The following is a 140,028-nucleotide window of genomic DNA, read 5'->3' as shown; positions in this document are numbered from 1 at the left end:
GCCTAAGGAAACACTCTTAACCATAGTCACAGAATCAGTCAGGGTTGGAAGCCACCACAAGGGTCAGCCAGTTCCAACCCCCCTGCCATGCCCAGGGACACCCTACCCTAGAGCAGGCTGCACACAGCCTCAGCCAGCCTGGCCTCAAACACCTCCAGCCGTGGGGCCTCAACTACTTCCGTGGACAACCCATTCCAGCCTCTCACTACTCTCACGGTCAACAACTTCCTTCTCCCGGCCCAGCTGACCCTCTCCACCTCCACCTTGCTCCATTCCCCCCAGTCCTGTCACTACCTGAGAGGCTAAAATGTCCCTCCCCAGCTTTGTTGTAGGCCCACTTCAGATCCTGAAAGGCCACAATAAGGTCACCTGGCAGCCTCCTCTTTTCCAGACTGGGAGGTATTTGGTACTTTTTAAAAGCTCTCTAAAGCACACAGGAGTGGAATTAATTCTCTGCTTTCTATTCTTGAGTCTGCTTTGTTGTGATTTTGAGGGGGGGATTTTTTTGCTGTGGGATTTTTATTTCTCCCCACTCTTCCTCCTCCCTGCTTTTCTTCATGGAATCATAGATGGTTTAGGTTTTCTGGGCCAGTTGGAACAGCAGTGCTGGTGTGGAAATGGGCTCTGAGGCCTCCATTCTCCAGGTGAGAGGGTAGGGTGCTGGACTTTGCCCTTCTCAGGGCAGCACAGTTCTGCTTTCTGCTGCCTCTGCCAGTGTGCAGGGGATGGCCACTTCATGCTGCTTGCCTGGGCTCTTCTCCCTCCTGCCCTGCCCCTGGGCATCCCTGGGTTTCACAACTGTGAGCTGCTGACTCACTGCTCTGCCCTGCGGGAGGTTTGGGGCGGGGGCACTCTTTGCCTTGTCCTGTCTGACCAGTGCCCCGTTCAGGGAAGACAGCAGTCGGTGCCTTTTCTTCTTGTGCCAGAGGAGTATGTCATCGCAGCCCAATGCACAAGAGATGCTTCTCCGGGAGGCTCTCACTCCACCGCCTTGCTTTGAGGTACTTTGTGTTTCGTGGGCACAAGGTAAGACACTATAGCAGCTCTGGCAGCTAGGTGTGAACCCCATCCAGCAGAACTGAACTCTGCCAAGCTGTGTGCTCTGGTGCTGCTGCGCGATGCACTGCGAAGAGGAGGTGTTCCTCTGCCGTGGCCACCCTCACTGCCTGCCTTTTTGTGTGGCCTCCAGCTCTGGAGGTGTGTGCAGGGTGTGCCCTGAGAGTACCTGCTGGCAGCACCTCGGGGAAGGCTGCAGAGCAAAGCCTGCTCCTGGCACTGCTGCGAGCTGGATGAAATACAATTTCTCACTCTAAATACAGAACTTAGCAGCTGGAAGTGCACCTCTGAGTGGTTCCAGCCAAAGGCAGAGCCATAATTGTGAATTTACCTCACACTGCTTTAAGAGCTTAGCCATGGAAGCCAGGTGGAAACCGAATCAGCTGCTTGGAGGCTGAATCCAAGCCTAACCTGGAAAACAGAGTTGAAAGGGCATTATTAGACACATGCTCAGCTGCTGACTTTGTTGTCTGATCAGATCTGGTTGTGTGGTAGGAAACTAAATGTTTTGGCACAGATTTCTGTGACTGGTTAGAATTTCTTCACTTCTGTGTGTAAACCAAGGTCGAGGGAGGTGATTCTCCCCCTCTACTGCACTCTGGTGAGACCCCACCTGGAGTCCTGCATCCAGTTCTGGAGCCCCTATGACAAGAGGGATGTGGAGATGCTGGAGTGTGTCCAGAGCAGGGCCAGGAGGATGCTCAGAGGGCTGCAGCAGCTCTGCTGTGAGCACAGACTGAAAGAGTTGGGGCTGTGCAGGCTGGAGCAGAGGAGGCTCCCAGGTGACCTTCTTGTGGCCTTCCAGGATCTGAAGGGAGCTGCAAAAAAGCTGTGGAGGGACTTTTGAGGCTATCAGGAAGTGACAGGACTGGGGAGAATGGAGCAAAGCTGGAGGTGGGGAGAGTGAGGCTGGAGGTGAGGAGGAAGTTGTTGAGCATGAGAGTGGTGAGAGGCTGGAATGGGTTGCCCAGGGAGGTGGTTGAGGCCCCATGGCTGGAGATGTTGAGGCCAGGCTGGCTGAGGCTGTGTGCAGCCTGCTCTAGGGTAGGGTGTCCCTGGGCATGGCAGGGGGGTTGGAACTGGCTGCTCCTTGTGGTCCCTTCCAACCCTGACTAATTCTGTGATTCTAAAAGCACACCATGCATTTCATCCTCCTCCTTGGGTTTCATGATGAAACCAAACTGAAATTCAGCCCAACATGCCCTCAGCAAACCCCACAGTTAGTACTTGGGTGCCAGTGCTGGCAGATGCTGGTTCCAGTGGGGCTTGCCAGGGCAGTCGCTGCTGTCATTTGCTGTGCAGACAGCAGGATGCCAGTCTGAAGGGAGCCAAGAGACCCACCTATGCTCTTGGAAGCGGCTTTCGGAAGTGTCTGTAAACCCTTCCTCTCCTTGCTTAGCACTGACCTCTGAGGGGATGTGGGCACATAAAACCCAGCACTACAGCAGTCACCATCCATCACATGTGGTGCAGCAAGGAGACCTTCCCTGTCCTGCTGGGCAGGGAAGAGCAGCTGGGATCTCACAGCAGTTTACCCTGGAAAAGGAGGGAGTGAGTCACCGTGTTCAAAAGCCAAGTGATATAACCTTGCACTGGGTATGCCTACCTTGCTGAAGGGCAGAGGGTGCCTGCCTGCCCCGGAGTGCAGGCAGGTTGCTTCCACTGCAGGAGTAAGAGCAGAACACGTTGGGGTGTGTTTATCTCACCCTCTGCCTGCATCAGGATGGATCTGCAACAGGGTACTGCAGTGCCAGGGTACCATGCACGTTCCTTAAGCGTGCCTTTGGCAGTGCTCAGGGGTTTTAGTCACCCCAGAGAGCATGGAGGGAAGGCTGGGAACAGCAAGCATTTTCCCCTGTCTGGTCTGGTCTGGAGAAGGATGATTTCCACTGCTGCAAGAGTATTTGTGGGAGGCTTAGGTATTCTTTGAGTCAACTCATAGGTACAGGAAAAACAAAGAGGAAATGAAGGTTCTTGAGCTGGGGCAGCTTGTCTGGAGCCAGAGATGCAGCCTGGGCAAGAACCAGGGCAGCTTGGCTGTCTTTTTCCTCCTGAGCTTTTCCACCCAACAGTGCTATTTCAAAACACCCCTCACCGACTGGCCCTGTGATCCTGGCAGAGGGTCCCCACAGCCTCTGTGCCAGGGCAAGCGCCGCTCTGCAGAGTGCCACATGCCCAGGGAGCCAAGAGAACAGGCTTTATGGTCAGCCAGCCTTGCAGGCCACGTGCAGGGGCATCAGGTATTCCCTTGGCAGCTTCTGCTCTAAGTGGATGACTTGTCTGCTGTGGCAACAAACTCGGATCACCAAGGAAACACTTGACAAGCTGTCAGAAAAGTTGGAGCACAAAATCAGGTCAAGAGAGGCGATGAGTGAGTGAGTGAGTGAGTGAGTGAGTGCATCACAGGCCTGAGCTGCTGTCCTGCCTCACAGGTGTTCTGCAGGAGCCTTTGCTGGTCAGAGGGGCCACCCTCAGCTGGGCTTTGGAGCACATCTTTCCGTAGAGTTGAGCGTGGCACACGGTGCTGCCACGGCTGCTCTAGGAACACAGGGGTCTGCTCCGCTCCCCCGGTCACAGCGGGAACGTGGGATGCTTTGGCAGCAACAACAGGGGAGCAAAGCATCAGGGGACCTGCACATCGCCCCTGCAGCAGAGGGCAAGGGCTGCCCTCGTGAATGCACCTGGCTGTGCTGCGGTGTAACTCAGGCCATAAGCACAGAAAACACACTAGGTAGCTCCGGAGCCGGTGTCGGTGGTGCTTCATACTTGTGTACTCTGCTCTGAGAGCCAAGTAAGTGGTGAGAGAACTTTTGCTGCTCAGAAGATTTTGTGGGATGCTGAGGTACGGACAGGGCAGCAGTGTCTCGGTCTGGAAGTTGGGAAACAGACTCGGTTCTCTCTTTGAACATTCCAGTGAGTGAAATTAAGACACAAAAGAGCCACATATCACGAGTAAAGTGTTTATTAAAGAGGGAGACAATAGAGGAAACAAAACAGAGGAAGGAAGAAAAAGGAGGAGAAAGGGAGAGGGGAAATGGAGAAAGAGAAAGCAGGAGAGAGAGTTCTCACCCCATGGCGAAGAAAAGGGAGAAAGAAGAAAGAGAGCAGGATGAATAATCATCACCCCACGGTCCTTCGGTGGTGGTGGAGAGAGATGTCCTGGGCTGCTGCTTCCAGCATGAGACGTCCCCAGTGATGTTCTGCTCCGTCCCGTCCCTCACCGCCCTCCCAGAGCCAAGGCTTCTACACTGCTCCTGGCTGCTCCATCGCAGCCTGCTCACACTCCAGCGCCTGGTGCCAGGTGCGCTGTCTCGGTGGCCAGAGCTGACGCATCAGGCAGGTCGTTGGGGATGATCTCCTCTTTGCTGAGACACTTCTCGGTTCTTGATGTAATCACCACGCCGCCGGGCGATTTGAATGTTCAAGAGAGGATTCTCCCGAGCAGCCTCCCAGACGCCTGCAGCGGGCAAGGGAACGCCCTCAGCCCGCCCTGCCTCACCTAAGTACTCCCCAGGGCCCCACCAAAACTTGAATGGCTTTGAGTAGTTGAGGCGTTCAGTGTCTCCTCTCTGCCCAGTTCACCTCCTGACTACTTCCAACACCGGCGAGAGGAGCTGACCTCTGTCAGGTTCGTTTTCTTTCTAACCTCCCCAGACTTCTCAGTTCTGGGCTGAGCTCCACAGCAGCAGCACAGACCTGCAGCTGGAAGGTGGCAGTCACCCTGTCACCCCTTCACTGGCACTCCACTGCCCCTGGCTCTCCTCCAGCTCCCACAGCCCAGAGCAGAGCTCAGGAAATGCAACATCAGCAGCAGCCCCTCCTGTGGGAGCCTTTGCTGGAGACATAGCTTGACCCCCACGTTAGAGCCATGCTGTTGCCCAGCTGTGCCCCTCTGCTGACCCTTCCCCACCACCGCTGGCACTCACCGAGCCCCCAGCCCTGCTTGGCAGCAGTCTGAAATGTGGGTCTCTTCTCATGAATCCTGGCAGAAGTCAGTGTCTGGGACCTTCTGCAGCCAGGCGACCCCTGAGCTTGCCACGCTGCCAGCAGAGCTGGGGGCTGCGTGAGAGGCTGCTGTCCCCACCTCCATCTGCCTCTGCCAAGAAGCCATGCTGGCAGAGGAGTCTTGCCCGTTGCTGGCAGCAAAGGGAGACTGGCATCCCTGGGAAGGCCCAAGTGCAGCACACGGCGTGGAGACTCCCAGCGCCGAGCTAAGGAGGGAAAGGAAACTGATGCTGTCTGGAGGCACCCAGGGGGAAGGAGAAGAAGAGGGAAGGACAAGTCGAGGTTAGCTGGCCTGGATTGCCTCACTTGCGTCCTGCACCGATTCGTCTGAACGACAGCCCTCCCGTCCCGGGGGCAGCGCGAACGGGTTTGTGTCTTCCCATGGGCAAACAGCCGAAGCGTTTAGCTGTTCCTCCGCAGCTGGAGGGGGAATTGAGTTGTTTTGTTTTAGTTCAGATTGGTTTGGGTTTATTTGTTTTACTTGGTTTCACTTCAGTTTGGTTTACTTTACTTTTACTTCACTTTCTTTTACTTTATTTCACTTCATTTTACTTTTACTTCACTTTCTTTTCTTTTACTTTATTTCAGTTTACTTTTACTTCATTTCACTTCACTTTCTTTTCTTTTACTTTCTTTTACTTTATTTCACTTTATTTCATTTTGCTTTATTTCATTTTTCTTCACTTTCTTTTATTTTACTTTCTTTTGCTTAACTTTGGTTTATTTCACTTTACCTCACCTCACTTTCTTTTTCTTTTACTTTATTTCGGTTTACTTTACTTTTACTTCACTCTCTTTTACTTTATTTCACTTCATTTTACTTTGACCTCACTTTCTTTTCTTTTACTTTATTTCACTTTATTTAATTTTACTTTATTTCATTTTTCTTTACTTCACTTTCTTTTCTTTTACTTTCTTTTGCTTTATTTTGGTTTACTTTACTTTTACTTCACTTTACCTCACCTCACTTTCTTTTCTTTTACTTTCTTTTGGTTTATTTTACTTTTAACTTCATTTTGTTTCTTTTATTTCACTTCATTTTACTTTTACTTCACTTTCTTTTCTTTTGCTTTATTTTGGTTTACTTTACTTTTACTTCACTTTCTTTTCTTACTTTTATTTTACTTCACTTTCTTCTCTTCTACTTCCTTTTGCTTTCTTCCCTCCATCTACACAAGAGGCTTCCCAGGGCTCTGCTGCAGGGCGGCACCAGGCGTGCTAAGGCGCTGGTGAGTCAGCAGGCCAGGAAGAGCTGCAGGAAGAGAGGACTATTTTTAAACCGTGAAAGAAAGGAAGGAAATATATTCTGGATACAGGCAGTTCTGGAAGGTGACTCCAGCCTCTCTCCTGGGATCAGGTATTCCCAGGAGCAGGACGGCAAGCCTTGTAGGAGGGAGGAGGGAAGCACTGGCAGGGAGCTGCAGAGCCTCTGGCACAGGAGAGCCTTGCAGCTCTCCTCTGAGGGGCACAGCCGTGCAGCCAGGCTCCCCTCAGATGATTGCCTTGGCACTGACACTGCATGCCAGGAGGGAAGTTAAGCCAGACCAAGCTCTCTGCTGCCATGCCAGAAGGGAAGGTGAGACAGCCTGGGCTCTGCTGCCATGCCAGGAGGGAAGGTGATGCAGCCTGAGCTCTCTGCTGCTCTGGCACAAGTGCTGGCTGCATGCACCAACACCATTGCATGTAAGGTTGGGAACCACTGTGTGAGTCACTGGCTGGCAGTGCAGGTGTGGGGCTCTCTGCCAGCTCCTCTGCTGGGCCGTGAGCAGGAAACGCTCTGCAGTGCAGCCCCTCCGGCTCTGGGCTTGTCTCTCACTGCTGTACTGCGAGGTGCCACCGGGAGACAAACGAGCACAGCTCTTTGGCAGCAATTGTGAAGCCCTGGCATGGCTGGCAAGGGCTGAGTGTGCAAACTGGCCCAGGCCATCCACAGTCTGGACAGTTGTAGCTGCATTGGGATGCAGGTGGGCAGGGGCAGAGGGAAGGAGCCATAGCCAAAACGCCTGGGGTTAGCCTGCAGCAGAGCCTGACTGCTGCTGCTGCAGAGAGGGCTGCAGCCCAGGTCACCCCAGTGGCCAACACAGCTTTGCCCTCACAGCAACGTGCAGGCTGGCAAAGCCCCTCAGGAGCACCAAGTCCAACCTACTCTACAAGGCTCACCTTAAACCATATCCCCAAGCACCACATCCAAACCACCCTTAAACACACCCAGGCTGGGTGGCTCCATCCCTGGGCAGCTCATTCCAGTCCCTGACCACTTTGCCTGTGAAAAACTCCTTCCTAATGCCCAACCTAACCCTCCCCAGCCTCAGCCTGAGGCCATTCCCCCTTCTTCTGTCTCCATTACCTGTGAGCAGAGCCCAGCAGCAGCCTCTTCACAGTGTCCCTTCAGGTAGCTGTAGACACCAATGAGCTCTGCCCTCAGCCTCCTCTTCCTCACACCACCCATCCCCAGCTCCCTCAGTCTCTTCTCATCAGATTTATTCTCCAGGACCTCCCCCAGCTTCGTTGCCCTCCTCTGGACCTGCTCCAGCACCTCCACAGCTCTCTTGCATCTGGTACCCAAAACTGAGCAGAGCACTCGAGCTGTGGCCTCACCAGAGCCCAGCCCAAGGGGACAATCCCCTCCCTGCTCCTGCTGGCCACAGCGTTTCTAATCCAAGCCAGGATGCCAGAGCCCTGCCCTGTGCTCACCTTGTCCCTGTTCCCAACACCGGCTCAGAATCCGAGAGGCTGCCAGCAAAGGGTGTCAGGGCAAGGTTACCCAGGAGCAGGGGCTGGCCTTGCCGTAGCACCTCAGCCCCGGGACATGTGCCTGCTGCTGGCCTGATGCAGTGCTGGCAGCTCTCCCCCGACGCGTGGCTTGGTGCCGATGCGCACAGAGGCGTTGAGGACTTTGCTCATGCTCTGCGTTCATGAAGCGCTGGATATGGGCAAAGAAGGGGATGGATCTTTAGCAGTCAGGTGAGGACTTCTCTCTAACTGTACAAAAGGTGGAGGGAAAGGTCGGTGCTGTTTGCACACTGCGTGGTTTGAACGTGTGGCATCTCAGAGCTGGGAGAGCTGGGCGGCGCCTCCTCAACCAGGGCTCCATCAAAGGAACCGCCCAAAGCCTCAGCCCTTGGGAGGAAGTCAAAGGGGTGCCTCACTGGAGGCAGTTTGGGTTCTTAGCTAAAGTTAGTTGCCTGCTTTTGTTCCCCCAGCTTTGAAGCAGGAGAGGAGGGGAGAAGGGGCACTCAGTTTCACGGAATCACAGAATTAGTCAGCTTGGAAGAGACCTCCAGGATCATCCAGTCCAACCTATCACCTAACCCTTCTCATTAACTAACTCATGGCACTAAGTGCCTCATCCAGCCTCCTCTTGAACACCTCCAGGGATGGGGACTCCACCACCTCCCTGGGCAGCCCATTCCAATGCCAATCACTCTCTCTGCTGACAACTTCCTCCTAACATCCAGCCTAGACCTGCCCTGGCACAGCTTGAGACTGTGTCCCCTTCTTCTGTTGCTGGCTGCCTGGCAGAAGAGCCCAACCCCACCTGGCTACAGCCTCCCTGCAGGGAGTTTTAGACATCAATGAGCTCTGCCCTGAGCCTCCTCTGCTGCAGGCTGTGGTTAAAGTATTGTGGTGTCAGCAGGTAGCAACAAAGAGGAATGCATCCCCATGAGGGCATTTCTGTGGCTGTTACTGCCACCAGCAATGGAAACTTTGCAACCAAGTATTGACAGGTTTTGTTTTGCAAGGCTGCTGCTGGGAAGGAGGAGAATAAGGCAGTGCTGGCTGGCTTCACCACCTTGCATCTAGGAAATACAAGCCTTTGCCACCTGAAAACACTTAAACCTGTGCTGAAAGCCACTCTGACACTGAAGCAAAGTGTCAGTTGCCCTGGAAGGTGTTACTTTCCTGAAGCACTTCAGTAAAGCTCATCCCTGCAATCAGGAATCCACTTTATTTCTGTGCTGTTGATGTTCTTGGCTGGCTTGAGCAAGCTGCAGAATAAAGCATTTCTCTTGCTTGAGTAGTGCCATGGCAGCAGGCAGCCTGGGAAGGCTGGGAGCTCTTGGGAGGACACTGCTGGATTCCAGGGAGACTTAGCAGGGCTTGCCACGTCTGGCATCTGCAGACTGGGCTCCAGAAGTATGGCATCTGCTGCTTCACTTTGGTGCCAGGGAGGACAGCCTGTGCAGGTGAAATCTGCAGTCTGGAGACAACACTCAGTGTTGGTCTGGCAATGATCACAGGCTCACAGGATGTCAGGAGTTGGAAAGGATCCAAAGAGATCATCCAGTCCAACCCCTCTGCCACAGCAGGACCACACAGGAACACATCCAGACAGGCCTGGAAAGGCTCCACAGAAGGAGACTCCACAACCTCTCTGGGCAGCCTGTGCCAGGGCTCTGGGACCCTTCCAGTCAAGAAGTTCCCCCTTGTGTTGAGCTGGAACCTCCTGTGCTGCAGCTTCCATCCATTGCTCCTTGTCCTATCCCAGGGAGCAGTGAGCAGAGCCTGTCCCCCCCCCCTCCTGACCCCCAGCCCTGAGAGACTTATAAACATTGCTCAGATCCCCTCTCAAGTCTTCTCTTCTCCAGACTAAGCAGCCCCAGGTCCCTCAGCTTCTCCTCACCAGGCAGTGCTCCAGTCCCCTCATCACCCTCACAGCCCTCCACTGGACCCTCTCCAGCAGATCCCTGTCCCTCAAATTGTGGACCCCAAAACTGAAGGCAGTACTCAAGATGAGGTCTCCCCAGGGCAGAGTAGAGAGGGAGGAGAACCTCCCTTGATCTGCTGGACACACTCTGCTTAATGCCCCCCAGGACCCTACTGGCCTCTTGGCCCCCAGGGCACATTGCTGTGCCATGGATGTTCTCCCCCAGCACTGCCAGGTGCCTCTGCACAGGGCTGCTCTCCAGCAGTCACCTCCCAGCCTGGACTGCTGCAGTTTGTTATCCCTCCCCAGGTGCAGGACTCTGCCCTTGTCCTTGTTGAAGCTCATTCGGTTCCTCTGTGCCCAGCTCTGCCTGTCCAGGTCTCTCTGGACAGCAGCGCAGCCTGCAGCTCTATCAGCCAAGCCTCCCAGCCTGGTGTCAGCAGCAAACCTGCTGAGCAGACGCTCAGCTCACTGATGTCGGTTGTCTTTCTCCCGGGCTGTCAGCTCCCCGTCTCGAGTTCCGAGCCTCTGGGTGCAGCTGCTCTGCTTTGGCTCTTGCCTTACAACTGTGCTGGGCTTGTTCGTCAGAGCTGATCACCTCTGTGCTCTGCAGCAGAGCCAGGAGGCCCAAGCACGGCTTGGGTTCAGGGGCCTGAGGTGGATGGCACTTCCCCCTTGGGCTGGGGGATGGGCTGGGGGGGTGAGCCGGGCTTGGTCCTCTCGCCCCTGCACCGAGACACCTCGGCAGGGCAGCTTGGAGAGGAGGAGAAAAGCAGGCAGGGAGAGCAGAGGCAGAGGGGCTGCTGCTCGCCCAGCTGTGCTGGCAGCCATGCCCGGGGCTGATGAGCGCAGCTAACACCGCGGCAAGGGGAGCGGCGCAGCGCCGAGCTCTGACCGCGCCGCGCCCGGGCTGCTGCCCCCGCGGCCGCAGCACTCTCGGTGTCACGGAGCAAAGGCACACGCGGCTGTGCTGGCACCCTTTCGCCTCCGGGCCCCTCGTCCCCTGCTGCGTGTAGTTCCCGTCCTGCCGCTCTCCGTTCTGCTCTGCTCGCCGCTGCCTGCCGCTGTCTCTCGCCAGCGCTTGAGCACCTTCCCCGCCGGCCCCGCGGGCGCTGTGCCGCCGCTGTAGCACCGCGGGGGAGCAAGCGGGACGCTTCGGTAGGCTGGGCTGGGTTCGCGTTGTGACAAACACTGATATTTCCCATGGCAACAACCCCCATGTGACAGCGCCGAGCCCAGCAAACGCCGCCCTGCAGCCTCAGCTGCTCTCTGAAGCAGGTGTGGAGTGGCAGGTGAGGTATGAAATGGGGTCCCTGGGCCAGGGCAGGGTGGGGACAGCCCCGGGGCTGTGTTGGATGGGACAAAACGAATGGTTCACACTTCCTGACTGTGACCTGAAACTCTGCCAAAAGAAGCTTCTGTGGTTTTTTTGCTAGGACAGGCGGTTGGTGCAAAAATCTCCTTCTGCTCTGGCACTCCACTGGGTTGCAGCAGGCAGCGGGCACCCCTGCCTCCTAAACACATGCCCGTGGGTCCTCATCTGGGCACCTGCTGCCTGAGAAACTGCATTCGGCTGAGCAGCCACCCACAGAAGGGGACTTGGAGTCAGCCTAGGATGTGCCACTACAGGAGCCAACTGTGCTGGCCCAGCTGCAGCCCAGCTCTGCAGACTCGGTTTGCCTCCTGACTGTCCAGATCTGGACATTCAACAATGCCATTTGGGTTACAGCAAAGCTCTAAGGAGATCTTGGAAGAGCTTCTTCTGGGAAGAAAACTAAATCAGTTTGTTTCCTTTCCCTCACCACTTCCTTCAGACAAAAGGTGGTGTTCTCTCTGGTTCTCTTGTGGGTGAGTGCAGGAGGCTGGGGCCAGGCTCTGCTCAGTGCCAGGACAAGGGGCAATGGGTGGAAGCTGAGGCATAGGAAGTTCCATATAAACATAAGGAAGACTTTTTTTTAACTATGAGTGTGACAGAGCCCTGGAACAGGCTGCCCAGGGGGGTTGTGGAGTCTCCCTCGATGGAGATATTCAAAACTTGCCTGGTTGTGCTCCTGTGTGATGTGCTCTGGGTGATGCTGCTCTGGCAGGAGTGATGGACTGGATGAGCTTTTGAGATCACTTCCAGCCCCTGGCATTCTGTGATTCCATGATTCTGTGATGTGTCATTTGTCCCTTTGCCTTGCTGAGAGGCTCCTGAAAGGGACAACAGTTCTACACATCAAGTGTCTTCCAAGGCCTTGACAATCCTGCCTTTGCAAGCTCTTTGCTGCTTTTAATGCCAGGTTAGAGGAGAGCATGCTTGTGTTAACCACTGCTGTGATATGTGGAGATGGCAGCCTGAAATCTTCGCCCTGGGAGGTTCTGATGAGTTCATGTCTGCAGCTGTGGCTCCTTGCCAGCAGCAACAGAGAGCAGCAAGTCTTGGATCCCCTCTCTTCGTTGTGGGCTTTGCCCCCAGTGTAGCTGTCGTGCTTTAGGTCATGCAGTGTGCCAGGGGGACTGCCAAGGGTCGTGCAGCAAGGGAGAAGCCAGGGGAAAAGATGTTGCAGAGGGACCACTTCACCACTGCATCCTGTTGGGCAATGCCTCTGGTGCGTGTGGTAGGTGGTGGTGGCTTGGCACAGCCCTGGCTTGGCAGCTTCTCTGGCCACACACAGTGCAGCACAGGCAGTCACGCAAAGAGGAAGCCCACAGGCAGCTGCAGGGGACAGGGAGGATGTGTGGGTGGCAGGGGTCTCATCGTGGTACTGGAGGCTTGCTGCCCCAAAGAGGGGCCTGGAGGAAGGCAGGAGTGGGAGGCAGGACAGGCAGGGGTTGCTTTGGGTCCTTGAGGAGTACAGGGTGAGGGGAAGGAGGGCATGGCTCCAGACATGCTGAAATTGTGGAGCTGGTGGCTCCCAGAGTTTGGAAATGTAGCTCCCTAGGAGCACAGAAAGCAGAATACCTGCAGAAGTTCTTCATTTGGCTGTGACTCTGCTTCCCCCTCCACTGACAGCATTTAGGGTCAGCTTCCTGAAAAAATGTAAGGCCCAATAAACGTTTTCCTTGTGTTGTTTTCTTTCTCTGCTCTACTTCAGCACGTTGGCATCCCCCACACATTCCTCTGGTTGACTCAGCCTCCGGGGAGAGAGAGCCCAGAGGGACGGGAAGGGACGGGGTGAGATCTGCGCCGCCTCCAGCTGCAGTGCTGCCCCTGCTCAGGAGAGCTCTGGGAAGGAGCCTAAGGAAGAATAGTTCTTCAGAACTGTTCTCCCTTGTCGCTGCTCTTCCTTTCCCCCTGTCAGAGTTACGAAATCCAGGGCATGAACTCCTCCAGCAGGGCTCTAAGACCTTTTGGCAGGAGCTCCTGCGTGTCCTTGGCACAGGAAGCGATGGGGAAGAAGGGCTGAAAGTGCCTGTCGAGAAGGAAGGGTAGAACAGCAAAGGCAGGAGAGGCAGCTCCCCATCCGCTCTGGCTGAGCTGGGGAAGCTGCTGCCCCTGGCTTCTCTGGCATCACCTGCAGCCTCCTGCCTCCCAGCTTTGAGGCAGGCCCTGCAGAACCCACAGCTGGGAGTTGCATATTCACAGCATCACAGAATGTCAGGGGCTGGGAGGGACCTCGAGAGATCATCTAGTCCAGCCCCCCTGCCAGAGCAGGATCTTGGCAATGTCTTCCATTTCCTTCCCCTCCCCTCCCATTCAATCCCAATTTAATTCCTCCCCCGCCCCCCGCCCAGGTAATCCAAAAACTAAACACAAGGGAGCTGCCAGGGCTTTTGTAACACACAGCATCTGGACAAAGCAGGTAAGGAGCTCTGCTGCCAAAGCTTCTCTGCCCATCCCTGCTGCAGCTGCCTCTGCCTGTGTCTGTCTCCAGGAGCTGCTGTGGTGAGCCCAGCGTTTGCCAGGTCTTGCTGAGAAGAGGTCTCCCTGCAGCACTCAGCCCTCCTCCTGCAGCCTGTGTGATGCCTGGTGCACAGCAGGCTCCCTTTCACAGGCTCACAGGACACCAGGAGTTGGAAGGGACCCAAAGAGAACATCCAGTCCAACCCCCCTGCCACAGCAGGACCACACAGTCTAGCTCAGAGCACACAGGTACACATCCAGACAGGCCTGGAAAGGCTCCAGAGAAGGAGACTCCACAGCCTCTCTGGGCAGCCTGTGCCAGGGCTCTGGGAACCTTCCAGGCAAGAAGTTCCCCCTTGTGTTGAGCTGGAACCTCCTGTGCTGCAGCTTCCATCCATTGCTGCTTGTCCTATCCCAGGGAGCAGTGAGCAGAGCCTGTCCCCCCCTCCTGACCCCCATCCCTCAGAGAGTTATAAACATTGCTCAGATCCCCTCTCAGTCTTCTCTTCTCCAGACTAAGCAGCCCCAGAGCCCTCAGCTTCTCCTCACCAGGCAGTGCTCCAGTCCCCTCATCATCCTCACAGTCCTCCACTGGACCCTCTCCAGCAGATCCCTGTCCCTCAAATTGTGGGCCCCAAAACTGAAGGCAGTACTCAAGATGAGGTCTCCCCAGGGCAGAGTAGAGAGGGAGGAGAACCTCTCTTGATCTGCTGGACACACTCTGCTTAATGCCCCCCAGGACCCCACTGGCCTCTTGGCCAGCAGGGCACATTGCTGTGCCATGGATGCTCTCCCCCAGCACTGCCAGGTGCCTCTGCACAGGGCTGCTCTCCAGCAGTCACCTCCCAGCCTGGACTGTGCTTTGCCCCCTTGGTTTGCCATGGCATGGCCTACTTGGCCCATTTGGCAATTCAGAAGAACTTCAGGAAACAAAAAGCCCCAAACCTGCTTGCATTAATGTTTGTGTTGGCATCGGGAAGGCAGATTGCAGCTCTGAGCAGCCTGGATGGATCTGATCAAATCCCAAGGGTTGCTGTGCAGAGGGCAGCTCAGGGGCAAGCCCAAAGGCTTTGCAGAGGAAGCTGGGAGGTGTTTGCCAGGCCCTGCCGCTGCTCTGAGAATTCATTCTTTAGAAATAAGCCCCCAAACCTGGCACCCTCTTTTCTAGCCGTGGGTGTGCTGATTGGAAAACAAAGCCACGGACTAGGAACGGGCACAGCCTTGGACCTTGGTGCCTGGGACACTGGCCGAGGTATTTTGGAGAGAAGGTCACCCCACATCATGAAGAGGGCTTTTCATTACTGGAAGCTGGCAAAAAACCCTCCAGCCTGATTCTTATCAGCCTCCTGCAGTTCCCAAGGGCATTTAGGGGGTGATGAACAAAGCAGAAGCCTGCAGGAAAGCTTGTTAGAGACAGGTGGTGGGTGACCCCCAAGGGCAGGAAGAGCACTGGTAATGGCCCCGGGTGCTTGAGTTGGCAGAGTCAAGTCTGTGCTAACAGAAGGTGAAAAGCAGCCCTCACACCCCCCAGGGACACTGAGCTCCCTGCCCTTGCGCTGCTGGAACAAAGGTAAGGCAGCGGCCAAGCAGCAGGAGGGTTGCTCCCCCGGGAGGGTAGTCCGGAGCCTCAGAGGGGAGGGCTGCAGCTCTGCTGGCACACAGCTCAGGTCACCCCACTCGCTGCCTGCAGCTCCTGACAGCAGCAGACACAGCCTGCAGCTGAGACACTGGCACAGGCTGCCCAGAGAAGTTGTGGATATTGCTTCCCTGGAGCTGGTCAAGGCAGACCAAGGGAGGTTCTCTTCGCCCTCTGCTCTGCCCTGGTGAAACTCCCATCTTAAGTACTGCCTTCAGTTCTGGCCTCCCCACTTGCAGAGGGACAGGGATCTGCTGGAGAGGGTCCAGTGGAGGGCTGTGAGGATGATGAGGGGACTGGAGCACTGCCTGGTGAGGCGAGGCTGAGGGACCTGGGGCTGCTTAGCCTGGAGAAGAGAAGACTCTCTGCCAGCCATTGCTTTCCTGTGAAGTGTGGGCTGCCAGGCTGCTCTGTCTGGGGCAGCAGGTGGCCTAGGACCAAACCTGAAACCCCCTCTGAGTGTTATCTAAGGCTTTGCTGTGGCAGAAGCTTTCCCAGCACCTACAGCAGAGCTCTGGGGAGAAAATCACCTTAGGGTCTGCGGCCAGCGCTCAGCAGAGTCTGGCTCAGGCAGTCCCTGTCCCAGGAGGACATCCTGGGAGAGTGGAGCTGGGATGAGAGTGCCAAACCTCACAGTGCTTCTTAGCAAGCACTGCAGCTCATGATGCAGCTCCTGGTGAGCTTGGTGCTTCCTGACACACGGATGGGCACAGTGTGCTGAAGGAGCCCTTCCCTGCACCCCTGGCAGCCGTGCCCAGCCTGCTGCGACAGCTGCCTCTCTCCAGCGCAGAAACCAGGGCTGGCTGGAGCAGTGGCCCAGGCAGGGGACAGGTGTCTCTTCCTTTTAGGCCCAGACTAAGCAGAAAGTCATGGGCTGCTGCAGATGTTTGTGCCTGCTCCTCCTCTGCAAATGCACCTGCACCCAAGCTCCGAGCTGGAGCTTCCCTGTGCCAGGAGTGGTCTACAAAGAGCAGCTGCTGCCTTTCCACACCAGGAGGGAATGCCCTAAAGCCAGTGAGCCAAAAAGAGGGGAAGAGAGAAAAGAAGCAGCTTGATCAGGAGGAACATCAGCTGGTAAAGTGATCGACCCCTTTGCTCATGTAACTTGGACAGCCCTTGACAGCCTCAGCCCAAAATGAAGCAATCCCTTTGCTTGGCTCTGGTGCTGAGTGACTTTCAATCTGCACCATCTGCAGCAGCTCACATGATGCTCTCTGACTGCTGCCGTCATCGAGATGAGACTCTCGAGGCCCAACTAACTGTCTTGGTGGTTTAATTTTGAAAGGCTGTGGCATTTCCTGGTGGGGCTGGCAGAAGGCATGAGCCCCTGCAGCTTGCTTCTCTCCTTGGTCTGCTCCTCACCTGGAAATGGTAAGATGATTTGTGTGCCTCCTCAGTGGCACTGGTGGTGGTCACCTGTATGTGTGCAGCTGAAATCCTGTTGGACAGCCTGCTGGCAGGCTGAGCTGCTTCTCCTCTTGACCCCAGCTCTGTGCCACCTGCCACAACTTGGAGTCACTGCCCCAGCAGGAGGTGACAGGAGGTGAGGGGCCTCCAGTCAGGAGTACCCAGCCTCGTGTGGGCAGCACAGGTCTGTAGCGAAGTGCCCTCAGCTCCTGACAGAGCCAAATGTCTCACTGCAGCCGATGGGGAAGTGTAGGACCTGCTGCATCCTGCCAGAGCCTCTTCTGGGCAGCTTTGGCTCTTTCATGTGGTGCTAGGCACGCATCTTTGCAAGCATTTCTGTGCCTTTCATGAGCACTGTGTAGGAACAAAAGAACAGGTAGGGCATGTGCCAGAGGAACACCAGCAGCATTTCCCATAAAAATGCTAATGCTGCCTTAGGCCTCTGGAGAGTGCTCAGTGGTGTGCAATAAATTACTTTTATGTGTCTCTGTGAGCAGTTGTGAATTTAACACTGCTTGCAAGGAGCAAAGAGTGCCTCGATAATCACAGCCAAGGAGATGGAATGAAAACTGTTCCAACCAGCAAGCCTGAAAAAATAGCTGGCCTTTACCTTCTGAATCTTCCCTGATGATGTTTGCAACCCAGTTAAAACTCTGGCCCCAGGAGAGAACCAGCACAAACAGTGTCAGAGAGATGGATGCTAATGCCAGCCAGGGGAGAGAGCCTCTGTCTCCTCACACACGTTTTGTGACCCTTCCTTCTGTAATAAGCACAGGAACATTCCCCAAAACGTTAGGCTGTCAGAGGGAAGCTCATCTCCCTGCTTCTCATTTGTGATGCTCTGCTCCAGTGTAATGAACAGAAGTGATGAGCTGCTGTTTCTGCCAGATCTCTTGGGTCTGCCCATGTGAAGGGCTGGAAGCAAACTGCTCTTTGCTTTTGAATTAGAAGTGGAAGAGGTCAGTGCACAGAAAGCTGTCAACTAATCAGAAAGAAGAAGCTGAAGGACCTTGCCAGGCTGCCCTCCCTAGATCCTCTGCCAAGTGCCAGGGCCTATGCAGTGTGTCTGAAGTGGCTTATTCCAGTTCCACAGCAGGCTGCATGCAGCCTGGAGGGAGAGACTAGGTGGGCTCCTGATGTGGTACCTGACTTTGCAGTCACAAAGTGGGCACCCGGGAGCAGGCAACGTGCTGTGCTCTCCTCTGACCTCTCTGGGCAGGCCAGCACTGAAGGAACTTGGCAAGACAGAGCGTGCCAAGCCTGGAAAGCACTGGGCAAGCATCCTTGCACTGTCCCTGCCTGGAAGCCAAGAGAAGCAGTGCCAGTTTCTAGCGGCTGCTGCAAAAGCAGAGGTCAAGCTGCAGTACTTCTGTCTCCAAGGGCCCAGGGTATCCCGTAGGAAGCTTTGTTAGGAGCCAGTGGGGTACCCAGCCCCGGAGCCCCCAGGCTGGCCACTCTGTGCTGATGCATTTGCTGCCTCTGGCTTTGTGTGTGCAGCAGTCTCCTGCTGTGCTGTAGCTGTAGACAAATGGTCGAATAATACTGCAGCACAGGCGCGGGTCCTCCTCCAGCAGATGCTCTGGGGAGCGAGCAGCCAGTGTTTGCTCCGGTTCGCTTTGCTGCTTGAACCTGAAGCAAGGTGCTGCACTCCCCCCCTCCTAGAAGAAACCTCTCACTTGAGCATGAGGTCAGCTGCAGCTCGCTCTAAATGCCGTGCTGCTACCCGGGCACCCAGTCTAGACCAGAAGGCTGGAGGCTTTGTGGGTCAGTCCCTCGGGCTATTTTTAAGCATCGGGGTCAGCATCGCATTACCTCTGTGGGCAGCAGCCCTTGCTTTTGACCTACATGCCTGGCTGTCCAGGCACTGAGCAGCCAAGGAGGGAAGGTGAGTTTCTGACCCTTTCCCCACTTGCGACACCAATCGCTTCTACTGCCTCCTGCAGGCTGTGCTTATATTTAGACGTCGGTAGCAGGTACCAAAGGAGAGAGGGAGAAGCCAAGACACACATACACAGAGCAGTGGATGTCACTGCCGGGCGTGGATGTTGCTGCTGGCATAAGAAGGTGGCACCAGGCTCTGCAGCGCTTTGGGGGTGCTCTGACTGATGTGGTCTGTGCTCTGCCTCTGGTGTCTACAGTGCATCCTCGGGGGCTCCAGCCTCTCCTCTTTTCCATTCCTTTTCTGTTCCCCTGAAGGACCACGAAGCTTTCCCTTCCAGCTTGCAAGTGCTGCACCTCTTCTCTGGAGCCTTTCAAGGCCTGTCTGGATGTGTTCCTGTGTGCCCTGAGCTAGATTGTGTGGTCCTGCTCTGGCAAGGGGGTTGAACTCAATGATCTCTTTGGGTTCCTTCCAACCCCTGACATGTTGTGATGCTGTGATCAATTTGGGTCACTTCCAACCCCCGACATCCTGTGATCCCCCCAGTGCTGCGTTCTGGCTGCTGCAGACCCCTCTCAGCTTAGTCCGAAGCCAGCACCCACCTGAGCTTTGAGGCCCAGACCTCAGAGGGACAGGATTTTGGTTTCTCTGCTGCTCTGTTTGAAAGTGCCACATACACAGCTGCGGGCAGCAGGCAGAGCCCTGGCAGCAGGCAGAGCCCTGGCAGCTCTCCCTTCTGCAGGCTTTGCCACACAGGCAGGCAGGGATGCTGCGAGTGACATCAGGAACACAACCAACCCACCAAGAAACAAAAAAGGGCTGCGCTGTATTTCTCTGGCCGCAAGCTGCAATCAGGTGCGAGGGGTGCTGAGTTCCCCTGTCAGCTGGTTAACGTCGTGCAGGTTCTTCTAATTAGCGCACTCCTTTTCACTGAAAGACTACTTGCTAAGGACCAGCGTGAGATACCGAGGAGCTGGGAGAGCCTCTGCTGCTCCTGATTAAAGCTGGAATGAAAGGACGATCACACGAGTGTGATTCCACACCCTTCACCTATAATAGGGCAATCAAGAGGATAAGTCGAGGGCAGCCAAGCCTTTGTTACCTTGTCTGGGGTTTCAGCCCCAAGCGAAGAGCTCTGTCTGCAGAGAACAAGCAAATCTCCTGCACAACTTGCCCAAAGAAAGGTCTGACCTACAGCAATGCGAGGCGGGACAAAGGGGGTGGCAGGGAGGACAAAAGGGGTGGCAAGGGGGACAGAGGGGGTGGCAAAGGGGACAAAGGAGGTGGTAAGTGGGACAAAGGAGGTGGCGAGGGGAATTAGAAGGCAGAGATGGAAAAAAAAAACCCCAAGCGCCAACACTTTTTATCCAAAGGAGCAGGGAAGTGACCTGCAGGGTGAAAGAGCCAGAGCCCTGTGCTGCCGGAGGTGGCAGCTTGCTGACAGTGCCACTGAGTGTGCTGGAAGGGTCAGCTTGCCTCTAACATAAATCCAGGGCAGGATTATTAATGAGGTGACAAGTGCAGGGGCCAGAATGACAACAAATCCACTCAGGCTTTGGTACAGAGTCAGGCTTGGAGCCATGGGACCTGCTCTGTCTTTGAGTGCTTTCTCCAGGGGAGGTGGCAGAAAATACATTCATAAGCTTTGTTAAAGAGACTGAGGTGCCAAACTTCTTAGCAGGAACCATGGTTAAAGCTCACTTTGAGCAACAATAGAAGGGGCAGGGAAAGTTCCTTGCTTTGTGGGGAGGTGCATTCAGTTTTGGGCTCCCTAGTTGCAGAGGGACAGGGATCTGCTGGTGAAGGTCCAGTGGAGGGCTGTGAGGATGATGAGGGGACTGGAGCACTGCCTGGTGAGGAGAGGCTGAGGGCTCTGGGGCTGCTTAGTCTGGAGAAGAGAAGACTGAGAGGGGATTCAATCAATGTTTATAACTATCTGAGGGCTGGGGGTCAGGAGGGGGACAGGCTCTGCTCACTGCTCCCTGGGACAGGACAAGCAGCAATGGATGGAAGCTGCAGCACAGGAGGTTCCAGCTCAACACAAGGGCAACTTCTTGACTGTAAGGGTCCCAGAGCACTGGCACAGGCTGCCCAGAGAGGCTGTGGAGTCTCCTTCTGTGGAGCCTTTCCAGGCCTGTCTGGATGTGTTCCTGTGTGCCCTGAGCTAGATTGTATGGTCCTGCTGTGGCAGAGGGGTTGGACTGGATGAGCTCTCTGTATACCTTCCAACCCCTGGCATCCTGTGAGCCTCTTGTTGGGTATCCCTAGAGCTCAGGCCGTTAAGGCATTTGGGTCCAGAGCTGCACTCATGCTCATAGCTCCAGAGCCAAGTCGTGCTCTTGGGCACCTTCCTCGAGAAAGGCAGTTCAGAGCTCCAGCTCTTCCTCTTCATTTGCCATTGGAGCTGCAAAGAACTAGGCCAGCTGAGGGGTGTGTGTGTGTGTGCCAGCCGGGCTGCCTTGCCAGGCCACCCTCGCTGCTCTGCCCCGAACAGAGCAGCCAGGCAGGGGGAAGTCACAGAAGGCAAATACATGCAAATAATCCCTGTGCCATCTAGCGGCAAAGGAGCTGAGCTGGAGGGAGGCGCTGCTGCGAGCTGGTGCCCGAGCGCTGCGCTGCCAGGGGCGTCTGCTCCCAGCCAGCTCTCCGCCCCAGCAGCATCTGGAGGGCACAGAACCGCGGAGCCCGTTGGAGTCGTGTCCCAGGCTGTTTGCGGCATGTTGGTGCTCACAAAAACGAAGTGACTCTGAGTGATTTGCTTCTGTTCTGGAACACGCCCTTCAGATGCTCCTACCTGCCCAGGCTGACATTTGGCAGGCTGTAAAATGAATGAGGAGCTTTATTCTTCCCAGAGAGAGTGATTGGCATTGGAATGGGCTGCCCAGGGAGGTGGTGGAGTTGCTGTGCCTGGAGGTGTTGAAGCCAAGCCTGGCTGGGGCACTTAGTGCCATGGTCTGGTTGGTTGGGCAGGGCTGGGTGCTAGGTTGGGCTGGCTGAGCTTGGAGCTCTCTTCCAACCTGGCTGATTCTGTGATTCTTTAGAGTGCCCCCCGAGATGTGGCCCGCTGGCCCTTTGCCTGCAAGCACCAGGAGTCCTAATCAGCAGGGAAAAAATGGCTGTTTGGGGCTAATCTCTGTGAAAAATAGAACCCAGGCAGCTTTGCCCTGCATTTCTCTTTAATCACTGAAGCACACTTCCTGCCCAAGGGCCCTTCCTGCCCCTGGGCTGCCACCAGAGCCTTCTCTGCACCTCTGCTGTGAGGCCAGCACCCCAGCCTGCAGCCCACGAAGAGAAGACCCTTGGAGGAGCTGTAGGGATGAGGGGGGAGTGTCCATCCAGCAGGAGAACCTCGTGCTGCATCAGGCAGGTGAAAAGAACCAACACTGCTTCTGCCTCCATGGGCTGCACTGGTGGCTGAGCCATTCCTTGCCACGGGCACTGGGAGCTTGAAAAGTGGGGCAAGACTGAGCTGGAAATATTACAGAGTTGTACACCAGGTTTTACCAGGAGACAGTTCAAGGGTTTTGTTTGCTTGTTTTTTAGAGGGTTGAGAAGAGGAGGCTCAGGGCAGAGCTCATTGCTGTCTGCAACTACCTGAAGGGAGGCTGTAGCCAGCTGGGGTTGGGCTCTGCTGCCAGGCACCCAGCAACAGAACAAGGGGACACAGCCTCAAGCTGTGCCAGGGCAGGTCTAGGCTGGCTGTTAGGAGGAAGTTCCTGGCAGAGAGAGTGATTGGCATTGGAATGGGCTGCCCAGGGAGGTGGTGGAGTTGCCGTGCCTGGAGGTGTTGAAGCCAAGGCTGGCTGGGGCACTTAGTGCCATGGTCTGGTTGGTTGGGCAGGGCTGGGTGCTAGGTTGGGCTGGGTGAGCTTGGAGCTCTCTTCCAGCCTGGCTGATTCTATGACCTTTGGAGGTCCCTTCCAATCCAGACCATTCTGTGATTACATGAGTCAGAATTTCAGGATGGAGAAGTTCATGGCTGCTACAGAGTCAGCTTCTGAGTGCTTTTGTTATGTGAGAGAGAAGAAGGAACTGAGGATGGCAGACAACCTTGTTCCAGTAATGAGGCATGACATTTAATTACAAGGAAATTAGCCACCGAAGCAAAATCCAAAGAGAAGTGCTAGAGTCTGTCTCTTGCAGTCTTGAAAAGGATTAGCTCTCTGCCTGGAAGGTAGGCTTGGGGCAGTTTAGTTGGGATGTAACAGGAGCAGATTGGGCCAGACAGTGCCTTCTAGTCTCGAAATCCCAGAATGAAGTCCTCTCTGTCAATAAAGCTGCTGCTCAGGAGGGCAGTTTGGTGCCAGGAGCCCAGTTTAGGAGCAAAGTGTGAAGAATGTGCTAAAGGATGAGCAGTAAGGATGGGAGCAGTCACAGACAGCCCCGTGATGGCTGCAGGACTCGATACACTCTGCAAGTCTGAAGCCATGGCTGGATGGGAGGTGTGGAAACATTTCCCTCCTGCACACTTAGCTTCTGTAGCAATAGTTACAGGTACTGGAAGGCTGCTGTGAGGTCACCCTGGAGCCTGCTCTTCTCCAGGATGAACAACCACAACTCTCCCAGCCTGTTCCCACAGGGCAGGTTCTCCAGCCCTCTGATCACCAACCTGCTTGGCTCTATGATTCTATGAATGGTTCCTTACACGAGGCTGTGTGTAGCAGCAGCACCCACCACGAGCTGTGCCACCTCCAGGTGTGCCCTGGGAACGCAGCAGCAGCTGAGTCTGCCCAAGGCCACTGTGGCATTGCCCTGCTGGCTCTCTGCACGCCAAAATGAGGCTCACACACATGTGCTCAGAGTGCTGTCTTTAATTGTGGAGGAGGCCCGAGCAGCTGCTGGTGCACTGCCAGCAGGGCAGACCCAAGGCCAAGGGAGAGGGCAGGTGTGGCAGAGGAGCCCCGTGCCTGGGGCTGCCCCGTGCCTGGGGCTGCTCCCTGCCGCGGCTCAGCGGCTCGGGGAACAAGGGCAGCGCTTGCAGCCCATTTTGATCTTCAGGATGCCATTGGGCTCCAGAGAGTAGGTGACCTTGTCCTCGTCCACGCCCTGCGGCAGGCTGATTTCCTTGGTGAACTGCCTGTAGTTATATTCCTTCCCTCTGGCCGTGCTGTGCTCCTCCTGGTGCTCTGCCGACACCTTCACCTTCCCCCCCGTCACCGACACAGTCACCTTGTCGGGGTCGAAACCTTCCACATCCACCAAAGCCAAAAGCTTGTGGTCATGGCAGGAGTTCCACAGCCTGTTAAGTCTTCTCTGTATGCTGGAAAACAAACCAGAGGGCAGCTTTTCAGTGCAGCTCACAGGAGGATGAGCAGAGCACCACAGGGGCAATAGAAATAAATAGGAAAGTAATGGGTGCAGCTGCATGCAGATGCATAGCACTGAGGGTGGTGTCAGAATCATTGAATCAGCCAGGCTGGGAGAGAGCTCCAAGCTCAGCCAGCCCAACCTAGCACCCAGCCCTGCCCAGACCATGGCACTAAGTGCCCCAGCCAGCCTTGGCTTCAACACCTCCAGCCACAGCCACTCCACCACCTCCCTGGGCAGCCCATTCCAATGCCAATCACTCTCTCTGACAACAACTTCCTCCTAACAGCCAGCCTAGACCTGCCCTGGCACAGCTTGAGGCTGTGTCCCCTTCTTCTGTTGCTGGCTGCCTGGCAGCAGAGCCTAACCCCACCTGGCTACAGCCTCCCTTCAGGTAGTTGTAGATTACCTAGTTGTGTCCTTGGCTGGTTCCTGTGCTGCTTCCAGAGCAGGACAAGGGAGGCTCTTCTGCCCCTGGGCTCAGCACTGCTCAGGCCACACCTTGAGTGCTGTGTCCAGTCCTGGGCCCCTCAATTCAAGAGAGATGTTGAGGTGCTGGAACATGTCCAGAGAAGGGCAGCAAGGCTGGGGAGGGGCCTGGAGCACAGCCCTGTGAGGAGAGGCTGAGGGAGCTGGGGGTGTGCAGCCTGCAGCAGAGGAGGCTCAGGGCAGAGCTCATTGCTGTCTGCAGCTGCCTGCAGGGAGGCTGTAGCCAGCTGGGGTTGGGCTCTGCTGCCAGGCACCCAGCAACAGAACAAGGGGACACAGCCTCAAGCTGTGCCAGGGCAGGTCTAGGCTGGATGTTAGGAGGAAGTTGTTGGCAGAGAGTGATTGGCATTGGAATGGGCTGCCCAGGGAGGTGGTGGAGTGGCTGTGCCTGGAGATGTTGAAGCCAAGCCTGGCTGGGGCACTTAGTGCCATGGTCTGGTTGGTTGGGCAGGGCTGGGTGCTAGGTTGGGCTGGCTGAGCTTGGAGCTCTCTTCCAACCTGTTTGATTCTATGATCCTGTGCCACTTTCAGCTACCTGATCCAGACCTGACTGTTCCTCTTCCCTCCTGCTTATCTCTTTCCAGCTTTGCTCCTGATGCCAGTGCCAAACCTTCCTTTGGGCTGTCTTAGGGAGTGCCAGTGGCCACAGAAGGCAGATGGGGATCTGTTACCTGTCCAGTTTCCGCTCCAGCCTGGCAGCAAGGGCCCTTCCCTCGCAGGGGCTGGGGTCAGGCTGGCACAGGCAGCAGGGGTGCAGGGCCGGGCGGCGCTGCAGTGGCACAGGGAACTCTTGGCTGAGCTGCTGCAGGTGCAGGTCCATCAGCCTCATCTGCTGCTGCATCTCTCTCTCTGCCTCCCGCAGCTCCTGCCTGGCTTCTTCCAGAAGGGGGTGTAGGGACGACATGGTCAGAGTGCAGAGGCAGGGAGCGTGGCCGTGGCAGCCTGCGCTCCTCTGGGGGAAAAATTGCCTCGAGAGCCTCGTCTGGAGGGCACCTGAGTGTGTGAGCTGAGCCACAGTGTTCCTGCAGCCTTCTGCTGGCTTCCTTATGACATCACAGCTCTGCTGGCACCTTGCAGCTCCTCTGTGCACAACTACACCCCCCCGCTTCACCCATGGAGCAGGGCAGCCTGTGGCAAGGGGACTTGAGGGAGGGCTAGGGGCATGGCAGATGAATATGAGCCAGCAGAGTGCCCAGGTGGCCACGAAGGTCAATGGCATCCTGGCTTGGATTAGAAACGCTGCGGCCAGCAGGAGCAGGGAGGGGATTGTCCCCTTGGGCTGGGCTCTGGTGAGGCCACAGCTCGAGTGCTCTGCTCAGTTTTGGGTACCAGATGCAAGAGAGCTGTGGAGGTGCTGGAGCAGGTCCAGAGGAGGGCAATGAAGCTGGGGAAGGGCCTGGAGAATAAATCTGATGAGAAGAGACTGAGGGAGCTGGGGATGGGTGTTGTGAGGAAGAGGAGGCTGAGGGCAGAGCTCATTGGTGTCTACAGCTACCTGAAGGGACACTGTGGAGAGGCTGCTGCTGGGCTCTGCTCACAGGTAATGGAGACAGAAGAAGGGAGAATGGCCTCAGGCTGAGGCTGGGGAGGATTAGGGTTACATTGGACATTAGGGAAAGTGGTGAGGGGGACTGGAATGAGCTGCCCAAGGAGGTGGTGGAGTCACCCAGCCTGGATGTGTTTAAAGGTGGTTTGTATGTGGTGCTTAGGGAGATGGTTTAAGGTGAATCCTGTAGATCAGGGTTCTAGGTAGGACTTGGTGATTTGAAAGGCTTTGCCAGCCTGCATGGTGCTGTGATTCTGTGATTGGATAGGGATGGGTCATAGGTTGGGCTGGATGAGCTTGAAGGTCTCTTCCAACCTGGTTGATTCTATGATCAGCACAGTCCTCAACCCTGAGCACCAAGCAGAGGGACCAGCATGCAAACCAAACTTGGAGGGCATCACCACATGTCCCACGTGAGATAAGTAGGTGTCTGTGGACACAGAGCAGCCAAGCAGAGACCTGCCAAGCTGCTGCTCTCCTGCTCTGTCTCCTTCTCTTCCTAATGCCTCAGCCCCAAGCGCAGCACACGGCAGCCCTGCTCTGGGATGGCTGTGAGCTTTGCTTTGCCTGGCTGTGTCCTGAACCCTCCCTGGAGCCTCTGCCAGGGGATGCAGAGTGCCCCCTGGGAGAGCACTTCGCCCAGGAGTAGCAACGCTGCTTGGCAGAGACTGCCCCCAGCGCCTGCGTGCGGAGCGCGTCCCTGCGGGCACTGCCGTGCCAGCTGCCCCTCTTCACCGAGCTTTGCAGCCAGCGGTTAGAAATCACTCACAGAATCAGGCAGGGTTGGAAGGGACCACAAGGAGCATCCAGCTCCAACCTCTCTGCCATGGGCAGGGACACCTCACACTACATCAGGCTGGCCACAGCCTCATCCAGCCTGGCCTTAAACACTTCCAGGAATGGGACCTCAACCATTTCCCTGGGCAACCCCTTCCAGTGTCTTGCTACCCTCCTGCTGAACAACTTCCTAACCTCCAGTCTGAATCTCCCCATTTCCAGCTTTGTTCATTTCCCCCTTTCCTATCCCTACCTGACAGCCTAAAAAGTCCCTCCCCAGCTTTCTTGTAGCCCCCTTCAGGTACTGAAAGACCATAAGAAGGTCACCTGGGAGCCTTCTCCTCTCCAGCCTGCACAGCCCCAACTCCCTTAGTCTCTCCTCACAGCAGAGCAGCTCCAGCCCTCTGCTTATCCTCGTGGCCCTGAGAACCTATCTGCAGGCAGGACACTTTTGGGTTGTTTAATGCTGTGGGCTGTAGTTTTCCAACCAAAATGAAATACAGAGCTCTGCGAGTAATTTGTAGCCTTGTTTGCCTTTACTGCAGCAGCTCAGCAAGAATTGTGTGCTGGTAGAGATCTCTATTGCTGATTTTAGTTAGCCCCACACACATCCTTCAAACCTTTGCTCTCCCCTGTGCAAATCAGGGGGGTGGAGGGGTTGCTAGACCAGACAACTTCATAGTTATTTTTCATCTTGTGTTTTATGGTCTGTCTGTGAAGATCTGCCCAGTGATAATCCTTCCTGTGCCTTCCTAGGGGCATTGTGCAGCTGCCTTGGCTGTGACAAGTGGCTCTCTTGGTTGCACGTACTCAAAATCAGCTCTGGACAGGCTCTGCTGCCTCTTTGTAGCATTTAGCACTGTTTGCAGACTGCAGCAGCTGAATACTAAGAATTTAGTGTCACCACTCTCAGTTGCACATGATGGTTTCCAGTGGTGCCCTCACAGAGCTTACTGTCTCTGGAGGTCATTTTGGGGGAAGGAGCCTCAAAGGCATTTGGAGGAGAAAGGCTGATCTGTCTCTTTTGGCAGATGATGGCACAAGTGGGCTGCCTGGTGTTCCCTTTCAGGTTTTCAGTGCCTTTGGGTGCTGGCATTACAGAGAAGCTCACAGTAACATCATAGAATCAAGCAGGTTGGAAGAGACCTCCAAGCTCATCCAGCTCAACCTAGCATCCAGTCCTATCCAATCAGCTAGAGCATGGCACCAAGTGCCCCAGCCAGGCTTTTCATAGAGTCACAGCATCATAGAATCAGCCAGGTTGGCAGAGAGCTCCAAGCTCAGCCAGCCCAGCCTAGCACCCAGCCCTGCCCAACCAACCAGACTATGGCACTAAGTGCCCCAGCCAGGCTTGGCTTCAACACCTCCAGGCACAGCCACTCCACCACCTCCCTGGGCAGCCCATTCCAATGCCAATCACTCTCTCTGCCAACAACTTCCTCCTAACATCCAGCCTAGACCTGCCCTGGCACAGCTTGAGGCTGTGTCCCCTTCTTCTGTTGCTGGGTGCCTGGCAGCAGAGCCCAACCCCACCTGGCTACAGCCTCCCTTCAGGTAGTTGTAGACAGCAATGAGTACTAATGGCTGAGAGAGTCAGCCCCCACCTCAGCCTGCTGCACACCCCCCAGCAAGTGTTGCCAGTGGCATGTAATGAGTTACTGATGCCAGCTGCTCACGGTACAGCAAGTCACCTGCCCAAGAGGGTAAGCCATAAAGATGGGGTTTGTCACCAGTCTCCCTTTAGGGGGTAAATGTGTGATGACACAGCAGTGGCAGATGGGGTAAGCTTTTTCCTTCCAGATGCCAGGCCAGCAGTCTGGGCCTCTGTTGAATGGAGGTGCCAGTGGGTCCTTCTGAGCCCGGGCTCGACAAATCTCAGGTGGACTGCAGAGAGGTACACAGATGGATCACGAACCGACTTCAGGTTCTGTCTCAAACTCTCAGTCCATCCAGAATGTGAGGTTTGCTTCCCTCTACCTTCCTTCTTCCTTTTCTCCCAGCCTTCTCTCATGGCCTTGTTTCTCTCTGGAACACCATGGTGTAGTTGGCATCTTCTGCAACATCACTGTGAGTAGGTGGCAGGTGAGGCAGCTGGGTGCATCTTAACTCAGTACTCAGACTCCCCCAGCCCCCACAGGCCAGCAGCTCCCAGGTGCCAGCTTCAGCACTGAGTGGCCCTCAGCTCTCAGGGACACAGTCTTGCATGAGCCCCTGGAGTGACAAAGGGCTGTGGGTTTCTTCACCCACTGCAGTGCTGGCTGTGCTCACTCACCTTGTGAGAGGTGATGGCCATGCACCCAGCTGGGGCAGGGGCTTCGGCTCTGAGGCTCCCACTGCCCAGCTTCTTCCAGACTACCCACGGGCTGAGGTGAAGGTAGTCCCACAGCTGTGTGCTACCACCGTGCACCAGCAGACGCAGACAAGATGTAAACTCTCTCTGCCTCAGCTGTGAGTCAGCCCCCTGAGGGCAGGAGCTGTGTCTTAAGGCATCACCATCAACAGGCAAAGATATTTTGAGGCAGCTGTGTCTCCACCAGAGACCTGACTCTGCTCTTGCAGAGACTCAGGGCACCTCCAGGTGAAGAGAATGACGAGTTTTGCAGGTGCAGCTTCTAAAAGAGGCATCTCTTCAGCAAAGCTGGCACAAGAGTGCACCAGCCTTTACCTTTCACTTCCTCATCAGGGAAGGATCAAGGTAGGAGGGCACCTTTTCCAGGGCAGTACCATCCTGGACCACCTCCAGCTGCTCCATGTATAGAGCTAGAGAGCTGTGGAAGCAGCACAGGAATCAGCCAAGGACAACAACTTGGTAGTCTATGACTACCTGCAGGGAGGCTGTAGCCAGGTGGGGTTGGGCTCTTCTGCCAGGCAAGCAGCAACAGAACAAGGGGACACAGCCTGAAGCTGTGCCAGGGCAGGTCTAGGCTGGCTGTTAAGAGGAAGTTGTTGTCAGAGAGAGTGATTGGCATTGGAATGGGCTGCCCAGGGAGGTGGTGGAGTGGCTGTGGCTGGAGGTGTTGAAGCCAAGCCTGGCTGGGGCACTTAGTGCCATGGTCTGGTTGGTTGGGCAGGGCTGGGTGCTAGGTTGGGCTGGCTGAGCTTGGAGCTCTCTTCCAGCCTGGCTGATTCTATGAGCAGGTAGTGGGCAGCAGCAGTCTGAGACATCTCCAAGATAGCTGCCACCTTTTCAGCGAGTTCTGAAAGTACACAAGCAAAGGGTTGGGCTCCTGACTCATGAGGAGATGTTTAGTGTAAAGAAGCTGCTCACTCCTGAGGCAAGCTAATCTGCTGTGACTTAAACAAGCCTTTCCTGAAGGGCTGCTTCCCACAGCCAGAGCCACCCCCACGCCTCCCCTTTCCAACACCCCAGCAGTGAAGTGCTGTCCTGGGCTTGACCAGCCGCAGATGGGAGCTGGGTGGCTGAGCTGGACCGTGAGAACCGCACCTGCAGACGTCACCCACCGTGAGTAATGCTGCTGGAGCCTCTGGGACTCACCGGGAGGAGCTGTGCTGCAGGAAGGTGAGCTGCTCTGTCATTGTTCCCGTGGGCTGCAGCAGAGCTTGCCTGCCCTGCTGCCCACGGGGGATAATTAGGGCAGGTACTGCAGCAGGAGCCCACCCTGTGCAGGTGTCTGGCTCAGCATCACCACTGCCGAGCTGCCGCTTCCCAGGCGTGGGCAAGCAGCACCCCTGCTTACTGGGTCTGCCCAGCTGGCCCTGCTTGAAAGGGGCAGCAAACGCTTCTGAGAAGATGTGTGGGTGGATGGGAACTGCTTTGAGCACAGGTCAGCTCCACGTTGGAAGTGTGCTATGGTTCCAAGAAGCAGCTCAGCTCCCTTGCCTCAGGAGAAGAGACTCTGCCACACGCTGTGCTGCTGCTGCTGCTGCTGCTGAGGTGTCCTGGGTGTCTAGCAGAGGGGCTTTCAGTGGCAGCAAGGGACCTGCTTTGCTTCAGTTTGTGGCACGAGGTGCTAGAACCAAATCTCCTTTCTTTGCAGTGTACTTTGTTGTTCACAGTAGGAGCTTCTGCTCAGCCCTGATACAGCCTAGGAGCTGCAGTGCTCTGCACAGCATTCTTGCTGGCGCTTCCAGCAATGCCAGCCTTGCTTCTTCCAGACCAAAGTACAATCTCACCTTGCCAGCTTGATGTCATCTCTGTTGGTATGTGGACTTAACAGCCCGGAAAGCACATACTGGGGATCTCCTAAGCTGTGTGAAGCTTTTAGATCCACTCAAGGCCTCCTCCCTGACTTCAGCACACCCCATCAGCCACAGGCACCACTACCTGCGGTACACCTGTCAGCATCTGCTTGCACTGTTTACAGAGCAAAGTCCCTTCCAGTCCTCCTGCCCTAATCCTCCCATCTCTAGCCAAGCACCCTCCCTGCAGGACTAACAAATGTCTGTGTATAACCTCCAGGCATGCAGCTGCTGAGGGAGTTTAGCAACCAGTCAGGACTAAGCCTGCCCTGGTGCCCATCATCCAGAAGCTCTTGCTGATGGGAAAGTTCCTAATCTACTGGAACTGGACATTTGTGGAACAGGAGACTGGATGAGATGACCTGAGAGGTCCCTTCCAACCCATGTGCTTCTGAAGACTTCAGGCAATGCTGACTCTCATCAAAACACACTTTCAGCTGTGACAGCAAGGATCACAGAATGGTTTACACTGGAAGGGACCTCAAAGCTCATCCAGTTTCAACCCCCTGTCATAGGCAGGGACACCTCCCACTAGAACAGGTCACTCAAGGCCTCATCCAGCCTGGCCTTGAACACCTCCAGGGAGGTTGTGGAGCACAGAATCACCCAATGTGATCAAAGATCACATTGGGTGATTCTGTGCTCCACAATCCCCCCTGGGCAACCTGTGCCAGTGTCTCACCACCCTCACTGCAAAGAACTTCTTCCTAACATCCAGTTTAAACCCATTCCTCCTCATCCTGTCCTTACAAGACCTTATCAGTTGTCCCTCCCCAGCCCTCCTCTAGGCCCCATTCAGATACTGCAAGGCCACTCCAAGGTCTCCTCAAAGCCTTCTCCTCTCCAGGCTGCACAGCCCCAACTCTCTCAACCTGTCCTCAGAGTAGAGCTGCTGCAGCCCTCTCAGCATCTTCATGGCCTCCTCTGGACTCACTCCAACAGTTCCACATCCCACAAGAGCTATTCCTTCCAAGCTGGTTCCTTCCAAGCTGGCAAAAGCCCTGGCACAGACACACACCCCAGCAAGGAACTCATTCTGCTGGTCAGGTGTTGGTGTATTTATAGCTGCACCTTCATAAGGAAGCTGCTGCTCCCTCAGCAGCCCTGAAATTAACACCATCTACACAGCAAGCAGTTGTGCATTGCTTAGGCCAAGACAGAAGCTTTCTCTTAAAGATACATCTTGCAAAGGCAGAAAACCAAGTTCTAGAGGTTGGGTTTTTTTTCATGGCTTGGTGAATAATGATTTTTTTAAATACTATTTTGGTATTGGATGTTGTCATTCAACAGCCTTAGACAATCCAGGGGGCACAAGGGGGGGGGAAATGCTTTTTTATTTTGAAGTTGTAAGAATGAGCAGTTCTGCTACCAGAAAGCAACTCCACCTGGAGTGATGAGAGAGAATCAAAAGACCATCAACCTCTGTCACCTGTGTGTCTGCCACCTCAGAAATGTATCAGTCAGTGGTGCTACCCTTTACTGGCACTCCAAAAGTCAGCCAGTGCAGATGCAGCCTGATTAGAGAATAACTCCAGGGTGCACTATGGGCTGGGGCCAGAGTGGCTGAGAGCAGCCAGACAGAGAGGGCCCTGGGGGTGCTGGCAGAGAGGAGCTGCAGAGGAGGCAGCAGTGCCCAGGTGGGCAGCAGAGCCAATGGCATCCTGGGCTGGCTCAGGAGCAGTGTGGGCAGCAGGACAAGGGAGGTTCTTGTGCCCCTGTGCTCAGCACTGCTCAGGCCACCCCTGGAGTGCTGTGTCCAGTTCTGGGCTCCTCCATTGCAGAGAGCTGTTGAGGTGCTGGAAGGTGTTTGGAGAAGGGCAGCAAGGCTGAGGAGGGGCCTGGAGCACAGCCCTGTGAGGAGAGGCTGAGGGAGCTGGGGGTGTGCCAGGCAAGCAGCACCAGAAGGGGACACAGTCTCAAGCTGTGCCAGGGCAGGTCTAGGCTGGATGTTAGGAGGAAGTTGTTGGCAGAGAGAGTGATTGGCATTGGAATGGGCTGCCCAGGGAGGTGGTGGAGTGGCCGTGGCTGGAGGTGTTGAAGCCAAGCCTGGCTGGGGCACTTAGTGCCATGGTCTGGTTGGTTGGGCAGGGCTGGGTGCTAGGTTGGGCTGGCTGAGCTTGGAGCTCTCTGCCAGCCTGCTTGATTCTATGATTCTTCTGGGAGTGTGCTATGCATCCACTGTGGTGCAAACTCCCATCAGAGCTAACTTTGCCAGCTGAAGCCTTGGTTCTGTGACTCCTCAGCTACAGGCAGGATTAGCTGCCCTTGCAGAGAGCAGTCTCAACTCTTAGTGTGAACAAAAGCTGACATTTGTATGACTCAAGTTTATTCTGGCTGCAAGTGCAAGTTCCAGTGGAATCAGTTTCAACTTTTTTTCCTCTCTTCTCTCATTTTTGCTTATGCTGAGTGTTTGCCTTGGCAGAGCCACTGGCACTGGCTAAAACTGGGGTTCAGTCATAATGTAAATATAGCTACAAGAAGGATTCCTTGGAAATGCCAGCAGCAGACTGCTGAGCCCCAAATGCATGTGCTCCTTATGGGCTTTTCCAGCTCTTTGTCTGTCTCTTATCTAACAGGTTTCCATAATCCCCTAACTTTTAAAGCTTGTATGTAAAGGGTGGAAGGAAGGGAGTAATGGAAAACTCTTCCTTATGCCTAGCTGCTAAGAGAGCTCCACTGGATGAGTCATGTTATTTGGAAAGCACAGAATTGTCAGGGTTGGAAGGGACCACAAGGATCAGCCAGTTCCAACCCCCCTGCCATGGGCAGGGACACCCCACACTGGATCAGGATGGCCACAGCCTCATCCAGCCTGGCCTTAAACACTTCCAGGAATGGGACCTCAACCATTTCCCTGGGCAACCCATTCCAGTGTCTTGCTACCCTTCTGCTGAACAACTTCCTAACCTCCAGTCTGAATCTCCCCATTTCCAGCTTTGTTCATTTCCCCCTTTCCTATCCCTACCTGACAGCCTAAAAAGTTCCTCCCCAGCTTTCTTGTAGCCCACTTCAGATACTGGAAGGTCACAAGAAGGTCACCTGGGAGCCTTCTCCTCTCCAGCCTGCACAGTCCCAACTCCCTCAGTCTCTCTTCACAGCAGAGCAGCTCCAGCCCTCTGCTCATCCTCATGGCCCTTCTCTGGACACCTTCCAGCACATCCCCATCCCTCTTGCCCCAGGGGCTCCAGAGCTGGCTGCAGTACTCCAGGTGGGGTCTCAGCAGTGTGGAGCAGAGGGGCAGGATCACTTCCCTTGCCCTGCTGCCCACACAGCTCCTGCTGCAGCCCAGGCTCTGGCTGCTCTCTGGGCTGCCAGAGCACACTGAAATGTAAATGCTTTGGAGACCTAGATCTTGACCCTGAGAGAAAATGCAGATACCTGGAGCTTCCCAAACCCTACAAAAAGATCCTGACAGCATTCCCAAGGATGCAGCTAGACCTCCTGCAGGAGTTCATGTGGCCCATCTTCCTACAGTTCAGTGGAAAGGAGAAATGACTGCCAAAGGCAAGTATTAATCTGTCTGCCTGAAAAAAAGAAAACACCATGGAGAGGCAAGGTTTGCCAGGTGATTATCTGCACATACAAGTGACCCTGATAAAATGTCTGAGATCAAGATCACAGGATGTTAGGGGTTGGAAGGGACCCAAAGAGATCATCCAGTCCAACCCCCCTGGCCACAGCAGGACCACACAATCTAGCTCAGAGCACACAGGAACACATCCAGACAGGCCTGGAAAGGCTCCAGAGAAGGAGAACTCCACAGCCTCTCTGGGCAGCCTGTGCCAGGGCTCTGGGACCCTTCCAGTCAAGAAGTTGCCCCTTGTGTTGAGCTGGAGCCTCCTGTGCTGCAGCTTCCATCCACTGCTGCTTGTCCTATCCCAGGGAGCAGTGAGCAGAGCCTGTCCTCCCCTCCTGACCCCCAGTCCTCAGATATTTATAAATATTGATTAAATCCCCTCTCAGTCTTCTCTTCTCCAGAGTAAGCAGCCCCAGGTCCCTCAGGCACTCCTCATCAGACAGCACTTCATTCCCCTCATCATCCTTGTAGCCCTCTGCTGGACTCTCTCCAGCAGATCCCTGTCCCTCTGCAACTGGGGACCCCAAAACTGAAGGCAGTACTCAAGATGAGGTCGCCCCAGGGCAGAGTAGAGAGGGAGGAGAACCTCCCTTGATCTGCTGGACACACTCTGCTTAATGCCCCCCAGGATCCCATTGTCCTCTTGGCCCCCAGGGCACATTGCTGTGCCATGGATGCTCTCCCCCAGCACTGCCAGGTGGTGCCTCTGCACAGGGCTGCTCTCCAGCAGTCACTTCCCAACCTGTACTGCTGCATTTTATGATTCCTGCCCAGGTGCAGGACTCTGCCCTTGTCCTTGTTTTAGACAGTTGATAAGAATCTCTCACTGCAATAAACAACACGGATGTTTTCAGGGAGCCATAAGGACTGGTGCTAAAAAATAAGAAGAAAGAAAAAGCAGAGTAAACCTAACTAGCTTTGCAACAATTCAATGCAGAACTAGAGAATCCAAATTATCTTAGCTCTGTCCTGACAGGGAAAAAAGGTAAATCATCAATCTACTGTCTTTTAAAAACACAGTTCCTGCACTATCTCCTATGAAACAGAATTTGTGCTCCATGTCTTGTCCATTTGCAGAAACCTGTCCAGATTTTCCTTCTGGGAACAGCTAAAATACTTACTTGTACACTTGAAGCCATTTCAGTACCACTGTCACTTGAGAACAGAACATGTGGGGAAACAGTAACAAAGCAGGAACAGATTAGCTGAATCTTTCTTCTACCATATACAGTGATAATTGTATTAAATAAACCACAAACTCCCCATTAGCTGATTCCTGGATTAGCTCCTTCCAAGGAAAGAGTCAGAGACTTGGAGAATCAACCAGGTTGGAAGAGACCTCCAAGATCGGGCAGATAGGAAGCTGCTGGATTTCTTAGTGGAGGAAAACCTCTGGGATTTCTAGGATTTCTGCTTACACAGCCTCAGGAATGAATTACAGTTGACTGAACTAGGTTCTAGAAGACTTTTGTTATCATTACCATGGGACTGCCAGCATTCCTCAAACTCTACACAGCCCCAAGCCGGTTTTGTACACTTCTGCTTTCCCGAAAACAAACAAACAAACAAACACACACCAAACAAGGCGAGACCAAGCTGCAGGAGCAGCAAATTCCACTCTTAAGAATAATTTAATAGGACCCAAAGCTCGGTAGGATGCCAGCCACGGTGTTAGTCTCCATAGAAACAAATGGCTGCTTTATTGACTCTGCTACTCAACCTCCAGCAAACTTGAGGTGTCCATTTGGCAGGTATGCGCTGCTGGAACAGGGCAGCTAAGTGCGCCCAGAGCGAGGGCACACAGCCGGCGCGGCTCCCCGGGCGCCCCGTCGGCCCGGGAGCTCCTCTGTGCCTCTGGTGCCAACGCTCGGTTCCCCCAGGAAGCCTGGGTAACTGTCCGATGGAACACTCCCGGCGTCGATGCGACCAATTACACCGGCAGCCGCCTCCAGCAGGAGGTGACGGAGGGCAGCGAGGCCGCAGCACGCCCGCCGGCGACCCCTGCACCGGAGAGGGCAGGGGAAGCCCTGACGCAACCTCCCACTGGGGACTCCCCCGCAGTCCGGCATAGCCTCACGCCCCTGCTTCCGTTCCCGAGGCCACGCCGGCAGGGGTCAGCGGGCCGAGGCGCATGCCCCCCCACGGGAAAGGCAACGGCTCTACTCGTGCATCCCCGGTGAGCCCCAGCGAGGCGTTCTTCGCGCTAAAAGACCGCGGGGGAGGCCGGCGGAGCGGGTCAGGGCGCTACGGCCGGTGCTACAGAGCGCGCCCACCCACGCGGGTCGGCTCAGCCTTCCCTAACGCTAGCCCCGGCCCGCTACCAGCTGCGGGAGAGCGGCGGAGCAGCAGCCGGGCGCGGCCAGGGCAGCCCCTCCTGCCTCTGCACCGGGAGCCCACGCAGCCGCCCCGTTACCAGCTGCGGGAAAGCGGCGGAGCAGCAGCCGGACGGCAGCCAGGGCAGCCCCTCCTGCCTCTGCACCGGGAGCCCACGCAGCCGCCCCGTTACCAGCTGCGGGAGAGCGGCGGAGCAGCAGCCGGACGGCAGCCAGGGCAGCCCCTCCTGCCTCTGCACCGGGAGCCCACGCAGCCGCCCCGTTACCAGCTGCGGGAGAGCGGCGGAGCAGCAGCCGGACGGCAGCCAGGGCAGCCCCTCCTGCCTCTGCACCGGGAGCCCACGCAGCCGCCCCGTTACCAGCTGCGGGAGAGCGGCGGAGCAGCAGCCGGACGGCAGCCAGGGCAGCCCCTCCTGCCTCTGCACCGGGGGGCCCACGCAGCCGCCCCGTTACCAGCTGCGGGAAAGCGGCGGAGCAGCAGCCGGGCGGCAGCCAGGGCAGCCCCTCCTGCCTCTGCACCGGGAGCCCACGCAGCCGCCCCGTTACCAGCTGCGGGAGAGCGGCGGAGCAGCAGCCGGACGGCAGCCAGGGCAGCCCCTCCTGCCTCTGCACCGGGGGGCCCACGCAGCCGCCCCGTTACCAGCTGCGGGAAAGCGGCGGAGCAGCAGCCGGACGGCAGCCAGGGCAGCCCCTCCTGCCTCTGCACCGGGGGGCCCACGCAGCCGCCCCGTTACCAGCTGCGGGAAAGCGGCGGAGCAGCAGCCGGACGGCAGCCAGGGCAGCCCCTCCTGCCTCTGCACCGGGAGCCCACGCAGCCGCCCCGCCCCGCGCCGCCCCACCCCCGCTCGCCGGGGCCACGTGACCCCCGCGCCTCACGCGTGACGTCACCGCACTCCGCGGGCCGCCCGGCCAATCGGCGGGGCGGTTAGTGCGGGGGCCCCGCGCGCCGGCCGGCGCGCCAGTCAGGGCGCCGCTTGCAGGGCGGCCGCGCGCCGCCGCCCCGCCCCCCCCGCGCGGCGCACGGAGGGAGGAGAAGGGCCCGCTGGAAGTTAAGATGGCGGCGCGAGTGTGAGTGCGGCGCGGCCGGAGCCTCCTCCCGGCGCTGCTGCGGCCGGCTCCGTCTTCCTCGCGTTCCGCGCCGCGGCGGGTGAGCCGAGAACTCCGCCGGCGGCCACGAGCGGCCCCGGGGGAGGGACGGAGGCTGAGCGCCCCCTCCCCCGCCGCCCCCCCCCCCCCCCCCCCATTGTGTGCCCGGCCCCCGCCCGCCCGCCTCCCTCCGCCGGGGGGGACAGCGGCGGCGGCGCGGAACATGACCTCGATCCACTTCGTGGTGCACCCACTGCCGGGCACCGAGGACCAGCTCAATGACCGGTGAGGGGCAGGCCGTGCGGCGGGGGGCGGAGGGGAGGGGCCGGCCCGGCGGGGCTCGGCCCCCTGTGGGTGAGGGGAGGGGCCGGTGGCGGCCGGCCGGAGCGCGGCGCGGCGAGAGCGCCCCGGGGGAGCGGGCCGCGCCGGCCACGAGGGACGTCCGGACACGTCCTCCCCCACCCGGCGCGCCGTGCCGCCGTCCCGCAGCCGCACCGGCGAGCCGCAGGGCCCCGACACTCGTCACTCCATGGGGCCTCCGGCGAGCGGCGGTGCGGAGTGCACCGTGCACCGCCCGCACTCGGCCTCTCCGGCCGGCCGCCCTGTAAACTTTGCCCTCTGAGGGAGTGAGGGTGGGGGGCCGTGACCTTCGTGGCGAACCCGCCGCCCCTCGGCGGCTCCGGCGAGGATTCCGGCCTGTCAGGGGAGTCCCGGGGTCTGCCCGAGGAAGTAGGTTCGCGAGGATCCCGGGGCGAGGAGGAGCGAGAATGTGTCCATATCAATCAGAGATGGAGCGAGGCAAACAATGCAGATGGGGGATCGCGGTGTGAGAGAATGATGGGAGCCAGGATAAAGGAGCCGTGCGCCGGGGATGCTGCACGCACCCGCACCGCCGGCGAGCTCGGCCTTCCCCGCCGAACAGACCCTGTTGTTTTTAGAGAAGAGAGGAAGCTCCATCTCCAGATTACAGATTGTGCGATTGGGCTGGGATTGGAATGACAGCTAGAACAGAAACTCGGTGCAGGCAAGCCTCCTAGCTAACTTTCAGTCGGATTGAGAGAGAGGAATTGCAGGCTGGGGGAGGAGCTAGAAGGCTTGGGGAGAGAATAAATCCATGAAATGAATTTTTTTTCCAATGCTTGGTGTATATTTGACAGCCATCCGTGTGTCTGTCAAAGATTTATTCTCTAGCAGTTACTAGTGGCTTGTGCTTGTTATTGCTTAGGCTGTTACACGGAAATTGTGAAGAAACGTGTAACTATTCATCTTTCATTTCATATAAATGTAGGTGTGAATAAATCGAGGTATTTAATGTCACTGCCCAGAAGCTGACATCTTTTTTTACAGTATAGACAATTGTTATTTTAGTAACAGTATCTAAATATTTAAAAAGTGTGGTTGTATTCTTCTGGCTTTGATCTTAACCAGGTTTTTGAGTAGGTCAGGGTTCAGCTCACTCTTTGTAGTTAGGTCACTTTTCCTAGACCAATCTTGCCTGAGATGCTTCTCTTAGAACACGGCTGAGGTTTGGTGGCTGATGATGGGGAAAATAGGTCACTGTAAAGATAAAATTTCTGCTGAATTATATCATCTATGCCCATAAAAGGGGGAAAGGAGCATCGAATGATAAAATAGGTCTGAAACTTGAAGTGTGTTAGTGCAGAGTATGGTTTTCTTTTCCCCCCCTTAACCTGAATATACATTTTGCAGAATCCTGCTTCTCATTCCTGAGGGATTGGTTGGCTTTGTCCACGGTAATACATTTATACATGTCCATCATCGTCCTTTAGACCTCTCCACTCCGCTCCGGTGAGACCCCACCTGGAGTACTGCATCCAGTGCTGGAGCCCCTATTACAAGAAGGATATGGATGTGTTGGAGTGTGTCCAGAGCAGGGCCAGGAGGATGCTCAGAGGGCTGCAGCAGCTCTGCTGTGAGCACAGACTGAAGGAGTTGGGGCTGTGCAGGCTGGAGCAGAGGAGGCTCCCAGGTGACCTTGTGGCCTTCCAGGATCTGAAGGGGGCCTATGAAAAAGCTGTGGAAGGACTTTTTAGATTCTCAGGGAGTGCCAGGACTGGGGGGAATGGAGCAAAGCTGGAGATGGGGAGAGTGAGGCTGGAGGTGAGGAGGAAGTTGTTGAGCAGGAGAGTGGTGAGAGGCTGGACTGGGTTGCCCAGGGAGGTGGTTGAGGCCCCATGGCTGGAGGTGTTTGAGGCCAGGCTGGCTGAGGCTGTGTGCAGCCTGCTCTAGGGTAGGGTGTCCCTGGGCACAGCAGGGGCTTGGAACTGGCTGCTACTTGTGGTCCCTTCCAACCCTGACTGATTCTGTGTTTCTGTTCTATGATAGTCTGAGAGGTGATGCTGAGCAGTGCTTCTTTATTGCACTGTTTTGACTTAAGGTCAGAGGTAGGGCTTTGAACTTGAGAAGACCCCAGCGATTTTTCTTTCTGCCCTTTTTATTTTAACGTTGGTAGGCTCTTGGAAACCATTTAGCATGTATTTGCCACACTGTGCTCAGAGCGAGAGAGCTCATCTGTGCTTTCTTTAAAGTCACCTGTTCTGTTGTCTTACTGACATTGAACAGGTCTCTTCAGGCTTCATAATGCTTCCTAATATCTTTTAATGTCTGTGGTGGGTTTTTTTTGTGTTGGTTTTTTTTTCTTTCCACACTAGCAGCTCTTATAACTTCTATTTGATACAGGAAGCTTCATAATGCATGGTAATTAATATGTGGAGAAAGCTGCAGAAGTGCTGTTAAGTAGTGACTTATTCTGAAAAATCAAGAGGCTCCTTGATCTGAGCTTCAAGTCATAAATTTCCACTTCATAAATGTGATTTTACTAGAAGCACAGTAGCTGGGTATCAGAACTTGTAATGCAGTGAAATCAGAATGATTCATATGTGGGGTTGAGGCACACACACGAGCTGCAGACGCCAGTTCAATTTCATCAGCAGCATTGCTGCTTATTACTGTTCTGTCAATATAGATCAGGATCTGGATAGCTAAACGCATTCTCCTGCTTGTAGAAGTTAGGATCTTGGACCATCTCATATCCCTGTGGTATCTCTTTCTGCTCTCACAATTTACAGGGTTTTTTTGAGTTTGTTTTGCAGGCAGTGATCAGTAGTCCCAGTAGTGTTTTGTTTTCTGTCTGCATTCTGAATGCTAATTGCTTCTCAAAGTCTGATTTCTGAGACCATAATTCTGCACTGTATGCTTTCATTTGTAGTGTATGTAGAGCAGGATCAGTTGTACAGCTTTCAGTAATGGATCATGTTGTACATCTAAGAAAGAATCCCATTTTGAAATGCAAGGGATTTATTGGTGCAATCCTTGTGTGTTCAGGACATATGACAGTTTTGAATTTTTATAGTTAAATATTTGATAGATTCTGCTTAGTAGTGTAGATGTGTGAAGGGGGTGAAGAGACTTTGGAAAGCATATTTCTTGTGAACTATTGCTCTTGTAAGCAGTCTCCAGAATGTTAGGAAGTAGGTTTTTCAGTTTGGTTTGATGCAGTTTGTGTCACTCTACTTTAAAGTTTTTATTATATCTCCTGTGTAAATCGTTGTCCCTTTTATTCAGGCAGCAACTTGGAGTGTGGTAAAACACTTTGAAGAAAACAGGAAAGAGTAACTGTAGAACCACAAATAATTGGGAAGACTCCTGAGCACACCTACTCATCATCTGAAAGTACTTCTTAGCTTGGGTTTTTGAAAGTGCTGCCTTGGTAGTAGTTATTAGACCTCTCTCAAATAAGCTGAAGATGTGTTGCCTTGTTCATGATACTCACTCAGATGCCTGTAAGGTAGTTGCACTGAAGAAAGTTCATAGAGGACAATGGTGTTTATATATATATATATGTGTGTATATATATATTTGCAGTTCCATTAGTATTAATTTTCTTGAAACAGTTAGTAGGCTGAACTCCTGTTTAGGATAAACTGATGTAATTATACTTTTCCCAGTAAGTTTGTTTAGGAAGATAAGTAATTTGGAATTTCCCCTCCCAGCAGTTTGTTCTTTGCAAACTGAATGTGAGAAGTTTAACAGGTGAAACATTGAATGTGGCCTGCAGTGTGAGAAACAACTCTACGAAGTATTTGAGATGTAACTAATTAATGTGTTCAGTCTTTGAAAAAGAGATGCCCAGCTTCTGTTGCAGTTGGGTGATAGTTTGGTAATCAACAAAATATACCTGTTTCTTGTATGTTTCAGGGTTGGAGACTGTGCTGTGTGAGGGGTGCTTGACACAGCTTCATAAATGAGTTAGTAACTTCTTCTTAGTCTATTTCTTATTTTCGTGTTGGGTTATGAACTGAGTATAACCACGATAAATTGTTGTTTCTTGGCTATTAAGAGATCTCACAGGAGCAGTTTAACTTGCTGCCCTGCAGCATGAGTGAGGAGTCTTTCACTTCACATGAAAGCTTTTCTGTACGTGAACTAACCTTCAGGGACAGTTTTTGTCTGAGGATTTGCCTTTGTTTTTACCATATACTAAGAAAATTCTTGTCAGCTAAGCCACGTAAGCCCTAGCATAGGCTTTTTTGAAGTGGTCATTGATGAGATGTTAATGTGCTTTTTGCTCTCCTGAAGATGAGTTATAATGAATTTGGTTAAATAGAGGGCATTTTGAATTTGAATGCTAAGAAGTGGCATGTAGTAAGTTTTCTCTCAGCTCTTTGAAACAAGTAATGTGACTGAAAAAAGGTTAATGTGATGCTTCAGTTGTGTACTGTCAGATGTGGGGGAAGGGAGGGTTTACTCACTTTTACATGAGTCTTTCTTCACTATATCCAGTGCCTTTCTCAGTGATTTGAGTGTTTATTACTTTAGGCCAGACCAGAATTGAAAAATTAACTGGTGTAATTTGTATTGCTCACACTGGCTACACTCTCTGGTAATCAATTCCTGTGGAAAGAGTACCTAGCAAGGATATATCCTTTTAGTCTGTGCCTCTGTCTCACAGCTTATGTACACGAAAATGTAGTTTCAAGGTAGTAGGCAAGTGGTCAGTGGATATGTGAGCTGCTACTCTGGTGAATTTCCTTAACCCCTCCCCGCTTGCATTTACTGATGAGCAAATCTGTTAAAAATCCTAAGCAGATGTTACTGGAAGGAGCTGGCCTAGGGTGTGGTATGATTCTGTGCAGAGAGCCAGCAGGGATGTGGAGCTGCTCTCTTGGCCCCACATGTCTGCTGGAGTCGTTCACAGAGAGGGAGAGATCCTGATCATGCAGATCTGTGCCCAGAGACCTGGTGGGAGAGCACTTGTCCTCTTATGGAGAGGACAGAGCATGAACTTCCTCGCTGTCAGCTCACGTTGTGATCTGCATTGCTGCATGACACTGAAGGAAATAAGCTATTGAATGATTTGCTCTTGAATAGAAAGCCTGCACGTCGTGTGCAGATACTACAGTACTTAGTGCAGGTGATGTATTTTGGTGTGCTTTAAACTGTTTCATATTCTAACTGAGCAAAAGTGAAGTTAGCCTGCCTCAAACAGGAATAGATGATTTAATTACAGGGAAGACAGTGCTGATGTAGTACTTTAATTCCCAGAGTTACAGTTGCTTGCTAAGACTTTGGGTTTAGAATTAATTTCTTGAAAGCACAACAACATCTAAGGTGACTTCTTTTAGAAGAGAGTGAGGGAATAATGTGGCTATTGTGGCATTATTCTCATCCTCATCATCTGACTCATAGTTGTGGAAATGCTTTCTGAAAAGAAATGCATCAAAAAGTTTGCACCAGCACCACCATGATAGCATTCAGACATGTCAGAAGCAGTGCATCAAGATCTGATCTTGTTATTTAAAGATGGTAATTGGGACATAAAGCATCAGCACTTGCACGTAAGCACCATGTCATATCTGGTTGAATGTGAAAGATTGCTTGTGCACAGGCCAATGGTTTAGGCCTCTTTGGACTTTGCTCTGCCAGGATCCTCTTCTGCTTACATTTGTTTGCTACACCCCAGACACTGGTTTTTAGAGCGTGTGTGTATGTAATCATGAATGTTCTTGCTGAAACTTCCCTGAGATGATGTAAGTCCAAGTATTTGCTCTCTTCTGGGGGTGGGGGAGGTTTGTTTTTCCCGCTTCTTACCTTGCACTAACTTTAGGTGTCTGTTCCTGCAGTAAATGGACTTAATTTGCTAAAATGATATAAAGCTAATCCTGGTAAAGTGCAGTAAATACTATTTTGTGCATTAGAAAGCCAAAGTGGTTTATCTCCTGGCTGTGTGAGCATCAGAGTAGATCTCTAAAGAGATTTTGAAAAGTGCTGCAGGAGGGAGAGTTGTGAGTGAAGAAGGGGAAGAGGAAGCTGGGTTGAGTTCCTTCCATTTTGAAAGCAGCAAGTTTATTTTGGCTACTGTAATGTGAAACTGCACCATGCATGCGATCTGGTCTGAGAGTAGCTGTGACCTGTCACAGGGAATTTAGTAAAGTAGTAATTGGGGCACAAATGTTGTCTCTTTTCCTCCTCAAATTATCTGTGAAGTTTGAGCATGTTTGTTGCTAGACCAAAGATTAAGTGTGGTTACTGGAGGAAGATAATAATGGTTGTATTTTAAGGCTGGCAATGCAAGTCAGAGCTGTCGGGAAACAACTTTCAGAATTCTGAGAACAGTAAGGTATCAGTCAACAATATTTCAGTGTGCTGCAAGTTAAAATCTATAATCAATAGCATACCTCTAAGGCAATTTTGGTAGAGTATGCATTTAATAAATGTCGTAGTTGCCATGCCAGGTACTCTTTAAAAAAGATGTTTGCTTAAACATGCTTTGCTTCCTTGGCTAGTTTTTGTAATCCCAGATCTGTTGGTGTTCTGCCCTAAAATGCCTCTTGGCAATTTCTCAAATTATTTGCATCCACAGTGGAGGTGAAATGTGTGTTTTATGTGATTTATGGTGTTTCACTGAAGAATGCAGAATAAAAAACTTTGAAAGCATTCACATGATTAGCATTTTTGGACATTAACCGTGTTGGAACTTGTCACTGTCGTCGTTTTATTGCCAGCTCTGAGGTCTGCCAGTTTAATCTGTGACAGTGGCAGTGTAACTGAACAGATGAAAACATGAAGGCCGCTGAAGACTTGAATAATCTTATGAAACAAAACCCAAACCACATTCAAAGGGATGTGTATTTGGTTGGTTGAGTTTTCTGCTTTTCACTCAAGGCAGTCGGTACTTCACTCAAGGTAATAAGGACACTGAGGGATATTTTGAGTGAGGGTGATTGTACCCACGCAGCTGTAGTTTGTGTGTGTGTGTTAGAAAATAGCCCAGAAGGCTCTGTACACAGGGCTTGGTGGTATTGCTTCATACAGCATGGTTGCCATCATCTCTGGCAGGCTAAGTTTTGTGTCTCTTTTGATTCTGTTAGTCATAGTGGTTGACTTAAGTCAAGCCTGTGTTAAAATGACATTAAAAACAATTGCAGTCTCTTACGCTTCTCTCTTTTCTATTAGGTTTCCTCAGGTGCTCACCTTTTCCACCTTTGGGGTAGATCAGCTCTTTATGTACATAAATAGTTCTGATACAACGAGATGGATGTTATTTGAATCTCTGGATTCTACTAAAAACTATAATTACACTGTATACTCTCAGTGTGGAGCCTGGCATTGATTAATAGGGAAATATGTTTGTGCTACAACTTTTTTATCCAACCAACTTGAAAAGAAATACCCATCTGAATGCAGCAGAATGAGGCTGTAGGCCTTATCCCTGTTGTCATTTGAAGTCGTTGGGGTTTGTCACTTCCTCCAGTAAGCAAGCAAACGTTTTGATTTCTTGTTCATATCTCAAAATTAAGTTTCTTGGATGTGTCTCTTGGTGTTTATTCTTTCATTTGTGGTATGAAGTTTTGCTTTATCAAGCTTGAAAATGATCAGAGCTGCATTTTTTTCTCTAGTAAACATCCAGAAATGTTCTTCTAAGTAAGATTTATGCTTTTAATCCATTTTATATTGTTTTTTGTTGTTTTCTTTTCAATATAACTGAGTTATTGTTATCTGATCTGCAACAAATATCTTTCTTAGGTAGCTGAAACTCATCAGCTTTGACCACATTTACTACACTAGTGACAGTAGTTTTCTTTTTCCCTTTTTTTCTTTTTCTTTGTCTTTTTTTTTTCTCCTTAAGACATTATTTATGCAATTTGCTGACTTTGGCAAAATGCATCTGTCTCTAGAGCAAGGATTTAAAGGTACTTAACAAAACATTCCGATGATACAAATCATTGCATCTTGCTGTTGCGGGGCAGATTGGGTAGGCAGAATCTGGCTTGGATTGTGCAGATCTTTATGGGAGGGTGTGGAGGGATAACAGGCCCTTAGCTTCCTTTTTTTGGAGTACAGAATCTGTAACTGAAATGCTGCTACTGTAGGCAAAACGTGAGGCAGGAGGTAGGGAACGTACCCGAGTTCTTGTAGAGGAACCAAAGTGCTAGTTTTGCTGAGGGGAAGCACCTGGAGTTATGTGGCTGCGGTACAGATGGAGGGAAAAAAGAGAATGTCTTTTTTGGCAATACAAAAAGGTTTTGTGATGTGCTGTGCACCTTAAAAGCTGGGATTTCTTCAGAGTTATTTTGCCTGCAGTGTATTTGGCTGCTTGTTTTTCTGGCATGGCGCTTGCTCTCTGCTCCCTGTGCCAGGCCTCGTTCTCTTTCTGTCTGAATCAAAGATGCAGTGTCTGAGAGGAGAGTTTTGAAGGTGTGTGTGTTTAGCAGAAGATAGTGTAGTCCATAGTATTTAAAAGGCACCTTTTAGCAAGTTTGAGAAAGTGATGTGCAGGCAGTGCTGTGATATCAGAGTTTTTGATGAGGACTTCAAGCCCTGGAATTGCAGGAGTTGGCAAATAGAGGTCTGGACATGCTAAATGATATTTTCCTGTTGCTGAAACCAATTCAGCATGTGGATAAGCATGCTGGACTTCATTGCAAAGCAGTCAGAATCCAATGTTTTATTTGTGCTTTCTTTTTAGTAAAATCCCTTGTTCAGAATGCACTGTTGCTTCTCTTCAGCCAAGACACAGAGTGTTTAGTAACGTCGCACTTCTTACTTTTGAAAATACCTTGGGAGCATTTGGGTGCTCCAATCAAAGGCCATTTCCCAACTTTGCACGTAGTCATTGCTTCCAAAAGCTTAGAGCAGGAGCAAAAGGGAAAATGGTGGAGAGGCTGAGATTTGGTTCCTGCAGCAGCCTCAGCTGGGACTCAGACCTGGCTCTGCTGGCTTGGAGCTGGCGTGCTGGTAAATACGCAGCCTCCTCGGGGCCTCAGAATTAATTCTTGAAGGAGTTCAACAGTCTGTCAGTATGGGACACAATAGGAGTGGGATTTTATTTAGTGGCATCACTAGAGCAACACTCTGACAGGAAAAAAAGCAGGGATTTTTTCCCTCTTTTGTCTAAATGTGGGTTTCATTAACTTTCACTTGTGCTATTCAAATAAGGGTACAGCTTCTTAACTACTTTGGGGTATGTTTTTATTATTCCTATATGATTCACCTTAATTTCATCTGAGTTTTCTTAGGAATCTTTGAAGACAACCATGGCATTCTAAACTCTCGTGATCCACATTTTATTCTGCTGTAAGCATATACTTCCTGAAACGATGGGCAGCTAAAGAGCTTACAATTTTCATTAATTAAAGATTCAGAACTTGTTTGATTCAATTGTTTAGCTTTTAGTGGTCTTCTGGCTGAAGAAGTAGCCTTCTGCTAAATGTTAGAAATTCTTTGCAACTATAGGTGCTTTGTGCAGTTGAACTGGATCTAGAAACAGAGAATTATGGTGTGCTCAGCACCAGCAAAGAGATTTCTGTCTTGCATTGCCTGAATCTGTAAACCCGTGTTTCTGGATGTCTGCTGTCATAGAATAACATCAGATTGAGGTTGACTGATTCTGCTGTACTATATTTTTCTGGTGTTTTGTTTCTTTTTTTTTCCATAGAAACTAGTTAAGGCAACCTGTAGCTGTACATCTGCTTTCCTACCAAATCCTCTGGATACTGTGCTTAAAAACATATGTATGTGTGCTGTGACTGCTGTGTGCTAGTCCTGTAAGCATCACACCATTTGTGTTTTCTTCCTACTTCTATTCATACTTCTCATTACAACTTCTTTTCTGAAAAGAGGCTATGCTGTTACAGGGTCAAGTGTTTGCTTATTTAAAAAGCATGACTGACTTTCTTTTGAAGCAGGTTATAGCTGTGCTTTGCACTGCAGGTTTTGGTTTTGTAATTATTATTCAGAAGGTGATGTTTTCAGTGTCACTTAAATGATGAAGCTGAAGAAAGCATGCAAGTAGATTTTAAGCTAGAGGAACTGGTCAGCCAGCTTAGAAATTTATCTAATGCTGCATTTCACAAGTCCTGTGGGTGGCTGTCCCATGGTGTTGCTGTTCCTGCTAGAGAAAGAAAATGCTTCCATCTACATATTTTAGTACTCGTGAATATTTTTGTGTCTAAATAATAGTTCTCAGATGTTTTCCTCACTCCTTGGTGCAACTCTCTTCTAAACTATTGTCCTTACAGGGATTCTGTAGTAAAAAATGAGCTCCTGGCTTTTCAGTGGCAACCCTCCTGTCCTTTTATTACTATGCCTCCAAGTCAAGTGTGTGTAGATTATATCCTGAAAGCAAAAAGTCTTCAGAGTCACAGAATAGCTGAAGTTAGAAGGGAGCTCTGAATGTCATCTGTGATCCAGCTAACATCCATGCTTAAACAAGGCCATCCAGACCTGGTTGCCCAGAACCACATTCAAACAGCTTTTGAGGAACTCCAAAGAATGGAGACTTCACAACCTCCTTGGGTCATCTGTGTCAGTGTTCAGTCACCCTAACAGTAAAGTGTTTCCTGATGCTCAGGCAGAACCTCTTGTGTTTCAGTGTGTGCCCGCTGCCTGTAGTGCAGTCACTGGGCAATGCTCGAATGAGTCTGGCTCTGCCTTATTTACATCCTCCCTTAGTAGGTGTTTTTATGTGTTGATGAGATTTCTCCAGAGCCTTGTCTCCCACAAGATGAACAGTTCAAGAGTGTTCTCTCAGCCCTTCCTCATTTAAAGGTACTTCAGTCCCTTAATTATCTGAGTGACCCTTTGTTGGAATCCGTCCAATATGTCTATGTCTCTCTTCTACTGGTGAGCTCAGAACTGGATGCAGAACTCCTGTGTGTGTCCCCACCAGTGATGAATAAAAGGAAGGGTTGCAGCCCAGGATGCCATTCTCATCTTTCTTGCAAGGCACGCTGGCTCACGATCAGCTCCCTGTCCTCCAGGACTCCTGGGTCCATTTCTGCAAAGCTGCTCCCCAACTGGGCAAGGCCTGGTTCTTCCTCAGGTATAGGGCATTACAGTTCCCCTTTTAGAATGCCAGGAGGTTGCTGTGCTCTGGATGGCAGCATATCATACCTCTGATGTATCAGCCTCTCCTCTCAGTTGGGTGCCATCAGCAAGCTTGCTGAAGGTGCACTCTGCCCTCTCATCCACATCAATAATGGAGATGTTGAACAGGTTTGGACCTGACATTGATCCCTGGGGCAGACTGCTAGTCACTGGCCTCCAGCTAGGCTTCGTGCAGCTGATCACATCTCTGGGCAGAGCTGTTGAGCCTACCTCTCTGTCTGCTCATCCAGCCTATGCTTAGCAGCTTCTCTGGGAGGATCTTGGAGGAGACAGCATCCGAAGGTGTACTAAGGCCTAGGCAGACAATATCCACAGCTCTCCCCTCCTTCTCCTGTACAGTGTAATGAAATCTGCCTTTCTTAAAACTAGGACTGAAATACATGCTTATCCTCTCTGTAGGGTGAAGGTGACTGAGTCATGTTACCTGCCTCAGCAATATGTGATTTAATTCTGAATATTAGCTACTGGAGGGAATCTAACCTGATGTTGCCAACTATCCTGTCTTTGCTAATTTTTCTTGTCCCCCTTGTAACTGTTGTGGGCTAACTTATACCCAACTTTAGATATAGGTCACTTTTTGTATCATTGTTATTATATCATGAAATAATAGTGGTGGGAATTTATTTTCTGCACTTACTGCAATATCTGAAGACTTCTCAGTGATATTGCTGGAAATTGTTTTGAAAAGATGAATTTGTTTGATGTTTGCCATGTTAGCTTTCTGCTGTAGCTTACTGATTCAGCACAGTGTGTTACTGTTGTTCCAGAGAGGACCATTACATGGCCAGAATTACCTTTATCAACCAAACTGACAGTCTTACAAAATAAAGCTTGGGAGCCATATTCTGTAGACTTCAGCTGGTTGATGCCACGAACATAAGAATAGCTGTTACAGTCAGACAGTGGATCCACCTTGTTTTCCTCCTGCTTGTGGCAAAGACCCATGTTAGATGATAGAAGAGTGTTAGAATAGGGCAAACATAGTGATGCTTTTCCAGCTTCTAAGAATGCAGCTCTAGGATTTCCTGAGCAGGAATCGGAATCAAGCAGGTTGGAAGAAACCTCCAAGCTCATCCAGCTCAACCTATCACCCAGCCCTATCCAATCAACTAGACCATGGCACTATGTGCTCCAGCCAGGCTTTGCTCCAACACCTCCAGGGACAGCAACTCCACCACCTCCCTGGGCAGCCCATTCCAATGCCAATCACTCTCTGTGCCAACAACTTCCTCCTAACATCCAGCCTAGACCTCCCCCAGTACTGGTTTAGTATGTAAGAACTGGATATTCCTAACTTAGCTTTCTTGGAATGAGAAGAGGGCACAGAATTTGCTATGGTACACCTAATTACTGAGTGGAGGCACTTCCTTTGTTGTCTTGATTTGATTCTCAGTGATTATACTCTAAAGTGGTTGCCTCAGCCCTTGTCTGAGTAGTACTGCTTACCTTGGAGGCTGTCATTTTTGTACTTGCACTTGGGATTTTTCTAGTTGGCATCACTCTACATACAGTCTCATTGCCTGCTTTCATGTGGTACTTTAGCCTATTTTGTAATGGATTCTTTCCCCTTACTACCCAGCAAGACTTAAAACGCACTGTAAATTCTCCCTTCTTCCCCGCACACCTTTATTTCTCGTTCTTCTGCTGGGTGCAGCAGCTGTGGAAGGCTGGCTATTTTGAAACTGCATTCTAGCCCTTGGCATGGCAGTCCAGACATGGCAATAAGGGGAAGGATCCTTTTTATGCTCTACTATGGCATGGCAGATAGCGTGATGTGTCTTTGCATCAATGACAGTGCCCAGCGTTAAAGGCATCCTGAGATCATGCAACAAAGATAACATACGTGCTTAAGCTTCCTGTGTTCAGCATTTCTGAGACCATTTGCAGGACACTGATAGGCACAGTAGTTCTTCTCCACATGATTCAAGATAGGCAAGTGTGAGAGGGCTTTGATATGGAGGCTCTGCAGCACTTCTGGGCCCACATCTGTTAAGTAGCCACATAGCTGCCTCCTTGGGCCCGGTTTGCTGTGCTCAGAGCATTGCAGGGTCTGGGCTGAGGGTAAGAGATGAAGGTTGCATTTACTTTTTAAGTACATCACTGTTTCCCAGTGATTGAGTCTGGTTTTGTTCCTCCTTGTGGGTATCTGCTTTTGGAAAAGCACTGTGTCTGTTCTTCTGTACTTTCTGCTCTGGTGGGGAAGTCTCCTAAGTTTGTTGACTTACAGACTTCTTTGATGCATTAAGTTGTCTGAAAGAGGCTTGAACTCTTAGAAGAATCTACCAGGGCTCAATCAGTTGTATTTTTAATTTTCCTACTTAGAGTTGTTCATCATACCAAACTAACATCTTTAGTTTTGGGTTATTTTTGGCTCTTTCATGTACCTTTCCTTTTCCTCCGTTGCAACTCTTACCATCACCATGTGCTGTTGAAGTGAGGAAAGCTTTTCTAGTAGGGCCCCTGCCTGATAACTTTAAAGTGCCATAAGGGAGCAGCATCAAGAAAAGTCTATGACAGTCTTCTGAGTGCTGTGTCTTGGACTTGCTGAGTACAATAAGAGTCCTTTCTTTCTGAAGATATGCAGCATGTAGACATTTTATTTTACATCTCCATGGTTCAATCCTTTGTTTGAATTGCTTAGCTCTGGCCAGTTTTTTTACTGTGTGTTTTTGAAAGACCTAACTGACATTTAAAAATACAGTCTGAAGTTGCAGGGAGGAAAAAAAGAAAAAAAATAGCTTCCTTTTTATGGTTTGAGAAATTAATCTCAGAGATGGCAGAAATTGTTGTTAGTCTTCCAAATGAACGGGATAGATTGACCATGACTAGAGCAAGGCTGCAAAGTGTCAGCGGAGATGATAGCATCTGTGAATACTGCTGAGCAGTGAGCACATTTTGAGAGGAGAATTATGTAAATCTAGCTACGTGAGGTTTCTGTGTGCAGTGCACTGTGCTTTTTGTGTTACTTGCCTGCTCCAGGAGGTCTTGCAGTTGTAGGTGATGTAGGTGTGGGTTGTTAACTCGGCTTGGTTTTGTCTTTATTGTTGTAACTCTTAGTTTGCTAACACGTGGAGTGACAGATGGGCATGCAGTCACTGAACTATTCTAAAGTCTTACAGCAGTAAGAAAGTTTTGCTGGTGTCCAAGGGTTTGTTTGTTGGTGTGTACATTGTTGCTGGCATGCTGGAAGTAACTGATAAATGTTCCTGGAGAGTGAGTGGCAACGTAGGGCTCCTGCTGCTGAGCATGGTGAACATGTGTGGTAGAATTCTAGAGAGGCTTAACAATCCTCAAGACAAGACTGTTTAATTTAAAACAGAAGGTTTTTATTCTTACAGACAGAGTAAAAAGCACAAATTGTAAGTCAGGGCTTTGCTTATGTGGATTTAAGCACTTGTTTAAATAAGGTAAAGTTTAAAATGTACTGAAGTCCAGCTTTTTATAAACTACTCAGGCTTTTAAATGGGGTTTCTCTGTGGCTCTCTTGCATTCTTGAGACTAGCTTGGTTTTACAAAGCAGGATATGGTGGAAGGATATGTCCTCAGATAAACGTCTCTGGAAATAGAAGTGTGCTTTGAGAGAAGTAATATCTTGTGACAAATAAAAGTGTCACATGTGAAGCCTGAGCTCCCGTAGCCCTGACTTGGAGCCTCTTTGATTGCTTAATGTGATCAGTTTGGAGAGGCTAAAAATTATAGCTCCAAAACTTGGACTCAGAGCAACCCCTGTTTAGCTTAAACTGACTTCTTGTTTTCCTCAAAACTGTATCTGGATGATTTTTGGTAGATATATTTAAAGAGAAGTGCTTTAACACAGGAGCCATCACTAAACTCTGTCTAAAGGTTGGCAGACTGGTGCATCTCCTCAGAAAAACCCGACATTGTGAGCAAAACAGTTTGCTTCTGACTTCTTCCTTTGAAATAGTTGTCTGTGATGAGAATTTTCCAAAGCTTAGCCTCTTGAGGCATCCAGATCGGAGATCGTTTTTACCACAGAAAGGTCTCAGTGCATGTCTTGACCTTCCCTAATGAGAGAATTGATTAAATCATCTCTGCCTGTACCTTCTCATCCAGTGTGCTGTCAGCTGAAATAATTGAATTGTATTGTTAAAATTAACCTGATCTTAAGTAACGAAAAATGCAAAATGCATGAGGATGGCAGTACAAAGCCAGCTAACTGTGGCAGTAGAGAGGCTTAGATTGCTGCAGGAAATGCTTTTATGAAACCATGTGGAGTTTTTATTTGCAGAAACACATTCTTCATGCAGAATATACAGACACCTCTTTCTGTTTCACTCCTGTTTTCCTGCTGGTTTAGTTTTGTGACTGGTGCTCCGGCACATGCTGCGGCGGCAGCACCAGAAAGGAGGTGCAGTGAGGGTGAAAGCAGCAGCTCAGCAGGGACAGGGTGCTGGGGAAGGACACTTAGATGGGTTATGTGTCAAATTCGAGTCCTCCTGGATTTCTAAACTTATTAGGATGGTATTTGGTAATTTTGATGTGACAGCAGTTGCATGAGAGATTGTTGGGGGTTAGGGGGAGAGAGAAGAGAGAGGAGGGTTTTTTTTGTTTGTTTGTTTGCTTGCTGTAGGAGAGTTTAGTACTTTCTTGTCCTTGCCCTTAAATGTTGACAGCAGCCTTTTTTCAGTAACATTAGATCTCTTTTGGCTGATGCTTGCTGCAGATAAACCTCCTCTCTTGAGCCTGGTGTTCCTAATAGACTTACTGGGCATGCAAGTCTTGGCTTTCTGTGCGCATTTCTTCCCTATCACTTTTTCTTTCTTTTCCAAGTAAAAAGCATTGTGATGATCTTTCACAAATTGAAAAACCTCTGCTTCTTTGGTAGTAACTCAGGTTTTGTGACACAAAGGTCAGATAAGGGAGCTTTACATGTTGCTCATAGAGTAGTGTGGTTAATTGTCTCCACTAAGGCGCTACATTGTTTGCTGTCACCGTTTCATAGAGTGAACTTGAAGGCAGGTTTTCTGACTCTGCCTTTCGTGCAGATTGCAAGTGAAGTTTGTGTTCTTTCCCATTTCTGGGCTGTCTTCACGGAAATATTACCTGTGTATGTGCTCTTGGCCTGTATGAAGTAGCTGTGGCTGGAAATTTGAGGTGTGACATTGCCTATTTAAGAAACTGTCTGCTTGGCTTCGATAGCAAAAGGCTGTTCTAAGCATGTTCCCTTCCTTCCTGCTGTCCTTTAGTAGGGTCCTTCCTTCTTGGGCTTGGAAGCTGTTTCAGTATAAATTATCTTGTTTCTCAGACAGACATCTCTACTCTTTTCCCTCAGGACAAGTGCTTTAGAATTAAATGCTGTTGATAACATTCAGGCTCATGCTCAGGGTTTGCAAGTAACTGAAGTCTGTTGTCCTTAGCAGTCTGCGTGTAGAAATTGAAGTGAGCCAAGTGAAAAAGAAAGGGTTTAAGGACATGAGTTCAGACAGAGGAAAAGCAATGCTCGTGTGCCTGTCCTTTTGTGAGGTTTAGAGAGGTGTTGCCAGTTAAGAAGCAGATTGATGAAATGCTGTGATGAATGGTACCAAAATTGAGATTAGGAAGACCTTGCATTACTTTTACAGGATTTACCTTGGGTTTGTATCTTCATCTAACACAAATATCCTCAGTAAAATTGGAAGCTGTTTAGGGGCTTTTGCAGGTTGCTTGTCTTCACTGGGGAGAAGGGAGCACAGGTTTTACCTGAAGTGCCAACATGCTATTATGAGAGCATCTTTGCTGCCTGGAGAGGATCTTTTCTAAGTGGATTAGAAATTACCTAAGAAATTGCTGTGCTAGTTTCTACTTTTGGACACCATGTAGGCAGGTGTGGTCTGTAAGTTGGCCCTTTTCATGGGTTCTGATCTGCCATTTGGTAATGTTCCATGAAGGTGAGATGGATGTACTTCTGGAAACATTCTTCCTCTTTCAGTAAAGATGGTGTTTTACATAACTCTACATATAGGGAATTTTGTCTGGATTGTTTCTTATCCTAGTCAAATCCCTTGTTGGCCCCTTTTGACACTGGCTTTTTGTGCATCTTTTTCCTGTCTGTTGTGAAAAACTGCTGTCACACTTTTGGCTCTGATGTGCCAGGTACTTGTATTTCCTAGAAAACCATAAACATGTCTGCTCTGGGATACTGCATTCAGGCTTGTATGAAGACACACAACCATATCTACAGTTGATGCTAATTGCTTCATCAGCTTATTTTGTGTTTAGAGTTGTAAGTGGTGGTAGTGAGGCAGAAGTGACAGTGACTTGCAAAACACACAGAGATACAAGAGAACATGGGGTGTGTGGCAAGGTAGTAGATGGAAGGGTACCAAAGCAAAAAAACTCCAAAAGAAAACTGGTTAAGCTGAACCCTAGCCAATTCTTACACAGACTGTCAACACCAAGTAGTATTTCCAGCAGGCTTCATTACCTGTGGTGGTAAGTTGTTCCCATAACGTCATAAAAAACACTGCTTCAGTGGATGTTGTTTACTGTGGAGGATCTCTTTCAAGCAACTTCATTTCTTTTTTGTTTCAGATTAAGAGAGGTTTCAGAGAAGCTGAACAAGTATAATTTAAACAGGTAAGGCACATAACATGCTGCTGTAAATCATTTAGGAAAGCAGTTTTTCTAACAGCAATAAGAAGCAGATGATTGTACTGCAGATAGTATTGGTGCTGCTGAGGCTTTGTAAAACTGCAGTTCAGAAATGCTTCAGATAAGTGTTCTTACATTGGGAAGGAAATGCCAGATTTTCAGTTATGATGAAATATATTACTGAATATTTTCTATACTCCTTAATTTGAAGTATAACTCCCTTTTTTATTACTGATCATATTTAACTAAAACTCTTATCAGCTTTTGAAGTTTTATTTTGCTTTTTCTATGCTTAATGGCCAAGAACCCATTATAGTTGCTTCAGCTGATGCACATTCTTAGGCATTCTGGAGTGTTTTCATATCTAAGATAACTTTACATCACTGCATGTGATTCCTTCCTTATACCACTTGGGATGTGTGGGTTTTTTTCAGATGGAAAGTTTTTAAGTGTTATATGTGCTCACTTTTTTTTTGTTTGCAGCCACCCCCCTTTGAATGTATTGGAACAGGCCACTATTAAACAGTGTGTGGTGGGACCAAATCATGCTGCATTTCTTCTCGAGGTAATTGAAGTCTGCTCACATAGCACACATGAAACCCTACAGTTCAGATGAATTTGTCTAACAGCAAACTGTTTAATGTTCTTCATTAAACTGTAGACTTGGGTTTGTTTGTTTGTTTGTTTTTCTGTAACTTTTTTTTCAGTTTTAGACACTTGTTTTCTTGTTTTAAATACAGGATGGTAGAGTCTGCAGGATTGGTTTTTCAGTTCAACCAGACAGATTGGAATTGGGTAAACCTGATAATAATGATGGGTAAGAACTGCTTTTCTTCATATTAAATCCTTCTTTTGACCTGAGTGACTGCTGTATTGGTTTCAGTTTTGTTTTGTTTCTTTTTTTAACTATATTGCCTTTGGATGGGTACTTGGAGTAGACAAATAATGGTTATGGTGATGCAGCCAAACAGCCTAACTTGACAGACTGGTGTAGCTGTAAGTAGTAGATGTGAGTCTAAAAGACAGGATTACTTTAACTGCAAGAAACACCCCCCTCCAAAAATAATCCTTATGAAAGAAAGTGTGTTGAAACTGTGAAGTTTCATATAGAATCCACTCTTAAAGAGGTCCCATCTGGAGGAACTCACTTCCTAGACCTGTTGTCTTCAGGTAAGTCCCCCTTAATAGGACTATTTAAAGATTCATATTTGAACACAAACCTCTTCTTAATGTTGAAGTAAGGTACTGAGGCTCAGGCTTATAGATGGAACATCTGGTGATTACAGTTTGTACCTGGAAACTAACTGAAAACTTAGCACAGTGGCTAACCCAAGTCACTAATTAGCTCAATGTGTATTTGCAACTGTGCTGTTATGGGTTGCTGATATATGTAAGCTCTGTTAGGCATGCTTTCCAATTTCTTTTTCCAGTGTATCTCCTAATATACAGTTAGATTAGTTTGGAATATTCCCCAAGGGTGTTGCTTAAGCTGGTATGTTACCAGACTAAGTCCCTGAGAATTTAGACCTGGGATTCCAGGTTTTGTTCTTAACCCATTTGGGATTGTTTTGTGACTGATTTACCATCTTTTACTTTCAGTTCAAAGTTGAGCAGTGGCTCAGGGGCAGGAAGGACATCCAGGCCAGGCAGGACTAGTGACTCCCCATGGTTTCTGTCTGGTTCTGAAACTCTGGGCAGACTGGCAGGCAACACCCTTGGGTAAGTTTTGATAGGATTGAGGCTGCAATCTGTTTGTTCCATATTTGAGTATATGTGTATACACATATATAAATGGTATGCAGTATGTATAAGGGAACATGTCATTACAGCAGTTGTGTAGGTAGGACTTGGTTAACATGGACTTGGTTAAAATCACAGATGTGCAAGAGATCCTTCAGTACCTAGGATACTTCATATTTGTGTGAAGAATAATTGGGCTTTGGCTGTGTTGTCCTTTCTGAACATGTTTTAACAGCTTGGTGTTGAAAAGCAGTTTTTCAGCGGGACCCTGTCGCTGTAAACCCCTGTAAGCTAGCAGCATAAAGTAAAGGGAGCGCATTGATGCAGGAACAATCTGTTCTCTATGCTAGCAGACCTTTTGTATTCAGTTTTGTTGTGCCTTCCTCTGCCCCAAGTAATGAGCAGTGTTTTGTTAGTTGGGGTCCTGTACTTAGTCATAGGAAGGGAACATTTGGGGAAGCATTTGGTGCTCAGAACCTTTAAAATTGTACTGTGTACTAACTGTGCTGTACAGATGCTTTTTGTCATCATGAGCTTGAAAATTGATGTATAACAAAGTCAGTTGGTCTTTTAATTACATGATTGCAGTGAGCTCTGTGCTTCTGTAAGATGCATTGAAGAGTGCTCTTTCCTAAGGTTACCAGCTGTGGTAAGGGGAACTGTGTTTACAGACTCTGGTCTCTGATCTGTTAAGAGAGAGAAGCTGCACCTTTTTGCCAAAAGTGATTTCGCTTTTTTTATGCTACCAAATAAGCTGATTTTGTCTGTCTGAGGTTTAGTTGCATGAAAGATAACCTACCCTTTTATCCCTTCTCAAACTTTTTGGGAAATCTTTGTGCATCTGAAACAAAAATTGAGGTGTTCAACATTAAAGGCAAGCTGATATTGTCACGTTTACAAACTCCTTGTGGAAAGTGTAAGAGGGTTTTTTCCCTGAGTGCAACAGGTTACAATTGTGCCCAGCTGTGTTCTTAGGAGACCAGCCTTGAAGGGTACCTAACTTCTTCCTTTGCATGTTGAAGAAGTTGGAAGTCACCAAGCTTGTACAGTAGCAGTAGATGCTATAACTGTTCTGTTAAACAAAGGGCATACTTAATAAATTGAGTTTAAAAACGTTCAAACTGTGGAGTCCTTAGGTAAGATCTCTAGACTTGGAAAATTGGTAGAATGCTGGTGGGCAGTGCAGAGATGTAGAAACGTAGTAGGTGAGCAGAAAGATTTCCATTTCCTATTAATATTTATTAGGCTTAGACAGATTTAGTAGAAATAACTTTGTTTTTTTTCTTTATTTTTCCTGTATATCAGGACCAGGTTAGGACACACTTGGAATATTTGAAATACTAAATGAGTATAAATGCTCTTAACTGACAAGCATCAGTCCTTGATAGTTTATAACTTTGAATAAAAAATGCTTATGTAGTGAGTAGTAAAATCAAATACATAACCTTTTCTTTACACCCTCCTCTTCCCTGCTGTGAGCTGAATTAAGAATTCTTGTGTAGGAATAACTTGACTCTCACTCAGCCCACTTATTTTCCCCTCCAACCTCCTTTCCACCTGGAAAAACACATTAATGGCTTGTTTTAGAATACTGCTTTTGTATTTGGGTTGGGTTTTGGTTTATTTTGTAGTTTCAGCAGTATCTTTTTTTTTTTTTTTTAGCTCCTGAGACAAGACTTTTCCTAAAGCTATTGCTAAACTACTTTTTGTCTTGTCATTGTCTGTGTGGTCTTTGGCTGGAATCCTGAAAATGTAGATGTCTCTGTCAGAGAGCCTTGGCTTAGGCAGTTGGTCGACTTACTCTGTGATTGCATGGTCTTGTCAGGAGGAAGGAAATAGAACAAAAAAAAAGAGAAGGATGTTAGTAATCAACCTAAGCCATAATATGCAAGACAAGCATCCTTAATTAGCTTTTAGAGCTACACGTGGTATGCTTTTAACATGAATTCATTAGGTTCTATTTCAGAGAACATACTTTTTTTGTCCCCCTTATTTGAAAAGTTGTTTTATTTTTGAAAGGAGTTCAAAGATTAGGGTGGTTAAGAGCAGGAAATTTCTGCTGGTACTGAGTATGGAATAGCAGTAATAGCATATTTAAAGTAGATTTGTACAGCAGTTAAGTTGTAGTTCACTTTTAGTTACTTTAGTTACAAGTACAGCTTGAAGAAGGGAATCTTCTAGCCTTTCATGACAATAGAGTAGAGACTCTATAGTCTTAGGTCAGAACAGATGCAGTTTACACAGCTTTCTGGAGTTAAGATTAGTGAAAAGCTGTGATGACAGTAAACCCACAGCTTTTTTGCCCCCTTGTTTTGATACTGACTCATAGAAATAACAGCACTGCTCAGACAGTTTAGACATGTTTGTGCAATTTGTACAATTCATTGCATTCCCCAGTAGGAGTGGGTCTAGAGTGTAGTATCTCTTGAAAACCATCCATGAGGGTCAGGGACCTATCTAGTGTAAGATTTGTTTTTCAATTTCTTCATGTAAAAGTGTCAGAAATTTAGAAGACTTAACCTAAGTATAATGACCTTCTGTCAGAGTCTCCAGGCCATGAAGCTGCTGCCTATGTGCTTTATAGGAGGAAGTTAACAGCTGAAGGTTAAGTGTTCCACTGCTGATAATACTGCTTTTAGAAACTCTAGGAATTGGGTGCATGCATGTATTTATGTATGTATACATCCACACAGCTATATATGAGTAGGAAGGAGTGCAACTTCCACCTGGAGTCCTGTTTTATATTTATTCTTTGTAATTCAGGGCTTTATCAATTGTTCTTACTGGTTTTGAGAGGCTCTCAGTGTTGTCTGTGAAGTCCATCTGCAGTATTTTTCAGACACTGTCTACAAGTTAATGATAATAATACTGAAGACTTCTTGAAGTTCTGCCCAAAGTGTGCTGCTATATAAAAAAGAATTCTAATCTAAATCTTGTAGGAGTCGCTGGAGTTCAGGAGTTGGTGGAAGTGGAGGAGGATCTTCTGGTAGATCGTCTGCTGGAGCTCGAGATTCTCGAAGGCAGACCAGAGTTATACGCACAGGACGCGACAGAGGGTCTGGACTGCTGGGGAGTCAACCACAACCAGTGATTCCAGCGTCAGTCATTCCAGAGGAACTCATTTCACAGGTACTTGGGCTTGAGCCTGCTTGTTGCCAAAACCTTGGAGAGCTTCTCAAAGGATGGGAACAGGAAGGAATTGTAATAGCAGTGTGTTTTCTCCAAGGAGAGAGGTTAACTTTCTCTAGCTCAATTGCTTTTGTTCCTAAATGTGTCTTAAGTGTGAGTGGGGATAGACCTTTTTTGGATTCTAGAATTTTTGCTGCCCAAATTTCCACTGAGACAAGGGACTGTTTAGTCTGGATGAGGAGTGCCATGTGTTGTTCATTTGCAGGTGGGAGATGTAGTGATAAAATCAAATATTTGAGAGCTGTTAGCTAATTAAGTTGCATTTTCTGAAGGGGTATAAAGAAGAGGGCAGATGGATTTCCCCCTCTTTCTTTGGTGAAAGCAGTCATCCATTTTAGATATAAATGAAAGACATTAAGTCTATTTAATCTTTAAAAAGTACTAAGAATTTTTCTTCATGGATGTCTCTGCTTAATTTGTTTATAAATATAACTGATGAGTATAGATCACTCTGCTTTTGTTTTCTGATGCATGAAAGCCTGAATAAGCTCACAAAGTCTGCATTTTGTGATTAAGCAGAGTTTGTTAATGTTTTTTCTCCATGTTTGAAGAAAACAGTACATTGAAAATATGTGAATTTGTTCAAAACAAAGTTCTGTTAGGAAATTCAGTATCACAAGTGGAAATCAGTAGCCTAACTTCAGCTGAGAGAAAATTGACTGTCTAGTACAGGATACTGTAGAAAAAAGCACTTGAGTCTTGTGTGTAGAGGAGATTGACATTTGGGTTTTATTAGACTCCTTTCAGAATGAAGCATTCTTTTCCTGTGAGTGGTGGTTGATTAGCTGAGAGTGACCAATAACCTGCTCTGGGCCTGGAGCACAGCCCTGTGAGGAGAGGCTGAGGGAGCTGGAGGTGTGCAGCCTGCAGCAGAGGAGGCTCAGGGCAGACCTCATTACTGTCTACAGCTCCCTGCAGGGAGGCTGTAGCCATGTGGAGTCAGTCTCTTCTCCCAGGCACCCAACAACAGAACAGTCTCCAGTTGTGCCAGGGGAGGTCTAGGCTGGATCTTAGGAGGAAGTTCTTGACAAAGAAAGTGACTGGCATTGGAGTGGGCTGCCCAGGGAGGTGGTGGAGTTGCTGTCCTTGGAGGTGTTCAAGCAAAGCCTCGCTGGGGCACTTAGTGCCACAGTCTGATTGATTAGATAGGGCTGGGTGCTAGGTTGGGCTGGCTGAGCTTGGAGCTCGCTTCCAACGTCGTTCATTCTCTGTTTCTGTGCTCTTACAGGCACAAGTTGTTTTACAAGGAAAGTCCAGAAGCATTATTATTCGGGAGCTCCAGCGAACAAATCTTGATGTAAACCTTGCTGTAAATAATTTGTTGAGTCGTGATGATGAAGATGGAGATGATGGGGATGACACAGCAAGTGAATCATATCTTCCTGGAGGTTTGTATCCTGCAACATTTGATAAGAAAATACCAAAATGTTCTTATTTCTCTGTATTTAAGCACAGGCAGCATGCTGTGCAAGGTATACAGCGATGACAGGTCTGGCTTAGATGAGCAAAGTCTAAAGATGCACCAGGATGTCTTGAGGGATTAGCTTAGGCATTGAAGAATAACTGTTGACCCTGTCTGTTGGCAGCATGGAAGTTGTTTCTTTTAGGATCTCAGGCTTTGTAACATCAGCATTACTTACATCTGTGTTTTGCTGCTCAATGAGATGCTGAGACTGCTGTGTGGCTTGCTCCTTAAAGCTGATTCTAAAGCTTTCTAGTGGCTTGCGTGGTCCTTACTACTAACATATTCTTAGGGTACAGCAGTTTGTAGAGCAGAAGTGAGACAGCTTTTTTTTAAATCAAAATGCCTCAAATGAGAGCAAAACAGCTTACAGTCGTTGCAGTTAGATAGAGAAATTACTCTTCCTGGCAGATTCCCCTCATGAGTGCTGTAGCATTCTGCCAGTACTGATAAAATGCTGTCGTTCAAGTCCGCTTGTTTTTTCAAGTGTTGACACTCCCATACAATTGTCTTTTCTCTAAAGACTGTGAATCTTCTTTTGCATTTGCTAAATAATTCAGGTTCTCTTTTCTTGCTGAGTAAACACATTTAAAAACCTAGCAGCCAAATCTGATGTCTAGGTGGGTGCACTGCATGAAAAGAGCCCATCTAAACTCTGACTACATAGTAGCTTTCCTTTCTCTGTGTCAAAATGACTTCTTGATGTTTTTCTAATGAATGGGGGGGGGTTGTTGGGGTTTTTTTTCTGCTCATCTGGTTCACCAGAAAGGTTCATGGGCTTCCTCCATCTTTATCTTATCAGTCATGGGATTAGACAGAATTGGGGTTGGGTGGGTTGGTTGTTTGCTGGGGGCTTTTTTTGTTCTGTAGCAAAGGTTTGTATTTCATCTTTCCTCTTCTGGTTTTAGTTGCATCTGCAAGCTTCTGTATTTTGCTGTAGAATTAGGAATCCCCAGATGAGAAGGGCAAAAAATCTTTCATTTGAGTCTTGTTTTTTGCAGTGAACAGCTTTAGTAGCATTAGACAGATGCACTGGAGGAATTAAATTCTCCTGACTCTTTTCAAGTCCTCAAAGCAGGAGTTCTTACTCTTAAGTGTACCTGAATGCATTCTCTCAGATCTGGCCTTCAGAAGATAAATCGCTGTTACTGATTATTGACAGTAGAAGTAGGCTTTTAACCATACTAACCAGCTTCCTATGGCATTAACTGTTTTCTTAGTACCTCTTGAGATGGTATGGATCAGTTCATAGGGACTGATGACTTCTATTTGAAAGTGCCTCACTGCAGTCTGAGAGTCTTTTCTATTGGAGGTAAAGCAGCATGCAGAATCTGACTATCTTCATTAGCTGTCCAGGAAACAATTTTGTTCTTGGCTCAATTTTTAAAGCTTCTATGCTGGTTAGACTTATCTCTCTTACAAAGTATTGCAACCTTCCATTTTATTTCCCCATGGAGAAATTTGGCTAACTTTTCCCCAGTTCTTATGGGAAAAGAGGTGGGATTGACATTTGATGTATTACCTCCACAGATGTAATTTGTAATTTTAGACTGTGCTCTGCCTTCTCTGTCTTACTGTAGTTCACTTTTGTATGCAAAAATAGATTAGTTGCACAGAAATCAATTTGATATCTGAATGTGATCAAAACAGTAGGAGAAGTCTTGCTGAGCTCCAGTCAGTGCTGTGGGTACATTAAATAGTACAAAATAGCAGTCCTTCCTTGTGTCACATGCAGGCTTGTTTTTAGGAAGACCTGGTGGTCAGAGAAACTTGCACATATGTCTCTGAAAGGATAGCAACATTTTGCCCTTCAGAACTAGGTAGACTCTTTCTTGAAGTCTTTTCCTCTAGAAACTTTGCACCCCTCTTGCTTTCACCTGTCTCACCCCTGGATGCTCTTACGGAACTGTAGCCTCAAAATTCATTAAAGAAAACTGTAGAGAAGTGATAGTTACTAAATGCTGTGAATTTTCAGGGGTTTGTAAGTTTTCCTGAAAGATAAAGAACCTTTTTTTTTAAAATATAAATTATGTAAAATTTAAGCATTAAAGGTTTTACATTTTGTTCCTTTTCAAGCACCAAAAAAAGGGCTTTTGCCTCAGGACCTAGGTGGCTGTTGCATTTTGATTAAAAGCACAAGCTAATTTTTTACTTTATCCCTTCTGCATGTCTGCTGCTTTGTGACCCTTAAATTGAAGGATTACTCCTTTAAGCTTCTCAAGAAAGCAAAGTTGTTTTTTTTAACACAAAGAGTAGTTTACACTTGGTTTTAAAAATTAGAAACTAGTAGTTAAAAAAGAGAGTGTGCTTTCCAATCACTGTGAATTAATAAAGTCTTGTTTAACACATCATAATTTCATTGATGTATCAGTTGTGCTCATTCCAGTTAGTACTGTAAGGGTTAGGCATCTGAGGATTTTTCTAAGATAACAAAACCTTTGTCTTAGTTCTTTTTGAGTTCTTCAGAATGTCTTCAGTGAAGAGCAGAACTTTACCTCTCTGTACATATGACCTTCATTGTCTCTTGGACCCTTACTGCTTTGATTTTGACTTCTCTAGTCTTGGTTCTTTTATGATAGAACAACATGGGTTTGCTTGAAACACAAGTACATAAGGGAAATAACCAAACTAAAACTAACTAGAACAAGATCATTTAGCACAGAAAAGATTTGGAAGGTTTCTTGCTCATTTTTTTTTAGGTTGATTTTCATAGCAAGTTTTATCAGGGGCTGCTTCTGGGCTTTGTGTTCTATAAGTCTGCTGTATAGAGATTCTGCAGAAGGTGAACTATTTTGTTGTTTGTGTAGTTCAGATGTGTGCATGTTGCTCAGCATCTTCTGCATGATACAGTTGGATCATGTTAGTGGGACTTGTGAAGGGCAGGTTTGGCAGCATCCAGAATACTCTGGATCGTGGAATTGAGATGAGCTTGTTTAATTTCTGTTTTCTTTTTAATTTATTTAAAGGTGAGAGTAGGGCCAGACTGGTTTTGCAGCTGTGCTTGTTGTATTGGTTTTCAGTGTGGGGAGGTTGGAAGTGGAGCATAGTGTGGGATCAGTTCAGTGGCTTGCCTTTGGGGAAAACAATTAGCTGTATGGTTTTTCCTGTGGTTTTGTTGGTGTGGTTTGGTTTTCTTCATTGTTTGGAGGTGGTTTGTGTTTTTTAAGGAGAACTTCAAGCTGGGTAATTTTCTGCAGTGTATCTTATCAAGAAGTGAGTTCTGAAGTTCTGTTTGAGTCTGGTTTCCTAGGAAACCAAAATACATATTTCTCTCCCTTCACTGCCACAGTTTTGCCAATGCAATCCAAACTTGAAAGAGGAGGAAATACTGAAGACGTTGAATGCTTGAATATTTGATAAAAATATGCAGCTGAGAAGAAGGGAAAGAACTTAGGATTGCCCCCTTAAGGGAAAAGGTTTCATGTGAGCCTGACTTGAGATTGGAATCTATCTAGACAATGCCTTCAGTTAATGAATCCAGTGGTAATGCTATGCATGGAGCTGCTGAAAACACATTTTTTCTCAGTCCTCAAATTGATGCTTGTGTGCCTACTGAAACTTTCTGTTTGGTTGGTTTTCTTTATTTGTGTGTTGTGTTATTTTTGTACGCTCAATATCCTTTTCTTTCCACTTGTCAGTGATACTTACTAGCGAACCATAGGTACTTTGTTACCTAAATAGGTGGCAAGAGCAGGAAAATAGTCACAGAGAAGGGTTTCTCCTTTCAATCATTGAACTGCATGTAGCCTTACAGTATCTGTTTTGACAGCACTAAAAAAAATCCAGTTGTGTTTGAATAGGAGTAGATTTAGCTCTTATCCCTGCTGGTCTCAGCACTTTATTTGCTGGTATAGAGAATGGAAGAAGGAGGATTTCTTGAAGAAGTACTCTAAGAAAATTAAAATCTGATTTGAAGTTGAAATGAAAGAGTAAGAAAAAGTTTCATATTCTCACTCATCTTAATGCACATTTAGCCAAAACCAGATTTTCCAAGATTTCCAAGTTTTGGTTCTTAGGCCTGATGGCTTGAGTTTTTGTTTTCCTGATTGGAAACACAGCTAAACTCAAGGTGCCTAACACAGTGGAAAGGGTATGTGTGTCACCAATTAACCTGTAGTTTCTGTTAAACAGATTTCTGCCTTAATCTGCCTTAAAAACCTCTCAACATATTGTCCATTTTCAACAAAGTGCTTTTTTGTACTGGCCAATCCTGTTCCTTATAAGGGATCAACATTTTTTTTTCAGTTTGCTCCTCTTTTTGGCTGAGTAGTGACTGAAAGAAAAAAGAAGGAAACAACAAGACTGTAGGGATGCTGGGGCTTACCTAGGAAGAGATAGTTGTGGTGGGTGTGGGAAGAGGAGCAGCATGTCAATACTGAGAGATAAAACAGTCACTGCTGTGTTTCCAGACCTTAAGGCCAGGCTGGATGAGGCCTTGAGTGAGCTGTTTTAGTGGGAGGTGTCCCTGCCTATGGCAAGGGGTTGGAACTGCATAAGCTTTGAGGTCCCTTCCAACCTGAACCATTCTATGTTGCTTGGAAGCTGACATTTGTAAGGTGAGGTGTGCTGCAGCTTTCTCGTTGCAGAAAGTTAGTGGAAACCAGATAATGTTGCAGGCAAGGTAAGGCCACTCTTGGCTCATCTGAAATGTTTTGGTAAGACACAGCCTGTTACCAAATGCAAGTTTTTATACAAGGATTTCACCCTGAAGGTGGTGAGACAGTGGAACAGGTTGCCCAGGAAGGTGGTAAAAGCCCCATCCCTGGATGATTTTAAGGCCAGGCTGGATGTGGCTCTGCGCAACCTGATCTAGTGTGAGACGTCACTACCCATGGCAGAGGTGCTGGAACTCGATGATCCTCGAGGTCCTTTCCAGCTCTGACAATTCTCTGATTCTATGATTTCCAAACAGACTGCCAAGGATGACTTCCTAAAAGGTCCTGCATGAACCATTGAGTCTCAACTGGTGTGCTTGTAGAAGCACAGGCTGCGCTTGAGTGGCTTACTGATTTCATGCAGCTCCTCTTTGCTTTGCTGTCCACAGTGCTCTTTTCCTGGGGACAGCTGCTAGTAGTTGCTATGTCTTTACATTGCCTGGACAAAGTTCAGAAATTCAAGAGTGACTGTTCTAATGTGCAGGGGTGTGAGAGTCTCGTAGTGCTTTAATATTGCTAAGTGGAACAGTTAAGTGAATTAAACCTAATGTTAAGTGTGGCCTTTGGTTCCTTTTCAGTTTCTGCATACCTTCTCTTTTTTTGCTGTTAATGCTCTTATTTAACTTCAAACATTGATTTCTAGCCATGTTTTGGGGATTTTTTTGTACTTGCAATGAGAGGTAGAGGCTAAGAACTGGATGTGATGACATTATATGTCCTCCTGTGTTTCCTGAAGGGACTGTGCGGGTCATGTTTGAGCAGATTAGGTTGTCCTGCTGTCAGAAGGAGCTATCCTGCCATTCCCTTGCATGGTGGTGAGGTTTATATGCCTATATGGGTTACCTGAAATCTAGTTTAAGGATTTTATTTAGTTAGTTATTTAGTTGGATTCTTTTTTTCCTAAGTAACATTTGCTTTGAAAGCCTGCAAGGGACAGAACTGTCTCCTTTGTCTTTGCTGTGTGTGGTGAAGCACTGCAAGCATCTATTTGACTACCCAATGCAATCAGTCTGAAGAGTATTTCCCACCTTACTTCTGTACCTTGGGAAGTACTGTTTCAAGCCAGGCAAATGCACTAGTTGTAGCTTTAGAAATCCCACTTTGCATGAAGGAGGCCCCTGCCCCAGGGTTGTAGTAGGGAGGTAGGATTGTCCTTCCTGCGGCACCAAGACGATGCTCAGGTTTAGTTGTTGACTTAATAAATCACATGAATTTACAGGGGTAAATTTTGTGTGTGGATAGAAGCTGCAGAAGAAAATGGTTTTCTGTTTGACTGATGAGCAGTACTTCAGAGAAACTCAGGTTTTGTGAGATAGAAGCTAGGGAAGTCAGAGTCTGTAAGGTCAGGTTTGGTTTCGGTTGTTATTTTTGTAACCACGTGGTATTAACCACTGGTGCAGTGCTGCTTTTTCCAGCTACCTGGAGTTGCTCTTAACGTAGCTACCATTTCAAGCTTTGTACTGAGAGCTGCAAGCTAGCCTTTGTATTAAACAAGCACCTCATTCTGTGGAAGAAATGGTTTGTGAGTAGCATCAAAGCCATGGCTCTGTGAAGGTCCCCCCACTTTTACCAGTTATTCTGCCCTCCTTGACTTTAGCTCAGCTTTGGAGCTGTGTGCTACGTGCATGAGTGTGTGTGCACATGTCTGTGTGTGTACCTGTCTTACCCTAGTGCTTTGCTCTTTCAAGTGATAGGCTAAAGCTTGAATTTCTGGGCGACAGAAAAATGTCTTTGGGGCAAGCCTCGTTCGTTTGGGAAAGGTGGCTAGAGAAGTGACAGAGCAGTTCTTGTAGGGAAACTGGTTTTGTTCACCAGGCTGCCAAGCTTGATTGCAAATGTGGTTGCATAGGAGACACATGAGTTTGCACTGGTGAATCTGAAGAGCAGAAATTCGATTAACAGCTAGGATTTTTTTTGTCTGTTGATATTTGTTTGGTTGATGGTCTCTCTAGCTGATGTTTTAAGTAGCTGATTATTCACTTAAGACCCTTGTCTCCTCTTATAGAGGATCTTATGTCTCTTCTGGATGCTGACATACATTCTGCTCACCCAAGTGTCATTATTGATGCTGATGCTATGTTTTCAGAAGATATTAGTTACTTTGGTTATCCATCCTTTCGGCGCTCATCACTTTCCAGGCTAGGCTCATCCAGAGGTAATTTTGCACCTTTTTTCTTTGTAATAAGTAGTTTGCTGGGGAAAAAAAAAAGCTAGTGATAGTACACACTGGTGGTTTAGAGTCTGATTTAATGCCAAAGTAGACTGTGATGTGTTGTCAAATACAGAGTGGACAAGTAAACTGCTACTCGCTTATCAAAATTACTAATGAAATCTGAATGTTAGCAGGTAAGTTCTGCAAGAACCTTCCTAGCAATATATTCGAAGTCTTAATTGTTGGTCATTAGTGCTGCAAGGTGTTACAACATTTTTGCATGCTCAAGTAGACTGTAGTATGAGTACTAATGCAGAAACTGAACCGCAGCTGTTTAATGTAGCTCAAAAATGAGTAGTTGATGACATGCAGCATTCTTAACATTTCTTTTTCCTTTCTTTTGAGTTGCTCTTTGTTCGCTGTTCTTCACAATTCCTTAATTGCTCTGTGACAGAGGTTACCTTTATGGAACAAGGAACTTTAGATGCTCAGGAGGGAGAAAAAACTCTTTATTTTTTTTTAATGAAGCATTTTTATAGTTGGATAAGGATCACTGTTAGCAGCTGAAGGAAAAAACTCCTGGAACAGTGTTAAGGCATTTTTGCTTTTTGGTTGGTTGTTTTTAATTCCACTTAAAAGATCTATAACAGACCATGCAGCAAACTCCTCTCTTTTTGAAGCTGTTGCCCAAATGCATAGAGTATTTTCCAAACTGTTAATCCAACCTCCGCTGTGAGTGGTTGTTTAGTCCAGTTTGTTGCCTTTCATTACTATATTTAATTAACTGCTGAACACAGAAGTTTGTGTTACAAAACTGTTAGTCAGGGGTCAGCATGATGCTTGCTAGAAATACATACAGTTCTGGACTTTATCTGTAAGACAAGCTGTCATCTTTGCCTTCTAAATGTATTTCCCCATTTTTCTAATCCAGCACAAAACTCAAGACTTGGCATAATTTGTTGAACCTATGATATAATAATGTGGTCATCTCATACATGTAGTTCCCGTTGATTTTTGTGAGCATAAAGTACTAAGTAGGTTGAATGCATTACGTGCATGTATGAATATTCAGCATTTGACATAACTCCTTCTAAATGCCTCCTTTTTTTCCCCCTCCCTTTCCTAAGGTTATTCTATATAGGATGTTACTAAGAATTTTATAATCCTTATTTTCCATGTGCAGTTGACTCTTGGAAACGTTAGCTTGATTACTTGATCTAAATAATTTAGCTGCATGAGTGAACTGCAAAGTGTACTGGCTTTAGACAGTTTGTAGGCCAATTGGAGGGGAAGCATTTTGGTAAGGAATATTTTCCTAAAAGGATCCTTTTTAAAAACACAAAAATTTTCATTTGATCTACTCCAGACAGATACATTTTAACTTATTAAATCCCAACCTATGGAATATTGCTTTAAATAAAAGGGGTTGGATTATCAAACATGTATGTAAGAGCTTTTTTTTTAGTGCTTGCTTTCTTTAACATTTTCAAACTCTCTTTGTTTTTTGGGGTTTGTTTTTGGGAAGCTGTTATGAAACTCTCTAATAAATGCTCTCTTTTGGTTTGCATAAAGACAACTAACAGACTACGCAGACTTAGTTTTATTTTGTGGTTGTTACTACATTGATAAAACAATGCTAGAAAACTCTACTTGTAGTCTAAAACTGTGAACTGCAATGTTAAATGTATTTGGCCTCCTGATGTGTCAATGTTTTAGCATTTTTAAAGTGTACCAAAGTGTAAAACCTCTTTATTTGTAGCTTATTTAGGTGTTTAGCAATTCTTGAAGTACGTGTGCTTTGAAAGGGCTAATATATTGAATGTTGCATGTCAGGAGTTTACTTTTAATCTTTGTGAGTAGATTTAACTGCTGTTAGTTGCATCCTGAAGGGTCTTTACTAGAGAGTGGCTTACTTTTATCCCACTGGTGTGACCCAATTGCATACCAGTTCTCCTTCTTCCCTTAGAGAGAGACTCTGAGCTGTTGCGTGAACGTGAGTCCGTTTTACGTTTGCGTGAACGAAGGTGGCTTGATGGAGCCTCATTTGATAACGAAAGAGGCTCTACAAGTAAGGAAGGGGAGCCAAACCTGGACAAGAAGAATACACCTGTTCAGAGTCCTGTTTCCTTAGGAGAAGACTTGCAGTGGTGGCCAGATAAGGTACTGATTTGGGTTTTTTTGCATGCTGTACAATAGATCTGTTTAGTTTTTCCAACTAAAGACTCTGTGTTTGCTTTTTCAATATCACAGTTTAGTTTATGTGAGATACTGTAATAAAGCAGATTATTTGTGATGCACTTAATTATTATTTTCCTAACTAATTAAACCCTTACAGCTGCACTTCTGTTGTTACTTGTTCTTCTCCCTGTTTTGAAGGCATTGCTGTAGTTCATATTAAGCTGAGGTCTCTTCTCTTTTGGTTTTCATGTAGATGCTCAAAACACTTGATAGGCAATGGGGAATTAATGAAAAAAATCTCAACTATTTTGTTGAGGAAATATTTTTTAGTTAGAATTATTATTCTCAGAGACTACTTTTGAATTGGAATGGATCAGGTTTTTAAGCAGCAATGGTGACATGTATTCACAGATGTCTTTTGAGTTGACCAATAACTTAAATAAGTATTGGTTGCTCCCTCAGGATCCCTTTGGCTTTGATTAGCTGGCTTCCTTTGTAATCTTGATTCTGTTTCCAAGGCAAGGTAATTCCTACATCAGATGTAAGAATGACAGGAACACCAGCTATTGGCTGCTAACTACAGTAGTAATTTTCTTGACTAATGACTTTAAAAAAAAACAACAAACCCAAAACAAGACCAAACCTACCAAAGAAACCAAAAAACTTCCTGAAAATGGATGTGATTATTTTTATTAGACCAGAGATTGCTCTTTTGATACATCACACTTGTATGTCTCTGTTTTTCCTTTCAGACTAAATATAAATAGAACATAAATTGAAGAAGGAGGTGAATTTAGAGGCTTCCTTCTGCTTAGAGTAGCTCACCTTTACCTGCAGTGATCTTCATTTGGGCATCAAACTGAGAAATTAGGATACTTAGAAGAATGTTTGTCTAATCTTTAACTTTCCCAAGCAGATCTTTTATGTCTTGAGTGTGATTTATTTTTTTTTCAGCCAGTAACAAGTAACAGTGAACTTCTGCATGAGTGAAAGCTGTCAGCTTTCGTTCCTCTTCTTTTGTTGTCGTGGTAGAATAAGAGCATCATCTAGGTTAGGTAGAGATTTCAGGGGGTTTAGCATCAAAGAACAGATGTAGCTTAAATTTGGGATGGTAACATACCTTGTTTGTTTCCTTTTCTGTGTTTTGGTTAAATTACTATATCCATTATTACCCTTGTGGGTTTTTTGTGTTGTTTTTGCTTCTTCAAGAGTGTTAACCCTTCTTTTCTCACCCTGAAGCCTACTTATTAAATTACAGTGTTGGCTCTTTTCTGGATGGGTGTTTTTAGTTTCCAGACTCAGTAGATCTTGCCCTGGGATAATTATTGCAGCCTTTCTTGGGCATCTTTCATGGAATGAACCTGTTGTGATATCTAATTGCATGCTTATTTAATTTAAATACACTGAACTTCCTCCAAGATGCCAGTTTGCATATGCACTCATATAAACTCTGGCCTCCAGTTAAATGTGAAGATGTCTTCCTACAAAGGCCTTTCTTCTATCCCAAAGCAGTTAAACTTCTCATGCTGTTCTTCACCTGAATGTCTGTTAATTGTTCTGCATCTTTCCTGCTGTAGCCCCACTGAAGTTTTGTCACTTGTGTTTTCCAATAGAAATTCTTCAAGGTGAGTCTTGGGGGTGATGGCTTAGTGGAGAGGCCAATTGAGAGGTTTTTTCTCTTTTCAAAATTGAAAAGGAGATCTTGAAATGTTAATAGAAAAAACAGGAAGCTAGGGGAGAGATGAAAGGATGTGAGGAATCTCTGCCAACAAGATCAGTTCTTTTGTGAATACTTTACCTTCTTTTTTCATTATTTTAATGTTTAGTATTTGGTCAGCCTGTGTTTTTGTGAGATAGAGTACCAACCTGACAGGGAGGGATGAAGCCTTTGTAAAGCTAGCAGTGTTCCCAAATGCATCAACTTCACCCACAATTTGAGATCACAGCAGCATGCAGGCTGGCAAAGCCCCTCAGGATCACCAAGTCCAACCTAGAACCCTACTCTACAAGATTCACCTTAAACCATAGCCCTGAGCACCACATCCACATGACCCTCAAACACATCCAGGGTGGATGACTCCACCTCCCTGGGCAGCTTATTCCACTGCCTGAACTGAGACGTTGAGACCTTGCATAGGTACAGAGTTTTCTCCACCAAAGTGGAGCATTTTCTTAGCTCAACAATTCAAATCAAGGAATTAGTTCTTCCAATGATACACATCTTGGTCTGTGGTGCTATTAGTTTAAACTGCCATGTAACAACATTATGCCATGTGTATCAGAGCCATTCTGGAGTATGCCAAAGTATGCTTGTTTTTTTCCTTCTAAGTTGGCATTAAGTGCAGGCTGAGCCTTTGCTTTGTTCAGGTCACTTAGTATATTCTCTTCAGCTGTAGAGACGCTGAGATTTTGTCATCAATTTGCATGATCTTCTCTGGGTTCAGGTCAGAATTTGTAGCTGAAGCCTTGAGGCTTGGCTTAGAGAGCTGCCATGTTGTTTGCACATCCTTGGCCTTGTGCAGATATATCTAGCATGGATCCTGCAGCATTTAGATCACAGAAGTGGAGAATGAGAATGGTTTGATTGAGAAGGCTGTCACTTTGATAATTGATTTCCTGGGTAGCTGGAAGATGTCTTCATGAAGATCCCTAGGAATGGAGTGATGGGATAGTGTTGCTTTTCTGGGCATTTCCCAAAGCCAGCATTTTAGAGAGGAAACTTTTCTTTAAAGGTCAGAAATCAAGAGGCCTTCATAGAATCAGTCAGGGTTGGAAGGGACCACAAGGATCAGCCAGTTCCAACCTCCCTGCCATGGGCAGGGACACCCCACCCTAGATCAGGCTGTCCAGAGCCTCATCCAGCCTGGCCTTAAACATTTCCAGGAATGGGCCCTCAACCACCTCCCTGGGCAACCCATTCCAGGCTCTCACCACTAATAGTCAAGAACTTCCTCCTCACATCCAATCTGAATCTCCCCACCTCCAGCTTTGCTCCATCTTCCTACCTTTCATTCTGTGAGCCGTGTTGTGTTCTTGAAATGTCCTGGAAGCTCTTAATAAACTGTCCAAGTTAATTGCCTTCTGTGTTACGGATAAACTCCAGAAAATGGCACTGATTTCTTTCTTCCCTTAGCCTCTCAGGAGCCCTGATGTTTGGTGTGGTTGTGGGCATGCTCATGGGCATGCTGAGCTTGAGACAGATGGATGTATTATTTATTTCCAAGTTCAGCATTCACAGAAACTCTGATAAAAAGCTTCAGTTACAAGTTGATTTTTTTTCTTTTTGCAGTGATGTAAATATTTAGAATATTGCTGTCTTAGACTTCATGTCTCTGTGTTTGTAGGATGGAACAAAGTTTATTTCTATTGGAGCTCTATATTCTGAGCTCGTGGCTGTTAGCAGCAAAGGAGAACTCTACCAGTGGAAGTGGAGTGAATCAGAGCCTTACAGAAATGCACAGGTATTGTACATCTTTAATTGCTTACCTTTGGAATTGTTGATGTGCCTTGAATATCTAAAATATTTCTTTCTGTTTCCAAAGAATCCTTCACTCCATCATCCACGAGCCATGTTCCTGGGATTAAGCAATGAAAAGATAGTGCTTCTTTCTGCAAATAGTATTAGAGCAACTGTTGCCACTGAAAATAACAAGGTATGAGATGTGTGCTGCCAGCTGAATTTGTCAGAGCTCATTCTTCCCAGTGACTTGCAGTATTTTATAGGGAAGCTGATTCTTCAGCTTCATCAGTGGTAGAAGGTACTTAATTAGATGGTTCATTACACTGTATAGAGGAAAAGATGTGGAAAAGCAAAACAAGCAAAAAGTGAGAAGAAGAAATCTGGCAGAAAGAGTGAGAAGATCTCTGGTTTACCTGATTATCTGAAGTGCTTTTTGCTGTTTCAGCAGAAGCTGAACCTGCTTTAGGAATAGGAAAACTTCTTTTAATGTTCAGTAGATATTTATTAAGGACATCAAAGCTTTCAGTGCTGAAAAGTAAGTTTTCTAAATCAGCTTTTCTGCCTAGTTAAAAGTGAATGCAAAACTGATCTGGTAAAGTATATGCATTTCTAGTATATATAGTGATTTTTTTTATATGTATATATATGTTTAGCTTTCTAAAATGTTTGTTGGGGACTGGAAATAGAGGGAGGGAAAAGGTCCTGAAGTGCTCTTTTCTGGGGAAAGAAAAGGTAGTATGAGATAAAACCCCAAAGAGAATATTTTTTTTTTGTTCCTGTTTTGATTTTTTTGGTTTTTTTTTCCTCCTCTTTTCACAGTATCACACTTTATTAAGGTGCAACTTTGCTTTTTTCTTTCTCCTCCCCTCTTCACCGTATCATTCTTCCCTTAGGTTGCTACATGGGTAGATGAAACTTTAAGCTCTGTGGCTTCTAAATTAGAGCACACTGCACAGACGTACTCGGAGCTTCAGGGAGAACGAATTGTTTCTTTACATTGTTGTGCTCTTTATACCTGTGCTCAACTAGAGAACAACTTGTATTGGTGGTAAGTGAATGCTGTGGGTTTGTGTAGATCCACTGCATGGCTGCTTTGTGTCCTTGTCTCTGAGAACCGCAGTTGTTCTGAGTTTAACTCTGCAATTGTGCTTAGATTCTGCTTTTGAAGTATTTTTATTCTCTTCTGTAATGCCTAAGGATATTGGATGCAGTTACATCAGTAAGAGATTAAGGTTAGTCTTTTAGGAGGTCTGTGTAAGTGCTTTAGCTTTCAGATATATCAATACTATGCAGTATCAGGAAATAACCTTCTTTGTTTATAGGATTCATTGAATGGTTTAGGTTGGAAGGGACTGTGACAATCACCTGGTTCCTACTCTCATGCTATGGCCAGGGACACCTTCTACTAGACCAGTTCTCTCGAGGCCTCATCCAGCTTAATCCAAGGAGGGAACGTCCACAGCCTCCCTAGGCAGCCTGTTGCAGTGTCTCACCACCCTCACTGTAAAGAATTTCTTCCTAGTACCCAGTCTAAATCTAGAAGAAAAAAGCATTTGGAAGCAACATTTTCCTTGTCCTCTTAATACATTGACCAGTTGAGATGAATTTGGGTAGTGGAGATGAATATAGAAATGGATGTCCTTTCTACGGTGTCAGGAGAGTGGTGGCACAGAGACTTAGATGTTTCAGAATGACTACCTTAAGGAATAATCTGTTCAAAGTTACAAAAGAAACCCATTTATTTCATAGTCTTTTAAGAATGCAAATGTGTGTTTTTCTGCAGGGGTGTAGTTCCTTTCAGCCAAAGGAAGAAAATGCTAGAAAAAGCCAGAGCGAAGAATAAAAAGCCCAAGTCTAATGCTGGTATCTCCTCTATGCCAAACATAACTGTTGGAACCCAGGCAAGTGCAATTGTTGTCACCTCTGGCATTTTCACACAAACAAAACCAAATGACTTCTGTCCTTGTTATGCACAAAAGCAGAATCAATTATTAGGGAATTCAAATAGTGTCTTTTAATTCTATGACTGTAGATGTGAAGTGTCCTGTTTGTGTTGTTACTGTTTTACAAGTGTGATTGTTGCTTCAGACTTGGAGGAATAAGCTGTCCTGGTACAAAATACTTGTGTTTCAGCTGAGGTACTAAGTCTGTATTTTGAGAGCAAGTTAAGTTTAGAAATGCAATTCCCAATAAAGCACATGGCTCTCATAGAATCAACCAGGTTGGAAGAGACCTCACCACCTTTATAGCCCTTCTCTGGACACCTTCCAGTACCTCAATATCTCTCTGCAATGGAGGAGCCCAGAACTGGACACAGCACTCAAGGTGTGGCCTGAGCAATGCTGAGCCCCGGGGCAGAAGAACCTCCCTTGTCCTGCTGCCCACACTGCTCCTGAGCCAGCCCAGGATGCCATTGGCTCTCCTGTCCGCCTGGGCACACTGCTGGCTCCTGTTCAGCTCCTCTGTCCCAGCACCCCCAGCTCCTTCTCTGCCTGGCTGCTCTACAGCCACTCTGTCTCCGTCCTGTAGCATGCTTGGGGTTGTTGTGGCCAAAAAATCACTAATTTGTAAATGATTTGGCAATCACTGGCAGTGCCTGCAATATTAGAGTCTAGATTTGATTTCTTTGTGCAGGAGGGGAGGCTTCTGGGTTGAAGCATTTACCAAAAGAGTTGGTAGCTGATACAGAGGTGTAGGACTCTTTGTGACTAATATGAGGACTTGTATGAGACCAAACAACTTCTTCCCAGGGAGCCTTTTGCTTCCCACTCCACTCTTAATCATCTCTGCAATGAGCTTTGTTATTAGTTGAATTGTTACTTCTGTGGTTCAACATCAAAATACTTTACATTAAGCAGTTACACTGCTAAAGTTAGAGTCATAGAATGGTTTAGGTTGGAAAGGGCCTCACAGATAAGTTCTGACCCCCTGCCATAGGCAGGGACACCTCCCACTAGAACAGGTCGCTGAAGGCCTCATCCAGCCTGGTGCTGCAACCTGTGCCAGTGTCTCACCACCCTCACTGTTAAGAAACCTTTCCTAACATCCAGTTTCAGTCTCCCCTCTGCCAGTTCAAACCCATTCCTCCTCATCCTGTCATTACAAGAGCTTGTCAATAGTCCCTCCCCAGCCCTCCTATGGGCCCCTTTCAGATACTGAAAAGCCACTCCAAGGTCTCCTTGAAGCCTTCTCTTGTCCAAGGTGAGGAGCCCCAACTCTCATAGCCTATCCTTGTAGGAGAGCTGCTCCAGCCCAGTTTGCAGAAGATGCTGCCTTAGTAGTTCCTGAAATCCCAGTGTACCATAAACATTTTGTTTTAGCAGAGCTCTGTAACCGTTGGTTTGTATTCAGCAGTATTTAGCCATCTCTCAGTACGCTGAGTGCCTTACATTTGAGAGGGTAACAGCATGATTTAGAGTACTATTAAATGCATCTCTCACTCATTTCCTTTAGAAGGAACTTCTTCCTAACATCTAGTTTAAATCTCCCCTTTGCCAGTTTAAACCCATTGCTCTTCATCCTGTCATTACTCCTCATCCTCTCCTTCCCTAGCTTTCCTGAAGCCCCCTTCAGATACTGGAAGACTACTCCAGGGTTTCTTTGAAGCCTTACTCAGGCTGAAGAGCCCCAACTCCTGTAGTCTGTCCTCATAGAAGAGCTGCTCCAGCCCTCTGATCATCTCCATGATGTTGTTGCTTTCATCTGCAAATTGTGCAACAGGCTCTTTATTCCTAGGAAAGTGCCTGTACACCATGCTGACATTCCTCTTCACCTGGTCTGTCACCAAGGAAATGCATGCCTGTACCATTGCATACCATTTCCCTCAGTATAATCCATTGTTCTCATGAATATTTCTGTCTGCAGGTGTGTTTAAGAAATAACCCCCTCTATCATGCTGGAGCAGTTGCTTTTTCAATCAGTGCTGGAATTCCCAAAGTGGGTGTCTTAATGGAGTCTGTTTGGAACATGAATGACAGCTGTCGATTTCAGCTGCGCTCTCCCGAGAGCTTGAAAAGCATGGAGAAAGCTAGCAAAACTACTGAGGCCAAGTAAGTGCTGAGAACACACATGCCAGTGTTTGACTGGACTGGTGATTGATTAAAAGTTGAGAAGGAGGACAGTCAGGTTCTCGTTAAGCTTGTACTTTCTGCTGCCTTGATGAGGTTCTCACTTCCTTGTGTAAACTCTGCTGAATGTGCAGAAGTGCTCCCCGCAGGAATGGCCTCTTTGCTTGTGGGAAACCACTATGGACCTGCAGAAGGAACATTAAATCAAGACTTTGCTGCAGTGTTCCTTAAAGTTTCCAAGATTTTGTCTTTGAACTGAAAGTGGTTTATGGAACTGTGTCCAGGGCCTTCTTTCAGCCCCTCTATAGCTTGAAACGAATAGACTTGACAATTGTGTTTTTAAATGCTTCAATCAGGATGGCAGCTCATAAGTATGGAGTCATAGAATCAGCCAGGTTGGACGAGACCTCCCAGCTCATCCAGTCCAACCTAGCACCCAGCCCTATCCAGTCAACTCGATCATGGCACTAAGTGCCCCAGCCAGGCTTTTCTTGATCACCTCCAGGGATGGCAACTCCACCACCTCCCTGGACAGCCCATTCCAATGCCCATCACTCTCTCTGCCAACAACTTCCTCCTGATATCCAGCCTGTACCTCCCCTGGCACAACCTTGAGACTGTGTCCCTTGTTCTATTGCTGCTAGCCTGGGAAAAGAGCCTAACCCCACCTGGCTACTACCTCATTAAAATATCATTATTAAAGGAGCATAGTTGGAACACACTCACTTGGTCCATTGAAACAAAAAATATTTCACCTTTGTCTTTCCTCATCTTAAGTAACATCTTTTATTCTAGACCTGAAAGCAAACAGGAACCAGTGAAAACTGAGATGGGTCCTCCACCATCCCCAGCTTCCACTTGTAGTGATGCGTCCTCAATAGCAAGCAGTGCATCAATGCCATATAGTAAGTAATGTGTAGTTCTAGTAACATAAAATATTTGTGATGCTAAGCAGCTTTCACAGAAGCACAGCACCATGCAGCTTGGCAAAGCCCCTCAGAATCACCAAGTCCGACCTAGAAGCCTACTCTACAAGATTCACCTTAAACCATAGCCCTAAGCACCACATCCAAACCACCCTGAAACACATCCAGGCTGGGTGACTCCACCACCTCCCTGGGCAGCTCATTCCAGTCCCTCACCACTCTCTCCATTGAAAGACTTTTTCCTAATGTCCAGTCTAACCCTCCCCAGCCTCAGCTTGAGGCCATTCCCCCTTGTCCTGTCTCCAGTTATGTGTGAGCAGAGCCCAGCAGCAGCCTCTCCACAACTTCCCTTCAGATAGTTGTAGACTTCATTAAAAGCACTTCTACAAAGATTTTGTACTCACTTAAGAATCCTTTTGAGTTGTTCAGTCTGAAGTGCAATGTGTGTAGAGGTTTTTGTAATGACTTTACGTAGTTATAAGCAATGAGTACTTGATGTAAGGTGTATCTAAGCAAGCATAACTGTTCTTAAAAGCATATTTCAGGAGGTCATCAAGAAGAGCTCTGAAGATAACGTTGTGATGAATTGCAATGTGATAGTGAGTTTCTTTGCAGCCCAGAAGTTAAACTTGGTTTGGAAAATTCCTTTTAAGATGAACCTGTTCTTTGCACAGCTTGCCTGCAAAGATGAACTTCAGTTCCTAAGGCAGTAGTTCATCATCTATTGCATGAAATATCTGAAACCAGACATTATTTAGGAGCCTGCAAAAGCAGCAGGAGTAGGTTTATAGTACAAGTTGTACTTAGAAAACAAAGAGGCTGCGTTACAAGTCACATAAGTAAAGCATCTGTTGTCCATTTAAGCCAACATATTTACAAAGGGTTAATTAAAATGCCATCGTTTAGAAGCAATCTTAGCTCTGCTCCTGTTTCTGCTAATTGTTTGCACGCTGCAGTTTTAAGCAGCATTCTCCCAGGGAATCAAGTGGCCTTGTTCAGAGCCTGAGGATCTCATATGCTCAGATCTGTAGTACTAACCAGTTTTACTAGTGCAGTCTTCTGCTGATGATTTCTTCTCTTTTACAACTCTTTCAAGTGTAATTTTTCACTGCCTGTAATATTGCTTTGGATTTTAAACTGCATTTGGTGTTTACTGAGTGTATTTTGGTGTTCACTGAACGTTGTCTTTTGTTGCTTCAGTGAAATATTTCAAGTCTTTTTTGAGTAATAACTTTTTTGCCCCAGAGCGACGACGATCTACTCCTGCCCCTAAAGAGGAGGAGAAAGTGAACGAAGAGCAGTGGTCTCTGAGGGAAGTTGTGTTTGTGGAAGATGTTAAGAACGTTCCTGTTGGCAAGGTTTGTCTAAAATCCGCTATCTCACCATCTTTGAGAAGAAATTAGGTGGGGGGGGGGGGCGGGAAAAAAGCTTTTCCTTTTAGCTAAGCTGTTTGAAAGAGTCATAGTTTTGGGGGTACTTGATTCTTACAGAGGCAAATTCTGTTGTGTTTTTACTGCTACTGTGTTTTGGAGAAATAATAATAGACTGAATGTGTTGTGAGTAAAATGAGAATAATCTTTACAGCTAACATTCTGGTACTTGAAATTCAACCATGGCATTAAGAAAAGCAGATGTGGTTTTATCCCAGTGTCCAGTGGACTCTGAAAGCTACATCTGATGTGACTGACTCTTGCATACACTTCTCTTGAAGGTTTGGGTGAATCTTGTGCTTCGTGGGCAAGGAGAGGAGAGAAATGGATTATGATTAGCAATGTCATGCTTCATTAATGGGACTTTTTAAAGTGACTTGATTTATTACTCCAGAAAAAACCTGTTCCTCTGGACCATATGGTTTTTGTCTTCTAAACTTTTGCTCAGACTTAGCAGTAGTTTAGAGGGAAATACTTTCTTCTTTGGTGGTGTTGTGTGGCATTAGGAGGGATTAGGTTATCTGGACAGTTCTCTGCTATACTTTTCAAAAGTAGGAGCAACAGGAAAGCCATTAAGAGTTTTCCATAAGATAAGAGGTTGAATTACTTTCTGCTTGATTCACAGAAGATAAAAAAAGTTAGCAGGATTGGAAATAACTCTCCAACAGGAAACAGTTGGATTTTATTTGGGTTTGCTTGTGCTGGAGTAAAAGATTTGCCTCAAGCAGTATCTTTGAAAGGAAGAGGCTCACAATGAATTTTCTTTGTCATGTTTAGCTCATTTCCACAAAAGGGAGCATGGAGCAACTTAATTCTCTGGAACATTTCAGTTCCTGTGAACAAGGTTTGAGGTCTATTAAAGTCACTGAAATCATAGTTTACTCTCATGCCAGCCTTGGGAAAGCCCCTGCTGTCCTTCTGTGTCCCTTCTGCTTTAAGGCCTCAGGTTTTCAGGGCAGAGGCTGTTTTACTATTTCTGCATGCTTTTGTTAGAGGTATCTGTGTGCTGCATGGAGAAGAGTGACTAATAAATATAGAAGAGCTTCAGTTTTGTATGTTGATATTTTCACTGAAGTGCTAAAACTGCTAAGTAGGCTGTCTCCTGAGTAGAGCTATAGTGCTGAGTCTATTCTGGATCAAACATTTCTGGCAAAGATGCTGCTTTTTTACTTCAAAAAGCAAGCTGTCCTTTTTCCAGTGATGCAGAGTCATTCACTTTTTACCTTGTACAGTTTTGTAGCAGTTCAGATAGGACCCAACAGCCCCAAATCATATATATGTTTGTTTTTTTGCCTAGTGGTGCCCAGTTTAAAGACAGAAGTAGAGCTTGTGCCCTGTTAGGTGGTCTGTTTGTAATCAGGATCACTTGTGTGATTGTCTAAAAAAGACTGAAGGCATCTGTCTGCAGAAGGGTTACTCTTTGCAAGCTCTACAACAGCAGTGCTCGCTGGGGAACAGGCATCTTTGTCATTTAGCTTGGTTTGAGCTCCATGAAGCACAGAGGACCTGAACTCTAAACAGTCTGGCTGTTCCACATGTCATTGTTTTCAGTGTGTGTAGAGGTTCAGACTGCAGAAACAGGCAGATTTGGGCTCTTGAGATTTCATGGATTAAGACCTCATACTCTTGTAAAGTTCACCTAGACACATCTTCAGCTAATCTTTGACTCCTAGAATTCTTCAGGTTGGAAGAATTGATCTTCAGGGCCAACCATTAAGTCCCCTCTACTAAGTGCACCACTGAGCTCCAAAGCTTCCATGGGCTTTTGGTTACTGAATGACCTTTGGAAAAATCACATCTTTGATACATTGCTATGAGTGACCTCAGCCACCTAAGAATCTGGCATGATTGTCCTTTTTAACCTGAGAAGTTGTTACCTTCTGGTGTTGCAGAAAACTGGAGAGGCTTTCTTGCTATGTAAATGCTTGCCCTATAGAAACAGTTGGGGAATTTGGGCCTAATCAAGGCTGACAGTTGCTTGTATCTAATTTTGTTGGAGCCTGAGAGCATACAGAGATCTTGCTTCTGCTCAGCATTGAAATAGTGGCTGTCCTTGCTGCTGCCCCTTTCCCTCTCCGCTTTGTTTTCCTTTTGAGAAAGTGATGGTCTTAACAGGGAACTGAAAGGGCTTTGTTATTTGGTGATAGCATAAGATATTTCCATGCAAAGGAAACCTGCTTTGACAGTTCTGATTACACATGCATGGCACCAACTCTTTATAGAGGCTTACACTCTCAGACCTGACTGTGTCAGTGTGGAGTTGAATACATTTCCTTTTCCTTCAGGGACAGAGAAGGACACAGGTAGATAAGGTATGCCTGGATAGACTTGCCTGGATCCTTCAGTCCTAAGGGACTTGGTGGAGAACTTTATCATTTGAGGAACAAGTAATAGACCCATAAACTAACACTTTCCTCATTTGGTTGGTTGGTTTTTTGTTTGGTTGGGGTTTTTTCCCCATAATGAACATTCATCTTGAGAAATGAGCAGCAGGACTCTGCAACAGAGGCTTTGAAGAGTCTTAGATGGGGCCAGAAAAGAAAAAAAAGTTATTTCCTGAGTCTTATAATATGAGAACTTGAAGAAGAAAGATAAGTGTGGATGTTTTTTTGAGTGGTGAACTACTGTTTGGAACTCATGGCCAGAGAGTAGTGTTTATTTCCAAAAGTAATTGAACAAGTTAATGAGAAAAGACTGAACTCACGCTGTTAAGCATGAGGTTGTCCTGCTGTTTCCAGTAGGTGAAAGTTGGAAGGATAACCTGGTGTGCTAGTTTGAAGCAGGGTAGAATGTTTTGGTGAAAAGAACTAGATCATAGGCTGTGAAAGGAAAACAATGGTGGTGTCTACTCCCCTCAGAGTCTTGCTGAACAAGAAATTAAAACATTAGATAACAATCTCGCCATTTTGTGGCACTCTGCTTTGGGCTCTTGACTGAGCTGCAGCTCCCTAACCTCACCTTCCACTCACTTTTGCTGCTGAACCTCTTGGCTGAAGCTCTTTTCTTCCTTAGGACTGGAGTAAGGTTGAGAGGGGCAGGGGGAAGGTGCAGGGGTGGTTGGGAGCCCCTCCTGGGGACTCAGGTTTCTGGGAGGGGAGTTGTGCTTCTGTATTACCTTTTACCTTGTCTATTTCTGTCTGTGAGTGCATATACTGTAAATATCTGCTTGTGCATTGTGCTGCTGTAAATAAATAGCTTCATTTGTATTCCCAGAGCTGGCTGAGACTAGTTGGGTACTTCTAAAGTGTGGGGGGGCAGGTACACCCAAACCATCTCACCTGGGAAGTGGCAGTGGCAGCTCTCTAGTCAGCTGGTGTTGGTTCCAGATGGACAGAGGCTGTTGAAATGGAGGAACCTTTGATCTGATTCAGGATGCCCATGCAGTCATTAAGAAATCCCCAGTGGTTAAGACTGCAGTAATAGCAAAGCAGCAAGGATAATAACCAAGAGATGTAGAATTCGATCACTGATTACTGTAAACTGTTCTCTTTTGCTGGTAAAGGTCTGGTTTATTTTGAAGCAAATGAACCTGAAGAGTTTCTGTTCCAAGCTTTTTGGTAAACGTGTGCTGTGTTCTGCTTGTAGGTGCTAAAAGTGGATGGCGCTTACGTTGCTGTGAAATTCCCAGGCACCTCCACTAGTGCAAACTGTCAGAGCAGCTCTAATTCAGACCCTGATCCTTCTTCTCTTCTCCAAGACTGCAGGCTGCTCAGAATAGATGAACTGCAGGTATGTCTTTGTGAAACAGTGAGAAAACAATCAGACCTTTGAATTGCCTGCTCTGCGTGCTTACTGCAGCTCACAATTTTACCTGTGCTTTGCAGGTTGTCAAAACTGGTGGAACTCCAAAGGTTCCTGACTGTTTTCAAAGGACACCTAAAAAGCTGTGTATTCCTGAAAAAACAGAGATCCTAGCAGTAAATGTAGATTCCAAAGGTAAGCAGGGCTTACCCTGTAGGATTCTGTTGGATCCCTTATTACCTCTCTCTCTTCCTAGTGGAAAACTACTGTCTGTCTAACATGGAATCATAAAATGGTTTAGGTTGGAAGGGACCTCAAAGATCATCCAGTTCCAACCCTTTGCCATAGACAGAGACACCTCCCACTGGAACAGGTTACTCAAGGCCTCATCCAGCCTAGTTCTGAACACTTCCAGGGAGGTTGTGGAGCACAGAATCACCCAATGTGATCTTCAAAGATCACATTGGGTGATTCTGTGCTCCACAACCTCCCTGGGCAACCTGTGCCGGTGTCTCACCACCCTCACTGTGAAGAACTTCTTCCTAGCATCCAGTTTAAATTTCCTCTCTGGCAGTTTAAACCCATAAACAGTTGTTTCCATTGCTGTTAGTAATTCCTTAAAAGTGCTTCAGTTAGGAATTCTCTTGCTGAATGCCCTCAGTAAAAGACATTGCCTTTTTCCTTTGTGTGTTGGCAGGGGTGCATGCTGTTCTGAAAACTGGCAACTGGGTTCGATACTGCATATTTGACCTTGCCACAGGAAAGGCTGAGCAGGAAAATAATTTCCCTACCAGCAGCATTGCATTCCTGGGTCAGAATGAGAGGAGTGTTGCTATTTTTACAGCTGGACAGGTTTGTGGTTTTGTAGCTCACTTATTTCACCTCACTGCATTCATCCATGGATGGGATGGTACATCTTTTTGTCAGGCTTTTCCAAAGACTGGCAAAGAAGTAGTTCTTAAATGGATTAGGAAAAGACTTGCTGCTACCATTCACGTTTTGAAGGTGGAGAGGGAATAGCAATCTCATTCACTTAGGCACTTGTAATAACCTTATCCAAAATCTACCTTGAATAAAAAGTGAAAAAGAGGAAAATAATCCTTGATGGAGTAGTGTAAACTTGTTACCTAGCTATATTGCAGGACTGGGTCAGGTGAAAATCCACTCTTGAGAATGAAATTGAAAATGTTAACCAAAAAAAAATAATATCTGTATTTGATACCAAAAATGGTAGGTCAGATTTTTGGGCAACTCTTTCTACTATGCCTTGTGAAGTATCTTCTGTTAGCTGATTCTACAGCTTGATTACACTGTGCAGGCAGAGAATCAGCCAGGTTCAAAGAGACGTCCAAGCCCACCCAGCCCTATCCAGTCAACTAGACCATGGCACTAAGTGCCCCAGACAGGCTTTGCTTGAACACCTCCAGGGATGAGGACTCCACCACCTCCCTGGGCAGCCCATTCCAATGCCAATCACTCTCTCTGTGGAGAATTTCCTCCTAATATCCAGCCTAGACCTTCCCTGGCACAGCTTGAGACTGTGTACCTTGTTCTGTCTTGTTCTGTTGCGTCTGTCAGGAGGGCTGAGAAAAAATATGCCAACAGTTTTAGTGTATCCTGAGTAAATAAAGGTACTTTTAATTGCATGTACTATGGTAAGCACACTTTGGGCACTGAAGGAAGGGAGTTTGGGATCTCGTAATGATGGGAGGCGTGGGCGTGAGGGAGAGTTTTAGGCCAGCAGTTGGTCATTTTTGGCAGCAGAAGTGGGCCTTTTGTGGAAGTTAGTATTTATCAGTTGTGGAGACTGAACAATACAACTTTTTTCCCAAATGTAGGAATCTCCTATTATTCTTAGAGATGGAAATGGTACAATCTATCCAATGGCAAAAGATTGTATGGGCGGGATAAGAGACCCTGACTGGCTTGACCTTCCGCCTATTAGTAGTCTTGGAATGGGTGTTCATTCCTTAACAAATCTTCCTGCTAACTCGACCATCAAAAAGAAAGCTGCTATTATCATTATGGCTGTTGAGGTAAAATATTTTCTTTACTACAGAATTATGTGCTTTTTACTCTTGCTTTTATCAGGTTATGCTCACAGCAGCTTTTTGTGTTTAGTGCTCCATTTGGTTTCGCTATTGCAAAAAAACCTAAGAGCCACAAGAAGATTCTCTTGGGAACATGAAATCACAAACAAAACTTGCATAATTCAGTGAAAGATCTGTTTTAAGGGTGCATGGCTTCTGTATTCAGGCCTTTAACTGCTGATATATTTTTAGGTGTTGTTTTTAAACCTGTTACTTCTTTCTGCATGCTACCAGGATACAGTTTTGTGTTAGGAGTGCCTGTTTTTACCGAGGGATCCAACCACTCCTTTGCTGTGAACATGATGTTTTTTCTTAACCCTCTCTTCTAACCACACAATAGGAAATGATGGAAGTCTAGTCTAGATTTAATTTTTTTCCCACTCGAATTGCCTGTAGTAGAGGTCTGTGCTCATTTGTGGTGCTGTAAGAATAGCTCTGCTATGGATTTGTTTGTCAGACCTGTGTAAACCCATTGGTGATCTGGTGCAGTTTAGTTAGATCAGCCGTGTGCTGTGCTGCCCACTAGAAGGTGTTGTGTACTTGTTAGACTGAGATCAATGCCACAGTGGAATATTCCATCACTGTGGAAAAGTTTGTATAGGGAGTGAGCCTCCCAGAGCTTCAGCAGCTTCTATTTGTCTGCTTCTCAGCATCTATACCGCTTGTTTCAAACAAATACCTAAGAGCTAGTTTGGTTTGGTCACTTGCCCTGTGTTCCAAGCAGCCGTCAAGGAACCTATTTTAAGAAGCCAGCTGTGGAGCCAAAGGCAGATACTTGTCAGCCAGATAGCTTCTGCTGCTTGAGGCTCTCCTATCCTTCAGCTCGCCTGTGCCTGAATTCATGTAACAGTGCTATAATTGCATGTTCTCAGCAGTCTCTGCACTGACTTCCACTCAATGTTCTGCACTGAGACCTTTCTATTAATTTCAGAAAGGGGAAACTTAGAAGTGCTTGGTGAAGTTGTACATCTGCCTTTTGTGCTTGAGGTTGTCAAAAACGTTTTCTTCTTTTGGGTGCAGAAACAAACCTTAATGCAGCACATCCTGCGGTGTGACTATGAGGCTTGCAGACAGTACCTGATGAACCTTGAACAAGCAGTTGTCTTGGATCAGAATCCACAAGTGCTGCAGACCTTCCTTGGCCACAGATGTGATGGCAACCGCAACATCCTGCATGCTTGTGTGTCTGTCTGCTTTCCAACCAGCAACAAAGAAACAAAAGAGGAAGAGGGTGAGCTCAGCATGTCTTGAAAATACTTTGAGAGCAAACTTTGTTTGTAGTGTCAAGAAAAGCTCATCCTTCATATATTTAACTTTAGCACCTGGAACATGTCCTAGCCTTCCAAAGGGCTTTTAAACAACATTTTTATTGCTCTTACAAGGGTTTGTAAGAATTCAGTAGTTAAGAATACCAGAGTGGCTTTATTGACTGCAAAAGACAAACTTTTCACATCTGCATGTTAATTTTAGAGTAAAAAAATTAGTGGTTTTCCACCATTATATCACTACTCTCCCCATGATATTGCTGGTAAAGTTTTGGTAACTTTTATTGGTAACTTACATTGATAAACTTATGGTAAACTTTTAAGAGCAAGAGTGTTAATGGTTTTTTTCCAAGTGATTTAATCTATGCTAATGTCTCCAATAAGAAATGCTGCTCACAGTTGAGATGGGTTAGGAAATGTGGAAGAATGACCTTCTGTTAATGCCACTTATTGACCCCATTTAAAGATGTCTGTGTAAAATGCACGTTTGTCAGAACAAGGTTGCTAAGTCAAGCACTCAAAACAGTGGGGAATGCCAGAATGAAGTTTCCCCATGTGCTATACGTGGGTGTGCATTGTGAAATGGTCTTTAATTACACCCTGATACTATTTTTTCCACAGGCCTACCTCATTCAGTGCACAAGATGGACGGTGCTCACCGAATGGGTAGCTATTCAATATTTCTTTTTATCCTCATCATTCAGTGTGTGGCCCCATTCCTTACTTACTGCACACCATACAAACTGCACTGAATACTGAATCAACTTCCTTGTGGGATTTTTGTATGGTGCTGTCATGGAATTTTAGTCATTTATAGAGCTTAATTGTTCCTCGTATCCCTAGTTATAAAATGGGGGTCGTGCTGCAGCTTTCTCGTCTCTTGCAGGCTTTATAGCTTGAAGTTCTTCTGTCTGCAAAGCTATTAACTGATTCTGAGGGTGTTGTGTGAGAAGCCTAGGGCCTGATCCAATTTTTGTGTAGGTGTTGCTTCAAACCACTTCATTCTAGAGCTGGATCCATAGTAGTTTTAGTTGTTCTATGAATGTTAACTATTTCTGTGAGTCAGGCAATTTAGCTGTCTAGGAATGAGTAGAACATACCATGATTACCTGCAGGAACTTGTTGGACAAACTTCTGTGTGCTGTTAGACGTAGCAGAAATAGGTTCCAGTTCTCCCAAATGATGTTCAGTGGCATTAAATGTGAGACAGTGCTCTGCTCTCTCTCCTGTTGCAGCAGACAAGGCGTACGCAGCTCGCTCATTGTGCAGCCGTTCATCTTTAGTGTCTTGTCCATCCTGTGCACTGACTGAGGCAGGGGTCTTGGGGTGGGGGCCAAGACAAAAAAACCCAACCAAACACCAAGCTAAACCAAACAAGCCAACCCAGCTGTGTAACTGAAGATTGTTTCACTACAAGCACACAGGGAAGCTGAAATAAGGATGCATGGGCAAACTTAATCTGGCATTTCCTAATTTGAGTGCTTGTCTTTGCAACCTTGGCATTTTCTCAGTAACTTCATTTGGATGTAATTTCACTCTCTGAAAAATGAAAATTGTGAACCTGACAGGCTTTTGACACACCTCTGCCTCTCTCTTGCCCCCCACAAGGGAATTCATGTGTTTATCACATCTACCTTCCACTGTAGCTGTTAGTGATGGATATTGGGACCAGCTTATTTTCTTTGCATCAGTTGGAGGGCAGTGGTGACTGATGTTACTGTCTGTAAATAATACATCCATCTGTTAAGCTGCAAAAAGTTCAGTTTAGGAGCAAAGGTTTCAATACCAGACTCCAGATATGAGGTTCCTTAACATTCTGTGACTCACAACCTCCCTGAAAGTGTTCAAGGCCAGGTTGGATGAGGCCTTGAGTGACCTATTCCAGTGGGAAGTGTCTCTGCCTGTGGCAGGGGGTTGGAACTGGCTGATCCTTGAGGTCCCTTCCAGCCCAAACCGTTCTATGATTCTATGAATTGCAGAGCATGCAGCTGCTTCCCAGCTAATAGCTGCCTGAGATTCCTTGCTCTTCTGCATGTAGATTCCTCCTTAAGTGCCAGAAGGGAAATAAATACTGAGAGCAAGCATAAGGTGGTTTTTGTGTTCTTGGGCCCTGTGCCTGGTTTTGCTCCTACAGCCCTGTAGAAATGAATTGCAGGAAGAGTGGCCTCAGAGGCTTTGTTTCAGAAATAGACTTTTGCCTTCTAGTTTGTACCAAAACTTGTCTTTCACTGTCATAAGGAGCATGGCTCCTCTCCTAGCTTGTGTTGTGCTGAAAGTGCCTTGTTCAGTTCTTTCTGGATCCATGGCCACAGTGATTCATAATTTGCTGTGTAGGACCTGTGCAGTCTTTGTCAGTAGCATCTAAAGAAGCAGTGACTCTTACTCTGTGCAGCCTTTGCATACCTGACTTTACTGCTTTGTCTGTTTATCTTGCAGTTAAAATCTACATGAGGTCTTTGATTCAATGGCTGCAACAAGTTGCACTGTAACTGTACATCTAGGCAACCTTTTATGTCCTGTACAGCACATGGCACAGTTCAGGCCTTGTTACCACTGCGACCTTTAGGTCTTATGGTGCTCAGAGTTTTAGATGTTACAAGAAATGCTCATCCTTTCTGATTGTGCTTGTATCACAGTTAATTTTCCTAAGCATGTTCCTAAGTAGACTTTGTATCTTATGAGCCCATGACTTTGCAGTGCTGCTTAGCTGCTCCTTGTGAAGTGGGAGGTTTTCCATGGGATCTTCTGGGGCTTTTTTGCTCAGAATTGCTTTTGGAGCCTCAAACTCAGCAAGTGGCTGGAATCACCTCTGTGATAGGTCAGTGCTTCTTGATACTACCAGAAGCTGAAAGCTTTTTCTGGATTTTGGGTGTCTTGAATTTCCACAACAGCCTTTTAGAAACCAAACCCAGTCAGAATCAAGGTTAAGCTTGTCCAAAATAAAAACAATAGTCTATGAAGCTATTCTACCCCAAATCTTAACATTATCTGTTAGCAACATTTCATACTTATGTACTGCTTCCTTATAACATTGTCAAGTGACTCGTGGCACTAACACTTCCCTTCCCTTTCCAGAGGCGGAGCGCTCTGAAAGGAACACCTTTGCTGAAAGACTCTCAGCCGTGGAAGCCATTGCAAATGCAATCTCTGTGGTCTCCAGCAATGGCCCAGGAAATCGGGCAGGGTCCTCAAGCAGCAGAAGGTAACCTGACCGCTGCCGGCTTCTTGTTTTCTCTCTGCTCATTGCCCTAGTGGTTGCCAGGCTCTCAGTAATTCTTTCATTGTGTCTTGTTCAAGAATGGACTCTATTGCTAGTTTAAAAGTCAGGCTTCACTACTTCCAAGTACCAAACTAGCACTCTAAGGGGTGTTTTTGGAAGCCTTTTCTGGTGTGAGAACTAATGGTGGCATATTTCTAAACTGATTTTGCTTTCGGAGATGGGAGCATTGTAAAGTGGAAATGCTTCTCCTTGTGGGGAAAGGGAATTCGAGGGTAAGCTCTAGTGTTCTTTAGCAAGGAGAAGTAAGTATCACTGAAGCACTGTAACAGTGCCCTGGCTCCTTCTCTTAGGAGAATTTTGAGGGAGGTGGTCACAGAATCACATAATCAGCCAGGTTGGAAGAGACCTCCAAGTTCATCCAGCCCAACCTGGCATTCAGCCCTGTCCAATCAACTAGACCATGGCACTAACTGCCCCATCCAGGCGTTTCTTGAGTACAGTCCAGTCTTTTCTTGATCACTTACACAGATGAGTAAGACTGAGATGAATGTAACACCACAGAGGAAGAACTTTGATTCTTTTTATCCTAAGCATTCATTGTTATGGTGGAAGCCTTTTGTATTGAGGTGGCTCTAGAGGATAGGATTTGACTCTGACAGAATCCTGATTTCTGATGAAACTTATGTTCTTCCACTTCGTATGATGGTAGCTGAGTGGTGCTCATGTCAGTGGACTTGGATGCTATCTGTGCTGAGTTCTAGTCAGTTCAGAGCACTGTGGCTGAGGCCATAGTGCAGTTTTTTTACTTAGCTCCTCAGTCATTTGTCATTGCTGTGAAATGATGTCTTTGTCTTTCCCCAGCTGCAGTCCTCATTACTGTGATTTTTACTCTTTTTTGATAGGGGTTAAGAGTTGAAGCTTGCCTCTCATATTCTGTAAGAGATACTACTCTTAAGAGGAAGTGCTTTTACAAAAAAAAGCCAAAAACCAGACAAAGAAGCAACAAATAACAAAACCACCTTTGTGTGTACCTGTCTGGTTGCATGGCACTGGGTTCTTTGGCTTCCACCTTATTCTGCCCCTTGCTCTCTAGTAAGATAATAGAGAATTTCTTGCAATTGTTTACTGACTGTCCTTAGTGAAGCAGCACTTTCATGTTAAATAATTTTTCAACAACTCCTTTCAGGGGGAGGAAATAAACAAACCAAGCCTCATTTGTATTATTTCACTGGCCTCTTGTGCTTTGATTTTAAAAACCACCAGCAGCTGGACCAAATTCATGCACAGACTTAACAGCTCTGGCAATAAGTTTGAGGAAAAAGGAGTGACAAGTAGTAGCAATAATGCCCATCAGCTGCTGCTCCCTGCAGCAAGAGGCAGTGCTGTGGTGACCAGGGATGTGTGCTGGGCTCAGATCTGTCCTGATGTATTGCTGCCTGACTCTTCTTTGGGGCATGATTTAGTGGGCCTGGTGGTGTCAGCTGTTGGACTTGATGATCTTAGAGGTCTTCTCCAACCTTAATGATTTTATGATTCTTCCAAGGTCATTATGTTTTATTGCCCATGGGAAAATGAACTACAGGAACAAAAAATACCTCCTTACTCATTCTTCATTATGCTGAAAAAAAATTGGAGATGATAATTTGCTTTTGGTGTGAAATTCTGTTTTACAACATTCTAAATGGGAATGAGGTTTTAAACCTTGGCTTTGTATTTAGTTTGAGATTAAGGGAAATGATGAGAAGATCCTTGAGAGCTGCTGGATTGGGCAGACATGAAGCTGGTGCTTCATCAAGTGATCACCAGGACCCAGTTTCTCCCCCAATAGCTCCTCCCAGCTGGGTTCCAGATCCTCCTGCAATGGATCCGGGTAAGTCTGCTTTTGTCTCGCATTAGACTGTGGATTAAGTTGATTAAAGGAACTGATGGCTTTGAAGGTGACTCACTTAGATTGCAGCGTGAGACTGAAATACCTGGTGTCACTGAGGTAGCAGGAGATGGTTGAGGTAGCTTTAGGAGTTTCCTGAAGGCTTACCAGCTGGTTTTAAATCCAGTGGGTGTGTTTTAGAACGCTAGTGTCAAACTGCTGTGCTGTGTGGTCTTGTGTAATGCTGAGCTGCGTTACTGGTCTAGGAATGTGGCCATTTGTAGAGAAGCAAGCTGCAGTGTGTTAGGCACTGCAGGAAGAGCATGTTGTTAGGGCTGTTTTTATGTATTGATATACATCCTGCTGTTCTGTTTACTGAAAGATGGTGACATTGATTTTATCCTGGCCCCCGCTGTGGGATCTCTTACCACAGCAGCGACTGGCACCGGCCAAGGACCTAGCACCTCCACGATACCAGGTGAGGACATCTTGCTTCTCTGATTCTACTTTAGAAGGAGAATGATCTCAAAAGCCATCCTTGCTCGTGCAGACTTTCTGCATGCAGAAAGACCTCTTAGGAGAAGATTGGATTGAAGCAAACTGTCACAAGCGTGCAGAGAGTAAAGGAAGCTTCGCACTGTGTTTTGATGTAACAATTAATTTTCCCTGGTGAATGCCCAGTATGTAACCGTGTGGTAATGGCTATGAAACTGGGATTGCTCTCTGTATTTCAGAGTGCAATTTGGAGCTAAAATTTATAGAGCCTCACTGAAATGTTGCTGAAACTGGCCAAGTGCTGAAGAGCCAAGCTGCTGATTGAGCACCCCAATCAGACACTCAGTTAGTTGCTTTTAATAGGTAGTCTTCTTTTATTTTATTTTATTTTGAAGGAAAAATTGGTTCTCTGCAATTTTGTGTTGTTGTTGTTCTTACTACAGGTCCTTCTACCGAGCCATCTGTAGTGGAATCAAAGGATCGGAAGGCAAACGCACATTTCATCCTGAAATTACTCTGTGATAGTGTTGTTTTACAGCCTTACCTTCGAGAGCTGCTCTCAGCTAAGTAAGTATCTTCATAATGATCCTGGAGGATCTCTTCCAACCTGGTTGATTCTATGGTTATTTCCTGGGTAATCATGGAGTTTTGTCAGTTGAACTTGGTGATCCTGAGGGTCTTTTCCAACCTGAACTTTTCTGTGTGATTTCTGTGTAATCAGTCGGGGTTGGAAGGGACCACGAGGATCACCCAGCTCCAGCCCCTTGCCATGGGCAGGGACACCTCACACTAGATCAGGCTGGCCAGAGCCTCATCCAGCCTGGCCTTAAACACCTCCAGGGATGAGGCTTGCACCACCTCCCTGGGCAACCCATTCCAGGCTCTTGCCACCCTCCTGTTGAAGAACTTCTGCCTAACATCCAGTCTGAATCTACCCATTTCTAGCTTTGTTCCATTCCCTCCTCTCCTATTCCTACCTGAGAGCCTAAAAAGTCCCTCCCCAGCTTTCCTGCAGCCCCCTTCAGATACTGCAAGGCCACAAGAAGGTCACCTGGGAGCCTTCTCCTCTCCAGACTGCACAATTCCAGTTCCCTCAGTCTCTCCTCATAGAGCAGCTCCAGCCCTCTGCTCATCCTCACGGCCCCTCTCTGCATGGGTTTCAGAGAACGTAATGTTAGATGACCTCAAATTTATTGCACAGAATCCTTTTCAAAAAGATGATTTTAAAGGCAAATGAATGAAAATGGAGGATGGTAAATTCTGGCCTGTATTTTGTGTATTGCCAGCCTTTTAAATCCGCTCTGCTTCCAAAAGCAAAAGTGCTTATTCACTGTGTGCTGGCACAAGATTAGCAATGCTAAGTTTTCATACATTTGTTTCCTATCTCTTCTGGAACAACAACAACAAAAAACCAAACCAACCAATGAGTGTTTGTTACTGTCACTTTTTGCCCTAGGGATGCAAGAGGCATGACACCATTTATGTCAGCAGTTAGTGGCCGGGCATATCCTGCTGCAATTACAATTCTAGAGACTGCACAGAAGATTGCTAAAGGTACAGCACTTTGAATCCTTATTAGCTTGTGACTTCCTTCCCAAGTTGGGTATGTTTGCACATTCATTATTGGCAGTGCTTTTGGTGGGGGCAGTGCTTCAGCAGCTGGCAAAGGTAGGAAATAGCTCTTTCCAAAACCCTCCATGTTGCTCCATGCTTTGAAAGTCTTCCTGTTTATGGAGTAGTTTCCTTTCTTTGATGTGTCTATTATGAGAGATTTCTATGTATATTACTGCTTTTGCATTCTTTGTAGTGTTTGCCATGTTCCATTGCTTCACAAACATCAGTGGTTTAAGGTACTGGTTTTCAGCAGCACAGAGGAATTGGCTGGAACTTCTTTCTTTCTTTGAACAGGAGAAAACTGATCTGATAAAGTATGCCAAGCTAGATTCTGTTCCTCTGCACACCTGTACACAAACATGTTTTCTGACTTGATGTTGGTATTTTACCATTTCAAAGAAATATGTGAAGTGGATCTTAACAAGACTCTTAGGCAGATTAGAAGTGTGGTGTGAGAAGGTCTGTAAAAGTCTGTGCATTCCTTATGACATTACTGATTAATTTTTATTCCTTCCAAGTGGTGCCCACTGAACTGATTAGAATATCAGTAAATTAGAAACTGGGCAGGAACTGATGGTTGTATTTTTTTCAGTCAGGCATTTGCAGCAGCTTCTGTAGGAGATACCTGTAATGTGACAAGCAGAAAACTCTCAGACTGACACAGAGGCTTTATTCAAACTCATTCTGTGTGGCGTTTTGTAAGGGCTGACAGCCCTGGAGTGCAGGTCCTGTTATTGTTGTTGTTGGGGGCTCATTATATCTGGGTGTTGTTTTTAACCCTGGCATTCAATTATTCTTTTAGCTGAAGCAACTTCCAGTGAAAAAGAAGATGATGTGTTTATGGGAATGGTTTGTCCTTCTGGTACAAATCCAGATGACTCTCCTTTGTATGTTCTGTGCTGTAATGATACATGCAGTTTTACCTGGACTGGTGCAGAACATATTAACCAAGTAAGGCTGCTTTTTGGTTGGTTTTAAGGGTTTTAAGCACACAGAAATGTGTTTCAACCATGTCTTAGTATCCTGATCTAATTTTTAAATGATGGAAGTTGTATTGTTTTAATGACTAACTTTTCAAGTCTGGTATAGTTCATAGAATTGTAGAATGGTTTAGGTTGGAAGAGACCTCAAAGCTCAGCCAGTTCCAATCCCCTGCCATAAGAGCAGGGACACCTCCCACTAGAACAGGTTGCTCAAGGCCTCATCCAAGCTGGCCTTGAACACCTCCAAGGAAGTTGTGGAGCACAGAATCACCCAATGTGATCTTCAAAGATCCCGTTGGGTGATTCTGTGCTCCACAACCTCCCTGGGCAACCTGCTCCAGTGTCTCACCACCCTCAGTGCAAAGAACCCTTTCCTAACATCCAGTCTGAATCTCCCCTCTGCCAGTTCAAACCCATACCCCTTGTCCTGTCATTACAAGACCTGGTTATTGCCCTCCCTAATAGCTTTATGCTTGGAAAGCTGGCTGAGTTGGTCAGTTAATGGGTGTTTATGGGGGTGGCTTTTACCCCCTCTCCAGTTAGCTTTGGCAGGAATTTGGATGGAAACAGCTTTGAGTTTAACCAACTACTTTGTAAACTATTTTATTGTGCTGTTTTAACAGTTTTATTGTAACCTGAAATGCTGTGAACTTGCAAGTGCTGTAAGAAGAAAACTGCATAATATCTTTGGTGATCTTTGAGGTCCCTTCCAACCTAAACCATTCTATGATTTCTTTCTCTGAAGGATATATTTGAATGCCGAACATGTGGGCTCTTGGAATCACTTTGCTGTTGCACAGAATGCGCAAGGGTCTGTCACAAAGGACATGACTGCAAGTAAGTACTGTGTTCTCTTTCCTGTAATTAAGCCAGTGTTCTGTGGTATCATTTATTTACTGGCAGTTAATAGTATTTCTCCTTGGTTGAAGTGTTCAGCTGTTAAAGAAGATGATTGAAATGCTTCAAGTATCTTCTTTTCCTGTAATCTTTGTAAGATGTGGAGGTTAGAATTGTAAGAGTAACCTGGAGCATTCTTGTACTTTTCACTGTCTAGAATTTGAAGTAAATGAGTAATTCAAACACTCTCCGAGTGCTTGGTGTTCTAAAAATAATAGATCTAAACAATACCCTGTTTTCATTTTGGGTGGCTGCAGGAGTTTTCTGAAGCCAGAGAGTCTTGGGAGCAGATAATTCTTGCAAACTTGCAGAAGGAAGTGCAGCATATTGATTGCTAAGATCAGCTGTAATAAAAGGGGAATGAGTAGTCAAAAGAAGGGTCAAGATGTCTCTGATCAACCTGGCCAGAGCTTCGAAGGTGCAGATGTTTTGTGCCACTGTTGCAGGGTGTAAATGTTACAGCGTGAAGATCCTAGCTGTAAGAAGCCAACAGCTGTCAGTACACAGATACTCTTATCATTTTACTGCGTGTTGTGAGGATTTCTAACTTGGCTTGAGGCTATTCTGGGGAAGGGAATAAATGGTCTTGGATGAGTTTTACTAAGGCACTGTGGAAAGCTCTGTGGTGAACTTGGCATTTTTTAAAATGACCGTAGGAAACAGCAGCAGCTGTCAAGTGCTGACACACAAAACCTCTGGCAGGGATCTCACTGGATACACTAAGACCTGCTGTAGAAAATATTTGGTGTATTGCTGAAGAATGTTGCAGCTCTCCTTTGATTTTTCTTGCAGGCTCAAACGTACATCTCCAACAGCCTACTGTGACTGCTGGGAAAAGTGCAAGTGTAAAACCTTAATTGCTGGACAGAAGTCTGCTCGCCTTGACCTCCTTTACCGCCTGCTGACCACCACAAACCTTGTCACCTTGCCAAATAGCAGGCAAGTCCCTACTGGCAGTGACTCTGTGGGATGGTTTGGGAGTCACCTGCTCCCCAACTCTTATGAAATCACTCAGACTAGGCTCAGCCAGCTGGAAGTTAAGGAAATGAGGCTTTATATTTACAGCTTAGCACAACATACAGGCAGATAGTTACAATATATACAGAAATATATGAGTTAAAAGTGATACAGAAACACAGCAGCCCTCCCAGGAATCAGAGTCCCCAGGAGGAGCTCCCAATCACCCTTCCACCTTCTTTGCACCCCTCAACATTATCCCAGACTTTGACTTATGTGCAAGGTAAGTTTGAAGGATCAGCCAGAGAGGTTAGAAAGCAGAAGGATTGGTTACACAGAAGGCAGATTAGTGAAAAAGGTGCAGGCACCAGCTGCAACAGAGAGCCACTGCAACTGTGTTATCTGTGCTTTGTGTTCTTGTGTGTTGCCCTCTCTGGGCAACCTGTGCCAGTGTCTCACCACCCTCGCTGGAAAGAATCCTTTCCTAACATCTAGTTTGAATCTTCTGTCTGCCAGTTTAAACCCATTATTCTTTGTCCTGTCATTACAAGACCTAGTTATGCCTGTGAGTGATGTGGACGTCACCATTGTTTCCTTTTCACAGCCTAGACTCTTATTTCTCTCACTAGAATATTCCAGCTAATCTCAAACTAGCACAGTGGGGCAGAATAATGTTTATCATTTTAAAACAGGTGGTGTATCTTACTGTGCTTCCATTGCAGGGGAGAGCACCTCTTGCTGTTTTTAGTGCAGACAGTTGCCAGGCAAACAGTGGAGCACTGCCAGTACAGACCACCGAGGATTAGGGAAGATCGCAATCGTAAAACTGCAAATCCTGAAGGTAAGAGCTGCTTTGCTGCAATAAATGGCAAATCCCAGGTTTCAGTGCTCTCAGTACTTACATATATGTATCTTATTTTCCATCCTTTTTAGATTCTGATATGCCTGACCATGATTTAGAACCCCCTCGCTTTGCCCAGCTTGCCTTGGAGCGTGTTTTGCAGGACTGGAATGCGCTGAAGTCCATGATCATGTTTGGCTCCCAGGAAAATAAAGACCCGTGTGTATTTACACAGTTGTCAGTGTAAAGCTTGATCTGCTGGTTGAGGCCTGCTGACTTACATAAGATTTATTTCCTTTCTTTCTGTTTTTTTTCCAAGTCTTAGTGCCAGCAGTAGGATAGGTCATCTGCTGCCTGAAGAACAAGTTTACCTTAATCAGCAAAGCGGAACTATTCGCTTGGACTGTTTTACACACTGCCTTATTGTCAAGTGTACAGCAGACATTCTGGTGAGCACTCCTGGCCTTGTTTTGCCTCCATGCTCTTAATAATGTGGCATTGCAGAGGGTCTCAGGGGATACACCTGGAGAATTGTTTGAAAATTACTCAAAGTTAGTTGTTCTTTTGTGAATTTATACTGCTTATGAACGCAGTCTCCCTTTGAACCTTAATCTGTCTTGATTCATACTTCTGAATTACACACCTTTATTGGGTTGTAATGACCTGTTTTTTGCAGCTCTTAGATACTTTGCTGGGTACTCTGGTAAAGGAATTGCAAAACAAGTACACACCAGGACGCAGAGAAGAAGCCATTGCTGTTACAATGAGATTCCTGCGTTCCGTAGCAAGAGTCTTTGTCATTCTTAGTGTGGAAATGGCTTCCTCCAAGAAGAAAAAGTGAGTGTGTGTGTGTGTATGTGTGCTTTAAGAGTTCCTATTAATTTGTAATATTTCTTCCTTTATTGCATTAGTTGGTACAAATCAACAAGAATTAGAAGCATCTGAATTAATTTGCAATCTGTAGGCAGCACTGTGTGGAAAGGTGCAAACCTCAGGACTGCACAGTAGCTGCTGCTGTGTCTTGTAACTCTTCAATACAGTGCTTTTTAAACTTCAATATTCATACTGAGCTTTCCTGTTTAAAATGTTAGGCTTTTTGGCAGCAGGAGTTCTGAATGTATTAAAACTACACCTGTGGTTGTTTTTCAGTAGTAGACTTAGATACCCAAGCTTAGTTTCCAGTTGTTAAATGATAAATGTTTTTTTACTGACTAGAGTAACTAACTGCATGTTGTTACTCTACAAACAGATGCATCTATCTGTTAAGGACAATTGTCTTCAATTTTTTTGGGGTAGGGAAAAAACCCAAACCTGTATTACCACACATTATTGCCTGGAAATAAAAAAGACACATTTGACCTTAATTTTTCTGTATTTTTTTCCCCCCCTAGCAATTTTATTCCACAGCCAATTGGAAAATGCAAACGTGTATTCCAGGCATTACTGCCCTATGCTGTGGAAGAGTTGTGCAATGTAGCAGAGTCTCTGATTATTCCAGTCAGGATGGGAATTGCACGTCCTACAGCACCCTTCACACTTGCCAGCACTAGCATAGATGCCATGCAAGGAAGCGAAGAGCTGTTCTCTGTGGAGCCTCTGCCACCCAGACCATCATCTGACCAGTCTAGCAGGTAAAATCTACTCAAGTTCTTTTCAAGGGCTTGTCAAAGGTGGTGGGTTTGGGTTTGGCTGCTGTTAGCTTTTCATTAACAGAACTAAAGTGAGGCTTCTTATTCTGGACAAGCGTTTTACCGACAGATTTCTACTGCCACTTATGTTGGTAGTGATATCCAGAGGTCCAAATCAGATTTTTTACACTTTTTGTTTGTTTATTTTGAAGTTCTTCTCAATCTCAGTCATCTTACATCATAAGGAATCCTCAGCAAAGGCGAATCAGCCAGTCACAACCAGTTCGTGGCAGGGATGAAGAACAAGATGATATCGTTTCAGCAGATGTGGAAGAGGTCAGTTTGCTTTTTTGGGTCTGGCACCCAATGCATCAGCATCTGCTTGAGCATCTGAATTACAAACCCCTTCATCAAGACCTCCAGTTCATAGAGTCATAGAATGGTTTAGGTTGGAAGGAACAGCAGAGATCATCTAGCTGGCCTTGAACACCTCCAGGGAGGTTGTGGAGCACAGAATCACCCAATGGGATCTTTGATCTTTGATCACATTGGGTGATTCTGCACTCCACAACCTCCCTGAGCACCCTGTGCCAGTGTCTCACCACCCTCACTGGAAGGAATCTTTTCCTACATCCAGTTTCAGTCTCCCCTCTGCCAGTTCAAACCCATTCCTCCTTGTCCTGTCATTATCAGACCTCGTCAATAGTCCCTCCCCAGCCCTCCTATAGGCCCCTTTCAGATACTGGAAGGCCACTCCAAGGTCTCCTCAAAGCCTTCTCTTCTCCAGGCTGCAGAGCCCCAACTCTCATAGCCTGTCCTTATAGGAGAGCTGCTCCAGCCCAGTTTGCAGAAGATGCTGCCTTAGTAGTTCCTGAAATCTCAGTGTGCCTCAAGCATTTTGTTTTAGCAGAGCTCTGTAACCGTTGGTTTGTGTTCAGCAGTATTTAGCCATCTCTCAGTACACTGAGTGCCTTACATTTGAGAGGGTCACAGCATGATTTAGAGTACTAATAAATGCACCTCTCACTCATTTCCTTTACTTAAGTCTTTCAGCAGATGGTTGCTTTTGTGTTGGTTCTGTTAGAGAGCTACGAGATGATCTCTTCAATACTTAGAAACTAGTTCTAGGTTTTATGCCCAGTTTTACCCTTTCAGCATTGGAATCTGATGTTCAAGGCTTTGTTTTGTTCGTGAGTTTCCTCCACAGCACTGCACTGCAGAACCCTGTACAGTTGCTGTAGCTGTGAGTTCATTTTCTGTTCACCTAAGTTCAGCATTGAGGCATATTTCTCAGATGCGTTTTTTTCTGTTTGAGTTTTAAATCAAGTTTTGGACTGAGTTATTGAAAACAGATTATGAAAAGTACTCCAGCAAAAAATTGCACTGCTCTTTGTAGGTTGAGGTGGTTGAGGGTGTAGCTGGTGAAGAAGACCACCATGATGAACAGGAAGAACATGGTGAAGAGAATGCTGAAGCAGAAGGCCAGCACGATGAGCACGATGAAGATGGTATGCATAACGTACATCACATGCACATTGCTGCTTGGATGAGCAAATGATGTACCAAAAAGATAGAGCCTTTGGGGGGGTCACCAGTGACAAGTCTCTGGGAGACTCTGTGGGTTTTGGGCTATGCATCTTGCAAAAGGAGATGACTAAATTGGTAGTTAACTTGTGGTAGGTAAGTAGGCGAACATGTTAAATTCTCTGCACAGAGAGAAAGTGTTGAGATACCAAAGAATGAATAGCATTTGTTGGTTTGGGGGTTTATGTGCTTAACTATATCTGGTTTTGCCTTTTACATTTGCTACTATAAAATGTTGTTGGCATCAACTACTTGCAGGACTAAATAAAGCAGCATAGCTCTTTATAGCTAATGACAGACTACCATTTATGGGAGATGTGTTGTCAAATGGGATCCCAATCACAGTGAGCTAGTTCTTAAACCAAGCACAAAATATTAGACTACACTTCAGTGGTTTTTAGACAGAATGAATCCATTATGTATAGAAATTATTAATTACCATTAATATAACTTGTCCTCTTGTTAGTTTGGGATTAGATGGCCCAAAGCAATGCCTGGGCAAAAATCTATCTTCATCACTTTGTATCTGTGCCTTGTGCTTACACTACAGGCAATCTGTTTATTCGCTGGCTGAGTATTCAGGACCTTTGATTCTCAAAGCTTAAATGTGACTAGAACCTGTATTTTCAAATTAGAATAGAATCATAGAATCAGGCAGGTTGCAAGAGAGCTCCAAGCTCAGCCAGCCCAACCTAGCACCCAGCCCTAGCCAATCACCCAGACCATGGCACTAAGTGCCCCAGCCAGGCTAGTCTTGAACACCTCCAGGGACAGTGACTCCACCACCTCCCTGGGCAGCCCATTCCAATGCCAATCACTCTCTCTGAGAAGAACTTCCTTGTAACATGCAGACTGTACCTCCCCTGGCACAATAACCTCCCTTGTCCTACTGGCCACACTGTTCCTGAGCCAGGCCAAGATGCCATTGGCTCTCCTGTCCATCTGGGCACACTGCTGGCTCCTGTTCAGCTCCTCTCTACCAGCACCCCCAGCTCCCTCTCTGCCTGGCTGCTCTCAGCCACTCTGTCCCCAGCCTGTAGTGCTGCTTGGGGTTGTTGTGGCCAAAGTGTAGAACCCTGCCCTTGGCCTTGTTCAGTCTCATCCCATTGGCCTGTGCCCACCCATCCAGCCTGGCCAGGTCCCTCTGCAGGGCTCTGCTATCCTCCAACAGCTCCATAGCTGCTCCTAGCTTGGTGTCATTTGCAAACTCACTGATGCTAGACTCAATCCCCTCGTCCAGATCATCAGTAAAGGTACTGAACAGGACTGGGCCCAGCACTGATCCTTGAGGGAGACCACTAGTGCCAGCTGCCAACTGCATTAAATTAGATTTACATTGAATTATATTTTCAGGGGAAAAAGAAAAGTTTTCAGGTATTCCTTAGATACTCTTTTGAAACAGGATGTGGTTAATTGTCCCAAAACATGTGCGTGAAGAGTTGTGGAGTCTTTTAGCTGGAGTGACTGATTCAGAATCCTCAAAACCTTGATTCTGAGTGTGTGTTTTGAATATGTGTGTGCAGTGAAAAGGGAGGGGACCAGGGATTGCCAATTGCTGGAAAATAAGAGAATAGGCTGCATGTTCACACAGCTTTTATGACCTCTCCCTGCATATCCATTCACTTCTGCTGTAGTAAGAGGCTCTGGGGGTTGTTTACTGTCTTTGAGCAGTCTCTACAGTCATTCCATTTTTTGAATTATTACTTTTTTCTTTCTTTCTAAACATGGGATGTTTTGTATTTTGCTTTTGTAGGCAGTGACATGGAGTTGGATTTGCTGGCAGCTGCTGAAACAGAAAGTGATAGTGAGAGTAACCACAGTAATCAGGACAATGCTAGTGGGCGCAGGAGCGTTGTCACCGCAGCCACTGCTGGGTCAGAAGCAGGTACACAACATCATCTTGTGTTTGATCCAGCTGCTTACATGGGAGCATTGCTGTGCAGGAAAAAGAAGTGTGGTGGTGGCTGAATATGGCCTTAACCAGGGCACCACTGGCTTCACCTAAAAATGACATTCATAGAATCATAGAGTGGTTTAGGTTGGAAGGGACCTCAAAGCTCATCCAGTTCCAACCCCCTGCCATAGGCAGGGATACCTCCCACTAGAACAGGTTGCTCAAGGCCTCATCCAGCCTGGCCTTGAACACCTCCCTGGGCAACCTGTGCCAGTGTCTTTGATCACATTGGGTGATTCTGTGCTCCACAACCTCCCTGTACAACCTGTGCCAGTGTCTCACCACCCTCACTGAAAGGACCCCTTTCCCAACATCCAGTTTGAATCTCCCCTCTGCCAGTTTAAACCCATTACTGCTTGTCCTGTCATTACAAGACCTTGTCAATAGTCCCTCCCCAGCCTTCCTGTAGGCCCTCTTGAGACACTGGAAGCCACTATAAGGTCTCCTCAAAGCCTTCTCCTCTCCAGGCTGAAGAGGCCAAACTCTCTCAGCCTGTCCTGATAGCAGAGCTGCTGCAGCCCTCTGAGCATCTTTGTGGCCCTCCTCTGGACTGGCTCCAACAGTTCCCTGTCCTTGTGTTGGGGGCATTGCCATTGGATCTGGAGCACTTCAGAGGTGTACCACAGAGATAAATGATTTCATGACTAGATGGGATAGAGCAAGAATGACCTGGTTATGACATCTTAACAGAGCCCTCACCCATGTAACCTTATTTTCCCTTTACTGATTTTTTTTTTCCTCTTCTCAGCTTCTTCCCTCCCACCTCTGCCTTTCACATGTTTCCTGCTTTTCCTTTGCTTTTCCTTTGCCTTTACTTACACTGCACTGACTTTTTGGAGGATGTGTGTTCAGTGTGGCCTATCTTGTTCTTACAGAGCTTCTGCATGTGTTAGCCACAAACTGTGCTCTTGTGAAGTAAAATGTTGTTACTCAGTGTAGAAGCTTAAGTTTAAGGCTAAGCCTGACCAGTTATTTTAAGGCTTTTTGAAAGCAACTGCTCTGCTGTCCAGTTTGGAAGCATAATGTTCAGAATTCGTTGCCTGAGGGCAGAACCAGTGAAGACATTTAAAATCAAATTATGTCTTAACCTTTTGAAATGTGAGCAGCTCTTTTTCTGTGAAACCAATAGAAAATTAACCTGATGTTGCAAGGATCATTTATTAATAGATTTTCAGCAGTGGTACTTCAGCCTTTCTGGTATGGACAAAGCTTGGAATGCTGATGTGATTGCTGCGGCCAGGCACAGGTGTGCGGTTGCCAGTGACTGTTGCTTCTCTTCCTCACCAGGAGCTAGCAGTGTTCCAGCATTTTTTTCTGAAGATGACTCTCAATCCAATGACTCCAGCGACTCAGACAGCAGCAGCAGTCAGAGTGATGACATAGAGCAGGAGACCTTCATGCTCGATGAGCCTCTGGAAAGAACCACGAATAGCTCCCATGCCAATGGTGCTGCCCAAGCTCCCCGTTCCATGCAGTGGGCTGTACGTAACACCCAAAACCAGAGGACTACTAGCACTGCTCCCTCTAGTACATCAGCCCCAGCAGGCAAGTCTCACTAAAACACATCCATGACTGCCAGTTAGCTCTGGGTTTGTTCCTTCCTCTGTTTTAGTTTGCTGCCTTAAGGATGAAACCTTACCTGTCTGAGAAGCACAATGCTGATGTATCTTGACTGTTTGAGTCAAGGAAGGATATGTTGTAGTTACTAAGAGGACAAAGGAGATGCCTACCGTAGCTAGTAATTTTTTTCGAGTTGCAGCTGTGATGTTAGTTAGTTGATGTTGTGATGTTAATATTTGCAGCTTTATTTCTAGAAATGCTCACAGTATTAGCCAATGCATAAAATATGTAGCAAAGGTAATTTGTTAATGTCAGACCTTCTTTTCTGTTTAGCAAGTTCAGCAGGCTTGATTTACATTGATCCGTCAAACCTGCGTCGCAGCGGTACCATCAGCACAAGCGCTGCTGCAGCAGCTGCTGCACTTGAAGCCAGCAATGCAAGCAGCTATTTAACATCTGCAAGCAGCTTAGCAAGAGCTTACAGCATCGTGATACGGCAGATATCTGACCTCATGGGTCTGATTCCCAAGTACAATCATTTAGTGTACTCCCAGATCCCAGCAGCAGTCAAGCTGACTTACCAGGATGCAGTGAACTTGCAGGTAAGAACATCCAGATGTTTGCAAAGAAGTAGAAGTCAATATAGCTGGGTTTTTTAAGTGAAATCACACAATGATTGAGCTTGCAAGTGACCTCTGAAGATTGGTTAGTCCAAATTCCCAGCAGGGCCAGTGCTATGTCCAGTGAGGTTTTGAATATCTCCAGGGTTGGAGACCCCACAACTGCTCTGCACAGCCTGTTGGTTAACTGTTTTCATAGTAAAAAAGAAAAAAAATACTGGAGTGTAAATGGACTTGCCAAGTATTTTGTTTGTGCCTCTTGCCCATTGACACCACTGAGAGGAGAAGGAGGAGTTACTGTGTACCTATTTGTCAGGTATCCATACATACTGATAAAGGTGCTCCTGAGTTGTTTTCTTGACTAGAAACTCTCAACTCTCTCAGCCTCTCCTCGTGTGAGGGGTGGTGTAGGCTGCAGTAGTTGCAGTTACTAATTCAGTTAAATTGTTTATATTTGTATACATGCTCTTCCAGAAAAGGAATTTCAGGGGGGTTTATTTTTTCAGCTAAGTCTGACTGATACCTGTTTAGTAGTTAAGTCAAGACTGACTGCTTTGGAGATAGTGATGATCTCTGCAAAGAGATCTTTTGCCCTGTTCTTTGTGATGTGAATTGTTGAGTCTATAGAAGAAGAAAGTAAGAGACAAATAATTATGAGGTGAAAGATTTCTACAGGTAAATGTTTTCTGTCCCTTCTTTCAGAGACTTGATCATCCTTTTTCTGTTACTTGCATGTTTTTTGGTACAGTGCTCTTGATTTTTGGGTTTCAAATGTATATGTAGCCAATATCCCCAGGATGTGTGTGCCTGGGAGGTGCTGGGTGGTTGCAAGGTGAGGAGTAGAAGAGAAGCTCAGAAGGCAGAGAGGGATGGTGAGAATGCTTTACAGCCACCAAGGTGTCAAGTGATGGCAGCTACTTGCTACTGTCTCAACAGAGCTTTTGGAAGCTGTCAGTGGTTGTTCTTGAATGTGGCTTTACAGCCTCTTTGTTCATTGGCAGTCAGATGTCACTGTAAAAGCCACAGTGGAAGCTTACATTGTGGTTGCTTTCTCATCATCGGTTCTACTGCTTGCGAAACTCAACAGATCTCTTTTTGTATAGAACTACGTAGAAGAAAAGCTGATTCCTACTTGGAATTGGATGGTTAGTATCATGGACTCCACCGAAGCCCAGCTGCGCTACGGCTCTGCCTTGGCATCTGCCGGTGATCCTGGGCATCCCAATCACCCTCTGCACGCCTCGCAGAACTCGGCCCGGCGGGAGCGGATGACAGCCCGCGAGGAGGCCAGCCTAAGGACGCTCGAGGGAAGGAGGTGTGGAAACGCTTTGACTGCTGCATGCCATAGGAGTGACCAGATTTACAGTCAGCTACGTTGTAGAAGTGCGCTTCTGTAATGCAGCAGGGGAGTTACTGCTCGGTTTAGTTGGCTGCCTGCATCCTTGCTGCTGGCTTGTGTATTCTGATGTGTTAGAGTCACCTCAAGCATCGGCTCTTTATGTTGTGCTGCACCTCAGCAGCTTCTAGTAAAGTGCATGGTTGTTGCTCTCATCATCACACTGGTTTTGTGGGAGAGCATTTTGAGGTTCTGCATCTGTCTGACTTGTAAAGGATGCCTGATCTGCCTGTTCAATCCTTTCCTCTCCCCAGACGTGCCACGCTGCTCAGTGCCCGCCAGGGGATGATGTCAGCACGTGGGGATTTCCTCAACTACGCCCTCTCTCTGATGCGCTCACACAACGATGAGCACTCCGACGTTCTTCCCGTTCTGGATGTCTGTTCTTTGAAGCATGTAGCATATGTTTTTCAAGCCCTTATTTATTGGATTAAAGCAATGAATCAACAGACAACATTGGATACTCCTCAGCTGGAACGAAAAAGGTACTGAGGGCTGACTTCTGGAAGCACAAAGTTGTGCAAAAGCAGCGTTTGCCCTTTTATTTCAGTCACTGCTGCTGCTCAGCAGCTCAGACATGTATCTGTGTATCTAACATGCATATTATAAAGAGAGTAGGTGTCATGGTATATAAGGTGCCTGTGCTTAATTGATAAGCCTGGTGTGCTGTCACAGAATCACAGAATGTCAGGGGTTGGAAGGAAGAGACCTCCAGAGATCATCAGGTCCAACCCCTCTGCCAAAGCAGGATCACCTAGGGCAGGCCACACAGGAACATGTCCAGGTTGGCTTTGAAAGTCTCCAGAGAAGGACTGTTACTGGTTTGTAACTGGTGTTTGGTATTAAAGCGTTTGTAGAATGCTTAAGACTCAAAACCAAACCATAGCCCAAAGTGTATAACCCCAGTGCTGGCTGTTTGCAAGGCTTGGAGAAGGTACAGAATAGTGGCTGGGTGGCAGGGGATGTCTGTGAAGGCTGAAGGATTGCATGGGTTGTTCTGCCCAGGAGTGCTGGTGCAGAACAGAAACAGGTAAGCTTATTCCTCAGAGAAGAGGAAAATACACATTTTTCTTTACATTGCCTTCTAAAGAAAAGTAATTCAATTTTCAGCAGAGAAGTTCAGTTTGCACTTAGATACCTCCTCACTTTCCCCACCACTGGAAAGAAAAGTGGTTGGAACATGATTTGGCCTGTTCAGTGTCCTGTTCAAATATTTGTATGCTGATTGCTGCAAAAGATTTTCTTGCCACTGAAACTTGAAGTTGATTATTAACTTTGTGACAGTGTCTCTGAAAGATGTGCTAGAGGCAGTTGCTCAGCTGAAAAATGCAGTCTGCTCCTCACATGCAACACCAGCACTTATTTATAATTCTATCAGACATGGAAAGAACAGGAGAGAAGATGTCAAAGTCTGGTAAGATAGGCCAGATGATTGGTCTGATGATATGTTGGGGTGGTTCAGTTTGGAGAAGAGAAGGCTACAAGGAGACCCTATTGTGGCCTTCCAGTGTCTGGAGGAGGCCTGCAGAAAAGCTGGTGAGGGACGTTTTAGGGTGTTGGGTAGTGATAGGACTTGGGGGAAATCTAAGCTAGAGGATGGGAGATTGGAATTAGATGTTAGGAAGAAGTTCTTCACCATGAGGGTGGTGAGAGACTGGAGTAGGTTGCCTAGGGAGGTGGTGGAAGCCCAATCCCTGGCAGTTTTTAAGGACAGGCTGCATGTGCCTCTGAGTAAGCTGATCTAGTGGCAGGTGTCCCTGTCTGTGGCAAGGGGGGGTTGGAACTGGAATGATCCTTGAGGTCCCTTCCAACCCTGACTTTTCTGTGATGTAACACAGTGAGTGGAGTGTGTAGTAAGTACTCTACTGCACTTTGGCTTTAGATTGAATTTGTTACTATGTACAACTCGGAACTCTTGCTTTTAGTGACTGCTACAGATGTAAATGTTTAACCTAATGTTTCCTTCAAGAGGATTGACTCTCACTTTCTTTTAAAGAACTCGAGAGCTTTTGGAACTGGGGCTGGACAATGAAGATTCAGAGCATGAAAATGATGATGACACCAATCAAAGTTAGTAAACAGAACCCCTGCTGTAGGATGCCAAAATCCAGCACTTTGTTTTGTGAGGTTTTGCCCCTTGAGCCTGGTTGAGGTGGTCAGTAAATGTTGCTACTTGTATATGTTGAGTTAAAGTTGGGGTTTGGTAAGATTCTTAGCATTGTTACCTTGAAAAAATTCTCTCATTGGCTGCTCTTGTCTTGGGACCTTCCTTTTCATCTCCTTTTTCTCTAAAGCTGCAAAATTTGTGCCTTGACTTGTTCTGCACAGTGACAAGATTTTAAAATTTGAGTTGAACTGGTTTTGGTGTTTTGGTCTGGTGGAAGTGCTGCTGAAGATGGATCCTTACATGAAGTACAAACAGTGTAGGAGTGCACGCTCAGTAAAGCTAGGGACAGTGAGCGGAAGAGAAGTGCTGACAGACAGCTTGGTACAGAAGGGGTTGGGAAGTGTTCACCTTTGCAGAGGGGCTCCACCAGGCAGAGAGCTGAGGGAAGGGTACTCATTTTTTGGTATTTCAAATCTTTGTTTTCACAACTGTGAAAACTGACTTGGAGTCTGCTCACGTTTAGGTGCCACGCTCAACGACAAAGATGACGACTCCCTCCCAGCAGAGACTGGCCAAAACCATCCGTTTTTCAGGCGATCAGACTCCATGACCTTCCTCGGTTGCATTCCCCCCAATCCTTTTGAGGTTCCTCTGGCAGAGGCCATCCCCCTGGCAGACCAGCCCCATCTGTTACAGGTGACATCAGAGTTGCTGTTCTGGCAGGAAACTGCAGCTTGCCTTTTCGTCTCTAACTGAAATATATTATTTACCCAGAGTGCTCCTGTTCCTTTTCAGCCAAATGCACGCAAAGAAGATCTGTTTGGCAGACCCAGCCAGGGGCTGTATTCATCTTCTGCCAACAGCGGCAAGTGCTTAATGGAGGTTACAGTGGATAGAAACTGCCTCGAGGTACATTTAAATCTTCTGTTATTTTAAACAGTAGGGTGATTTTAGCTAATCCCTCCACCCTTAAAAAGACACACCAATGTTTGCAGAGAGCTGTGAGCCGATTTCAGACTGATCATTTGAAAGCTTGGGCTGTCTTAACGTAGGACCTCCTAGGATTCCTGAGTTAGGTCAGGTTTCAGACAAGGTATTTGTTTTTAAAGGCTGTGGTACAATCCCAAGTTAATTTTGAAATGCCAATGATATCACTATTTGTGATAAGAATTATTATCTCTCTATAGGCTTAGTAGTTTTCACTCACCTATAAACTGGATATTAAATGGCAAATGTATGAAATGCAAACATAAGTTAAGAAAATGATTTTCCATCTTTGTTGAAACGATTGAAGCTGTTATCTTTGAACAGGTCAATTACAGTGCTCCCTATTCTGTGCTTTAAAAAGAGATCTGTAATAATCCTGGAAAGGCCTTCTTAGATGGCTTTGGAAACACAGTGAAATCTTACTTCTTGTTTAGGTTCTTCCAACTAAAATGTCCTACGCTGCCAACTTAAAAAACGTGATGAGCATGCAGAATCGGCAGAAGAAGGAAGGAGAGGAACAGAATGTGCCTACAGAAGAGTCTGAGAGTTCAAAGCCAGGGCCTTCAGCTCACGATCTTGCAGCACAACTGAAAAGCAGCTTGTTGGCAGAGATAGGATTGACAGAAAGCGAAGGGCCACCTCTCACATCTTTCAGGTAGTTGGAGTTGAAAGTTATTCGTAGAATGGGTTAGCTTGGAAGGGACCCCAAACATCATCCAGGTCCAACCCTCCAGTCCTTGAGCAACCTGCTGCAGACTTGCTATGGTGCCTGGGTAGCTAAGTGTGAAAATCAGCATTGCCAGTTCAGTGATCCTGACCATGTTTTATGCAGTTAGGTATTGAGCTGCCCTCACTTTGAAAAACAGCTTTAAAAAAAATATATAATTGAGGTCTTGCTTGAAGTGAGACCAATCACAATGAATTCCATGCAGCAGTGAAGCTTAGTGCTTCCAGAGTCATTTCACTTGGGAAGTAAGACTTGTGTAGAAGCTGAAAGTAAGCTGCTTTGTGTGTCTGCCTCTGCAAACTTACTGTGCTGTGGTGGTGCTTATTAGAAATAAGGGGGTTATTTGAAGGCAGAGAGTGGGGGATAAAAAAGGCACACAAAATGTGTCTGACTCGATTTTGCTTGTCTTCCCTCCTGTCAGGCCACAGTGCAGCTTCATGGGCATGGTTATATCTCATGACATGTTGCTGGGGCGGTGGCGCCTTTCGTTGGAGTTGTTTGGTAGAGTATTCATGGAAGATGTTGGAGCAGAGCCTGGGTCGGTAAGTATGTCCCACCGGGAGGACAGTTCCTCTTACTATGTTGTGAACTTCCCTCATTGTTCTGCCTTTGGTTTACTTACTGGGGTTTGATTTTTTTTCCCCCTATTTTCTTCCATTTTCAGATCCTGACTGAATTGGGTGGCTTTGAAGTGAAGGAATCCAAATTCCGCAGGGAGATGGAAAAGCTTAGAAACCAGCAATCCAGGGATTTAACACTGGAGGTGAAGTGTCAGCTTCTTGCTTTCATTGAAAGCTGAGCTACTGCACTAGCTTGACAGTATTGTGTTAAGTTTTGGGCACCGTGATAAAGGAGAGATGTGGAGGTGCTGGAGTGGGTCCAGAGGAGGGCAACGAAGGGAAGGGCCTGGAGAATAAATCTTGTGAGGAGTGCCTGAGGGAGCTGGGGATGGGTATTGTGAGGAAGAGGAGGCTGAGGGGAGACCTTGTTGCTGCCTACAGCTACCTGAAGGGACATTGTGGAGAGGCTGCGGCTGGGCTCTTCTCTCAGGGAATTGGAGACAGAACAAGGGGGAATGGCCTCAAGATGAGACTGGGGAGGGTTAGATTGGACTTTAGGAAAAGGTTTTTTGTGGAGAGAGTGGTCAAGGACTCGAATGAGCTGCCCAGGAGGTGGAGGAGTCACCCAGCCTGGCTGTGTTTCAGGGTGGTTTGGATGTGGTGCTTAGGTTTTAGGTGAATCTTGTAGAGTAAGGTTCTAGGTTGGACTTGGTGATCCTGAGGGGCTTTGCCAGCCTGCATGTGGCTGTGATTCCCTGGGACAGAAGTCTCAGAGTCTGCAAACAAGTGTCCTAAACCTTCCTGTGTTGTCATTCCCCTGTAGTCTGATGGGTATTTTCTTAGTCTGCAGACGAGGCCAGAAACTTCTCATGAGGCTGAGATTCAAGAAAAGAAAACTTCTTTGTGTTTTCCCTAGGTTGATCGAGACAGAGATCTTCTGATTCAGCAAACCATGAGGCAGCTCAACAACCACTTCGGCCGCAGGTGTGCTACCACTCCCATGGCTGTGCACAGAGTCAAAGTTACTTTTAAGGATGAGCCAGGAGAGGGCAGCGGCGTAGCACGGAGCTTCTACACGGCTATCGCCCAGGCTTTTCTGTCCAACGAGAAACTGCCCAACCTGGACTGCATTCAGAATGCCAACAAGGGCACCCACACAAGTAAGTGCTGCACAGCGGCTAGGCTCTGCATGCCTTCTTTACACTGAAATACCTGGCACTGGTTGTCTCAGATAACTCTTCTTAGCTCAGCAAAGGAACAGTGGAAATTGTGCATGTCACCTTTCTGAGGCAAGAAAAGAGCTTTTTTCCCCCTTGTGCTTTTTTGGAGCATTTTTCATCTGTTAATAGTTTGTCAAGATTTTAGCTACTAAGTGCTTACATATTTTAGTAGGACTTCTCCATCTGGCTTGTCACAAATATACTTTCAAAAACATTAAAACCTATGTAAACTTTTGAGGCATTTTGGCATTTGTAAGTTACTACAAAGTCTGCCTAAGTTTGTACTGTTCCTTAATTCCCAATATTCCCAAGTGGAGATGATCCCCAATTGCTAGTTTAAGTGGAGTGGTTCTGTCTCACTGATGTCTTTCAAGCTGTCTTCCAAGGAAAACTCTGCCCTCCTGACACTGAATCTTAGACAGGAAAGAGAACTACAAAGACGTTTAAGCTTATGAGGATTTTTCTCCTTCAGGTCTGATGCAGAGATTGCGAAATAGGGGCGAGAGAGACCGGGAAAGGGAGCGAGAGAGAGAAATGCGGAGAAGTAGTGGCTTGCGAGCTGGTTCTCGGAGAGATAGGGATAGGTAAGTGGTGCATTTGTAATCTGATGGAGACACTGACAAATGGGATCCTTGCTGTGCTTATCCTTCAGAAAGGTACTTCCTCAGATCAACAGGGGCTGTCTTGTCTTGACTTTCATTGATGTATTGATAGAATTTATTGATGTTTGTTATAGGCTTTAAATGTTTAAGGAATGGTTGTACTTCAGCACTGATAGATGGTCTCAACCCTATGTCTTTGTTTGGGGCTCAGCTAGGACAGGGTTATGGGTTTGTTTTGTTTTGTCATTGTTGGACCCAAAAAAGACTGTCATGATCCAGGCCCAGACTCACACAGCTGTGCCCTCACCCCCCACACATGGTGGAATGGGAAAGAGAACTGGAAGAAAAAGGCAAAGCCCTGTGGGTTGAGATGGAGTTTAGTGGAAGAGTGCAAAGAGAGACAGAGACCCACCTGGCCCTGGCCCTGACAAGAAATTGCCAAGTCATAGTCACAAGGTCAAAGCATCCCCTTTGCCCCAGCCAGCCCTTCCCCTGGCTAGCTGGCATCCAATACCCACTGGCTGGTTCAGCTGCCTTGGCTACAGTCCCTGCCAGCTTCTTGTGAAGGAGAAAAAAAACTCCAACAAACCAACAAAACAAAAACTTAACCTGGACAGGCATTGATCTCTCCTGCTCAACCTCTAATACAGTCTTGTGCCCTGGAATACATGGTGAGGTGCTTTAAAAGCAGGCTGGCTGGTGGTGGTGTGGGACTGCTATACTCGCATCCTACTGAGCTCACAATCTCTGGTTCCCTCTGTCTGTGAGTCCCTCTCTCCAAGCAGCTGTGAGCAGCACTCCTGTTACAGCATAAAGAGCTAATGCTAGTTTGAATCTCTGAGCAAATGGTATTGTGGCAGAAGATTTTGGGGTTGTTTGCTCTGAGATGAGTACAAACTGTGCTCGTTTTCTTAAGGGACTTTAGAAGACAACTCTCCATTGACACTCGGCCTTTTAGACCGGCATCAGAAGGAAATCCGAGCGACGACCCTGACCCTCTTCCAGCACACAGACAAGCCCTTGGGGAGAGGCTCTACCCTCGGGTGCAAGCAATGCAACCAGTAAGCCTTACAGATCTAACAGTACACTTAGCCACACCTTGTTCTTGGCACCTTTTATTAATGAATTCCCTTTGCCCATTGTTGTTGACATAACTCAGAATATTTGAAGGTGTAGGGCTGTTAAAATGGCATTTCAAAAAGATTTTGGTTCTGGAATTTGTCATGTAGGAGGTATCCTGTAGTGCTTTCTAGATTTAAGATACTAAAACTTTCACAAATCCATAATTGAAAGTGAGAGAACTGGAGGAGAGCAATAAGATGTGTTTATCATTGCTTATCCCCAGGCATTTGCAAGTAAAATCACAGGAATGTTGTTGGAGTTGTCCCCTGCTCAGCTGCTTCTCTTACTAGCCAGTGAAGATTCCCTTAGAGCAAGAGTTGATGAAGCAATGGAACTCATTATTGCACATGGCAGGTAAAGTACCAAGGATTTAGATAAGAAGTGACAACTGATTTTTGTGGCCAAAGCACTTGCACTGTGCTGCATCTCATTCCGATACATGCAGCTTACTCCTTGCTTTGTTCTAGATCTTTCTTTGCACGAGTGACTGATTGACTTCAATTTAATGTAGCTGGCTTCAGAATATGACAAGTCCTTCTGCTGAAATTAACTCTGCCTTCTTGTTCCTTGTTTTTCTTCCCCCTCCCCTTTGAAGGGAGAATGGTGCTGACAGTATATTGGATCTTGGATTGCTGGACTCTTCAGACAAAGTGCAGGTAAGCAACTGTTGCACAAAACCAATCCATTTAACATTCAGTTCTGTCAGTTCATTAAAAAAACTGCAGGCCTCCTTTATCATGCAAGTCAAAGCTCTCTTTAAGAATCTTGGGGAGTTACCCCTCACCCTCCCCACTGCTGTTCTCTCTCTCCTCCCTTCCCCCTCCCAGCTGCTATTCCCCCTCTCCTCCCCCCTCCCTGCTGCCTTTCCCTTTCTCCTCTCCTCCCCCTCTCCCCTCCCTGCTGCCGTTCCCTCTCTCCTCCCCCTCCCTGTTTCCCTTCCCCTCCCTTCCCCTCTCCTCTCCTGCCGTTCTCCCTCTAAGTTACCATTAGACAACATGATGGAAGTGATTAACCAGTGGAACTGGAGCCCAGGGCCTAGTGGCAGGTAGCTTGTTGCTGCATGTCAGTGACCAGAAGAACGTTTGCTCATTGCCATTCTGACTTTGCCCCCAGGAGAACAGAAAGCGGCACGGTTCCAGCCGCAGCGTGGTAGACATGGAGTTAGATGACACAGATGATGGGGATGACAATGCACCACTTTTCTACCAACCTGGGAAACGAGGCTTTTATACACCAAGACCTGGTAAAAACACAGAAGCCAGGCTGAACTGTTTCAGAAACATTGGCAGGTAGGCTCCTGCTCGCTTCCTGCTCTGTAGACATGGGAGAGGCAGATGGATGAAACACCAGGGAAAAGTGCCAGTGAATCCAGGCTGCAAAGGCTTCATTACTTCTGTGCCCTTTATTTCTCACCTGGGCCTAAACAGTGGGAAATGTGCACATGTGAACTGGAGGGGATTTTTTTTGTTTGTTTGTTTGGTTGGTTGGTTTTTTTTTACAACCTGGAAGTTTTATACTGCAGAAAGTATCATTTAGAAATTATAGATGTGCCTGATTTTTCTTCTGGGGATTGACAGGGCTGGAAAGCTACCTGTAGCCTTTGGACCTTTTCAATCACAGAATGGTAGGGGTTGGCAGGGAGTTCAAAAGTTTAAACAGTCCAGCCCCCCCTGCTAAAGCAGCATCACCCAGAGCAGGTCACACAGGAACACATCCAGGCAGATTTTGAATAGCTTCAGAGAGGGAAACTCCACAATGCCCTTGGGCAGCCTGTTCCAGGGTTCTGTCATCCACATAGTGAAAAAATTCCTCCTTGTGTTTCCATGGAACTTCTATGCCTCAGCTTCCACCACTTCCCCTTGTGCTGGCACTGAACATCACTCAGAGCCTGGCTCCAGCCTCTCGTCACTCACCCTGCACATATTGATAACCATGAACGAGGTCACCCCTAAGGCTCCTCTGCTCCAAGCCCCAGCTCCCTCAGCCTCTCCTCCTAAGGAAGATGTCCTGTTGCCTTCATCATTTTTGTGGCTCTGTGCTGGACTCTTTGAAACAGTTCCCTGAGGTCCTTTTTGAACTGAGTGGCCCAGAACTGGACACAATATTCCAGATAGTGCCTCAGCAGGTCAGAGTGGAGGGAGGAGAACCTCTCTCAACCTCCTTACCACAGCCCTTCTGATACACCCCAGGATGCTTTTGGCCTTCTTGGCCACAAGAGCACATTGCTGGCTTATGGTCAACCTTCTATTCACTAGGACCCCCAGATCCTTTTCCCCTTCCCTGCTCTCCAGCAGGTCAGTCCCCAGCCTATACCAATCCATGGGGTTATTCTTCTTGCTGTGTGTTTGCTGAAAGCTCTCCAATGCAATTCCTATTGTACCAAAACAAATCCCAAACATTTCTTTCCAGGATCCTAGGATTGTGCTTGTTGCAGAATGAACTCTGTCCCATCACATTAAATAGACACGTAATCAAAGTTCTCCTTGGCAGAAAGGTAAGCTGGACAGAGGAATCTTGGTTTCATTTAATTGCATAAACTCTTGCCTTCAAAACCTGCCTTTTTTCCCCATATTAACTGCCAGAGCTGATAATGGAGCTTTAAATTGAATTTGAGGAGCAAAGCTGAGTAGATGTGCTAGAAAGTCAGGTATTTGACTAAGAGGATTAATATGCAATAGGTTAGAGTTTGACTTCAACAACAGCTTACTGCCTCCCCTTTTTGTCTCCTCTTTAACCTGAAGGCTTGGAGAAGTAGTGCTGGACCACAGTAGGTGATAGCCTTTCAAGTTAGCAAAAGCATTTCCCTCAATGTTTGAGAGAACTTACTGGATTGCAATTCAAATGTCCCAAGTGTGGGTTTCAGTTAATTCAGAGCCATAATTACCTCAACGTGTGACAAAAACACTTCTCCACTCACCCTCTTTTCTCCTCTGTTCTCGTCCCCCTCTCCTCTGTGCTTAAGTGGCAAGGAGCTTCCAGCATTTCCAACTCAGTAACCTCCCTGTGCTGCTCTAGGTGATACGTAGGATGTGTGTTTTCTTTGTAACCTCTATGCCCTTACTGGCAGGAAGGCTTTACAAGTCTGCCTTTGTGTTGTGCTGATGCACCTGAGCTGAGTGTTCTAATGTACCTTCCAAAGCAGGCTGAAAGTAGGCATTTGCCTTGATTTCCAAGTGCTTGTCTGCTTTGTTAGCAGTTGTGCACTGCTCTGTGCTTGTGCAGAGATTAGGGACGGATCCCATCATTTTGAAGGCATTTTCCATCCCCACTGTGCTCCAAACGTCTCTCTTTGTCTAGGTGAACTGGCATGACTTTGCCTTTTTCGATCCGGTTATGTATGAGAGCCTTCGGCAGCTCATCCTCGCTTCCCAGAGCACAGATGCTGATGCAGTGTTTGCAGCAATGGACTTGGCCTTTGCAATAGACCTGTGCAAGGAGGAGGGTGGAGGGCAGGTAAGCACAGCCAAACCTGTGTCTCTGCAGCTTCAGAGTGCAGCTCATGCACATTGCAGTCTATACATAATCCATGCTCTTCTTAGATGCTGGGATCCCATGCTTAGAGGCTGGGATAATTATTTCACCCTTCCTAGAGTCAAGTGAGACATTGAAATGTGGGGGGCTTTCGTTGAAGCTGATGTAGAGCCCACCAGAAAGCCTGGATAGCTTAGTCAGTCCCAGGGAATCTGTAAAGCTAGGAGATGCTGCTTGGTTTTAGAGGGATATTAAGCAATAAAGTGCTGCAGCATAATGTGGTGGTTGTACTAATCTCATTGCCTTGTCTCCCCCCTTTCTTTTTTGTCTCTCCCCCCCCTCTTCTTTTTTGTCTCTCCTCCCCCTCTTCTTTTTTGTCTCTCCTCCCCCTCTTCTTTTTTGTCTCTCCTCCCCCGCTTCTTTTTTGTCTCTCCTCCCCCGCTTCTTTTTTGTCTCTCCTCCCCCGCTTCTTTTTTGTCTCTCCTCCCCCTCTTCTTTTTTGTCTCTCCTCCCCCTCTTCTTTTTTGTCTCTGCCCCCCTTTCTTTTCCCCTGGTCCTTGTTGCTCTGCCCCAGGTTGAACTCATTTCCAATGGTGTAAATATACCAGTCACTCCCCAGAATGTATATGAGTACGTCCGGAAATACGCCGAACATCGAATGTTGGTAGTAGCAGAACAGCCTCTACATGTAAGTCTTTGCTGCAGTGTGGTTAAGAAAACAAACAACTGAAAAACCCAAGCAAACAAACAAACAAAAAAAACCCCTGTCAGATTCCAGTCAGTTAATTCTCCTCATTGGGATACTGCTAATCAGTTTTCTCATGGAGTTTTGACAGCTCAACTAAAAATAGTGGAGTCTCTGATGATTTTTGCAGCTGTATAACTGTTTGTGCAGGGCCATGGGAGCTGAGTACTTGGAGTGGTTTCTCCTGCTTTTATAGAAGGAGGGATCGTTTCTTTTCATTTCTACATGTGTTCATTTCTTCAGCTCAAGTGGCATGCATCCTCTTGGAATTTGTGCTTTGGGTTTGGGCTTTTGTGCTAATTTGCTTTAACAGTCTCTCCCCTTTTGTTGTTTGGGGGTTGTTGAGGGTTATTTTAGCCTCATTTAAAAAATCCAGAAGAAATGACAGAGTTATTCATATAAATCATCTTCAGCTTCTGCCTTGGGCCTTTGTTTTAAAAGGAGAAATTTGCTGTGAAACACACAACCTTGTTCTGGTTTTACTTCCTTGGCAAGAAGCCCAAACAGTTGACTGTATTAAACTCTTTCAAAAATCAAAGGGCTTCAAAACCCAGATTAAAATACAAATTAGCTGTCTATAAGAATATATTCGCCTGTTAATGAAGGGCCAGTACTTGGAACCACTCACTCTGTCATATACTGCATCTAAACTGGGTCACTTCTGCTGACCGTGGCTTCCTGCTGCATTTGTAGCTAAACCAGCAGGCTGCTGGATTGCCTCTCTGCAGTTTAGGTCCAAAATTGTCACAGAAAGAAAGTAGCCCTGGAGCTGAACTTATTTGGTCTCCATGTCTGCCTGTATTAGTAGTTTGCTAGAACAGGTTGCTCAAGGCCTCATCCAACCTGGCCTTGAACACTTCCAGGGAGGTGATCACATTGGGTGATTCTCTGCTCCACAACCTCCCTGAGCAGCCTGGATGAATGAGGCCTTGAGCTACCTGTTCCAGTGGGAGGTGTCCCTGCCTATGGCAGGGAGTTGGAACTGGATGAGCTTTGAGGTCCCTCCCAGCCTAAACCATTCTATGATTTACTTCTGCTCCTGGTGAAATACTAGTTCAAACTATTCTTGCTTTCTTCTAGGAATGGTTGGCAGGGTTTAAAAGGTGGATGCAGTTCTTTCTTCCAGAAAGTTCTGCATCTGGCATGGTAAAGCTCTGAAAGGAAAGAGCAGCTGGCAGAACAATGTGTGTTGAGTTGGGAACTGCCCAAGGAGCTTTTCAGTGCTGCCTTTGAAAGCCGATGGGGGCTGTAATGAGTCTGGTGCTTTTCACTGCAGGCAATGAGGAAGGGTCTCCTGGATGTACTGCCAAAGAATTCATTAGAAGATTTGACAGCAGAAGATTTCAGGCTTTTGGTGAATGGCTGTGGTGAAGTAAATGTGCAAATGCTAATCAGCTTCACTTCTTTCAACGATGAGTCAGGTATGAAATGACTTCTTTGGAAGCAGAGTTGCAGGGACACTCTTCGGTCTTTAAACTTCAAACTACCCTTTCAAAGTTGACATCAGTTACTAAGTCAGTGAAAACCTTAATAAAATCATTCCTGTGGCTTTTGCATAACTTTGCCACTCTTGCCCTTCAGTTGAGGGGGAGGGAAGCACATTTTTCAGCTTGGCTCTTATTTGATGCTGAATCCAAGAGCTGTGTGACTGCTGCTGCACCTTTCCTCCTGACTTAACTCTGGAACTGTCAATGTCATGGATGTAGTCTAAGGTGTTCTGCAGAATTTTTTATTGTGCATGATGTTTAGCTGCTCTTAGGCTTTTTAGGAGGGAGAGAGTGGTAGCTGCTGTGTCTGAGCTAGCCTTTCTGTTCAGAAGTACGTGTGTTACTTTTGCTGTTAGCTGCAGCTGATGAACGAGATCATAGCCGAGCTCCAGCCTGCTCTCTCCGTGCTTGTTGGCCTGTGCACCAGCTCAGTCACATCTCTTTAACTTCACACAGGAGAAAATGCTGAGAAGCTTTTGCAGTTCAAGCGCTGGTTCTGGTCCATAGTTGAGAAGATGAGTATGACAGAAAGACAGGATCTGGTAAGTTGTCCATTCCCAGTGGACACGTGCAGAAGAACCGGAATGCTGCGCGGTGTTGTCTGCCTGCGGAGACTGCGCACGCAGCGGAGCAGGGTGGGGGGGTAGGGTTTGATGAGCTTTTCAGTTCTGGAAGCATCAGGTGTGACTCTTAGACCCTGCAACTGAAAGCAAGCAGGGCCTCTCCTTACAGTCACAGGGCTCCTGCAGAAACACAGCTACAGTCCCTGCACAGCTGTTCTGAAGTTGAGTGACTGTGGTTGAGTGAAGGTTTAGTTCTCTTCCTGGGTCATCTGCTCTCCTGACCTTAAATCCTGAGGGCAGCACCTGTGTCCTGCCTGCGAGATGTCAGTAATGACAGCTCTCCTCAAAGCCCTGTGAGAAAGCTGCTGAGAATGAAAGGACAGGAGACTGTTCAGGGCAGGTAATTCTGGAGAACTTGCCTGTAAGTGGTATTCACTGAGTGCTTCTTTAAACTATTTGCTTTTAACTTCTTACTACTTAAGGTACCATCCCTCCTTTACAGTTTGCTGAAAGGAACCTAGGGCAGAGTGGAAACCACAGAACATGTTTGTTAACAACTGCCTCATGGTTATACATTTGGTAGTGTCTGCTCTGTGAGTCAATATTCCACTCCTGAGATGTGAAACCAAATGTTTTCTGTTGCTGCCTCTCTACAAGTGCTGGGTTCTGTAGTCACTGAGTGGTTTGTGAGAGATCTCTGGTGGATTTTGTATTGATGTCAGTCACCATCTCGTCCCAGATGGATTCAAGGTTGTTTTGCATAACGAGGATTTGTTGATAGGGGACCATGTTGAGTAGCTTTTATCAGTTTGAACAGAAGTATGTGATACAGGGACTGGAGCAGTGCTTGTGAGGAGAGGCTGAGAGCCTTAGGGCTGGTCAGTCTGGAGAGCAGAAGGCTGAGAGGAGATCTGAGTAATGTCTATAAATAGCTGAGGGCTGGGGGGTCAGGAGGTAGGAGACAGGGACAGCCTCTGCTCACTTGTGCCCTGGCATGGGACTGCAAGGGGCAGTGGATTGAAACTGCAGCACAAGAAGTTCCACTCCACATGAGGAAGAGCTTTTTGACTGTAAGGGTCCCAGAGCACTGGCACAGGCTGCCCAGAGAGTGGGCAGTGGAGTCTCCTTCTCTGGAGCCTTTTCGGCCCTGCTTGGATGTGTTCCTGTGCCACTTGCACTGGATTCTCTGTTCCTGCTCTGGCAGGGGGGTTGGACTTGAGGGTCTCCAGAGATCTTTGTAACCCCTCTAACATCCTGTGATCTGTGATAGAAGGAGCAGTTGAGAGCAGGATGTGGCCTGGCTGCTGAGTTGATTTGGCAGTACCCAGCAGCACATAGCATTGCCCACCTGGTGTGACTGCAGTTGTTCAAGCTGTCCCTGTGCATTAGGCAGCAGGAATTTTGGCCTGGTCCAGAATAACTTCTCATCTCTCCTTTTTTCAGGTTTACTTTTGGACCTCCAGTCCTTCATTGCCTGCCAGTGAAGAGGGATTCCAGCCTATGCCATCCATCACCATAAGACCTCCAGATGACCAACATCTTCCTACAGCCAACACTTGCATTTCTCGCCTTTATGTCCCACTCTATTCCTCTAAGCAGATTTTGAAACAGAAATTGTTACTCGCCATTAAGACCAAGAACTTTGGTTTTGTGTAGAGTCTAAAACCGTGTGTATTGCTGTGTAATATTCCTAGCTAACTTTTGTAGATTTTTCTTTTTGGTTTTGGTTTTTTTTTTTCCTTTCCATTTGTCTATAAAAGTTTATGAGAGTTGAAGCTGTCCTACCCCTGGTGGTCCTGTACCAGATCGAAATGCAAACATTCCTCTGTGCTCCGATTTGCAACCGCCGAGGCCGACGGAGCGCTGGCGAGCGGCTGCTGACGACAGTTTTGCTGGTCCAGGACTCCTTTTGCCTGACCCCAGCCAAAGATGACAGCAGAACAATAGAATTTACACTGTGATTTATCTTTTTGCTGAGGGGGGAAACAAACAAAGCAAAACAACAGAGACACAAAAGGAATCTGTAAAATGTTCTGAAAATTCACTGCTGCCTTTGTGGAAAGTGTTTCGGCAAAGGTTCTTGTATAGAGGGAGTAGGGAATTTCCAAATAAACAATTAAGGATGTCCTGTGGTTTAGTTTACCTTTTTTTTTTCTTTTTAGAGGGTTTTTTTTTGTTTTCATTTCTTCCTCTACCCTCCTCTTTCTCCCTTCCCCTCCCCCCCCAAAATGGTGTTTAATTTGTGGTTGGCTGCAGTTGTGTATCATGTATATTGAACTTGTAAAAAGAGAAGTTCCTGACAGCTCAGATCCCGGAGCTGGGATCCTCCTGACAGCTCAGATCCCGGAGCTGGGATCCTCCTGACAGCTCAGATCCCAGAGCCGGGATCCTCCTGACAGCTCAGATCCCAGAGTTGGGATCCTTCACTTTATGAAACCACTTCCATGGCAGTTTTCCGTTCTGATTGCATCAGATCCCCCTCACTGCTATTTTTGCATGTAAGCTGTACTCTGAGTGGGGTTTGGGGTTGTTTTGGTCCTGGGTTGGTTTTCGTACCAGGAGGCCAATGCACAGTATTTCATAGCTCACAATCAACCTTTTTGTTTTGTATCCCTGTTTCAGTGAACAGACAGTCAGGAGATTTTGTTCCACTACCAGTTCTAACCTGACACTTGTACTCCGTTATCTTTAACTCTGTAAACTCAGCCTGGGCACTTTCTGGTAACTGTAAAATGTTTATAAGATCATGATTATTGAAGATACATTTTTGGAAGACTTTAATGTTCGTGAGCAGCTTAACTTCTTTTGTATCTAGCCTTTTTTTAAGTACCTTGTTACAGTTTTTTAATAAAGAAATTACAGACAAAACACCAAGTCATGCTGAAGAAACAATAGTTTTTCTTTATTGAGCCATTTATACTTGAGCCAACAGCAGACCCTAAACGGAGTGGTTCACTGAACAAAAAAAAGAATCTGAATTTTGGCAACTGACAAAATTGACCTGCAGAAGACCTTCAGCCCACATTTTACAGTTAGCAGAGAATCCTGAACCAAACGGGCCAGGCAAACCCTTTCTTTGCATGGAAATGGCTTGAAGGGAAAGAGGCTTGTTCTGAACCTCCCCCCAAGGGAATTAGGGTAGGATCAATGTGTCAGACTGCTTTGCAGTGGGTTGTGTCCGTGTGCAGTTTTGAAGTGGTTGGTTGGTTTTGGGGAGGGCAGCCTCTGACCATAGCCTAGGACTTGTTTACCTGAATGCTGGAGAGAATTTTGAGAGTCAGGAAGTGATGAGTAAAGGAAGGAGCTAATTTTTCCATGTCAGATTCCTGAAAGCTTAGCAGACTGAGTAGTGAAGTTTTTCTGGTGATGACTTCTCTCCCTCTTTCTTGCTTCTCCAGCCTCATGAGTCTCTGTTAGTGATTTTTATGTTAATTACTTATGTTTTTCTTCCTTTTGATGGGAAGAGCCAAGCTAACGTTCTGACAAGAGTGGAATTGACCAGAGCTCTGCCGGGCTTTCCTTTCTGCCAGCCAGTTGAGGATGCTCGGAAGTTACCTACAGCTGTGATTTAAAAAGCAAACCTGTGTTTTCATCAATTATTCAGCTGGTAGAGATCCAGAGGGCAGAAATTCTGATCACCAGTTGCCAAACCAGTGCTCAAAAGTCCTGTTTTCTAAATCAGGCTGTTTCAGGCTTGTGCAGTTGGACTGCAAACAGATCAAGTAAAGAGATGTGGAGTTATTTCTGCATGTGCCTAATACTTGCTGAATCAGCCAGCCTAGAAAAAGGATAGTTTATGAGGATCAGAGTCTTCTGCATTTCCTGCTGTGGTCTCTGGCAGATCTTAACTTCAAGTCTGTGTCAGATTTTGCTGTGCAGTAGCCAAGTCTAGACATGGGTGTGGTGTAGTGTAGAGAATAAAGACTGGTATGGCTGCGCTGCTGGAGGGCAGCTGCAAGGGTGGCAAGGCAACATCTACCTTAGGCCTGGATTTCTAACTGGTGTCCTCCTTTCCATTACCAGAAACACCTCTAACTGAAACGTGTGGAGTTAGTAGAAAGCAACACCAGAAACCGTTTAGGCAGTCTGCAGCCTGTGAAATAAAAGCTCCCTCCCTCACAAAGCTTTGTGAGGCTTGATGTGTTGAACAAAATCCTATCCAAGGCCCTGGGATGAAAGGCCATATATAAATGTAAAGTACTGTGTGTATATATCTCTGTATTGTGTGTATATGTATATAAGTGTATGTGTATGTATAACATATAAATATATGTTATATGTATATATATTTCTGTATATAGCTTTAAACAGTTTTTTAAGTCCTGTAATGTATAGCTAGACGAGAAAAAAAGTGATGCAGATGAACTCCAAAGTAGCTCACCATATATACACACACGAGGCACTCTGAGGGGAGAGGGAATCTAGAGTGGTTTATGCTGTCAGCATTGACTTGGAATGTGTATGTAGCTTTATAAATAGCTCTTTTCCTCTGTATGGTATATTTAAACTCTATCAAGATTTTAATAAGAAAAAAATGTTTATTAAAATCATACACCTCATCTCCCTTTGGCTTAAGCCCTTCTGTTAGTGCACTGCTAAGATGGGGCAGAGAGAAACTAGTTAAAGGAAAGATCTGGAATGCTCACATTTAGTAGTCTTAACTCCTTAGCTGTTTCTAAGGGCTGACACCGGAGGCAGAGGTAGCTGCTCATGAAACGCTCTTGCCAGCTGCAGACTAGTTCCTGGCCTGAGTCTAGGGACACTGGCACACCAGTGCCAGTTCTCAGCTTTGGTTCCTGTTCTTAGCTAACTGTATCCAAGGTACACCACTTGCTGCAGCTTCACTCATTTCCCAGAGGTGACAGATTGTCTGGACTTGCCATCAAGTGGCCTTTCCCGTCTGTGTGGTGTGGGAGTGACTTCCTGCCCTGCAGTTACTCATCTCACCGTGAGAGAAGGCAGCTGTGAGCTGGCAAAGCTGGGCAAGGAAAGCCATGCCCTCCGACCACAGCAGGCCTGCAGGGAGGCAGTTTTATCTTGGGATGTTCTCCACAGTTGCATGCAGACCTGCTGGGCTTTGGATGTTTGCTTCCATGTATGCATGGAAGAGGAGGGCAGGAGCTTGTGTGCAGGCAGGAGAAGCACCTGGCACCACCAAGGGCCTCCCTTTTGAGTCTGCTCCTCGGAGCTCTAAATTCAGCACACCTTTGTCGCTCAGTGCCACATGAAATGCTCAGGAGATGACTGGTGACCTCCTTGGAGGAAGCTTAGGGCTGCTCTCCTCTAGCTCTCTTGATAGCATCTTCATAATCTCTGGATCATGTCTCTCTGAATCTGTAAATGCCCTTCTGACCTCTTCCTGTGTCTGTGCTTTGCTTCAGTGCCCCTTGCATTTCTCTGGCTTCCTCTCCCCAGCTGAGCTAGTTCAGTAGCTTTGGTTCCCTTTCCTTGCCCAAGCTTCACATGATTTGACCTTTTTTTGTGAACTCTTCGCCATTTTAGTAACAGCTCTGCCAAAATCTACTGGGAAGTTCTGCAGATCTGTGGGATTTGCTTAGCCTGAGGTCCGAATGGCCACACGCAGACCTCAGAGCTGCTGTGGAGCCCTAAGGCTGCCCTCTGGGGGGCTTGCTCTGGGCTCTTCTATCCCCGACCTGAAGTCGTCCGTGGGAGGGCTCTTCTGTCCCCAGCGTGGAGTCCTCTGCAGCTCCGGGAAGTGCTACCACACTTTGAGGGTGCAACAGTGGGATGCACCCCTGCGGGTCAGAGTCCCTGTGCAGAGACAGCTGCACCCCTCCTGCGGCACGTGTGGGCTGCGGGGCCTGGCACACCGCTGGGCAGCTGGCAGCTTGTTCTGAGCAGGACAGCCTGGGTGCAGCTGAGCAGCCTCCTCTGCTGCAGGCTGCACCCCCCCAGCTCCCTCAGCCTCTCCTCACAGGGCTGTGCTCCAGGCCCCTCCCCAGCCTTGCTGCCCTGCTCCAAACACCTTCCAGCACCTCAGCATCTCTCTGCAATGGAGGAGCCCAGCACTGGGCACAGCACTCAAGGGGTGGCCTGAGCAGCGCTGAGCACAGGGGCAGAATGAGTGCCCTGCTCCTGCTGCCCACACCATTCCCGATACAGGCGAGGAGGCCACCTGGGCATGCTGCTGGCTCGGCAGGCGCAAGCCTGCCTGCGGCCGCTGCCCCCTGCCCCCGGCTCTGAGCCGGGTCCCTCCCCTGCTCCTAGGAGCCCGCACCGCGGGCCCAACACCGGCTCGGCTGCCGCCCGGCTCAGCCCGGGGCCCGATCCGCCCGCAGGCGCCGCCGCTCGGCTCCGCGTCGCCGTCCCTGCCCGCCCCGCCCCGCGGAGGAGGAGCGGCCGTGGCCGTGCCCGCTGCCGTCGCAGCCGCCCCCTCGCGGCCCATCGCCGGCCATGGGCGAGCGCCGGGGCCGAGGCGGCGCACAGGAGGCGGTGGGGCCCGAGCGGGTAAGGCTGGGGCCGGCGCGGCGGGGCCCTGCGGCTGCCTCGGGGCTGCAGTCGCTGCCGCCGGCGTGGGGCGGCCCGCCCGGGATGCCGCCGCCGCTGCCGGGGAGCGGTGCCGGGGGTGTGCGGGCGCCGGCGCAGCGCTGCCTGCCGCTGCCGGCTCTCCGGCCTCGCAGGCACCTGTCCGCCCGGGCCTGCGCCCGAGCCGCCCGCTGCACTCCGGCACCGCGGCCTGCGCCACCGGCACCCGGGCCGGGCCTCTCCGGGGCAGCGCAGGGTGGGGTCCGCGGTCCAGCGGCGATGGCTTCGCCCTGTCCCGCCTTGGGTATCTGCCGGCACGGCTCCCCGGCGGTGCGCTGGGGGGTCCCGGAGCGCACAAGGTCGTCCCTGGCGTCTTTGTGCCTCCCGGGAGAGTCTCGCCCGCAGGGCACGGGGCCCGCGGGCAGCGCCGGCAGTGTCTGCCTGATGAGTGACGGCACCGGGCAGGGTTCGGGCCGAGCTGGGGCCTGGGCGGAGCAGTGCTCTGCCTGCCTGCCGCTGGGAAGGCAGAGCTTGTCCCCTCTGCCACAGCTGCCACTGAGGCATGTGGGTGCGGTGGTGGTCCTGGCTTCCAGCCCCTCCGGATCAGGAGAGTCTGCCCCAGCAAGTGTCAGAGCTGGGCTCTGCCGGGCACAGCCTGGTCTTCATAGAGCCAAGCAGGCTGGCAGAGAGCTCCAAGCTCAGCCAGCCCAACCTAGCACCCAGCCCTGCCCAACCAACCAGACCATGGCACTAAGTGCCCCAGCCAGGCTTGGCTTCAACACCTCCAGCCACGGCCACTCCACCACCTCCCTGGGCAGCCCATTCCAATGCCAATCACTCTCTCTGCCAACAACTTCCTCCTAACATCCAGCCTAGACCTGCCCTGGCACAGCTTCAGGCTGTGTCCCCTCGTTCTGTTGCTGTTTGCCTGGCAGCAGAGCCCAACCCCACCTGGCTACAGCCTCCCTGCAGGCAGCTGCAGGCAGCAATGAGCTCTGCCCTGAGCCTCCTCTGCTGCAGGCTGCACACCCCCAGCTCCCTCAGCCTCTCCTCACAGGGCTGTGCTCCAGGCCCCTCCCCAGCCTTGCTGCCCTTCTCTGGACACCTTCCAGCACCTCAGCATCTCTCTGCAATGGAGGAGCCCAGAACTGGGCACAGCACTCGTGGTGTGGCCTGAGCAGTGCTGAGCACAGGGGCACAAGAACCTCCCTTGTGCTGCTGCCCACACTGCTCCTGAGCCAAAAAAGGTCCAAGAAGCTGTGTGCATGCCCTGGAAAGCCCTGATGAAAGGGAACCAGAAGGATGGCTGCCAGGAGCCACAGGCTTCAAGTGCAGACACGCTTAGTGCCATGGTCTGGTTGGTTGGGCAGGGCTGGGTGCTAGGTTGGGCTGTCTGAGCTTGGAGCTCTCTTCCAGCCTGCTTGATTCTGTGATTGTTCTGCCCTGCCCTTTCTGTCTCAGTGTGCACTGGCAGCAGAGGGGGCTGTGGCATGGCCATGGTGAAAACAAGCAGTGCTCTTTCTCTTAGTGCTAGTCTCCAGGTGTCCTGCCACCCTGGAACTTTGCTCCTCCTGTGCTCTGCGTCACTTATGTGCAGCAGGAGTACTTTTTAGGGTACCTCCCTGTGTCGTGGGCTCTTCGTGCTGGCGTTTGAATGTCTGGGCAGTGTCAAGGCTGGGGTTAGGAACTGCTCATCCACGTTCCTGCCAGGAGGCTGGAGCCAGGCTCTGCTGGGTGATACCAGTGCCAGCACAAGGGGCAATGGTGGAAGCTGAGGCTTAGGAAGCTTCATTTAAACATGGGGAGGAATTTTTTTCCCTGTGAAGGTGACAGAGCCCTGGCACAGGCTGCCCAGGGGGGCTGTGGAGTCTCCCTCTCTGGTGACATTTAAAACTTGCCTGGATATGTTCCTGTCTGATCTGCTCTGGGTGATGCTGCTCTGGCAGGGGGGTTGGGCTGGCTGAGCTTTGGAGGTCCCTCCCAGCCCCTGACCTTCTGTGGTTCCGTGATTGTTAGGCCAAAACAAAGACGTGGGGACAGCCCTGAGGCAGTATTGAATGGTTTTGCTGAGGGACACAAGGAAGACTTAGAATCATAGAACCAGCCAGGTTGGAAGAGACCTCCAAGCTCATGCAGTCCAGCCTAGCCCTATCCAGTCAACCAGACCATGGCAGTGTGTCCTTTTTCAGAGGTGATTCTGTCATCCACAACCTCCCTGGGCAACCTGTGCCAGTGCCTCACCACCTCTTGCTGCCTGCTGTCTGTGTCAGAAGTCACTGCAGGACTGCATACATGAACCTCCCTGCAGAGTCTGGCTGTGGCACAGAGCTGCTCCTCTGCCAAATGGGAGGAGTTGCAGTGCCCCCGTGGCATTTTGCAGGGAGTCCATCCTGGCCCAGGTGAAAGGTGTGCAGGGGAGCTGGGCAGGGAGCCTCGGGGCCGCGCTGGCCGCGCTCTGGGCGCTGTGTGCCCTGACTTGCCGCTCTTCTCCCCAGGTGCAGGACCACAGCAGCTGCTGCCACCTCCGGGGCAGATCTCACGCTGCAGAAGGGCTTTCCCTTTGGCACGCAGGCAGTGGGTGCATCCTGGCACCTGGCAGGAGGTGGTCGGTGTGAGCACTGCTGCCGGCGGAGCTGGGCACACAGTGCTGCTGTGGGTGCGGAGATGGAGGCTGAGGGCACAGATAGCCCAGGCACAGGTAGTGTGCCCACCCAGGGAAGGCAGGTGAGTGTCTGCATGACGCTGGTGCCTTTTGAACCATGCCTTCGCCTGTGCCAGAGAGGAGGAGTAATCAGTGGCAGCCTTGACCAGGAGTGGCTTTCTCTTCAGAGCCCCTCTCGCAGCGCTGCCGGAGATGGGCTGGGCCTTGGCGAGGAGCCCCTGCTGAGGAGGAACCCTCGCCGCTTCGTCATCTTCCCCATCCAGTACCCAGACATATGGAAGATGTATAAACAGGCTCAAGCCTCCTTTTGGACAGCAGAAGAGGTGAGCCCTGGGGCCAGTGGGTTGGCACAAGGCACTCAGACCCCAGTCCTGGTGCTTCCTTCCAAGCTCTGCTGCTGGTTTCTGTGCTGTAAGGGTTGGGGTTAAGTGCATTGGACGTTAGGTACCTGCACCAGATCAGGACTCCTTTCAGGGACAGTGGAAAGGAAGCTGCTGCCACAAGGTGATTCAGCAGAGATGGTTCAGGTGCTTGGGTTTGGATTAGGTGGAATTAAATTCAGTATCCATGTCCAATATCTTTATTGATGATCTGGACCAGGGGATTGGGTCCAGCATCAGTGAGTTTGAAGATGACACCAAGCTAGGAGCAGCTGTGGAGCTGTTGGAGGGTAGCAGAGCCCTGCAGAGGGACCTGGCCAGGCTGGATGGGTGGGCAGAGGCCAATGGGATGAGATTGAACAAGGCCAAGTGCAGTGTTCTGCACTTGGGCCACAACAATCCCAAGCAGCACTACTCGTCCTACTGGCCACAGTAGATGTGGACCTGTTTATAGGCACAGGCAGACAAGATTTTAGGCCTCTGTATTTGTCACATCTGGCTGTGTTTAACTGCAGCTGTGGTTCAGGCATCCATCTCTCCAAACAAACAAGAGAGTGAGGGAAGTCTGTGGCTTTCTGCTGTGGGCAGAGTTCATTCTGTTAGTCCAGGGCAGTTGCACAGGGTTCCCACTACGCAGCTCCTTGGCAGGATGGAGGCTGAACACCTGCCAGGGGCAAACATTCTCTCACTCCACATCTTTTGTCACACCTGCGTAGAGGTTTCTTGCACGACCAGCATTGGTTTCAAGTAGAATGGAAGGGTTTCTGGGTGAGCTCTGCTTTGTTGCTGTACGTTCATACCAACAGCAGGAGATATTGCTACATGCTTCAGTCTGGTTTGTTTCTAATCCAGCAGACAGTGATTTTTGTTCCCAATGACACAAGTGTGGACTGTGAAGCAAACACTTGGTGTTCCTGGTGCAGAGGGAGGCAGCTCTGCTGCAGCACTCTCCTTGTCTTACAGTCAGATGTGATTAAATTCTCTGTGTGTAAAGATGTGAGAGCAAACTCCAAAATGCTGGGTCCTTGGTCTAGGCTCCTTCTGCTCTTACAGAGGGACCAACGTTCTGCTTTTATTTCTTTTCCCTAGGTTGATCTGTCAAAGGACCTTCCTCACTGGAACAAGCTGAAGGCAGATGAGAAATACTTCATCTCTCATATTCTGGCATTTTTTGCAGCCAGTGATGGAATTGTAAATGAAAACCTGGTGAGAGAGCTTTACATATTGCTTCAATACTGACAAGCTTTTTGCTTCGGTTTGCTCACAGAAGTGCCTAAGTTTATTACATCTTGCTTTTTTCTTCCCATTATCTCACCTTTGCCACAGGCAGTGAGTTGCTTGTTTTGCTGAGACCAATGTGTGACTTAAATTGGGTCAACTGTGGTTACAGGACTCCAAGTTGCATCCCTCTTGGATGCAGTTGTAAAGCTCAGCCTTCTGCCTGGCTGTGCTGATCTGCACTTCTCAATGGTCAGTAGAACCTGAGGCTTATCATAGCATCAGCCAGGTTGGAAGAGACCTCCGAGATCATCCAGTCCAACCTAGCACCCAGCCCTGCTTCTTCCCATGCTTGTGGTAGATGAGAAATAGGGAGAGGTTGTGCTATGCCATGCTTTGTGCTCTTCAGTAAACTGTTTCATTCTCACTGAATGGCAGCCTTTTAGGGTTGTAAGTGGGTTCTGCTGAGAAGGTGAAGAATCTTCCTGCTGCAGTTAGTTCTGGGCTGCAGAGTGCCTTGGCACAGGTTGGCAGTGGTATCTTGCTGCAGATGCCCAGTTTAGATCCTGAGTGTCTTCAGTGTGTGGAGTCTGTCATAGTGTGTGTGCAGGTATTGCATGGACACCACTCAGGCTGTGCTGTTTATTTTTGTCAGTGATGAGCAGCAGGTCTGAGGCTCTGCTCAGTGTTCACTGCAGCAATATTTTGCAGTTCTCTTCCTACATGCAGGTTCTCTCCTGCTCCACTGCAGCCCCCTGCCCACTGTGCATAGCAGCTGTACTTACTTGCAGTTAGCTCACTTTCTCTTCTCTTGCACCACACCTACCCTGTTGACACAGCTGTGAATAAAGTAGGGCTGAACTGCTGCCAGCTGTTGCCCGTGCTAGAGATCTGTTGCCTCTCCTTAAGGCCTGGTCCTGCTGTCCTCATTGCCATCTCTCTGGGTTTGGTAGGTGGCACGTTTCAGCCAGGAGGTGCAGATCCCAGAGGCGCGCTGTTTCTATGGCTTTCAGATCCTGATGGAGAACGTCCACTCAGAGATGTACAGCTTGCTCATAGACACCTACATCAGAGATCCTGAGAGAAGGTAAACCTCTGCTGGACTGCAGGCCACGGGCAGTCTGTCCCCTAGCCCAGTGGCACACCTGCTGGGCAGCAGCAGCTGCTGTCTGTCTCATGCTTAGTGAGGGAATTGGGAATGGCTCCTTGAAGCTTTCAGGGCTTGCATTCTTGGCCCCAAAATGGAGAGGAGTTTTTGTGACCAGCAGACAGCCTTGTGTGGGAGTGTGAGAAGGTTAGTTAACACTTGTGCAAGTCTCTGATTGCAGGACTATGTGAAATGGTGTCAAAGGATAGACAGAGCTCCATGTGGTGCTTGCTCTCCCATCAGCAAAGGCTCTGCCTCAGGCAGTGCTGGTGGTCCAGCTGCTGTTTCTGACACACAGCAGTCAGTGCCTGCATCCTTTCAGCTTCTTTGTGGTCAGTGCTTTTTCATGCAGCTTAAACTGCTTCTTTTTCAAATGTTGGGTTCAAAGGACAGCCCCTTCACCTGTGTGGTCTGGAGAGCTCCCTAGTTCTCCAGTGCTGCCTGGGAAAGAAGCCCTTTCCCACAGAAACTCCAGCAGGGCCATGGCCACGCAGAGCTTGGTTTCCACCGGTGCCTGGTGGCAGCAGGAGGACAGGGAGGTTTCTCTGCAGCTGTTTAGCCTGGCAGCAGAGCCAGTGCTCAGAGCACTGTCCTCCTTCGTGGAGCTAGGCAAGGTGAGGTTTAGCTCAGTGGGTAAGAAGTGACTACCCTCTGGCTTGAAGTCTTAGAAGCGTTTTGGTCCAGCAGGTGGGTACTGCTGGGCTGGGACACTTGAGTTCTCTTCCTGTCTCTGCAGCTCACCTCTGCTGACACCTTCCTGCACAGTTGCCTCCTTGCACCCTTGCTGCCTGAGCCCCTTTGCAGTGGGAAGAACAGCTCACTTGGGTTAGCTCAGGGCCTGGGGTAATGGGTTGCTGCTTGGAGCCAGCAGGGACAGCCGAGGCAGATTGACACACATCACTCATGTTGCTGTTTTCTCTTTGTTTTCTGCTGCAGGGATTTCTTATTTAATGCCATTGAAACAATGCCTTGTGTCAAGAAGAAAGCAGACTGGGCTCTGAAGTGGATTGAAGACAGAGAATCCACTTTTGGTGCATAGCTTCTTAAAACCTTGTTTCTGTCGCACTTGTCACAGCCATTCCCTGGGAGTGAGCTGTATCCCTGGAATGTCAACTCAGATTTCCTACAGCTGATGCAGGGTCTTATGGGTCTGTAGCTGAACTAAAGAACTAGAAATAACTTCTGATGAGCACCTGTGCTTTTATCTCCAGCTAAAGCAGTGCAGGAATGGCAGTGCCCACTGGAATCATCTTAGGAGGACCTCTCGTGACTTCCTCTGTTGAGCATGTGTTCATTTAGCAGTCAGGTGGCCTTGCAGCCTGGAGAAGCACACTCCTGTAGGGAACAAGGAGAGGTGGGACCAGTAATGCTGTGCTCTCCTTGGATGAAAGGTGGGACCACAGAAATGGCCACCTGGGTCCTGGTGGATTGTGCTCTGTGTTGATCCACTCTTGTGAGAATGTGGGGTTGTGTGGATTCTCGCCAAGCAGCAGGTGAGGTGCAGGGGGTTCAGCTCTTCCCTCAGTGTTGCCTATTAGTTGGCCATTTTCCCACCTTTGAAGAGAGGGAAGTAATACTAACCTGGGCCACTTTGGACAATTGTGCTCTTTCTCTTCTGAGCTGTGGCAGTTTCAGTGGGTGCTGTGCTGCAGCTGTGCTGGGGCTGCCTGTGGTTGAGTGCTGTTACGCTGCAGAGCCCACATGCGTTGGGATTGCTGTAAGATGTGGTCAGACACAGCACCTGGTGCTGCAGAGAGGATTGCAGGGGTGCATCTTGCTGAGGAGCAGTGCACTGTGTTGTGTTTAACTCAGAATGTGTTCTGTTAAACAGGGGAGAGAGTGGTTGCCTTTGCTGCAGTCGAAGGCATCTTCTTCTCAGGGTCCTTTGCTGCTATCTTTTGGCTGAAGAAGAGGGGCCTGATGCCTGGGCTGACTTTCTCCAATGAACTTATTAGCAGAGATGAGGTAATGTGTCATGCCCTACACACTTTCTGGGACAGAGAGGAAGTTGCCAGGAGAATTGTAGGTGCCCAACTTTAGTAGCAGGGAGGTTTGGAGAGAAGGTGAGAGCAAACAGCAGTGTTTGGGTAGGAATCAGTGGAAAAGAGAACCCTGCAGTGAGCAGGAGATGCATTTCTGGGTGTGATGTAGTATTTTTAACGTAGGAATTTTCATTTAAACATGAGGAGGAATTCTTTCCCTGTGAGGGTGACAGAACCCTGGCACAGGCTGCCCAGGGGGGTTGTGGGGTCTCTCTCTGGAGATACTCAAAACCTGCCTGGATGTGTTTCTGGGTGATCCTGCTCTGGCAGGGGGTTGGACTGGCTGAGCTTTTGAGGTCCCTTCCAGCCCCTGACATTCTGTGGTTCTGTAGTGTCAGTGCTGCTGAAGGCCAGGGAGGTGGTAGAAATCTGAGTAGCTGTTCTGATAGCAGGGTTTTCCAGGGAGGGTCCTGCTCACCTGCAAGGAAACTGCAGGCTGTGCTCCTTACACCTTCTTCTGCAGTAAGCTGCCTGCACCTCCTTTAGCAGCACCTCCTCAGCAGCACAGAGAGGAGACTTCCTTTCCCTGGAGCACTGCTTCTGCAGCCTAAGGGAGGAGCTGTGAGTGCTGGTGTCTAGGGAGGTTGGAGTCCTGCGAAGACGCAGGCTGTTCCCAAGGTATTGTTAGAAGGGGGAGGAAGCAGATTTCTCTGTGTTGCTGACGAACTCAGAGCCTAGGTGCTGCTGCACCCTTCAGCAGAAATGGGTGCTTGGTGTTACTGTGGCATGGGTGACACACACTGGAGTTCAGCAGTTACTAACTGGGCTCTACACTAAGGGTGTCCGCTACAGGATTGCGAGGCCAGACAGCTTCCATCTGAGTGAGGCTGCCTTAAAGTAAGAGAAAACTACATAGAGGAGGGGGAAAGTGACTTACTTCTCGTTGTTCTCTGTTGTTGCAGGGTCTGCACTGTGATTTTGCTTGTCTGATGTTCCATTATTTGGTAAACAGACCATCAGAAGAGCGAGTCCGAGAGATCATCACTAACGCCGTGGAAATCGAGCAGGTAGGGCTGGCTGTGGGCAGTGCAGGACCAGGCTGCTCTGCAAAAGTCAACAAATCCACTCTGGGCATTCCATATTTGAGGCTTGGCACAGGCCTGGATCTCCACTCCTTTCCCTCTTCCTTAATGATGGCAGTCAGAGGCTTTCTGATTGAGTTGTCATGCTTCTGGGAGAAGCTGAAGCTAGCAGCTGGCTTCCTCCTCAGTGGCAAAGGGAAAAGGGCTGACTGACTTAGTACAGCTGGAAGGGACCTGCAACAATCAGCTAGCCCAAGACTTTGTTTACCTCTGTCCTTTGAAGATCTGTGTCTCTCCCTACTGTATACATGTCCTTGCTTCTCCTCAGGAGAAGACAGGATCTGTTCTAGCCACCTGGACTGTGCTGGGTTCAGACTTCTTCTGAGGGTGCTGTCAGGTTCCTTCCCATGAAGTGCTCCCCACCTGTAACTGCTGAGTGTTTGCAGGGTTGTAGCTTACTCTGTCTGCTCTGTTGTCATCTGGCTGCTGTGCTGGTGCTGAATGCCCTAGCTCTGCCTCACAGCACTGCCAGGCATTTCACAGGTGCTGAACGTGCAGGTGTCTGGCTTCGACACTCGTGCACATCACTGTCCTCTCTGGTCTGGGGGGAGCCAGGAGAACTGGGTATGGATCTCTTCCTGCTCCCACTACTGTGGTCTGTACATTTTAGTGAACTTAGAGCTCAAGCTTACAGGCTCACAGGGTGTTAGGAGTTGGAAAGGACCTCTGCAGATCCTCAAGTTGAACCCCCCTGCCAGAGCAGGACCAGAGAATCCAGCACAGGTCACACAGGAACACATCCAGACAGGCCTGGAAAGGCTCCAGAGTAGGAGACTCCACAACCTCTCTGGGCAGCCTGTGCCAGGGCTCTGCCACCCTCACAGTCAAGAAGTTCTTCCTCATGTTGAGATGGAACTTCCTGTGCTGCAGTTTCCATCCCTTGCTCCTTGTCTTATCCCAGGGCACAAGTGAGCAGAGGCTGTCCCTGTCCCTTCCTTCCTGACTCCCAGCCCTCAGATATTTACAGACATTGCTCATATCCCCTCTCAGCCTTCTGCTCTCCAGACTGAACAGCCCCAGGGCTCTCAGCCTCTCCTCACTAGCACTGCTCCAGCCTCTTCATCATCCTTTAGCCCTCCATTGGACTCTGTCAAGTAAAGCTTAGGATGTTATGAAGAGCTGGCTGAAGGCAGATGAGAGGGGCAGTAATAATTTTTTTGGGGTGCCTTTTCCATAAAACCATGCCAGAAATAAAGGAAGATGAAAACAAAAGACACCTGTTGAGTTTAGTGCTGCAAGTTAGTTATTCCAACTGCCTGCCAAGCCTGAGATACCCCAAATGGTGTTCCTGTGAAGCACAGCTGCCTTCTCCCCTTTTGCCTTCTTAAGCTCTCTACATGTCATCTGTGTTTTGACTTCCAGGAGTTCCTAACAGAGGCATTACCTGTGGGTCTGATTGGAATGAACTGCACTTTGATGAAGCAATACATCGAGTTTGTTGCAGACCGCTTGCTAATGGAGCTTGGCTTCTCCAAGGTAAGAGCTGCAGTAGCCCAGGAGTGCTGCCAGAACAGCCCAGGAGTGCTGCCAGGACAGCCCAGGGCAGCTGTCAGCACAAAGCACTTCTCTTCATGTGCCTGGGAGCAGCTCCGGTTTACTGCTCACTCTTCCTGTGAGTGGCAGCTGAAAGCACAGCACTACCAGATAGGCTGCACCATTTAAAAGAGCAAGAACAGTGCAGGCTGTTTGTTTCCCTTCAGCTGCTCTGCAGGTCTGTGGTGGGAAACTTCTGCTGTGCTCAAATGCTGACCTTGAAGGACAAGAAGCACCTTGCATGGGTGAGGATTGGATGTGGCACTCAGTGCCATGGTCTGGTCCATGTGGTGGTGTTAGGTCATAGGCTTTGATGATCTCAGAGGTCTGTTCCAGCCTCTCTGATTCTGTGAACTTTGCTATGGACCAAGCTCCTGGGGAGTGACAGTACCCGGGGGTGCAGGCAGGTGTGCAGTCAGTGACAATGCTCAGGGGGTGCAGGCAGGTGTGCAGTCAGTGACAATGCTCAGGGGGTGCAGGCAGGTGTGCAGTCAGTGACAGTGCTCAGGGGGTGCAGGCAGTTGTGCAGTCAGTGACAGTGCTCAGGGGTGCAGGCAGGTGTGCAGTCAGTGACAGTGCTCAGGGGGTGCAGGCAGGTGCCCAGGAGGTGATGGTGCTCAGGAGTGATGGTAGGTGCAGCAAGGAAGCTCTCTTTGTCAGGCTGTAACTGTGTCAGTTACACATCAGACTGGTTGTGAGGAGGAAGTTGTTGAGCATGAGAGTGGTGAGAGGCTGGAATGGGTTGCCCAGGGAGGTGGTTGAGGCTCCATGGCTGGAGGTGTTTGAGGCCAGGCTGGCTGAGGCTGTGTGCAGCCTGCTCTAGGGTAGGGTGTCCCTGGGCATGGCAGGGGGGTTGGAACTGGCTGCTCCTTGTGGTCCCTTCCAACCCTGACTGGTTCTATGATTCCATGAACTGTGTTGCTATTTGGGTCTGTCCAAGCCTGCCTGTCCCAGCAGCAGTGTAACAGAGTTTCCTTCCCCAGGTGTTTCAGGCAGAGAACCCTTTTGATTTCATGGAGAACATTTCTCTGGAAGGCAAAACCAATTTCTTTGAGAAGAGGGTGTCTGAGTACCAGCGCTTTGCTGTCATGGCAGAGACCATGGACAAGGTCTTCACCCTGGACGCAGACTTCTGACCGTTGGCAGACGAGCAGACTCTTTCCTGCTCTCCATCTTGCTTTCTACTCTGAAGTCACCTTCATTTCCCCTGCTGGAACTGCAGTCTACTGGTTTGTTTGGTTTTTTTTTTCCCTCCTGAGAAGCAAATCTGTTTCTTAACTGTGTGATTTAATAGTGCAAAGGATCCTCTGAAAGGAAATGAACTTCAGCCTGTTTAAAAGGGTGGCATTTTTAAGACTCCCTTGGCTCAGCTGCTGTGAGCACTCCTTAACAAGGGCCTGGCTACTGCTGCTTTTTTTAAGCCTTTGGTAGTGTTTTGGGGAAGCAGAGTGTGCATTTACCTCAGATCTGCCAACCAGATGAGGTCTCTCTCTCTGTATATATGTTGCTATAAATTATTTTCATGGTTTCTATTTTCATGGGTAGAGATTTGGTCTAGAGTCAAAGCTCTTCCCAGTTGCTCTGCTGCAGACAGAATACTAAAGGAACGTGGGAAGACATTAATAAAGTATGAACTCCAAAATCTCCTTAAACCCAAGGATACAAATTTGATCTCCTCATTAACCTTGGGCTCTACCTGGACATCTCTTTACTCTGGTTGCAAACCTGATGGCTGTGGGTAGGAATTTAAGTCACATAGGTAAGGATTTTGTCTCACAGCTGTTACTGAGCAAGTCGGTGGACTTGGGATGATCCTTGAGAAGGCCTTGGGATGATCCCTGAACAGGCAAGTGGAGAACAAACACATGCTGTGGTTCTTTGCCTTTGTGTTTCCCAGTGTCTCTGAGCAAGTGCCTTAGTAAGCAGACTGTAGTCACACTGCCACTGGAGCAGCCAGCTCCGGCTGTTGTCTGAGCTGATACTTTCCTCTTCTTGGTTTCACTTATTGCCTTGATGAGGTGAGAACTCCTCACTCCGAGGGATTACCTGTTGAGGTGCTACAAACATACTGCTTGGGCTGCAAGGAGTCACCAGTCATGCCTGAGGGCACTTCAAGCTGCGTGTTTCATGTGACCTGCTGAAAC

General features: G+C 47.6%; 2 protein-coding genes across 10 annotated transcripts; both read left to right on the top strand.

Moving 5' to 3' along the window:
- Positions 1-37,723: 37,723 nt before the first annotated feature.
- On the top strand, positions 37,724-125,893 carry UBR5 (ubiquitin protein ligase E3 component n-recognin 5). Of its 8 annotated transcripts, none has more exons than XM_064154051.1 (60): positions 37,724-38,057; positions 55,713-55,757; positions 56,256-56,337; positions 56,513-56,589; positions 57,372-57,491; positions 60,452-60,641; positions 61,930-62,089; positions 68,824-68,973; positions 70,937-71,130; positions 74,493-74,609; positions 74,691-74,801; positions 75,502-75,656; positions 76,392-76,509; positions 78,473-78,657; positions 79,471-79,580; positions 80,847-80,959; positions 84,617-84,760; positions 84,856-84,967; positions 85,470-85,624; positions 86,611-86,808; positions 87,883-88,093; positions 88,749-88,793; positions 91,203-91,329; positions 93,066-93,217; positions 93,597-93,692; positions 94,153-94,276; positions 95,166-95,263; positions 96,126-96,274; positions 97,052-97,143; positions 97,996-98,142; positions 98,883-99,001; positions 99,094-99,220; positions 99,321-99,450; positions 99,678-99,838; positions 100,393-100,632; positions 100,842-100,965; positions 102,026-102,137; positions 103,967-104,098; positions 105,455-105,712; positions 106,061-106,329; positions 107,451-107,662; positions 107,998-108,228; positions 109,740-109,813; positions 110,374-110,546; positions 110,646-110,759; positions 111,272-111,492; positions 111,986-112,106; positions 112,229-112,327; positions 113,041-113,284; positions 113,817-113,928; positions 114,863-115,007; positions 115,292-115,422; positions 115,664-115,724; positions 116,182-116,357; positions 117,478-117,562; positions 118,366-118,521; positions 119,114-119,227; positions 120,561-120,705; positions 121,228-121,313; positions 122,778-125,893. In XM_064154051.1, exons 1-60 carry the CDS (start codon positions 37,996-37,998, stop codon positions 122,988-122,990), a joined length of 8,424 nt encoding a protein of 2,807 aa, XP_064010121.1. In that variant the 5' UTR covers positions 37,724-37,995; the 3' UTR covers positions 122,991-125,893. The 8 variants fall into 8 exon arrangements, with proteins under 8 accessions (XP_064010121.1, XP_064010124.1, XP_064010123.1 ...); XM_064154054.1 differs by having other exon boundaries at positions 70,919-71,130; positions 93,651-93,692; XM_064154053.1 differs by having other exon boundaries at positions 70,919-71,130; positions 93,648-93,692.
- Positions 125,894-127,731: 1,838 nt separating this feature from the next.
- On the top strand, positions 127,732-139,536 carry RRM2B (ribonucleotide reductase regulatory TP53 inducible subunit M2B). 2 transcript variants are annotated; one of them, XM_064154048.1, is made up of 9 exons: positions 127,732-127,802; positions 130,650-130,805; positions 131,952-132,068; positions 133,034-133,167; positions 134,164-134,258; positions 135,059-135,192; positions 136,172-136,276; positions 137,714-137,827; positions 138,868-139,536. In XM_064154048.1, the coding sequence occupies exons 1-9, from the start codon at positions 127,749-127,751 to the stop codon at positions 139,018-139,020; spliced, it is 1,062 nt and encodes a 353-aa protein (XP_064010118.1). In that variant the 5' UTR covers positions 127,732-127,748; the 3' UTR covers positions 139,021-139,536. The 2 variants fall into 2 exon arrangements, with proteins under 2 accessions (XP_064010118.1, XP_064010117.1); XM_064154047.1 differs by lacking the exon at positions 127,732-127,802 and adding an exon at positions 130,388-130,544.
- The last annotated feature ends 492 nt before the right edge of the window (positions 139,537-140,028 follow it).

Source organism: Pogoniulus pusillus, chromosome 14 (genome assembly GCF_015220805.1).
Source record: "Pogoniulus pusillus isolate bPogPus1 chromosome 14, bPogPus1.pri, whole genome shotgun sequence".
Classification (NCBI taxonomy): Eukaryota; Metazoa; Chordata; class Aves; order Piciformes; family Lybiidae; genus Pogoniulus; species Pogoniulus pusillus.
This window is presented reverse-complemented; position numbering and strand designations above follow the sequence as displayed.

Bases quoted from the DNA above. Each gene is read 5' to 3' on its own strand.
- UBR5 (XM_064154049.1), top strand. From the start codon at position 37,996: ATGACCTCGATCCACTTCGTGGTGCACCCACTGCCGGGCACCGAGGAC. The intron at 62,090-68,823 runs GTTTGTATCCTG...CTCCTCTTATAG, and splicing joins TGAATCATATCTTCCTGGAG to AGGATCTTATGTCTCTTCTG. The intron at 109,814-110,373 runs GTTAGTAAACAG...GCTCACGTTTAG, and splicing joins TGATGATGACACCAATCAAA to GTGCCACGCTCAACGACAAA.
- RRM2B (XM_064154047.1), top strand. From the start codon at position 130,485: ATGGAGGCTGAGGGCACAGATAGCCCAGGCACAGGTAGTGTGCCCACC. The intron at 135,193-136,171 runs GTAATGTGTCAT...CTGTTGTTGCAG, and splicing joins AACTTATTAGCAGAGATGAG to GGTCTGCACTGTGATTTTGC. The intron at 136,277-137,713 runs GTAGGGCTGGCT...TTTGACTTCCAG, and splicing joins ACGCCGTGGAAATCGAGCAG to GAGTTCCTAACAGAGGCATT.